General features: G+C 41.3%; 6 protein-coding genes across 10 annotated transcripts; 5 read left to right on the top strand and 1 right to left on the bottom strand.

The window, feature by feature from the left end:
* Positions 1 to 5,383: 5,383 nt before the first annotated feature.
* fosl2 (FOS like 2, AP-1 transcription factor subunit) lies at positions 5,384 to 11,314 on the top strand. The gene is made up of 4 exons (XM_030719464.1): positions 5,384 to 6,102; positions 8,424 to 8,678; positions 8,827 to 8,934; positions 10,377 to 11,314. Exons 1-4 carry the CDS (start codon positions 5,974 to 5,976, stop codon positions 10,926 to 10,928), a joined length of 1,044 nt encoding a protein of 347 aa, XP_030575324.1. The 5' UTR covers positions 5,384 to 5,973; the 3' UTR covers positions 10,929 to 11,314.
* Positions 11,315 to 21,074: 9,760 nt separating this feature from the next.
* Positions 21,075 to 35,004, bottom strand: LOC115773112 (G-protein coupled receptor family C group 6 member A-like). Its single transcript, XM_030719625.1, has 6 exons — positions 34,841 to 35,004; positions 34,484 to 34,757; positions 33,519 to 34,331; positions 23,442 to 23,645; positions 23,245 to 23,359; positions 21,075 to 21,979 (listed from the first exon to the last, which is right to left on the bottom strand). Exons 1-6 carry the CDS (start codon positions 35,002 to 35,004, stop codon positions 21,075 to 21,077), a joined length of 2,475 nt encoding a protein of 824 aa, XP_030575485.1.
* A 2,035-nt stretch (positions 35,005 to 37,039) lies between these two features.
* LOC115772605 (matrilin-3-like) lies at positions 37,040 to 53,716 on the top strand. The gene is made up of 8 exons (XM_030718951.1): positions 37,040 to 37,340; positions 38,659 to 38,811; positions 39,003 to 39,713; positions 40,852 to 40,971; positions 42,676 to 42,795; positions 47,898 to 48,023; positions 51,549 to 51,650; positions 52,803 to 53,716. The coding sequence occupies exons 1-8, from the start codon at positions 37,070 to 37,072 to the stop codon at positions 52,847 to 52,849; spliced, it is 1,650 nt and encodes a 549-aa protein (XP_030574811.1). The 5' UTR covers positions 37,040 to 37,069; the 3' UTR covers positions 52,850 to 53,716.
* Positions 53,717 to 54,802: 1,086 nt separating this feature from the next.
* On the top strand, positions 54,803 to 79,388 carry wdr35 (WD repeat domain 35). Of its 5 annotated transcripts, XM_030719242.1 has the most exons (29): positions 55,331 to 55,529; positions 55,647 to 55,676; positions 55,769 to 55,886; positions 57,347 to 57,418; positions 57,527 to 57,619; positions 61,019 to 61,147; positions 61,238 to 61,371; positions 61,627 to 61,792; positions 61,912 to 62,054; positions 63,424 to 63,549; positions 63,935 to 64,120; positions 65,863 to 65,898; positions 66,008 to 66,068; positions 66,544 to 66,688; positions 67,036 to 67,105; positions 67,386 to 67,439; positions 68,204 to 68,313; positions 68,396 to 68,615; positions 68,724 to 68,804; positions 69,357 to 69,493; positions 70,721 to 70,924; positions 71,114 to 71,260; positions 72,495 to 72,627; positions 74,026 to 74,136; positions 75,467 to 75,631; positions 77,085 to 77,225; positions 77,414 to 77,570; positions 78,000 to 78,240; positions 78,970 to 79,120. In XM_030719242.1, exons 2-29 carry the CDS (start codon positions 55,653 to 55,655, stop codon positions 79,118 to 79,120), a joined length of 3,555 nt encoding a protein of 1,184 aa, XP_030575102.1. In that variant the 5' UTR covers positions 55,331 to 55,529; positions 55,647 to 55,652. The 5 variants fall into 5 exon arrangements, with proteins under 5 accessions (XP_030575105.1, XP_030575102.1, XP_030575101.1 ...); XM_030719245.1 differs by lacking the exons at positions 55,331 to 55,529; positions 55,647 to 55,676 and adding an exon at positions 54,803 to 54,883 and having other exon boundaries at positions 78,970 to 79,388; XM_030719241.1 differs by having other exon boundaries at positions 55,331 to 55,676; positions 78,970 to 79,388.
* Positions 79,389 to 85,652: 6,264 nt separating this feature from the next.
* LOC115772921 (potassium voltage-gated channel subfamily S member 3-like) lies at positions 85,653 to 89,750 on the top strand. Its single transcript, XM_030719372.1, has 2 exons — positions 85,653 to 85,746; positions 88,382 to 89,750. Exon 2 carries the CDS (start codon positions 88,431 to 88,433, stop codon positions 89,748 to 89,750), a length of 1,320 nt encoding a protein of 439 aa, XP_030575232.1. The 5' UTR covers positions 85,653 to 85,746; positions 88,382 to 88,430.
* Positions 89,751 to 100,709: 10,959 nt separating this feature from the next.
* On the top strand, positions 100,710 to 106,363 carry LOC115772773 (G-protein coupled receptor family C group 6 member A-like; the record flags this gene model as incomplete). Its single annotated transcript, XM_030719152.1, has 6 exons — positions 100,710 to 100,897; positions 100,981 to 101,254; positions 101,403 to 102,173; positions 102,957 to 103,169; positions 103,257 to 103,374; positions 104,375 to 106,363. Coding segments are annotated over 6 exons (2,496 nt in total), but the record flags the coding sequence as incomplete, so codon positions are not given.
* Between the last annotated feature and the right edge of the window lie 13,587 nt (positions 106,364 to 119,950).

Here is a 119,950-nt window from a genome sequence, read left to right as displayed (position 1 = left end):
TTAGACACTGAATCGTGCTCCAATCTTGTGTAAAATGAGTGGCTCTTTTTGAGATGCTCTATGCAGTATTCGAAGCTGTATCTGTCCACTACTGTTTCTTTAGGGTCCATTAAAGCCATTCTCAGGTGTTCGTGAAAGCTTTTCACAAGTGTTTAATTAACTGATTTGGTAAATAAGATCTGGGATTCAGGCTGAAACAACACCAAAGCAGGTTGATTGAAAGGATTAGAATTCAGTCCATATGGATGTGGACAGTGTGAAGATGTCGAGCAGCTGCAGAGCTTTTTGCATACCTGAATGATGTGAGTGGCCTTATTGGAGAGTATGCGGCCAATGAATTCATCTTCTTCTCTCTGCAATCCCACACTCCGGAGGTCAAGAACGTTCAAATTATCCCTCTGTGCTGCTGTGTTTGACTGCTTTACATGAGTCACCACAGCAACCAGTAAATGAAATCACTGAAGGATGCTTGCTTCAATTCACAGGAGCTGTCTGCCCGTTTGGCATCCAGCCTCCTCCTGCACAGTGGGCTTCCTGATGAAACTGCTGATTAGATTTCCATTCAAAACCTCCAACTTGCACAAAACACTGTGACAAAAGGAGCACATGTTTGCCACGACATTGTCAGTGAATGTGCATGAAGGGGCTCGTCTCCCTGCTAGATTTTACTGAGCTAACTGAAAAATGCAGTGAACTCAGTGTTGTTGCTGTTGCGTAATAAAACGGCATGTTAAGTGTGTTAACAGGCCACTGGCACAATCCCAGTGTCAATCACTGATTGTTCTTTAACCCTCTCTCGGTGCTCCGAGTCAGCACTTTGTTGCCTACGTGTGTCCTACTGCCTGCACCTGAGCTGTGAGATTAGCCACACTGATCACAGCGAGCTATTATCCAGGTTAAGGTATTACAACATGACAACATGACAGGCAAATGACGCCAAAGGAAAAGGAAAACAAAGTGATGCAAGGGCAGAAAAAAGAAAAAGTGAACGAAATATGAAGTGGATTCTGAACAGTCTCCTCCTCTCTGACACACTCAGCTGTTTTCCTGAGAATTTTGTCGTAATGAAGTGACTCAGTGTGACTGTAAATGTACTTTTGAGGAGGTTCGTGTCTCATTTAACCTCCAAATCACCCCAGTCATATATTTTTGTATGTGCGGTTGAATTTGCCAATCTGCCACAACTCTTCCATGTGAACAGGATACTGGAAAATTATTTTAACATTTTAACATTTGATTTTATTGTAATCTGTTCACTGTACAATATCTGTCATAAATCAAGGAACTATTACAGATATGAAATAATAAAGTATAGCTGAAGCAAAAATAAAATATCACCCAGGTCACGCCCAATAATAATGACAAACAGCAGTAGAAAGTTGTGAAAGGGCCTCATTACAAGTCCTTCATTCAAAGTATCAAAAAATGCCCCTAAAGAAACAAATCATTGTAAAAATACAAAAACGCTGCATTCTTTGTGAATACAGTTAAACACTGTAAATGCTGCTGCTTTTGAGGAAAACATACTAACAATTAGCTACCAAAGAACTAATAAAAACCCTGAGAACTTCCACTTCCTGTTTTATGAACATCCAGAATGAATGTAAATTCATTTTCTTCTGGAATTTTTCAACATGTTTCTGATGGAATTAGTCGAAAAGAACCAGCTGGGCATGCCCAACTAGGAAAAGACACCAGGGTTGACCCAGAACTTGCTGGAAAGTTTATGTCGCCTAACCTGGGAATGCCTTGGTGCACCCTGGGAGAAGGTGGAAAAATACTGCAGGGGGAAAGGACCCTGCAGCACCCTGCATGGCCTGCTGCCATCACCATGACCCAGCTTAGGATAAACAAAGAGAGTAGATGGACAGAATTTTTGAGACAATAGATTTATGTTTAACTGCACTCTTAACCTCTAGTTAGTGTTTGAAAACTTGTGCCATTGATCAGTACGTCCTGTCCTAAATCCTTAACCAACTATCAGCATACATTAGCAGAATGCTTTATGGGCAAATCAGCTTCGGTAGAGGTTAAAGCTCCAGCGGTATATGAAATATAAAGAACACCTATTATTACCATTATGTGACCAAGGGGTTTTGGCAAAGTCTTGTGAAAATATAAATGTTTAAACTCAAATTATTTAGGAAAATTGTGATGTCATTTCAGTTATGCTGCATTTAGATTGTGACTGTGTTACTAAAACATAAATCTGCTAATGTAGGACATATTAAAAAGCTATCAGCAGTATACAGGTCATTAAAATCATCTTTAGCTGCACCATTAAAAAAAAACCACACACATTAATGAGTCCAGTAATATCATGTATAATACATACATATAATGCATACACTGAAAAAAAAAACGAAGTTTAAGCTCTGGTGCAGCCACTTATCATGCAATGCATCTGTATGAGGATGACAAATAGGCCAACACCAGTTCTCTATAATGTATTTATTTCTTCAGATCTTCTAACTTCTCATCCCCTCCACCCAAAAAACTCCTTTGAGTGCCAGGGTGGCTCAGTGGGTGAGCAGGTGACCATATACCTACATGGCTGTGGTACAGGCAGCCTGGGTCCGTGTCCAACCAGTGTCCCTTTCCTGTGCGTCTTCTCCTATCTCTGTCTCCGCGTTCCTGTCTCTGTTCACTGTACACTGTCTAATAAATGCCAAAAAAATATATCTAAAAAAACTGTCTCCTTCTCTTGGAAATGCCCCTGGGTGTAAGGAGCAGGAGAATCAAAGCATTCAGCACTTGTCATGGTTCATGGATATGATATTTTAGGGTTATAAATTGTAGCAGTAGGAACATTAAAACAGCAGCAGAATGAAAACCAAACAACTTAAAAAAAAACAACAACAACTTTATATTAGAGCTGCAAGTACAGTATTGTATTTTAACAAGGATTTTTATAGTGTACCTAAAGAGGAAAAAACGCACTTTATTTATACTGTTGGATTATTTAACTGTAACGAGCAAAAGATAAAAAACAAACAAACATAAATGGACTTGTTGTAATGGATTTTTGGCCACTTTCTTTGCTTTTTGTAATGCTTGCGAAAACACTTCCAGTAATCTCGGGTATTTTGTTGTTATAATTGCAAAATGATCCATAACAGGCTCTATATCAAAGATGTTATCGTGCCTGAAGTACTCATAATGTGCCACACAACAGAAAAAGTCAACTATCAAAAAACAAGCCAACATCAAAGGCCTGTGTATGTTCCTGCAAATGGAAAAACAGTGTGACTGATGATGCATGGCTAGATTATCTTTTCCTACTATACGCCATGTTAGGTATGTTCATGAAGTGGCTTATTTAGTTATAATAAATATCCATATTACCTTATTTTAATATGAAGCCCCCCCATCCCGCCGAACCTTAGGAGTGACTGTCCTGTATTTACAACCTCCTCTTTCGGATTTAGGCGGCGGTACCTGAAGGCAGCATTAGGCATCAACTCTCCTGCGTCACGGCCACCTGAACCGCGTCGGCCGCGGCCAGGTAAGCCTCTTGTATACATACGTTCAGTGGGCTTCTTGCGTGTATGGTATGCTGGATGAGATGTTCTGTATAACACAGATTCCTTATGATGTGTGATCCATAGATGCGGATAAGCCGACATCAGTGCGCACATTGACCAAAAACCTTTTGTGTCACCTGACCCCTAACCTTCTCCTTGGGCTCCTTGGAGCTGCCTCAGCATCCTCACCGCAGGAGTTTCTCATAAGTCCAAGAATTTCTTATTTAAATCCATGAAATTGGAAACAAACTAGAGCAGAAGCGCCTGGCTGACTGTTGCGTGTCCCAGGATCTCATCCTCACAGATCAAACTTGGACTCATATAAAACCTGTCACAGTGCCACACCGTGCTTCTCTCAAATTGACGCCCATGGGTGCATCTCAAATGATATTACAGCATTAATTATGGGATGGCAGATTAGATTTCCCCCAGCTATTTAGCAAAAAACGTGTCGCTTAGCAACACCGCTATGTTCAAAACATTAATCATTAATTAATATAATTCAGATAAAGAGTTATTCAACATCTTGGGGAAACTGAAAAGCTCGCGGGAGGAGCAGCAGCAGGGTGGGAGTCACAGACATGCGCGCAGGTCAAAAGGTAGCGCAGCGAAAATGACACCTAGTTAGTCTGGAAAGGGTGACATATCGGAGAGCTTCGGTACCTTCACTGTAATTGACGTGTTCACGTTATGAGCAAGCGAACAAAATGAGGCAACGCGCGGCGGCCGGTCACCTCAGAAACCCCCCCGCAGATTATTTTTTCCTCAACACAACTTCCCCGGTTCAAACTTTCTGACGGGAGCGACTCTTTCTGGCAAAGACGCGCGCGGCAAACAGCTTTAAGAGAGCTCAGCATCACCAGTTATGGTGATACAGATTAAAATAGGAACCGTAGCAGATGGGATTAGACTTAATTCGCCATTTTATATCGTGTAACGTGTCACATTCTGGGCGCTGCGCCCTTGTTTATGAGGTGCGTCCGAATTACAATTAGCCCACATATCACTGAGATTCCTTTGAAGCAGCCGTGCTGCACTAACCAGCGGGGCACATTAATCTGACCGTCCGTGTTGTGTGCCACCTCTCCAAATTAGGCACAATACGGCGGCGCCAGAACGCACAAAGGTTTAATTGTGCAGAAACGCTGCGTGTCCAATCACTGAGTGTGTTTATGAGCAGCACATGAAAGCTGGTGGACATGAAATGGTTACACCATTATATCCCCCCGCCCCTCTCTCTCTCGCTGCCTTTAGTTGATTTATTTAATTTTCAGGCTGTGCACAAACACAGATATGGACTTAATTTGAAGCAGAAAAACTTCTAATTAATGCTTTTAATGTAAGGCACTCGCTCCCAGCGTGCGCGCGCGCTCACTGGGAAACGTCCAGAGTTTCTTTAGCTTTAAGTTTTAAGCTTTAATGTGTTGGTTTTCCATCACTGCCGAGTGGCCGAACCGGGCCGGCGAGCTGCGAGCTCTGAGTCCGGACTGCAGCGAGCGAGGGGAGGGAATCCCTCCAGTGTCTGACGCTTTCTTTACCAAGGAAACCCACACGCGCTCTCTGACGCAACTGCCCATTTTAGGAAACATGCGTCAATGGACCGAAGCATGTCAGACAAATAGTGAACTCCGCAGCAGCACTGACGTCCGTAACAAAAAATAAACCTCTCCACACGTGCTTTGGACCACTTTTCCCGAATCCCAACTTTTCGGTTTTCTCCCTGCTGTCCGCTGGGCGAAGGATGGTGACAGCGGATCTTTCCTTTTTCACTGCCTTATGCAGAGTCGACCCCTCCCTGCTGGAGTCGCAACGCCCAGGCGTGACGTAGGCGCTTTCGTTGGTGTTGAAAAGCCGTTGCACTTCTTGATAGTGCCATTGAAGTGAGTCATCGCTAGGAAGTGTGGTAAAAAGGAAAAGAAAAAAAAAGTTCGAAGTGTTCCGTGAACAGCAGAGAGAGCTCAGAGGAGTGTAGCTGGCAAGGCGACGGAAAAAACTGAGAAGATTAGAGAGGCAATAGGCTTTAAAGCGAATGTTAACCTGCGTGAGTCACTCTAACTACATGTTTGATTGTCTCTGCTGGATCTGACTGCTGAAGGTGTGCTACTGACTTTAAAGTGAAGTTTGCGCACCTGAGAGGATCTTTAGCAGCGTAGTGTAGGTCTACCTGCAGCTCCAGAAAAAAAATAATCCATAGCAAGAAATAGACTTTACAAGCAGGGATAATACACAAGAAAAAAAAAAAAACAGACTTATGAGTAAGATGTTTTAGGTTAATTTAGAGGAGCAAAATTGCATTTTGTTTTTTCTTCTTTGGAAATTAACGACATCTCGAAACAGGATTTTTTTTTCTGTTGGTGCCTTTTTGCATCGGGGATTTAAAAAAAAAAAAAAAAAAAAAAAGGCTCTCAGAGCTCAAACAGTACACTGAAATCTTCCTCTTTCCTGGATCATGTACCAGGACTACTCCGGGAACTACGACACTTCGTCCCGCGGCAGCAGCACCTCTCCGGCCCAGCCAGAGTCCTTCACAAGCGGCAGCAGCACGATCGGAAGTCCGATCTCTACCTCAAGCTACCAGGTAACACAAGGAGACAACAAGCTCGAAATTGATATATTTATGATATCTAACATGAAAGTGTCAGTTCGGTCTTGTGCAAAGCCCAATTTTAAAATGTTATTTTCGTCAAGTTGCTACTTCCAGCCATTAATTGCATTTAAAGAGGAATTTTCCGGGTCGCCTGGAGAGAAAATCCGGATGAACCCGACGACACGGATCGTAACAGTGAATCAACAGATGCAGGACTCGATCCATGCATATGTGCGGACTAATAAGATTTGAATAATTTCAGAAGCTTTTGAAATAATTAGGCACAGCCCAATTGTTTTATCAACTGGTAAATTTAACCATTAGCCGGTGCACACGGTAAATGGTGACGACGCGCGATTTTGCGCAAATTAACGTTTTTCCTGCAATTGTCTTACACCAGCACCAGAAAGATATGTAGGGTTGTTTGTGGGCTGATGCAGGAGAAATGCGGCGCTGAAGTGGTTTGGAGTCTGTGATTTCCAGATGTTAAATCCAGGTCTCTTCCTCTCACCATCCCCGTGCGTCTGTAACACTGGAACATTTTTTGGATTCTTTGCAAATGTACCCAACAGAAAGACAGAGATAAATGTGTGCAAAGCAGAGACATACCTGAGTTTTTTACACTTTTCATGGTCTGGCAATAATAAACTAGCTAGAGATGATGCGCGTACTGGATGCAACAGGCATGTAGCGTTGGGTTAGGACATGTCTGATTTCAATACCCCATCCGTGTTGTTGCAGAATTTGATCTAACTTCAGCGAAAGTGTGCAGATGTTTTCATTCCACATGGAGTCAGGGTCTAATTCGATCAGGCGGGTCTCGGGCTGCACGTAGCACATTTCTTCCAGCGGGAAGCGCGCTTAGACGGTGGAGCGCAGGGCAATCAAAAGCCCGTTCTTCCTCACCGTGGTCACGGCAGTAACCGTAGAAATCCCTATAAAACACCAAACCCTCAGAAGGTTATGCTTTCATACATTTGGAGAGAGACTTTAGATACAGTAGAGGTGTGTCGGTGATATCCCGTGAGGACGCAATGTCTCAAAAATAAGAGGCTATAAATCCGGGAACAGGCATGTTATTTCCCCCTACACCCTCTGCCGTGCAATTCTGTGGAAAAGCAGCGTCAGGCTCACGCAACATTACTGTAAACGACTTTTGGACCGTGTGTATCATTGCTCTGGCTCCCTGTAATCACACGCTTGCTGCCTGTTTCCCATTACAGCGGGTTGGAACATGACCTCTTCGCTAGTTTATGAAGACACGAAAAGGAGGCTTTTTTTCCCCGCTTGTTTTTATTAGACCAGTATAATTTTTATCTGGCTTCTTTGTATCGAATGTCATCATTCAGCTGAATGTCCTTTGTACGCAGTAACTCATTTCCTGGATTATACTTATCATGAATTCCAACGCTCTCATTCTGAAGCCAAACTGGCCCAAAAATTCCACTCACATAATTCTGGGTAATATGTCTGGCTTGTTACAGCTGGCTGCTTCCCCCCTTACTGGAACTGACCGCGTTTCACATGTGCTCGACAAATCCAATACACAATGACTCACCAGATAAACAAAGTTCCAATGGACTGCCGGGATATCCGACGGAAAGTCGGGAATAACGGGGATGTGGAGTCGTGCGTAAATTACGCACACAGGCTGGCAGCCCTCCTGTTTGATACGAGAAACAATGATCTAACATCACTTCTTATGCTGAAAATATTTTGTACAAGAAGGTCTTGAACAATGTATGTAGGCAGTAGAAATAACACGTTTGATTGATATGAACAGAAATTCACCATTCTGCGACATATCGTTGCAGTAACTGTATCTTTTTTTCAGATTTTACGTTTTTAAAAGAGTTTCCTTTGGAATAGATTAAAGTTTATTTCATTAAAAATATAACTTGACATTTCCCCTGAGCCTTGTCAAATCAGAAGTGAACTTCAGAAGATGTGTAGCAGCTCTCTAGTGCACTGTTTTGTCTCATTGTAGTAAAAATGAGATGCAGTGGACACCTTGGGCTTTCCCACATGAATCACTGCATGTGTCACTGTTTCACTCCAGGGGTTACATACAGTGTTTTGCCTATGTGAACTGAATCACTACTATAAGCTTGAAATGTGGAAAATGTGTGAATCTGATAACGGTGGGTGGCAGTGTGTGCATCTTTGTGATTGTGCTCCCAGCAAAACAGAAAAACAGAGATGTTTCTGGAACAGATCAGAAGCAACATGTTAGGCGATAGATGGGTCCTCTTCTGGAGGCTTGTCCCTTCATCACGCATCCCTTTTCACCATCTTTTCCCTTCTCTTTCCAGAAGTACAGGGTTGACATGCCCGGCTCCAACAGTGCCTTTATTCCCACAATCAATGCAATCACGACGAGCCAAGACCTGCAGTGGATGGTACAGCCCACTGTCATCACCTCTATGTCCAACCCTTACTCCCGCTCCCACCCCTATGGCCATCACCTGACCAACGGTCCCAGCCTGCTTGCACACAACACACTGGCTCGGCCCGGGGTCATCCGCTCCATTGGTGACACCAGGAGAGGACGCAAGAGGGATGAACAGGTAACAGGCCAAAGCTAACCACTGCAAAAAACTCTGATTGTTATTCTGCTCACACCGAGCTCTTGTTTATGCTCTTCGCTTCATATTGATTGCGTTTGTCTGTCAAATACCTTAGTCTACCTTTTGTGTTTTCTTTTCTCACCCGTAGCTGACCCCAGAGGAAGAGGAGAAGAGGAGGGTGAGGCGTGAGAGGAATAAGTTAGCCGCGGCAAAGTGCCGCAACCGCCGACGGGAGCTTACTGAAATGCTGCAAGGGGTGAGTAGAAGACTGGCGCCAGGAGATCAATATCAAAATGTTCTTGTTTTGTTCATAGAAAACTGTCACAAATCAGGCTAAATGCTGCAGCAACCTGTGGTGAGAAGTACTAGCCCCCCCATGTTTCCTTTTTTGTTCTGCAAACTTTTTCATTTTTATTATTTTGCTCCTGCAAAATAATAATAAGAAAAAATAGAAACTGAACATTATTTGCATACACAGAGAACACAGTGCACTTGTTCAGCGGTCTGGCAGGAGTCCAAATTCTTGATGAGTGATTGAAGTCCACACCTAAATTTACAACCTCGCATTACTGGTTTGACTCTTGCTGCGTTTCTGAGTGCAAGGTCTGAGTGAAGAGATGACAGGCGATGAAAAGCTTTTTGTCTCAGCCAGCTGTAGACAGAGGTAGGGCTGTCTCGCAGTGCTGCCTGGCAGACAGTAACAGCATCTAAATGGACTAATTACCCGAATTACAGTGAGGTTGAGCTTGTCAGGCCTTAAAAAAGAACCCAGGAATGGAATTTGCTGCAGGCAGTTGTCTCCATGAATGCAGGACATTTTGTAAAAGGGGCAAATTGCTTGTCTGACAATCCCACATAGGGGTATACAGCATGCACACACTCCGCGCACACATGCAATCACAGTCAATGCATCTGGGGAGGGGAAAAAAAAAAACCCCATTATTTATACACCTGCTTTTTATAAATACAGCCCAAGAAGTGTTGCTTTCCAGTAACGTTAAGTTATAGCGTTTGAACTTCCTGAATAACTGATACGATTACTTAAAGAGTCTCTCTGTGCACCTCCTCTTGGCTCCTTGCGTACCACTTCCTCATACCTTTGCCCATGAGTCAAAGTTCTCAGACTGCATGTCAGCTTATCTTTATCTGCCTCATGTCTCGCAGCCCAATCAAGACTTTTATGGTGGAGATCTATGCCTTTGTCTTTTGTGTGTCACGTTAATAACACACTGTTGATGCAGATCTCATTTCTCTGAGACACAAACAAGGCGCAGTCATTATGTGGTGTTCAAATTCAAGCAGAAGGCTTCAAGATTACATGTTGTTAGGCCAAATGGTTCATGGCAAATTTCTGGGTTTAATAAAATTGTTGAGCTTCGGGAAACTGAAGCAAACAAACAGTGCCCTCTTTTGGCACCGTAGGGAATCACACATGCAATCTGGATACTTTATTATCACATTCTTCATAAAGGCTGACAATCATTTTATCACCTTATTTTAATTAAAAGGATGCTGCATCATGGTTTCATTAAGTTTAAACAAATCATTTAGGACTCTTTGGTCATGTGGTCATTACAGGGATGACCATAAATTGAAACATCTTTTGGAAATTTCTGGTTATCTCTGTATTTCCACAGTCACATTAAGGCAAAATACAAGCGGAAGTTCTAAACTTTACTTCATATTTTCCTTCAACAGGAGACAGAGAAGCTGGAGGAGGAGAAGGCAGACCTGCAGAAAGAGATCGAGACCCTGCAGAAGGAGAAAGACAAGCTGGAATTCATGCTGGTTGCCCACAATCCCGTGTGCAAGCTACCCATCGAGGAGCGCCACCAGCCATCCGGGCAGCAGCAGCAGCAGTGTACCCCGCTCCCACTCACCATGCGCACCAACATGGGCACACGGGCTCAGATGAACCAAGTGGTGGTGAAGCAGGAGCCGGAGGATAGGGACGAGAATGTGCGCAAGCTTCAGTGCTCAATCATAAAGCCCATTTGTCTGGGGGGCAGCAGCATCAGTGGCGGGATGTACAGCCCAGATGGAGACAGCCTGAACACGCCAGTGGTGGCAGCGTCCACTCCGGCTGCCACACCAAATGCTCCAAGCCTCATATTCACCTACCCCAACATGGTGGAGCCCGAAAGCCCCTCGCCCTCCTCTGAGTCCTGCTCCAAGGCCCACCGGCGCAGCAGCAGCAGTGGCGACCAGTCCTCAGACTCCCTCAACTCACCAACCCTCCTGGCCCTCTGAGCGAGGGCGAGGACTCGGCGCGGCTGAGAAACAAACACTGTGGCTGAAAGCAAACATGAGGACCGACTGCGCACCCCCGTCCCCCCCCTCCCTCCAGTGTCTTTAAAGACCCAAGAGCACATTGAAAAGTCCAGACCAAGCTGACCATGTGAGCCGTTTCCCTCTTTAGAGGGAGACCCACAAGGGCTACGCTGCGTGTTTCTTCTCGTTCTGCTTCAGTGTAAAAAAATTTTTATTTGTCAAAGTGTGTGCACCGACTCTGAAAAGCATCATCCCTTCACCATTTCAACTCCAGAGTGTCAACGTTTACTGGGAAGACAGTTCTGACGAAAGACATGCCTACATCGGGCAGCTGCGGGTTGATGTGACTACAGCAAGAGAGCGCATTCTTATATATATATATATATATATATATATATATATATATATATATATATATATATATATATATATATATAAATGTTTTTTTGTTTTTTTTGGATAATGTTCAAAAGCCATGGGGCCGACACTTGCACTCTGCCAAGTCGAATCAATAATTAAATCACTAAACGAGGTCAGCTTTCTATTGGAAGGGAAGAAAGAGACAGTGAGCAAAGACTTCCTCATCTTTTTTTTTTCCTCTTCGATTTGTCCTTTCGGAACTTGATTCAGGAGAAGAGCGTGTTAACATTCCTGATGTTTTTTCCATCTCTTTAATTGTATTTATGGCCTGTGCTGATTAAATTTTACAGTGTTTTGTTGAGACATTGTCCTCTCCTTTAATCTGCCTGTAGAAAAGCAACGTGGTCGTCCGCAGGGTGACCCGAGCACTCCTCAGTGTTGCAAAGGATACGAGCCAACTTTCAATCAATGACTAGTTCCTACTCTATACTTTCTATTTTGCCATAGTGGCTTGACTTTACAGTAGTATTGGTGTGCTTTTCCTCAGTGATTCTGTACCTGAACTTTACAACCTGTTTTTGACAAAGTGTATGTGATTTACATTGATGTCAGGGATATCTCTCATGTGTAGTAGAACCCCGTTGTGAAGCGCGTTGCAGGACTGCTGGCTGCTGATTGGTCTAGCCAAAGTGTTGCAGAGGTGGTACTTCACTGAACTCCATCACCTCACTGTGTCGCTCAAGAGAGGTTTGTGTTTTCTCAAAGAGTTTGAACAAAACCCTCCTCGGCTTCTTTGTTCCGTACATCCTCTAAACAAAGCTCTTACCTTTTTCCAACTCTGGTCAGGTTTCAAAAAAAAAAGCCAAAAAAGGTTTTTATGACACATGCAATCCTGTAATTCATCCGTCTTTGTCTGAAACGGAGGGATTTTGCTTAAATTTGAAAAAGCCACTGTGGTCTAGACTGTCGCCAGCTGCCAATGATGTCAACCCTGTTTATACTGTGTTTGTAAATCTGTCACTTTTAGTAAAGAAATGATGTTTAAATTCAACTCAGATGTGCTGATTTATGGGTGCATGAACACAACATCGAGGTACTCAGAAACGTAGTGGCTTAAAACGAGGGCCAGATGTGGTTCACTTTTACAAGAATAAGGAAGGGATTCGAAGACTCTCTCTACAGCTGGCCTGACATGAAAGAGTGGATACCTATGACACTTCTTTGTCTTTATTTTTACATGTGTGTATCTTAAAGGGGTGAGGGTTTAATGCACTGAGAAGGACACAACAGCAACATCTGAGACTTTTTACTGTTTTTTTTTTTTTCCTGTTTGTTTACTTCAGACATTCCTAATGACTATAATGTCAGGGGTAAAAGAAGGGTGCCATCTCGAACCCTTTTGCTATTAGAAGAATAAGGGATATGGTTGGGAGAGTTTTGTTGCGCTGGTTGCAGAAAACAGACTTTGCAATTCAATACAAGCTGCTGCTACTTGTTTGACAAGGTCCGGTAATGGTGGATTTATTGTGGCTGGTTGTTATCCTGCATAAGGAGGTGGAATGATAACCAAAAACATCACCATGTCTGTATGTTGAAATATTCTGGAGCCCCTCGACACACATAGGAAAGCCATTGACTGTAGATCTTCTGCTGTACATGTCATCTACTGTTTGTCCCCTGTTTTAATATTCTTTTCCAAATGCTTTAACTGTTTAAAATGATTCAAAATTAATAAAAAACAGCAATATGTATAGCAGTGTTTGTTAATTTAAAAGAATGATAATAAAAAAAAATAATTTTCAACTTCGATTTTTGTCCTTTATTCTTCACACTGTCTGACCTTTGGAAAGAAATGCAATTCGGACTATTAATATTATTCCATTCACAAATTAAACCAAAATAGGTTTTCAACACTAATTTGACTGGGATTAATTGTCAGATGCAAAGCTACAAAACAAAAGGGGGAAAATTATATTAATTCAAGAGCGTCATAAATATAAATATGTATTTAAATGTTCTGTCAAGACAGTATGCTTAAAATCATTCACAGTGGAATTTAATTGTTTCTGCCTTTAAAGAATATATTTGAGCAATGCAAACAGAGGCAGCCTCTCATGTCATCTGATGAGAAAGCAGCCTATTGTGTTACAACGACATATTTTGCAGTATGATGCTGATGTTAAATTGCTTCTGCAGGAGATCTCAAAGTTTGGTGACTGAGTGCCAGTTTAGAGAGCCAGCAGACAGCTGAGGGCTTCAAAGCAAAACAAAGTAATTACAAATCTATCAGTTTATTTCTTAAAACTTTAAGCTGCAAACAATCTTCCCGGTCAACACAAGAGGAACCACTGACTCTATATAAAAGATACACACACCCATTGTGACTTCACACATTGGTTTTGGACTCCACATTTTGGTTTAGTTTGCCATCATCTTAGTTTTTTGGGAACGAGCTGGTTAACAAGCTGCATCCATAAACTGTATGGGTGTAATGCACAGACACAGATACCTTCTAATTAGTGCTAAGTAAAAGCCCAAAAAAATACTAGAACTTCACTCACCAAAACTACAGCACAGTGTGTTTGTACACTTAACTGCACAGTAAGCCATTTTAATTATCAGGCATTTTGCCCAGCGAATTCTGCATTTTTACCATTTATATTCAATTAATAAATGAAAACATGCCAGTTAAATGACTTCATTCCCAAATAAAGTGTGCAAAATCATCTCAAGATCTGTCAAAGCAAATGACAGGCTGGCCTTCTGTGGGCTATACTGTAAAAGGTGCAATGAACCCACACAACTGCAATATATATATATATATATATATATATATATTTTTTTTTTTTTGCAGCTAACAGACATCAGATGAAGTGTAATATAAATATAAACATATATGACTTTGCAGCCATAGAGAATGTTTGATTTTCACCCCTCAGAGTCTGAGTGTGATCGTCCTTAAAATGACTTGTCTTAAATCTAATCATGAGTATTTGCCGCCCCCGAGTGGTCACATTTGGTAATTACAACAAAAAGTTGAAACGGAAGTGAGGTTCAAAATCTGTACACAATCTGTACACTATAAAATATCAGGAATATCAGGAACGGGAAAATATCAGTCTTATATTTTCACAGTATCTAAGAGTAGACTGTAGGTTCTCCTAAACCCTTTGAAGGGACAGGTGAGGGAACCACACCCACAGATGCCCCCAGGGCTTAAAGTGGGATTTGGCAGGTGGGAAAATCCCAAGTTCTGGTGTAGCAGGAATCTGAGGTTCTTGTTTTCTTGTGGACAGGCTGTGGTCAGGTGACCTGTGCTGATTTAAGGTTTGTTACTCTGTGTGGATTTTGTGGCCAACACCTCACCAGTATAAATATCTAGAATAAAGGTGGAATTTGGCAAGCGTTACTAAAAAAATGTCTTCAGGTTAAATTTAGTGTAGCCCGTCTACCATATATGTAAATAACGATGTAGGTTCTTTTCTCTATCTACTGTAACTGTTAACAATTCAAGATTATTCAACTCAAATTACCCCCGGAAAACTAACATACATTAAAACACAATAGGATTAGCAACAGAGCATGTACATTTACTACTACCACCTTGAAACCTTAAAGAGAATGATCTTTACTATAAACACAATAAACACAACAGTATTTGAAATTGAAAGGGTCAATTTACTAATAGTTCAATGAAAATAAAAGAGAAATACAAAATTAAAGTCCCTTCTGTTATTCAACTTAAATTTCAAATCATCCTTATCATTTGCAACTATGCAGGCAAAAGAATATAAAAGAAAATAAATGTTGCAGGCCTCCTCTGTGAATCGCCACCTTATCGTAGTGGAGGGGTTTGTTTGTGTCCCAGTGATCCCAGGAGCTATGTTGCCCGGGGGCTTGTCCCCCTGGTAGGGTCTCCCATGGCAAACTGGTCCTGGGTGAGGGTCCAGACAAAGAGTGGAGCCAAAGCAAAAACTCGGGTGTGGGAGGAGTTCGGTGAGGCTATGGAAAAAGACTTTCGGACGACATTGAAGCAATTCTGGCAAACCGTCAGGCGACTCAGGAGGGGAAAGCAGTGCTCCACTCACACGGTTTATAGTGTGGGTGGGGTGCTGCTGACTTCAACTGAGGCTATAGTTGGACGGTGGAAGAAATACTTCGAGGACCTCCTGAATCCCACTGACACGCCTTCTGTAGTAGAAGCAGAGTCTGGGGACGAGGGAGATGACTTGAACATCACTGGGGGTGAGGTCACTGAGGCAGGTAGCCCCTTAACTGGCAAGGGCCTGGTGACGGGCCGTTTGTAGTCCCTTTTATATGGCAGGCTAGACCCTCCCATTTTTATTGACACGTCATTCGGCCAATCATGTAACTGGCTGCACCAAATCACCTGACAAAGCTACGTGACGCCCTCTGAGTATTATTGGCTCTGGGAAACCCATTTCTTAACATGATTGGCCGAATGAGGTGTCAGTCAAAATGGGCGGGTCTAGCCTGCCATATAAAATGCACTTCATTCGGCCCGCGGACCAGACGCAGCCGATTAATAGGCTATGAAATGGGTTGTTCAGAGCCAATAATAACCAGAAGGCGTTATGTAGTTTTTGTCAGGTGATTTTTTTGCTGCCAGTTAAGGGGTTAAACAACTCCTTCATGGCAGGGCTCCTGGGGTGGATGAGATTCGCCCTGAGTTCCTGAAGGCTCTGGATGTTGCAGGGCTGTCTTGGTTGACATGCCTCTGCAACATTGCGTGGAGATCTGGGGCAGTGCCATTGGATTGGCAGACCGAGGTGGTGGTCCCCATCTTTAAGAAGGGAGACCGGAGGGTGTGCTCCAACTTCGGGGATCACACTCCTCAGCCTCCCCGGTAAGGTCTATGCCAGGGTGCTGGAAAGGAGGGTCCATCCGTTAGTCGAACCTCGGATTCAGGAGAAACAATGCAGTTTTCATCCTGGTCGCAGAACGCTGGACCAGCTCTTTATCCTCTCAAGGATATTCAAGTGTGCGTGGGAGTTTGCCCAACCAGTCTACATGTGCTTTGTGGACTTGGAGAAGGCATTCAACTGTGTCCCTCGGGGTATCCTTTGGGAGGTCCTGCGGGAGTATGGGGTGTCTGGCCAGTTGTTGCGGGCCATTCAATCTCTGTACAACCGCAGTGAGAGCTTGGTCCGTATAGCCGGTAATAAGTCGGATTCGTTTCCTGTGGGTGTTGGACTCCGTCAGGGCTGCCCTTTGTCACTGATTCTGTTCATAATTTTTATGGAGCAACAAAATAAAATGGTGGTACCTTTTTGAAAGACACGTGTCCCGCAGGAAGAAGCTAGCCAGCAGGCCTCAACTCCAGAACAGAACAGAAGCTCTCAGGAATCACTGCAGAATAAGATGGACTTCACCTCCACTAGAGGAAAGACGGGCGTCCCCGGGCCACTCTAATTGTTGCTTGGATGCTATCTCTTTTCCAGGCCAACAAAATGTCCAGACAGGGCAGCTATCTTGAAGCTGGGTTAGCTACTAGCCGCTTACAGTCCGGTCGCTCAGTCATTAGCTACTCACTTCACCAACCAGCAGCAAATTTCCACACAGCAAACTTCAGGTCGACATTTGCTATTTTCACGATGGCCCAGTCTCTGACTTGTCTAACCGACAATCCAAAATGTCTGTAACCATAAACTTTTGCCTCCAATCTCCACTCCGATCTCCGGAATCCACTTCTCTGCGGTAGCTCCTCTCGTCTCCTCTCGTGCTCTCTCCGCCATTCCACCTGTGTCTCGTGCACTTCCACTCGGAAAAAACAGTTCTTCCAAAGAAATACAGTTTTTTAAAGCCAAAAGAAATATACAATAATTAAAACAAATGGTTTTTAACATTCTTAACATTTTAGCCATGAACGTAACACAACAAAATATGTTTTAACTGTTTTTAACCAAATACTGCATATTTATTATGAACAGCTTATTTATTACAGTTTCCCATTTTTTTTAACTGGGCTACGTTAGCCTGATGATTTATTCGAGGAGCAAGTTCTGTTACTCAGCAGCCACAGTGAAATGTATCTGGTTGCTTATTTGGGCAGTGATTGTCAAGCATTATCTAAATTAATTTCAATGGTAAAAAGCAGCATGTACACTCATATCCACTCAAATCTGTTAAAAAAAAATCATTTAAAAATTTGATGATTTTGCCAACAAATAAGATTTTCCCTACAAGTTACATACTTCCATCACCATCCCATAAATTTAGATTCACAAATATTTCAGTGCCACTTCTGTCCCAGCTGCTACCCAGGACCTCACCTAGCAAAGATATATAACCTCTGAATACTCTGCCCTGAAATTATCCTTTAATTTGGTGTCAAAGACATTTGACAATATGAACCAGATAACTTATTATAGCCACAAATCATGTACAGATTCAATGTCTGATTTTTTTTTTTTTTAAAGTCTTTTATCACTTTGATATTCGTATTTACTGCTACTATTTTTATATCATTTATTAACAATTATATCATGTCTGCAGTGGGACCGTGTGGTGACTTATTAGCTAGAAGGACCAACAGACTGCAGCATATAAAAAATGAACTTGGTTGACAGTATTTTGTATTAATGCCCATCAGACTGAATTATTTATTAACTGAAGGTGCCAGAATGCTGTTTCAGACTGCTGAAGCCCGCTTTAACCCTTCAGGATCCTGCCAAACAGTGCTAACTCACAAAGAGGCCACTGGAGTATGAGTTAACTGGCTCCTATTTTAATATTTATTTTTTCTGCAAACTAATCTTGTGTTTGAAATTTGAATATGTTTCATATGAAATACTGTATACATAAATATATTCCGCCCATCAAAATAGCATATATGATACACACAGCCAACAAACACGTGGAACACTCTGTTCATCTTTTTAATAAGCAGTGTTTAACCATAGATTTAAAATGGATATGAAAGAGACAGAACTGCAGATTCTTAACACTTTTGTGTAAGAACCTTTGAAGTTTTGCACTTTTTAAATAACTGAATCACCAGATGGAGATACTGTCTTTTGTAAAAACCAACCAACCAACCAGCCAACAAAACAAAACAAAACTTAAACTTCATTGTAAAGGTTGTGTGGACCAAACCAATTCACAGATGTCCAAAGAGCACACTCTAGTGGCTGAAGAGAAAAAGAGGAAAAAAAGAATATTACAGACAAATGACCAATAACATTAACTTGTCCACCATTTTGGATGTGTGACACTATACGATCAAGTAAATGAGGCCCCAGTCACACCAGCTTAGACACCAATCTGCGACCATCTGGCAACCAGTTGTAAGTGGTTGCTAGAGGTTGCAGTTGCAGGGGAAATGATTGCTATAGTCTACAGACTGGTCAGTGACCTCCTGGCAACCACCTGTCATTAAGGAAAAACGTGTATTCCCCAACTGGTTGGCAAAAACTTCCTTGTGATTGCTCTAGTTGCCAGTATATTGCTGCAGTTTGAGTTTGAGTGAAAAGTGAAGGACTGTAAAAAGAAATGGAGACCATCTGCCTTTCAAGTAAAAGTTGCACCCTTTGAAACATGTTGGCTGCAGTCCTGAGACACAACTTTTACTTTGAAAGAGAACCTTCTCCATTTTCAGTTTGCGTTGCACCTTAACAGCTTTTACTGCCGCTTGGCTAGTAGTTAGCAAGCATTTTTGCCCTAGGTCGATATTGGTACCTGTTTATTTAACTGGAAATTCTAGTAACATTTTAAATCTAGCATTATATAATAGCATTAGTATTACCATAGTCAGGTTAATTATAACAGCTTACAATCACGAATATTTGTTTTTTTTTCCCCACAATGTCAATCAGTCCTGTGTGAGGGGCTAGACTAAGTACAACTCAGATGACCCCAATGAAGACAGAACCAAGCAAGCAACCTCAACCAGAGCAGGGATATTATGACCCCACCTTGGAGCGAGGCCTGGAGGAGGGGCTTGTCGTCAAATGCCTAGTGGCCAGTCCTTAGCCCATTGGAACCACTGCAGGGTGCCAGCTGAACAAGCCAAAAGGGTCCATCCACCTGTGGGCCCACCACCCAGACAAGGAGGAGCCGTAGGTGTTCAGTGTTCATGGATCAGGCAGCATTTGAAGGTAGGTGTCAAGGTTGGTCGCATCCCTGGCTGCCCAGACTGCCTTTAGGGACATGGAGTGTAACCTCTCTGGTGAGGAAGGACCTTGAGCTACTGCGTGAGGTTGAAAGATACCTGTTAAATATAGTCAGGCTCACCTCAACACACAAGGTGAGGAGCTGGAGTCCATTTTATTCTGGGTATAACCCCCCCACCCCCATTCAGTGTCTGTAGTTTGGGATTTTTCACTGTGGACAAGAGGAAACTGTGAAGTGATCAACAAGAGATCTGCCATCAGTGTATGCTACAGCTAATGTTAGTGTCTACCAGATGGATGCTAATGTCACTTCAACACAATACACATGTGTTTTGGACATAAAGTTGAAGCATTTCTTTCTTGAGACTCTGTTAATAGCTTCAGTTAATTTAGAAGATTCTAAATTCATTTTAAACAGAGGGAATTTTGTAATACATTTCTTTAAACAAAGAGCTCAGGGATGCAAATAGTATGTCACCAAACTGGCTTCGAGTATGTGACAAAGACATGGTCCACACAAGAGGTGTACTTAAATAAAACAGAATTTATTAAACATAAACCACCAAAACACAAACCACAAAGAGGGATGACACCAGACAGAACAGAAGAGAGAGCACTGAGCAGTTCAGCTGGAGTAGCTTATACAGCCTGAAAGGCCCAGGTGAGGTTCCTCAGCTCACACTCCGCCTTTCCAAAGTAGGTATGAACGGCCTCCATGATAGAGAGGTGGCACTCTCCCTCTCTTAAAATCAAGGTTCCACCTTGACATTTGGAAAAAACAAAACTAAAATAAACTAAAAGAGAAGTCAAATAATACACAGCAATAAAACACCTCCCCATTACTTAATGCTACCAAAAAAAAAATCATCAATGTTTCCACCCAGGTTAATCCATTTTACCAGCTATGATGAAAGTTACCTAACCCGAAGTTACATCAACATGCTCCTGCTGGACATCATAAATTATATATTTTTCATAACAAAGTTCAAGTTATTTTTCTTCATTTACAGTTTACAGCCATTTAAAATTTCCCCCAAAACATTTCTTTCCAGGTAAGAGCACTGCTTGGACATAAACAGCAAACATGGTACAAGAAAAACAAGACAAAGTTTAATGTTCAAGACTTGAAAAACCCTAACCTAAATAAACAGATAATTACATAAAATCTGCTTGTGCCACTTAATTTATAGTTGTCAGGATTAGAAATGAGTACACCAGAGGGACAGCTCAGGTTGAGCAGCTTGGAGACAAAGTTAGAGAGGCAAATTTGGGATGGTTTGGATATGTGCAGAGGAGGGATAGGGGATATATTGGACAAAGAGCGTTTAATATGAAGCTGCCATGCAACAGGAAAAGAGGAAGCCCACGGAGAAGATTCATGGATGTAGTGAAGGAGGACATGAAGAGGGTTAGTGTGGCACAGCTGGATGCTAGGGACAGGGCGAGATGAACACACAAAGCCTTCCCTTGCTTACGGCGTCTGCATTGAAAAAGCTAAAATGGTGACATCGACAATACTCAGCTTGAGTTCAGGACCAACCAGTGGGTGACTTCATGGTGACTATGACCATCTTACATACAGATTATGGAAAAACCACATGTTAAACTCCCAGGGAAGAATCACAACAGCAGATCACTGTTGCTCATAATGCTTCCTGATGTACTCAGCAATAGCACTCTCATGATTAAGCTCTTTCCTAAACAACATAATGTAACACTTGGGGGCCAAGTGACTAAAGAGAATGCTGAAGCAGGAAGTGAGGATGGCCGCACCTTCTATTGCTGGTTTGTACAAGCCCTTCAATGTGAGATAAAGCGGGAGGAAGATGATCCAGATGACCATAAACAGTAGTATACTGATGGCGATTAAAGAAGCATTTTTATACAGATCTGGCAGATGTCTACCTTTGAATGCAAACACAAAACAAAAAATCCCCAAGAAACCATTGTAGCCTAACATGGCTAAAAAGTACTCAAGGGACTTCATCTCACACTGGTGCAGGATGGTCTTGTCCTCTGGCACCTCTTGAGGAACTGGTGGGTTGAAAATCAGCCATGACACAGACACAGCCACCTGGATCCCAGAAACAATGGTCACCAACACCAGTGGTTGATTTAACTTCTTTGCCCAGGACCCTACTGGCAGGTCAAAGTTGAAGCCCAACAAGATCTGAAGCAAGTTTGCCAGAATGCAAGAGATGCAGACGTTAAAGACTATACCAAAGAGAGGGACACCTGCACAGTTTAAGTTCTTAGTAGGTTTGCCTGGGAAAATAAATGTAAGGCAGAAGCCAGTCAGCAGGGCTAGAAGCTCCAGGAAACACACATAACCACCAGCTGTCTTCACAATGGGAGTTCGAATATAGACTGCAAACACAACAGCAAACACAACGGTAGCAACGATCCCGATGACTGCCAGAATGCTCAGACTGATTGAGAAGGGATCTAACCAGAGGAGAAATTTATCCTCTTTATTCAAACACGTATCCCTCTTTTCAGACGAATATTGCCTTTCACCGCAGGGCTTACATGCTGTACCTGAAGAGACACAAAAACTACTTTTAAAAGCATGAGAATATTTTCTTATTCAAAACACAAACTGCTAAATATAGAACATTTGATTTTAAACAGGGAAGTGCCAAACCACAATATCTGATTACAGAGCAGAAGTGTGAGAGTAACATCAGAGAATATTTGCAAACCTGGCATGAGATACTTATGGACACAAAACAGGCAACAGTAATTAAATGTGGACATCACATTCAATATACTGTAAATATAATTATAATTTGCACTTCTATTATGTACATTATTTAAATGCATTATATAAAAGCAAGAGATTTATCAATCAGAGGGATATGTAGGGTTATTTATACATAGATCCTATTTACTGTACATAGTAGGTTTCTGACCCTTATAAAAATACTGTTCACAGTCAAATTTATAGTAAAGATAAAGAGTCTGAAGAGGATGTCTTGAGTTGTGATAAAGATCAAAATAAAATAATCTTTATAATTTGTACTTGATTTTACTAAGTACAGAGTACAAATGTTTACCTTCGAATCCTTTTGGTAGTAGTACTGTGTTCATTATTTCAGTTACTGTATGTCGTGTTTGGACTGGTTTATGTGGCAAAGAACAATGTGAAGATTTATCTGTTAGCAGGCCACCATGACTGAGATTCCTGTAGTGGTTAATGATTCCTGTGTATTTGTAAAGGGTCGTTGCTCAAATGTTAATAAAATCACACAACTGTTTTGTGAATGGGGCACAGAAATAAATCAAAAAGCGATCTCTGCCATTCAAAAGGGCATTTTTTTAACATTACTTATTAAAAATGTCCTAAATGTGTCGTATGAAGTGCATTTAACTTAAAATTGTGTAGAGCTCATTTACTTTTGTATATTATATTGATTTATTCTCCTTAAACACTGAACATGAAAATAAATATGTTGGTAAAGTCGCCTCAGTTAAATTAACATCACTTAGTTTTGTGAGGAAATTAGTCTTCAGGATTTTTTAAATGATTTTAAAAAACTGGCTACACTTCATCATATCTAAATTCTTTAGATATACTATGTCATTGTGAATGTATACTCATTTAAACATTGTGCAAAACAGTCCCTCCCAACTCTCCCTTATTCTTACTCTGAATGGTAAGAAAGTATTCAGTTGGGTTGCATTACTGTGAGAATAATAATATTGTGTATATGCAAATTAATACGATAACTTGCCAGTGATGTGAGTATATAATACAGACAACAATTATTAAACCAAACATAATTTAGATTTGTAAGACTTGCCGTTTTCAGGGGAAAACTCTCCAATCATGCATGGAACGCAAACACCACAGCACTTCCTTTCCATTTCTAGCTCTTGTCCTGGATCACATGTTTTTAAGCAGTTGTAAACAGAGACCTTTGAAGTGAACAGCAGCATCAGTACATGAGATTCATAAATTATTTTGGGAAATAAATTAATGTTAAAATTGTCATCTCACCGTGTAATTTATCAGGTTTTTGAAAAGATATAATGGTACGCTGATTTTTCCATCTGGACAGTATTCGCCAATAGTTTCTAGTGTTGCACCCTGTTTAAAATTAGACATGTTCCAGTATATGATATCATAACCCAAACTGGGGTCCCCATCACTATTGAAGAATAGATGTGTGGTAAAATTGACTTTCTGGATTTCCGAGAGAAGCTGTGGAGACAAAACATCATAAATCAACAAGACATTTTTTAAATAAAACATATCTGAAGCAGTTTCTTGTTTTACTATTAGTAGTGACATATGACGGACTTATAGGAGACAATAACAAAAATACTGGTAACTTTTCGGCACTTAGAAGATAACTTCCCCAGTGATTTTTAAACCATCGGGGTGGCTGTAGCTGGCGTGGCTGTAGCTCAGTAGATAGAGCAGGTCACCTACTGATCGGAAGGTCAGCAGTTCAATTCCTGGCTACTCCAGGCTACATGCCAATGTATCCTTGGGCAAGATACTTAACCCCAAGTTGCTCTCCGACAGTTGAATGTGTGTGAATGTTAGATAATTAAAACACTTATGTAACCCATGTTAAAATCTGACATAAAAAAGAATAAACAGTTGATTAAAAGTCTGCAGACAGAAAATAACGTCACTGCCCCTTTAAGGAACTAGCGTTACAGACGCAGCACCTGAGTGACGCTGCAGTACACAGACCGGAGGGAGAGAGCAGAGGAGGAGTCGGAGAGAAGAGCGGTGATTAATTAACAAGAAAAAGTTAATATTATGGTGAAAAAAACATAATCTACCTGGTCGGGAACTGACAGGGATTTTATGAGAACTAAGCTACATCGGGTTTGGTGAGTTTTATGTTTATTTTCCTGCATTTTCACCGTGTCGTACTTTTTCTTTTGGCGGAGGGCTAATGCTAAAAAAATGTAGCCGTTACAAAGAAATGCTCTGTCATAAACTGTTACCTGATTAATATATTGGGTTTATGAAGAAGAGTTTATTTGTATAATTTGAGGATTTAAAAAGAGTTTTATTGTGTTTGTGACCTGTTACACAGGTCAGGTTTTTTGCTTGGTTGGAAGCTCGGTCGGAGCGAGGATTGGTTTGCCGTGTGCGACGTGCACATTCACAGACGGGATTCAAGATGGCGAGCCAGACCTAGACCTTCAATTCATCTTCTCCATCGCATTAGGGAGGGATTCTCCTGCGTGTGGTAATTCGCTGCCGGAGCGGTAGGAATATCAGGGACTAGTTCGAACTGAACTGACCAGAACTGAGAACTGATTGAATTATTGTCCTTTTTGGACTGAGTCAAACTGAAGCTTTTCACTGAACTGAGTACCTGAATTTACATTTTGACTTGAACTTGAATTTAAAGTGCCATACTTTGATTTTCATATGTTTATGTGTCTGAATGTGATTTGAATAGTTGTGGTCCACTTTGATTTAATTGTGTTTGAAGGTATTTTTCTTACCTCTAAAAGAAAGGAGATTGAGTTAACTCAGGAAGAAAAATAGGAATCTTAAAATAGATGCAACCTAGGAAAAAAAGACTGGTTTAACTAACTCAAATTAGTCTTATCAAAATAAGCTAGGTAAACTAAAGAGCAAAAAGAAAGAGTGACATACTCTTTATTTTTTTTTCCTTTTCAATTATATTTGCCTCCTTATTAAGAACCTGCAGGGTAATTTTTGTTTTATGTATTGGATTTTATGTGTGTGTTTTTGCATTCAGTAAATTGCCGGCCTGTTCCACTTAAAGCAGCGGTCTCTGGTGGTGTTATTCTTGCTCCCCACTCCTTAGAGCCTAGAACTGGTCCAGTGGCGCAGTTAGCGGTGTGACACCGGTGCTACAAACGTGGCGAGCCAGCCAGGAGTGGCTTAAAGCATTTAAACTAGAAACCAGAGACCGTATAATATTGTTATCAGAAAAAAAAAAAGAAAAAATGGATGTCGTTCAAACCAGTAGTGTAAAAATCCCTAACTCAGTCATAGTTAGCGGCATGACCGATACAGAAACTGATGACGAACTAAGTGACTTCCTGAAACAATATGGTTCCATTCAAAGAGTAATCCCAGTGGATCTCACTGAACCAGATTCAGCCAAACAGGTTATCGTAGAGTATGTGTATGGTACAGCTGTGCAATCTCTCTTACCTTCATTGCCATACAGGCTTAACAGTAAGACTAAGACTGACATCACCTACCACATCAGAGCCCTAGCTAATGTTTACACACCTGTAGCTAGCAAGACAGCTACACAGACTTACCTTTCAGAGTTAAAGGACATTGCAAAACAGACTGGTAAAGACTTTGCAGCTGTCCTCAGAGAGGAGCTCTCCCTCATCAGTGAGACTGTCGATCTAGATCACTCACCTGATACCCCAGAGCAACATGCTCCTGAAAATGCTGCGCAGGTAAGCTCCCTGCCCAGTATGACCCCACAGCAGCATGTTCAACATCATTGGTCCCCACCGTCGACATCATCTAAGGAAAAGACACTGCCTGCTCTGAAACTTTCTGACGTCAATCCACCTGACATACAAAAAGTAGTTGTTGAGCACATAGTGAGAAATGAAGACTCTGCTCTGCAGGTGCACACTTCCTTGAGACTCAGACCCTTCTCTGGGCGTGTCCCACATCCCGACAGTGAAGTGGATTATGAGACATGGCGTTCGAATGTGGAACTTCTTCTTAAAGACACAACACAGTCTGATATTTACAAGTCACGAAAGCTTCTTGAAAGTCTCTTATCACCCGCCATTGATATTGTGAAGCACCTGACACCTGAGTCTCCTCTTAGTGTGTACTTAGAGATCTTAGACTCTGCTTTCAGCACAGTCGAAGATGGAGACGACCTCTTTGCAAAGTATCTTAACACAATGCAGGATAATGGTGAGAAACCCTCAGCTTATCTACAACGGCTGCAGGTGATGCTGAGCACCACCCTCAGAAGGGGAGGTGTAACTGCAAGCGACCTTGACCGGCATCTTCTTAAGCAGTTTGTCAGGGGCTGCTGGGATAACATCTTGATAGCTGAACTCCAGCTAGAACAGAAGAAGCAGGATCCACCTACCTTTGCTGAACTTCTCCTGTTACTCCGCACAGCAGAAGATAAACGTTCTTCCAAAGCTTCACGCATGAAACAGCACTTCAATGTTTCAAAGCCAAGAGTGTCTTCTCATTATCAAGGTGTTTATGTGCAGGGTGAAGAAGACTGCAGCTCATCTCAGCCAGCTCCTGATCACAGGTCTGAAATCCAAGACTTAAAGAAACAAATAGCTGATCTACAGTCTCAGCTCACACGTATCACACAGAAAGACAGTAGAAAAGCTAAATCAGCTACCAGACCACTAGCTCCCCCAACAGCTAACACACATTCCCCAGCTATCACTCACACATCTCAAAGGCTGCAGCCCCACAGCCGAGGTGCAAACGACAGCACAAGCAATAGACCAAGGCCTTGGTATTGCTTTAGATGTGGAGAGGATGGGCACATTAAGCCTCAGTGTGAAAGTGAGCCGAACCCATCTCTTGTGGCTGAGAAGAGGAAGCAGCTAAAAGAAAAGCAGTTAGCATGGGACAGTCAACATGGCACTTCAAAGCCTGATCCTTTAAACTAGACCCAGTTCCGGTTGTGGGACAAACGGGGACTGGAGCACAGGCAAAGTGTCCCAGAAAGGAGTTTTACAGAGCCCATGTGTACTCTCACACACAAAGACAGTCAGTGACTTTGCCAAAAGGTCTGATTGGAGCCAAGTGCACCGCACAAGTGACCATAGCTGACAAAGACTGTAGTTGCTTGTTGGATTCAGGATCCCAAGTAACAACGATCCCCAACTCTTTCTATCTAGAGAACCTGTCTCACTTGCCTCTCAATTCCTTGAACGACTTGCTTGAAGTGGAAGGAGCCAACGGTCAAAGCGTCCCTTACCTTGGCTATGTTGAGGCCACCATCAGATTCCCAAAGAGCTTGCTTGGAGTCGACATCGAGGTACCTACGCTGGTCTTGGTTGTACCTGACATGCGCTCCACATTGTCATCAGTGCTTATAGGCACAAATACTTTGGATGTTCTCTATGAAAAGTATGCAGAGATCGCACCTCAGAACTTTGAGTCTCTTCCTTATGGCTACAAAGTCGTCTTAAAGACCCTTGAAATCCGGAAAAAACAGTCTGTTGATTCCAGCCTGGGAGTGGTGAGGCTTCATAGTAGGGACCTCGAGACCATTTCAGCTGGACAGACTAAGGTCCTTCAAGGATCAGTGAGCTGCACAACATCTGGTGTTGGAAAGTGGGTGATGGTGGAGTCACCAAAGTCATCGTCCCTACCTGGTGGCATCCTGGTGACAGACAGCCTGGTAAGTCTACCACCAAAGCCATCACGCTGCATACCGGTCATACTCAGAAACGAGTCACAGCATGACGTCACTCTGCCCCCAAAAGCTGTGATAGCAGAGATACACGCTGTCAAGAGTGTTCAACCTGTCAAGACCCCTGACTCAGACTCTCCTACAAAATCTGACAAAAAACCAAATCTCGACTTTGACTTTACTGATTCTCCTGTACCCAATGAGTGGAAGGAGAGGATAAAAGAGAAGTTGAATTCCATGCCAGAGGTGTTTGCAATGCACGAGCTTGACTTTGGCCGCCCTGCAAAATCAAACACCATATAACTCTCGGTGACGAGACACCATTCAAACACAGGCCAAGGCCTATACATCCGCAGGACATAGAAGCTGTGCGTACCCATCTCCAGCAACTCCTCGATGCAGAAGTCATCCATGAATCAGAGTCACCTTTCTCCTCGCCGATCGTAGTCGTCAGGAAAAGGAATGGCAATGTTAGACTCTGCATAGATTACAGAAAATTGAATGCACAAACGGTAAAGGATTCATATGCCTTACCCAATCTGGAAGAGTCCTTCTCAGCATTGACCGGGTCCAGGTGGTTCTCGGTGCTCGATCTCAAATCGGGCTTCTATCAAATAGAGATGGAGGAGGCAGACAAACACAAAACCGCATTCGTCTGCCCTCTAGGATTCTTCGAGTTCAACAGAATGCCTCAGGGGATAACCAACGCCCCTAGCACGTTCCAGAGACTCATGGAGCGTTGTATGGGAGAGTTGAACTTGAAGCAAGTCCTAGTTTTTCTGGATGACCTCATCGTCTTCTCCTCTACATTGGAGGAGCACGAGGAGAGGTTGATGCACGTGCTCAACCGATTGAAAGAGTTTGGCTTGAAACTGTCACCAGGGAAATGCAAGTTCTACCAAACTTCTGTAAAGTACCTCGGGCACATTGTGTCTCAAAAGGGCATTGAGACCGATCCTGACAAATTAGCAGCACTAAAAACCTGGCCAAAACCAAACAACTTGAAGGAGCTAAGAATCTTCCTGGGTTTCTGCGGTTACTACCGCCGGTTCATTAAAGACTATTCTAAGATCGTGAAGCCGCTTAACGAGCTCACTGCTGGCTATCCACCACTAAGAAAGCACGCTAAAACCACAGTGAACCCTGAGAAGTATTTCAATCCAAAGGACGTCTTTGGTAACAGATGGACACCTGCTTGCCAAACAGCGTTCGACACTATAATCGAAAAGCTGACAACCGCACCCATTCTCGGGTTTGCTGACCCTAAGCTCTCCTACATTTTACATACAGATGCAAGCATGTCGGGCCTCGGTGCTGCTCTCTACCAGGAGCAACAGGGACAGAAGCGCGTCATTGCTTATGCGAGCCGAGGTCTGTCGAGGTGTGAGTCCAGGTATCCCGCTCACAAATTAGAATTTCTTGCCCTTAAGTGGGCAGTAACAGAGAAATTCCAGGATTACCTGTACGGAAACACATTCCTTGCTGTCACAGATAGCAATCCATTAACATACATTCTTACCTCAGCTAAGCTCGACGCCACAAGCTACAGATGGTTGGCCGCTCTGTCGACGTTCGATTTCCAGCTACAGTACAGAGCCGGTAAGCAGAACCAGGACGCGGACGGACTGTCCAGACGTCCTCACGGCAGAGTACCTGATGACACATCATCACAAAAAGAGTTGGAGAGAATACAACAATTCACAAAAAGACACTTGTCAGAAGCTGATTATGCACACCTGAATGAAAGCACCATCAAAGCCATCTGTGAGAAGCATTTGGTCCATGAAGTAATCAACAATCACCCTGGGGAAACATCACCCAGCACCACCTTGGTTGTGTCACTTGCCCACCACCCAAAGGCTCTCCCTCAAAGCTTTGAAGAGGAGGATCAGCTTGGTGGCTTACCTGTCATTCCACCATTAGCACCAGCTGAACTAAGAGACAAACAAAATGCTGATCCCTGCATTGGTGAAGTCATCAGGCAAGTGGAGTCAGGAGAGAAACCTCCACCCTCCTTGAGGAAAGAACTTCCTGAGCTTGGTCTCTTATTGAGGGAGTGGAACAAACTGGAGGTCTCAAATGGTGTTTTGTATCGCAGGCGACAAGAGGGTGCTCAGACTCACTACCAGCTTGTACTCCCTGAAGCCCTGAGTTCCGTAGTCCTCGAGAGCCTCCACGACGACATGGGCCATATGGGCACAGAGCGCATGCTAGATCTTGTCCGGAAGCGATTCTATTGGCCCAAAATGTCAACTGAGGTGGAAAATAAAGTCAGAACCTGCAACCGTTGCATACGACGTAAGACCATGCCCGAGAAAGCGGCACCACTCATCAACATCGTGGCTACAAGACCACTTGAACTCGTGTGCATGGATTTTCTCAGTGTGGAGCCGGACTCAAGTAACACAAAAGACATTTTGGTCATTACCGACCATTTTACGAAATATGCAGTGGCAGTCCCCACCCCAAATCAGAAAGCCAGGACAGTGGCCAAGACCTTGTGGGACCACTTTTTCGTTCATTATGGCATTCCTGAAAGACTCCACAGTGACCAAGGTCCTGACTTTGAGTCTCAAACAATAAAAGAACTGTGTGAGCTCATTGGCACTCAAAAGATAAGAACCACGCCTTACCATCCGAGAGGGAACCCTGTAGAACGCTTCAACAGGACCCTGCTCAACATGTTGGGCACCCTTGAAAACCAGAAGAAGAGTCACTGGCGTGAGTATGTCAGGCCGTTAGTACACGCTTATAATTGTACTAAGAACGAGACAACCGGCTTTACCCCCTACGAGTTAATGTTCGGGCGTCAGCCGAGACTGCCAGTTGACCTAGCCTTTGGCCTACCAGTCAATCAGCCAGGCTCTCACTCGCAATATGTCCGCAACCTGAAATCTCAACTTGAAGACAGTTACAGAGTAGCAACTGAGAATGCTAAAAAGACAGCCAATCGCAACAAAGCAAGGTTTGACAAGCATGTTGTTGACTCCACCTTGAAAGAAGGCGACAGAGTCTTGGTTCGAAATGTCCGTCTCAGAGGCAAGCACAAGTTAGCTGACAGGTGGGAGTCCGATGTGTATGTTGTCCTGAGACAGTCCAGAGACATCCCAGTGTATGTTGTGAAACCTGAGACAAGAGATGGTCCACAAAGAACTCTTCATCGTGACCTCCTGCTGCCATGTGGTTTCCTTCCTGCGACCCCGGTCGAAAGCGAAACTAACCCACCAAAAGCAGTAAGGCGACCAAGAACTCGACAACATTCTAAAAATGACACATCAAATGGGGCTGATGGGGATGAATCCCAATCTGATTCTGAGGGATATCACTATCACAGAAACCTAAGAGTGGAAACACTAGGTTTCAACCTGACTTCAGAATCTACGGAATACTTACCTGAAAGGAATGAACCAGAACCTGACTTGACTGCTGTTGAGCAAGATCCTTCAGACGTAGCCAAAGCTTTCCCTGAAGATCCTCCAGTAGAAACTTATGATTTAGGCTTACCTGATACTGAAGAGAAAGACCTACCTGATCCTGAAGAGAGAAACTCAATCGCTGAACAGGAAATTGGAAGCCTACCTGAGAAAGACCTGGATAATGTCCATCCTTCTACTCAACCTGCTCAGGAGAGCAAAGAAAACACAAGCGATCTGGGTCAAACGGACAACCAAAATGAAAGTGACTGTTCGGGAAGACCTGTCAGAGACAGAAAACCGACTAAAAGACTGACTTATCCTGAGCTAGGAAACCCGTTGGTTACAATAGTTCAGTCTTTATTTCAAACCTTGAGTGATGTGTTTACAGATTCTCTTGAAGAACCTAGCTTTCCAAAAACTCCTAGAGTTATGACAGTATAAATTCAAAATGCACAGGGACGTGCATTAGGTAAAGAGGGGAGGATGTAACCCATGTTAAAATCTGACATAAAAAAGAATAAACAGTTGATTAAAAGTCTGCAGACAGAAAATAACGTCACTGCCCCTTTAAGGAACTAGCGTTACAGACGCAGCACCTGAGTGACGCTGCAGTACACAGACCGGAGGGAGAGAGCAGAGGAGGAGTCGGAGAGAAGAGCGGTGATTAATTAACAGGAAAAAGTTAATATTATGGTGAAAAAAACATAATCTACCTGGTCGGGAACTGACAGGGATTTTATGAGAACTAAGCTACATCGGGTTTGGTGAGTTTTATGTTTATTTTCCTGCATTTTCACCGTGTCGTACTTTTTCTTTTGGCGGAGGGCTAATGCTAAAAAAATGTAGCCGTTACAAAGAAATGCTCTGTCATAAACTGTTACCTGATTAATATATTGGGTTTATGAAGAAGAGTTTATTTGTATAATTTGAGGATTTAAAAAGAGTTTTATTGTGTTTGTGACCTGTTACACAGGTCAGGTTTTTTGCTTGGTTGGAAGCTCGGTCGGAGCGAGGATTGGTTTGCCGTGTGCGACGTGCACATTCACAGACGGGATTCAAGATGGCGAGCCAGACCTAGACCTTCAGTTCATCTTCTCCATCGCATTAGGGAGGGATTCTCCTGCGTGTGGTAATTCGCTGCCGGAGCGGTAGGAATATCAGGGACTAGTTCGAACTGAACTGACCAGAACTGAGAACTGATTGAATTATTGTCCTTTTTGGACTGAGTCAAACTGAAGCTTTTCACTGAACTGAGTACCTGAATTTACATTTTGACTTGAACTTGAATTTAAAGTGCCATACTTTGATTTTCATATGTTTATGTGTCTGAATGTGATTTGAATAGTTGTGGTCCACTTTGATTTAATTGTGTTTGAAGGTATTTTTCTTACCTCTAAAAGAAAGGAGATTGAGTTAACTCAGGAAGAAAAATAGGAATCTTAAAATAGATGCAACCTAGGAAAAAAAGACTGGTTTAACTAACTCAAATTAGTCTTATCAAAATAAGCTAGGTAAACTAAAGAGCAAAAAGAAAGAGTGACATACTCTTTATTTTTTTTTCCTTTTCAATTATATTTGCCTCCTTATTAAGAACCTGCAGGGTAATTTTTGTTTTATGTATTGGATTTTATGTGTGTGTTTTTGCATTCAGTAAATTGCCGGCCTGTTCCACTTAAAGCAGCGGTCTCTGGTGGTGTTATTCTTGCTCCCCACTCCTTAGAGCCTAGAACTGGTCCAGTGGCGCAGTTAGCGGTGTGACACCGGTGCTACACTTAGCTTAGCAAACATGGAAGTGCTTGTATGAATGGGAGTGCATAGGTAAATGTAAACGTGCTGTGTAAGCGCTTTGAGTGCTCAGACTGAGTAGAAAAGCACTATATAAGAACTAGTCCATTTACCATTTAAAACATTAAATATGACAACACATTTATGACAACACATTTATGGTTGTTGTTTCAAAAATATATTTAATTTGTTTGTATACAGAGGCATGCTCATACATTTCCCTTCCTGGTTTTGTGTAGGTGGTAGTGACAGTGGGAGAAGGGGGTCCCAGGAGGCAACAAGTCTATTAGAATTTGGGTTATTTATTTATTTGTTTTTAAAGAGGTTTCTTCTCCCCAGCAACTGGCAGTCTGTTTGAATTTGTTCATCCTTATTTCTTACAGATACCACCACTTATTTGCCTCTCAATAATTTGGCAAATTTCTTATATAACCCTTTTAAAAGGCAAATCTATAAAATGATTTGTTAAAGACAAACAACATCAGTAAGATATCTTTACTGTACCTCTGAGGCTGTGAAGTTGGAGCTACGTTCACATTGATGGCCGTCACACTTCAGCAACCGTCTGAGACCCTCAGCAATGACTTGAACAGCTAAATAGACACCATAAGATTCATCCTGATCAATGTAAGTAGCCAATACACTTGGGTCCAGACACTGCTTGGATCCCAGTTGATTGTTTGTTGTTAAAGAATCATTTACTCTTTTCTCTTCAGGCTGATTTGAACAAAGTGGATGCTGTGTCAGGTGATAGTTGAGAATATTATTTTCAGGTCCATTAAACATCGACATGACGTAGTCTTTAAAGCCAGGCACTTCCTTCTGTTTGAAGATGAACCCGAAAACTTGTCCAATATGCTCAATTCCTGGCATTGCAGAGATTGTTGGAGAATTGGACCATGAATCACTTGCAATCCAAGTTCTGTTGACTTTGTCTTTAATAGCTGCTCCCAGGATGATTTCAACATTGGAGTCCTTCGTGAAGAGGATGATGGCCTCAGCGGAGGAGTTTTTGATGTCTCCCAGTAGTTCATTCAGCTTCCTTTGGGTCTGGGAATTGTTTTTCATAAAATCAGCAGACAAGATGTGAACAGCTTCAATGCAGATGTTTGTTTCACTGAAGGTGTTCACAAGGCCGTCACTGCCGTACTTCCCGTATTCATCATCACTTCCCACAATGAACACTGTTTGCCAATGAAATGTCTTCACCAGCTCAACAATACCCTTAGTCTGATATTCATCGCTAGGCACTGTTCGCAGAAAAGTGGGGAACTTGAACTTCCTGCTGAGCAACTCACTGGTCGATGCATAACTAATCTGTAAAACAGATATAAATATATAATAAAATAGTTCTTTTCAACAGATACGAAATCTAAAGATTATATTTCTATTGATTGTTATAAATGTCTTTAGCTTTTGGTGTTTCTAACTGAAGTTGTAGGACAGTATCAAACAAAGAGAAAACAAACCTGGGCAACTGATGACAGAGCAGCAATTCGTGCAACAGCTACTGATACCTCTGAGTACCTTTCCCCAATCACCACCTTGGTTTGTGGTTCTGCTGGCAGTAAACAGCTTTGTGGGTCTGACTGGGTCTTCAGCAGCTCATGAGTTGCTCTCATGGCGAGGCTGACATCTCCACAAGTGTCATAGATGTCATATCCCATGGAGATGTTGGGTAGGTTTATTTCTCTGATGGCGTAGATCATCACTTGACTTCGCAGGAATATTTGTAAATCATAGCTGCAAAAATGGATGGAAAACAGATTAAATTCATGAATAATTTATATGATACCCATGAGCTGATGAACTGAGGCTGTACTTACTCACTACAGGAAAGAGGCCCAGGAGTGTTGGTCCTGTTGGTTTTTAAGTGAATAGGGAAAAGTCCTCCAATGATGATATCCCCAGGAGAGTATGCACGGAGGCAACTATTCTCCCCTAAAGAGGAGTGAAAGACACTCATGACAAATAACCACATCAAGAACATCGTACAACATCGCAGGTGCAACATGTTCATGTGTCTGTCAGATCATCTCTCCTGGTTTCTGGACAGCAGCTGTCATGAACTTCCTCTCATGAATCATTTGCATTGTCACAGTTTTTCAAACTCAATGCAAAACAGCACACCCATAACTTAAATTTTTCAAACACGAAAGCAACAAGATGATATAAATCATTCAAAGAATAGGTCACCAAATGAATTCATATTAAAAGAAATGAGTCAGCTAAATAAAGGAAAAAAATGAAAGAAAGAAAAATTCATAAATAAATAATAACAACAAGAGGAGCATACAATACAGCTCCTCTTGGCACAGCAGAGCATGCAGACAATAATTTTGCTTGCTCAAGCTGCCAGACAGGACAGGTTAAAAAAAAAAAAAAGAAAAAAAAAATGAGTCAGCATAATTTGACTGAAGTCATGTCAAGGATTACTGGATTGTATTTTAATTACTATTTTACAGCCATTTTGCTGTTAACACATTTCATCTACAAAACACAGTTAGCCCCAAATAGCAATCAGTGTCTGGCCCAGTAATGGGATTGAATGGAATTGAGTCATGATGAGACTCGCTGCCGCAACTCAGCCTCAGGTTCACCTTAAATGGGCCAGATGTCAGATGTAACATGATATCTGGGCCACATGTGGTTAATGCAATACTTGAAATAAGCAATTTCAAGCCTGGTTATGACTTTTGCACCATGGCCTGTCCACGAAACATTTGCCAATGACATATTGTGAATTTAATTGTATGTATATGTGCTATACATATGTGTTATACAGTATAATATATGCATGTGCACATATGTGCACATGCATATATTATACTGTATTACTTATTATGTACTTGTAAGGCATCATTGTAAATGGCTTTGTGGCTCTAAATTGGTTACCTCTGTATTAAACATAGATTCATGTGTATAAAAAAGCTGGTAGATGAAAAAGGAAAAAAACCTAACCTGTACAGGGAGGGGTTCTTGTGTTTCTGGTTATACTGTGAGGGACCTTTTGCTGGGATGATTTGGGTCCACTTGCTGAAAGAGAAATGTTTATGCAAATCATGAGAGATCACCTTTATGAAAGCAGTCTCTTCAGGATGACAGTGTCGCCATACATGGGGCACAAGAGCTCACAGAGTATTTTTTTTTGCCAGCTATATATACTGATATGCAAAATGCAACGTATTTGCACTGTATTTTGAAAACAGGAACAAAAATTGTATATGTGGACCTCAAATTTTAAGTAATCCAAAAGTATTAAGATTAAGGGATGTTTCTTTCTTGTTTGTTTGTTTTGTTTTTGGTTTTTTGTAATCAAAGACTCTTTACTGATTAGAAGTTATAAAAAAAAAACAATGAAGTGCAGACTGCACTGCAACCACGAGGGGGCAGCATGCTTCCTACAACTGTATTCAATCCTTTATATTTTAGCTAATTGATCAATTGAAATGTTGTCATTCACTTTAGCTGGAGTTCTGTTGAAATGATGCAGTAGAGGCTGTTTTTGTGACAATAAGTCCTGAAAGTGAAGTTTCATGACACCAGAGCACTAACTGAGATATGTAAAGAATAAGCAATCAAACTCAAATGTAATTTCTCCAAAGAAGTCAGAATTATGCACCCTATCACACAAATTAGTTTTCAAGAAACTTAAAGAAGTCCAGTCACCTTTTTTCAAGTTCCAGAGACTACCATGTATGACTGAGAACCTACACAGACCTATTACACAAACGCCTAATTTATCTCATTTTATTTCCTTCTTTGGTGGTTGTCAATATTATTAGTAATATTCTATATATTTTAACATAAATTCCACATTTATATGGCATTTAAATCTTATTAACAGTGCAATTTTGTTAATAAAGGAGAAATTATGTCCCAGTGCAGAATTTCAGGAAATTAGTGCTTCTGCTTTGAAACCGCCCTCCTTTATGGATTGGGCCTCCGGTTCCCCACGCCTTGTGGGCCGTGGAGGAGATCTTATAAAGAGCTTACATCCAGTTGGAGCAGCGGACACCCAGAGGACACCCGGAGGAGGATAACAGGAAACAGACATGACTTCATTAGCGTGGGGACTGCTCTGCGTTATCGGCGTCCTCCTAGCACCGGGGTCCTCGGGGACTTTCTCACAGCCCCGGTCCCGTGTTCGTCCCCCAATTCCACGAGTGTCCCCGCAGGTCCCTCCGAACCTCTACGGGCGCCTCGGGGATAACAGATCTGCAGAACAAACTTCCGACGAAGCGCTAAGTGATGAAAAATTTCAGCAGCTCCAGGCGGATGATTTCACCGTCCCAGGAGTCCAGCAGCGCCGGGAGGCGCGAGCAGGTACCGACAGCTACCTGACGCAGGAGGAGCGTGATATCCATCCACCTGCTGTGCGCAGAGGATGTGTGCAACAATCCCTTACTCTCACTTTCTACATAACAGAAATGGAAAGTAACAGTAGATGACTTATGAATTTTGTTATTGCTTCAAATGATAAATATATGAATACAATAATCACTGTGAATACGGTCTGTCAGGTTGTGCTTTTGCATATTAGACCAACCTATGAGGTCGTTGTAGTTAATTCTCTATTTAAACAGTATAATTTAGCTCTTTAGTTCTCAAAGTCCAGTTAAAATTTGCAGGGGGAGGTCTCCACCGTGACCTCCCCATTTCTGTTCCCTGCTGTAGTTTGCTCTGCTGGGTTACCCTGCCATTTTGGAGCAAAGTCCACACACTTAAGAAAAAAAACAATCAAATTTTATGGTTTTTATGTGAGTGACTTTTAAAACTAAAGTTAATTCAGACAGTGCTTCAAAATGTTTCCCAAATAGTTCATAAGACTTTACTAAGTGCAGTACAGCATGCTTAGTTTCATGTGTTTATGCACTGACTTTTCTTTTTTACGGGTAGCTAACAGATTTAACAAATTATTTTTTTAGCAAACAATTTCTTTTTGTTAATGCTAACAATCAGTTGTTTATCCATTCTCCCACACTAAACAGTTTCTTTGTTTATGCATTATATTTTGCTAACAATAAATCATTTTTGCCATTAATTAACTTTTTAAAAAAAATCTTTTATGTTAAACAATTTCTTTCAGTACAATTAATGACAGGTTCAAATCCATTAATAATTTATTTTTTACTGTTAGCTAACAATTTTTAATGGTAATCCGTGTTTAACTCTCTTTTTTAAATTGATTTAACTGTCCAGGTAAACTGCTATATTTTTTTCTCACAATTTAACTTAATTCAGTTTCAGCTAGCTTTAGTGTTTATCCATCATGTTTAGTCACTTAATTTTATTTTTTTTATCCATTCCAATAGCTTACAGTTTCATATATTTTGCTGAGCTATTTTAACAAATTGGTCATTATTTATCTTTTCTAATAATTTATGCATCTACACATCCATCCAGTTAACTGCTCCTTAATGAAACTGTATCATTCTAGAAGAATTTATAGACTAAAGTCATGAAAAATTCATAAAAAATAAATTTCTTTTTTGCATGACTGGTGTTGGATTGAAGAAAATGGATGGATGGGTGGATGGATGGATGGATGGATGGTGTTGGATTGCTTTTTGTTTGCAGTAAATTAAAGCAGCCACAGCTCTAATTCTTTTCCCTCTTAACTCTTCCCTATCACTTGGCAAAGATGCTGGCATTTATTCCAGGTCTCACCGCTTTCAGCCACCACAAAAAAACCCAAAGCTGCTTTCACCGCTGCAAGATAAAGCTGCACCGTTTGGATCCTGGAAGCCTGCTGAAGACTCCAGAGGCTCTCTGGCATCAATCAGAACTAATGCAGGTACTAAACTAAAATCTTTCTGCACTTAATAATCCAGGTTTGCCTTTAATTTCTAGAATAAGAGTTTTGATTTATGACTCTAAAACTTCATTTGTTTCTTTTCTAGCAGAAACTGTTGCACCTCCTGTCCAAAGACACGATAAACTGATTTCCATTAAAAAAATAAAAACATGCAATTTTTTTTTTCCCAGCAACAAGTTCCAACTGCAGAAATCGACCAATAGATCTGGTTTTCATCATCGACAGCTCCCGCAGTGTACGCCCTGCTGAGTTTGAAAAGGCCAAGGAGTTCCTGGTGGACATGGTGGACAGTTTGGTCATTGGCTCTGATGCCACTCGAGTTGGTCTTGTCAATTATGCCAGCACAGTGCAAATCGAGTTTCTGCTGAGCACATATTTTGACAAGTCTTCTATAAAGCAGGCATTGGCCCGTGTTGAGCCCCTTGCTTCAGGCACCATGACAGGGATGGCCATCAAGACAGCCATGGACAAAGCTTTCACGATGGAGGCAGGAGCCCGAGTTAGCTCCATGAGCATTGCCAAGGTGGCCATCATAGTGACAGATGGGAGGCCCCAGGACAAAGTGGATGAAGTCTCAGCAGCAGCACGAGCATCAGGGATTGAGATCTACGCAGTGGGAGTAGACAGAGCTGATATGGCATCTCTCCGACTCATGGCCAGCCACCCTTATGATGACCATGTCTTCTACGTGGAAACCTACGGTGTCATAGAGAAGCTCACTTCAAAATTTAGGGAAACTCTGTGTGGTAAGGATGAAGATGATGATGATGATGATGATGGGAGTGAGGATAAACGTATAGATCCCGGCAGTGATGATTACAGCCTAGATAGCAGGAAGAGCGGTGACAGAATAAGTGAGCGCGATGATAAAGGAAACAACGGTACGTCAGATCTGTCCATTTTTAATCCACCTGTGATTGTATGGGCAGCACCATAGAGGGAATCTCCATTCTAAAGCTACAGTCCTCTTCTTTGGTCTTTAGAACAAGGGCATGGTAACCAGTGATTTACCACCACTTGTTGTGTTTGGATTACCTCCAAAAAGTTAATTATTAACTACCGCCATTCAGATGGTCAGAAAATCGAATGGCATTAATGTTGTTGGCATTAAGCAAGCACAATAAGTTATACTAACCACCTTAAAGGAGAAGACCAACCTCCTTTCACCGGTTGATCTGGTGACTTGGAGCAAACTTTAATTACTTCAGTACTTTAAAATGGTTGAAACCTGATATGATGCTGTCTATATTTTCACAGGAAGCGTGCTGCTCTTCGCTCGCTGCGCTGCAATCTGCGTCTCGTGACTTGCGCCCTGCTTAGTTACCTGCAGGCTTGCTCAGGTGCTCTCCAACTATAGCTTTTGCAATCTCTCACATGAGAATAATAGCCACTTGTCATAAAAAGCAAAAACTAATTTAACTTGCATTAAATTTGAGTAAGATAGTTTAGAGTGGAAATTTAAAGATTTTTTTTAGAACTAAAGAGTTGAGATAAAAAAGGGCAGGCTTAAAGCCCCTCCTTGCAAATTATGGTACCACACAAACTAACAAACTATGGTTACACATGCTAGCCATGCAACATAACCCACTATGTCAACCTTGGCATATTAAAAGCGTGTTAAAAATCTTGCAAATGGCGAAGCTTGCACCTAAATAAATAGCTTGAACATGAGGACTGAGTTCAACAAACCTCTGTGTTTCACTGTGACCCAGCTGTCCACAGCAGTGATGGAACCTCTGGTAGAATTTGCATTTGGATTTTGTGTTTTTGGTTTATACTTTATGGAATTTTTATTAAAAGTTATTCTGGAAACTTACATTTAAAAACACATCTTTCTTCATGAATAACTCTTTCCTGTAACATCACTGTAATTGAAGCACAGAGATCAAACTAATTTGCATGACGCAGATTACTATAAACATACTTACAACTTACTAACATAGATGTACAAGACAAAATAATTGATTTCAACAAATCATCAGACCTCAGCCAATCAGACACTGGAGTGTTTCTTTTCAGGTTTGGATCCATGTGCTCAGGGACACAGCTGCCAGCATATTTGTGTCAACAGTGGCGACTCTTACAACTGCATGTGTCACCCGGGCTACGTCCTCAACCTGGACAAGAAAACATGTTCACGTAAGAATCTTTATCTTTGTCTCTATAGTTACTGTATATCCATTGTCCAAGTTTTACCAAGCCCTCCCCAGTGGGTCGTTCTGTGTAAACAATGCCTCCCACCTGCATCTAATTTCTTGTACAATAATTTTAGTATATTTAATGAAGCAATGCAAAATTTTACTTTCTTACTGTGAACAGTTTCCGAATTACAGGCCCTTGAAATGCACATTTTCTGCAAGTTCTGTTAAACTGCATCAGTCGGTTTTACTCACTTTTGTTCAACATGCCTTTCATATAACCAGCTTTGAGCATCAACATCGTTTCAAGTAAGACTTGAAAAACTAAAAAAATGCACCAGTTCATATAGTCTGTGAACTAGAACAACAGAAACATGCATTAATATCTTGGATGTTTTATCCATTTTCTGATAATTCCCTAAGAAAAACCTTTAAAAAGTACATTTTAGGTAAACTTTAAAAGGTATTATGACCATGTGGGATAAGTAGCTGGTCAAACCAAGCTATAGCATGTGGAAGATCTATTTTTTACCTGTTTTTTTGCCTATATACCAGGCTCATCTTCTAGCTGTGGTTCTCTTACATAACCTACAATGTTTTACTCCATTAATTAAATCAACATGCATGTCTATAGACTGTGGGAGGAAGGCCAAGTACTCTGAACAGATGCACAGTGAGAACATGCCAACTCAAATATACTAAACTTGAGAGGGGAACATCCGTGACATTTGTGTTCAGTGCAGTGTACTCATCTGCTGGCTTGTACTTGCATCCTCCATAGATCCTGTGAATCTCTTTGATCCAGGCCCATCTGTGTGCTCACTTCACATGGAGTTTGGAAAAACTCATTAAAGTCACTGGCCTAAAAAATATGAGATGATTCTAAGGGGGTAAGGTGGGAAATTTATTTCAGATTTAATTAACTGAAATTACAGAGAAAGAAGTGCAGGAAGTTGTGTTGACAGTCATTAAGAATGGATCATGTTAAGAAACTGTTAATTTCATCCAAGTCAGAGATCAGTCTCTGACAAAGTGGGAGGGTTTCTATGACTTACTGCATTAATGTTGTATGAGTATGGAAAATCTCAGACATCTTAAGCTAGTCATCTGTTTTCTAAATGGATGGTTAATTAAAGCTGATCTGTCCAAGGTATACTTTCCTTTTTGCCCTGTGTCAGGTGGGAAAGGTTCCAGCCTCCCACCAACCAACCCTAAGCTGGATAAGTAGTAAAGAAGATGGATGGATTGTTTTTTTCAGTTTTTCACCATAACAAATTTTGATCAAATTGGGCTGTATCCTTCCAACATTTACCCAAATGAGTTTTACATCCCAGCTCTAAATCCTACTGCCAAAAGAGCTAGACACAATTAAAACTAATATTCTTAAACTTTGATCTGGAGATGGAAGAGAAAATTCCTTCAAATCTTTAAGTTCATAAGCTGTGAAACTCCTTTTGAACATTAGCTGCTTTGGGCGCTTTGTGCTGCCGACACGCTCTGCATACCAACTCTTGTTACTAATGTTTTGGGTTGCTCTAAATAGATTAGGACAAATACTATTCAGCACAAATTAAATAAGCAGAGCACAGTGAAAGCCTGCACTAATGAGCGGCACAAACTCTAATGGGTGCAGAAAAGTCTTCTTAACTGTTATTTGTAAACTGAAAACTCTTTCACTCAGATGTGAATGTGTGTTTCTTTTCAGGTTCAGATCCATGCGCCCGGGGAAATGACTGCCAGCACATTTGTATCAACAGTGATGACTCGTACGCCTGCAAATGTCGAGTTGGATACGTACTGAATGCAGACCAGAAAACATGCTCACGTAAGTATATGTGTTTTTATCAATGGATTTGATTTTGCCAATTTAGATTCTTTACAGCGGCTTTCTGTCAGTTCTGCTAAGTTTGACTTTATGGGTTGGACAGTAAAATAAATAAATAAATTTAAAAAGATCAACAGTTACCTTTTAGCACATTATAATTAAAGTGGTTTGGGAGGTAAGTAAAATCTACCCTGGCCAATAATGGGAAACCTTTGGCCAATCAGGTGAATAGTATAAAGAAGCATTAAGAAGAAGCCTGCAGTAGATGTGGTGATACAGTGAATTTCCACAGGGGAAAAAATTTTTTAATCCTGTTCAATGCCAGATGGAGTGGTTTGTATGCAGTGCTTTTCTACTCTACATGAGCACATAATACAGCATGTCTCATTCATACACATTCATTCAAGCACTTTCTACATTTAAGTGCTTTCTATCTAATGCATCAGAGTGTGACTGTGTGCAGTCTGCAGGCGTACCTTTGGGATATTCTGGATCGAACCACCAACCTTCCGATTAGTAGATGACCTGCTCTACCTCCTGAGCCACAGCCACCCCAAAATGTGCATATGTGCATATGCCTGTGCTCAGTTGGTGGAACTGGACTTTTTTTTTTTTCTCTATTTCTATCTAATATGTAAGTAGTGCTACAGGCTCAGGCAAAAGTAACGTGGCCATCCCCTGTCAGAGAAACACTGAAGGATCAGAACTTCAGAACATTACTATTAGACAGTCAATCAAATGTCCACAAAAACAAGCAATTTTCTGGCCCCAGAAAACTACAGACAGGCACAATAGTCATGTTTTACTTGGAGGTTGCAGCTTTCCTAGTGACCTCTTCATGGTTCCTATTTGCCTGTGGTATTCCAAGGTACTTTCAGCTGTCCTCAATATCTGCAATGTTGCCTTCTGGTAGTGTAACCCTTAGTTCTGACTACTTTCCCTCTCTTAGTTAGGAAACAGGCCTATGCAGGCCTATAGTGGGGACAGAGCATCTCCTTGGTAAATCCTGCACTTGATGTTGACTTGTGCAATGGGCTTGGAGTTGGCCTCTAATGTTGTTCTCCACATTCCCATTGAGTTCTTGATGAAGGCTATTAGGGTCCTATTGATCTTGTACAATTCTAGACATTCCTGGAACCATGTCTGCGGCAGTGAGTCATAGGCTTCCTTGTAGTCAATCCAGGCGGTGCACAGGTTGGTCAGTCGGGTCTTGCTGTCTTGAGTGACTGCTCTATCTACTAGTAGCTGGTGTTTTGCTCCCCTGGTCTCTCTGCCAATTCCTTTCTGGGCCTTGCTCATGTATTGTGCCACATGCCTACTCATCTTAGCTGCTATGATGCCTGACAGTACAACATGGAAACTCCTGAGGCAGGTTATGGGCTTCACAAGAAAAAAAATATTCCAAGAAGATTCTTCCAGATATCACTGATGATTGAGCAAGGTGTAAATCTTTGAGGCTGTTGTGTATGTTTAATTGGTCAGCTTGTGAGACCCAGTCACCCATTACCTTGATTAGGAAGTGTGGGATTCCTTTGCATGAAGTGGATGTAGCCATTCTGATATGGAAAGAGTGGCAGAAAAGATCCACTTTAAAAACTATTCTCTTGTGGTCCCTTACCATTAACTCTAAAAGGAACAATTGCCAGTCACCAACAGATCAGATTATTTGAAGGACTGTATGCAATATCACATCATGTGTGGTCTCTTTTCAGGTTCTGATCCATGTGCCCATGGACATGATTGCCAGCACATTTGTGTTAACAGTGATGACTCGTACATCTGCAGATGTCGAGTGGGATATATATTGAATCCAGATAAGAAAACGTGCTCACGTAAGACTTTTTTCAGTATGTATATTTGGTATCTGTGGTATGAGCCAGCATCTCAAAGCATCCCCAATAGGTCTGTTTTGTTGAGCTGCACAGTAAATAACAAAGAGCTCTGTGACTGAACCAGGTAGATGTGAAAGTTTTTTTTCTTTCAGGTTCAGATACATGTCCCCAAGGACATGACTGCCAGCACATTTGTCTGAGCACTGGTGATTCATATATTTGCAAATGTGAAACAGGATATGTGTTGAATGCAGACCAGAAAACATGCTCACGTAAGAAACTCAAATCTCAAAATGTTTTTTGCTTTTTCTTAAACTGAAGGAAAGCTCAAAGTAAAAAAAAAAAAGGATCATGTTATCCAGTATAAATCAGTCAGATGTGGAGGTGTTTCTTTTCAGGGTTGGACTTATGTGCAAAAGGACATGATTGCCAGCACATTTGTGTCAACAGTGGGGACTCGTATGTCTGCGAATGTCGAGTGGGATATGTTTTGAACGCAGACCAGAAAACGTGCTCACGTAAGACTTTTTTCAGTATGTATATTCAGTATCTGTGGTGTGATCCAGCATCTCAGAGCATCCCCAACAGGACTACTGCACCTCATCTGAGTGCAGTTTTTTTTTTTTTTTTTTTATCTTAAAGGTAGCACCTCTTGCAAATGTGTTCTATTGTTCTGGTCTCATGGCTATGAGTTAATTTCTTTCCAAGGAAGCTGTATGGTCCCAGTCACACAGGGCCAACATCAGTTACAAGGGAAAAATGTGTATTCCCGGCCAGTTGCAAGTGGTTGCTGGAAGTTGTGTCAGTCCCTATGAAACTGATTGTTAAAGCACCAATCATGCAGGCCTAGAGACTCATCAGTGACACCCCCACCCCCAGGACCTGCTAGTCGATAGGGAAAACTGTGTGTTGTGTAAGCAGTTGGCAAGTGGTTTCTGGAGGTTGCTAGTGTTGAACTGGCTTCAAAGAGGTATAAGGTACTGTACTGAGAACCTCCTTGTGATTGCTCTAGTCACTAGCAAATTGCCATGATCACCAGTAGATGCCAACTTATGTGCAGACACTCTCAAACTGCTCAACAAGTGGTTGTGAAACTGTGAAAAGTGTGATGTAAACCAGAAATAGACTGTTCACCTTCAAAGTAAAAGTTGCACTTTTTCAAGTTTCACAACAACTTGGAAAATAAACAGTGTTTGCAGACAAGTCAAAGTCTTTCATGAAAACTAGGGTAGACCCTGGCAATCTGTTAGTGACCAAAGCAATCACAAGAGGTTTTGTTGCAGTACCCTCTTTGTGATCTATTTCACCTGGCAACAGCCAGGAACTACTCACCATTTGATTGGGTAATACACAATTTTCACAAGCAACTGGTGATTGCCCATGGGTCGCTGAACGGTCTCAGGGCTTGTGTGATTGAGGCCTAACCAAAGGTTCTTTAAAGAGCCAAGTGATTATTTTTTTGCATCTTGGAGGTTGTTGTGTATGTTAAATTGGTTGACTTGTGAGACCCAGCAATCCATTACTTTGATTAGGAGGTGTGGGAATCCTTTGCATGAAGTAGATGTAGCCATTCTGATATGGAAAGAATGACGGAAAAGAAATAAGTAAAAATTTAGACAAGAAGTAGGAAAGGAACTAGAATCGGGAAGCAGTGTGGCTGGACTCTGTGATGAAGAAATGTGCTAAGATTCTCTAAACTGAAGGTAATTGAAATTAGCACAAACAGGTGCGTAGGGTAGGTAGGAATTTATTGATGTCCGACTGAAAGGTGTGTGTATGTGGTGTGATCCAATTCCTGAACTTCAGATAAATGATCTCCAATAAATGGAATTCAGATGACAGAAGAAAATCGAGCATTCCTTCAGTTTTCATGTGTGGTCTTTTTTTCAGGTTCTAATCCATGTACCCATGGACATGACTGCCAGCACATTTGTGTTAACAGTGATGACTCGTACATCTGCAAATGTCGAGTGGGATATGTATTGAATCCAGATAAGAAAACGTGCTCACGTAAGAACCTGGCCCTCCCTTTTTTTTCTTTTTTTTTTTTTGGATATGTCTTGGTTTTTCTTCAGAGTCTGTTTTGTTGAGCTGCACAGTAAATAACAAAGAGCTCTGTGACTGAACCAGGTAGATGTGAAAGTTTTTTCCTTTCAGGTTCAGATACATGTCCCCAAGGACATGACTGCCAGCACATTTGTCTGAGCACTGGTGATTCATATATTTGCAAATGTGAAACAGGATATGTGTTGAATGCAGACCAGAAAACATGCTCACGTAAGAAACTCAAATCTCAAAATGTTTTTTGCTTTTTCTTAAACTGAAGGAAAGCTCAAAGTAAAAAAAAAAAAAAATGCATCATGTTATTCAGTATAAGTCAGTCAGATGTGGAGGTGTTTCTTTTCAGGGTTGGACTTATGTGCAAAAGGACATGATTGCCAGCACATTTGTGTCAACAGTGGGGACTCGTATGTCTGCGAATGTCGAGTGGGATATGTTTTGAACGCAGACCAGAAAACGTGTTCACGTAAGACTTTTTTCAGTATGTATATTCAGTATCTGTGGTGTGATCCAGCATCTCAGAGCATCCCCAACAGGACTACTGCACCTCATCTGAGTGCAGTTTTTTTTTCCTTAAAGGTAGCACCTCTTTAAATGTGTTCCATTATTCTGGTCTTATGGCTACGTGTTCATTTCTTTCAAAAGAAGATGTATGGTCCCAGTCAAATGGAAAAATGTGTATTCCCGACCAATTGCAACTGGTTGCTGGAAGTTGCTGTCAGTCACTATGAAACTGATTGCTAAAGCCCCAATCATGCAGGCCTAGAGACTCGTCAGTGACACCTACTCCCACCCCAGCAACCGCCAGTCGCTAGTAAAAACAGTGTGTTATGTGAGCAGTTGGCAAGTGGTTTCTGGAGATTTCTAGTGTTGAATTGGCTTCAAAGGGGTATGTGGTACTGTACTGAGAACTTCCTTGTGATTGCTCTAGACAGTAGCAAGTTGCCATGATCACCATGACTTGTGTGCAATTTGCAGGCGACCCTGCAATCTGCTAGTGACCAAAGCAATCACAAGCAGGTTTTTGGTATAGTGCCCTCTTTGTGTTTGATTTCACCTGGCGACAGCCAGGGACTACTTGCCAGCTATTTTTAGAATATGCGTTTTTCCTTAGCAACAAAAGATTGCTGATCAGTCACTAACTGGTTTCTAGGGACAAGGGATTATTTTCTTGTCATGAGGTGCTGAAAGGTGAGTGTTTCTTTTCAGGTTCCAGTTCAGACGCATGTGCCCAGGGACATGACTGCCAGCACATATGTGTCAACAGTGGAAATTCGTATATCTGCAAGTGTCAAGTGGGTTATGTGCTGAACGTGGATAAGAAAACCTGCTCACGTAAGAAACTTCCGCCTTTCAACAATTTTTCAGTACCTCAGGAAATTTTGTGTTATCCAATGAAAATTCAAGAAATCCTGAAGCAAAGTTGTTGACACATAATGCTAGAAATATAATCCATAGGTACCTAATATCAAGGCACCATCAAAAAGTTCTGTGATGCACCTCATAAAAAATTACCTTTGTACAGTATCTCCTTTAAGGTAATTTTCTTGTGCGCCTCAGGACTACCTCCAGCCCATTGGATCTCAAGTCAACCAAGAGCCTGTACAGGCCTACACTGGTATTTTCTCCTGGTTGGACGTACCTGAAACATCAAATCTAGGAGGGGCTCAGTAGGCAGTCAGATGCTCGATGTGTCAAAACAGAGAAATTTAAATTTAAGGACAAATTTGCAGGAAACTAAATCAGCGAATGTGGTTGGTGAGCGAGAATTGTGTTGATGTTGATGTGGCCAGAAAACCTCCTTTTTCTCAGTCCACCGTGTACTGGTTCATGCTAGCATTATAGTAGGCATGCATGTACCAGGGTTCAGGTCTTTTGGGCTGAATTATGTCCCTCAGAGAGCTCAGATTATTATGGTATTATGGTCTCCACATTTTCAGCCTGGGGGACAAATTCATGGTTCACAACTCTGTGAATGTCAAAAAACAACAAAAGTGCTTGTGGTTGCACTCCAGACCTGATGCAATGCCTTTAGGCTTTGACACTGCAGACTCAGCTCTAATCAACAGTGATGATTCTCAACATGAAAGTTTGGTCAGTTTGACATAGAAGTGGCTTTTTGCTCTCTGCACATGTTTGAAGTTCATGGGGAAACTGCAAATTAAATCCAGCAAATGGTCAAAATGGGAGTGATCCAAATTTAGCAGGGTCACTGGACCAGAGGTGCACAAGAAGATGATCTTGAGGGGGGGTGTCAGCCAAATTTAATTGGGTTTCACTCAAACTGAGTAGAGGTGGATAACTTTTTAAATCATGCCTTGTATTATAGGAATGACTGCAAAGCTGTGGTTGACAGAGTTACCAAGTCAGTTAATATCCTTCTAGGTTCAGATGCTTGTGCTCAGGGGCATGACTGCCAGCATATTTGTAACAACAACAGTGTTTCTTACACATGCAAGTGTCTAGAGGGATATGTGTTGAACGCAGACCAGAAAACATGTTCCCATAAGAATTTTCACTTTTGTCAACATACATCACCAAGCCTAGGTTTTCTGTATCGCGTAACTTCTCATAGCCCAGGAGATATGTCATACTTTTTACTGAGCGATACGGCACACGTGAACATGATCTCAATAAGTCCTCAAAGACCCACAATGAATCAAGGCCGCTACAGTTTATCCGGTGCTGTTAAAATTACCTTACCCATTTGGAGAGACTTTATCAAATAAGGGTTGGGCCATAAGGTGAGATGCCAGTATTATATTTTTATTATTTATAGTTGTGTTTCATGTTCTGTAACAGGATTTATAGGCTTCATCATTTTCCTACTTGGAGTTTGTATGAAAAAATCTGGATGAGAACCATTTTAATAAAAGCTGGTCTGATTGTATGCAAAGATGAGTGGCTTAGCCATACATATAGTTTTTCTTCTGCGCCTTAACCCACATGTAGACATAGCTAACAAGAGAATACCAATCAAGAGTTATGTGATCCCTGGTGTCTGAGTGATTGGGAAACCCACAAGTTCTACCACATCTATCTGAGCACCCACCTTATGTAAAGCGGGCACTATGGACACAATTGGAGTGCAAGATGTTGCCATTTAACATTAGCATTAACACAACTGATATTTGTGGGTACTTTAAGGATAATTTAACCAATACAGAGGCAACCAAGACATGCTTGCATGCAATCCTCCAAGTAACCAACAGTGACCTCTGGTCATTGATGCTGTGTGTGTGTACACTGATTTATGTTAAGGAACAACAGGACCACCATGAAAAGAATAAACAGTCATGCCACTAACAACAATCAGTTTTACCAACAGAAGACCAGAAATTCATCTCACACAGTTTGGGTGGTTAAATTTGGCACATAGGTGAGTGTAGTTGAAACCAGTTACAGCAGAACATACATATAGATACAGACCAAACAAACTCTGGGACTATAAAACTGAGCTCCTTTCATGGCCAAAGCAAGTCAGTCTCCATGGACTCCCATGTTAAAATGCCCAACCATACAGGAGAAATAAACATGTTTACAAAAATATTTTGGTCTTGATTGATAGTTTACACCTTCATAACAACTGTAGCAACCTACTACTAATACTGGTATTAGGGGCTTAACAGGCACCTGCAGCCCATTGGTGTCTGGAACTATTGCATGTAATCATCAGTAATTAATTTTAAACTCTGGCTTCTCTCCCTCTGCTCTCTTCTTTTTCCCCTCACCTCCAACCAGTTGCAGCACATAGCTGCATCTCCCTGAGTGTAGTTCTGTTGGAGGTTTTTTCCTGTTGAAAGGGAGTTTTTCCTTCCCGGTGTCACCAAGTAATTGATCATAGGGGGTTGTCTGACTGTTGGGGTCTGTACTTCAGTTCTGGTGTAGTATTTTATTAGCAGATACTGTATGTGTGTCACACCTGTGCAGTTTATAGATGCAGCTCATAAACCAAGCTTGCTAGCATTAGCTAATAACTTAACCCTCCAAACTTATTTGGCTCCCAAAAAACCACATGGCGGCAGCCAAGACCCATGGGTGATGTCACAGAGGCTACATCCATCTTTTATATACAGATGATGCAGACTAAAACCAGCCTTTGCAAATTCCAGCATACTGCTCTGCATGGGAAACTGGTCAAGCCTATAATACTGATATTCCTTTTATCTATAAATCTGTACATTTAAGTTTTCAGTATTTAACTTTAATTGCAACAATAACTATGTAATACTGTTTTATGTTTTTCCTTTTGCATTCTTCATTTGTGGAAAAGTCTGCAAGTGACTGAAATCAAGAATGCCAAGTCCTGTGGCAAGCAGTGCTTCTGCTGGTCCAGCGAAGATTATAGAACGCTAAAATATCCTGTGCCGATGTATGGCATGCTGGTACTGCAGTGGAAGTTTTTGCTATGAATACTGGAGAACTTTGGCCCAACTAAAGAAACCCCAAAAATCTTTGACTGGAGTCACCTGTTATTATTGTTTGTTTGTTTTTTTCATTGTTTTATTGTTGTAAATGTGGATATTATAGCTTAAATCATTGTTTATATGTTGTGAAATCCATGTTTAAAACCTGATCTCACTCACAACAGAAAAAAAAATCATGTTGGTTCTTAATCTCTGCTGATGCATATCATTAGATTGATAACCATTCTGTTTTTTTATTAAAAATAACATCTAACATTCATCAGATTTATTGATCTGTAAAATTATTTTCTTATAGAACACTGATTCTTTGAAAGGTTTAAAACATGTTGGTTGCTACTGCTTGTCCTTAAACAAGCAGAGAGGCAACACAAGTCGCGACAAAACACCTCTTATATTATTTGACTGTCCCCATAATTTTATTCTATTTTTTCAGAGGAAATGAGGAGCGAAATAACCGAGGATGCCTGCATGTGTGAAGCTCAGATTGTGTTCCAGAAAAAAGTACAGTCAACCATCCAGGAGCTGAGCAGGAAGCATATCCTTTTTCTTAAAAATGTAATAATTGTGTAAAAGAAATATGTTTTTATTTTGTGTCTCCGTACTAGCCAAACTATTTTAGTGGCATGGGGTCAGAGTGGGGTCGTGCTATATTCCAGCATGATAGTTGATGTATAAAATTTTTTCTTTTTTTCAATAATACAGATAAGGACAGAATTTTCAGCCCCCCTGTGAAAATTTAATTTTGTTAGCAGAGCAAGGAATTTTTAAGCTTTTCCAAACATCCTGGTTTTATTTTGGATGCTAATAATCAATTATGTACTCTTTTTTCTGGATAAAAGCCTGCAGTCATTAGTTGTAGTTTTCAACAAGTGTCTTTGCCAAATCTCTCAAGCTCCTCCAGATTTGGTGGTCTTCTGGCATGGACCTTGGTCTTCAATCAGGGATTTGTTCACTCTGGTCTTCTGGAGGTAGCTCGGGACGTATGTTTTGGGTCGTTTTCGTGTTGGAAGACAAAGCGAAGACCCAGATTTTAGATTTCCAGTTCCAGATGCACTGAAGGATTCCCACAGTATAATACTTACACCACCCACCTCTGTGATTCACTGTGGGTACGCTGTTCTTTGGGTTGTATGCCTCTCCCTTCTTTCTTATAATTTATCCTCATCTGTGTAAAGCATTTATATATTTCACACAACGTTCCAAAGTCCTTGCCCCAACAATTTTTGACTGTTACCATATATATGAAACATCGAAAAGGGGAGCATAATATATTGACTTCACATCTTAAAATTCCCAAAAATAACTATGATTTCATGAAAACAACAAAGGTGGTTCAACTGATTCTGGCATACACCACAATATCCAACATACTGAAAAGGGCTGAAGTCTGGAGATGCTACTAGGACCAATAATAACAACAATACCATCTGTTTTACTCAAAGACACTAGCATTTCCCAGTGTTTCAAACCTAAACTAAATAAAACTTGTGAAGTAGGGAGGCTAATATTCAACTTTATAGAGGCTCTTAGGGAATTTTAAGGTATTTTGTTAAAAAAAAGAAAAACAGGGCAAATTTTGTCCTGTCAGGTGAACAGATTATGCATCCATATAAAACAACCCACTCAGTCACTTGAACGTTAGCATTGTTAAGTCAAAAACTGCTGTTTCCTTGACTGTGTGTTTTACTCAGTGAACTCTCAGACAAAGTGAATCTGATTGAAAGGCAACAGTAATATCAAGAGCAACGATACCACCAGAGGACAAGCACTGCATCCATCTTCACGACCCATGGAAGTCGATTTCTAAACTTCTGTAAACTCAGATGTTAAAATCTGAGTGAAGGTGTGCATAGTTTTTATTTGTCATACTGTGTTCTAGTGGTCGAGAAGTTGTTTTGTTAATATTAACCTGATTTTTTTTTTCATTTGCAGCCAAGTCTGTTTTTACTTCTTGCTGTAAAGTCAGGTGAAACTGGTGTAAATGTTTACATATACCTGTACAATTAAAGAAGACCTGAGGTAGTCATGGGTTCATATTCATATATGGAAGGCAATTTATTTATAGACATGTAGACATCTAAACAAACTTATCTGTACCTCTATAATTAATGTTTTAATCATGTATTAAGTAGAAAGTCTATTACTTTCTTATTGTGCATTCACTGCTTTGAGAGCATTTCTATATCAGTGCAGTGTAGCTCTTGGTGGAACACTAAGCCTCCATAACAGAACATCATGAGCAACAAGAGTGTTATAGTTGTCTGTCTGATTGCAACATTATAGAAAAGACCAAATATAAAGCCTGATCCAACAGGCTCATGGCATGTTACATCACACTGACGTACTATAATCCCTCTCTTTGGTATCTGAAATATTTCATTACCTTTTTTTGCACAAATTTGATTAGTTTTTTGGTTGCAGTGTACGGAAAGTTGTTCAAGGACCAGTCGGTTCAGTATTTTACTTACTTGGCCATGAAAATCTTGTCAATGTCAAATTTTGAGAACATACAATACATGTACTGTATTTTGTTGAAATGAACGGTCATGTGCATGACATACTGTATACTGTCTGTATATTAATTTTGTATGAGGTATTTAGCTGGACATGAAAAATAAATTTTCTGAAACAAATGATCCAAACCACCTCTTATATTGTGCTATTTTCAAATGTATGTTTTATATAATTTTAACATGTTTAAAACTTGTCAGACACTGGAGAAACTGAATAATACAATGGATGTTGTTACCCTTTGTACTGTATTTAAGTATTTCATGAAGCTTTGTTGGTGGTCTGTTACATTTTAGGAAAATAAAATAAGATTTTCTTTTCCCCAAATCTGCAAAAACTGGAGTCTCAGAAAGCAAATGGAAAACTTTAACCCTATCCACCCGTTTGTTGTTGGCAGGGTTAGGGTTATTGGAATGGGATAGTGCCATATTCACATCTCTGTATTATTTTATTTTTTTGTTATACCCATAAGGCAATCTTATAACAGAAGAGCTTTACAGCACTTAAAGTTCTGCAATGATGGCCCATGTATACAAATGTCTATGTATCATTTATCGTGAGATTTTTAGAGAGCACAGTTTTCTTAATTTCATTGTGATGATTATGATCCACACACACTGGCCAAGAGATGGGGGAGGCTTCAACAAGATGCTGAAATGTAAAGAGGAGTGTGACAAGCAGAATATATTTCTTCAAGCAGAGCTTTAAAGTGATGCAGCTGCAAAGGCAAATTTTATTTTTTTTAGACAGACATATCTTTATTGATCCCACTAGAGGAAATTAACTTGTCAAGCAGCAGGGTATTTCAAGCAATTTACAGAAAGTACAGATGATGCTAAAGACTATAGCCTATACAGGAACGGCAGTTTCGTGGCAGAAAACTAAACTTGTTATGATACATTTAAACTGCATGATGCTCCAATCTCATTGTACATCCTGTATAATGACAATAAAGGCATTCTATTCTAACTACTAGGTTTTCATCATGGTTTTGAAATATGGGCCAGGTTACACACATGCAAAAACAAAATTAAAGAGTCATTACTTCAGCTTGTATTTTTTTTTATTAAATACAGCATATTGAGCATTAGCAATAAATTTCAGGCTGAGATAAAGGGCTGTTGTGAGTGGGTATGTGGCGGTTAGCTCATGGAACTGTAACCAGAATAGGACTACGTTACTTTGCGTGGTTGAAGGGTGAAAAACTTTTTTGTGGGCTGACTGAGGACTTTTTTGTGGACCAAAGTGAAAAGTCTGGTATGGTAGACAGCTTTTTACATAGATCACAAGGCATTGCTTACAAATAGGCCCATCCTCTTTATCTGTCTTTTGATCTGTATTAAGATATTTGACCTTATCACAGACAGTAAGATTATTGTCAGACAGTTTAAAATCAGGAAATGTTAGATGTGTCTCTTTGTTTTTACAAATTATGACAGCGCTTTTACAGGCATTGTACCTGGCAACATAAACAAAACAAACAAGGAGCTGCTGCCAACCAGCATTACTAGGACTGAAGAAATATGGCTGCCTGTGTGCATTTGAAGTTGTTAAAAATGGGTATTTATTTGCAGTAAATAATCTTATGTGCATATGATAAAATATATCACCTCACTAGGGGCTCTATACAATGCCTGTCGCCAGAGCTAACAACAACAACAAAAAAACTACAACTACCAGGGAGCAGCTAGTCGCTACGCTTCCGGTTTACGGTTACCACGGGAGACCGAGGGAAGCTACAGGCTCTGAGCGCTCAAGTCAGCCATCATAAGCTGCGAAACGTCGATTTTCAAGTGTTTTCCAATATATCTGCAAGCGTTGCATACTCTAAATGCAGCGAATTTCCGAGGCTATAAAGTTATGAATGTCTCTAGCAGACAGTAACAGCTAACGGCACTTAACGGTAGCTGCTAACTAGCTAAGTGCACTGTCTGAGCTAACTGTGTGCTAACGCTGCATTCATCTTACAGAGACTAAATGCTGAAGGTTGAAAAGTTTCGTGTGTTTTTTATCTGTGCAGTGTAACATGTTTATCTACCTCAGCAAAAAAGTGAGTGCTCAGTTACCTGGTTCACCTCACTGGCCGCCAGTACGCCAGGTGTGACGGAGTGATGGTTAACAGTTATGTTTCATGTCTTGTAGATCGCTATTCCCAACAACATCCATCTAAAATGTGTGTCCTGGAACAAAGATCAGGGCTTCATTGCTTGCGGAGGAGACGATGGTCTTCTGAGAGTATTGAAGCTGGAAACACAGACAGGTAAGATGGTAAGGGGGTGCAGAATCAGCAGCACAGATTTCCGTACTAACTCGACCATAGAGCCGCTTTGATAGTTTAAAAAAGAGTGAATAATGTTAAAATTAAAAAAAAAAAATATATATATATATATATATTTACAAGTATAAGCGCATGCAAACAGGCCAGCGATCCCAAACCTGTAACCACTTTGTGTTTGAAATTTGGATATACACATACAGTTGCACATCCATGATGCAAATCTCATGGTTCACCACATCCCAAATGTGCACTAGTGGATTAAGTTCTTGTGACTGTGAGGGCCATTTTAGTACAGTGAAGTCACTGTCATTTTCAGGAAACCCGTTTGAGGTGATTTGAGTATGTTAATCCTATTGGAAGTAGCCATCAGAAGATGGGTACACTGTAGACACACAGTAAGCTGTGGTGTTAAAACAATTTTCAGCTGGTACTAAGGGGCCCAAAGTGTGTCAAAAAATATCCTCCACACCATTACACCACCAGCAGCATCAAAATCAGCCTCATGTATCCATGCTTTCATGTTTATGCCAAATTCTGACCCTGACTGATCACTTGACTTGCTGTCATATGATTATCTGATTACATATTTATGTTAAAGAGTAGTTGAACAGGTGTACCTAACAACGTGGCCATTGATTGTAGGTTGGGCACTGTTTAGCTGTTTTGCATTAGTGACAGTTTGTCACTGACAGCGTAACAATATGTTGCTGTGTAATTGTGGCTGTGATTAATATCATCCCATACATTCAGCTGTGTGTATTTGCTGCAGTCGTAGTTATTATGTAATCCACATGTGATTCAGATTTAAGGGTTTTTGAAATGCTCTTACAGCATTGTGGAAATCTTTTTAAACTTTCATAAGACTGTTGGCTCAGTTCTTGTGTCTCTGTGTTCAGTCACCTGTAAGTATTTGGTCAAAACTACTGTTGTTATGCATGTACACTGTTTCTTCATATTTGAGAAGATGTGTAACATATACATAAAATAGAATGATTTTCATGTTTTTTTTTTTGTTCTGTTTTTTTTGCTTTCTATTTTATTGCATGGAGCCACTACATAGCTTTACCTGCTGCCAGTTAATCTAATTTGTTAAGAGATGTTCTTCTTCCAGTCTACTGTTGCTTCTGTCCCAACTTCTGTGATACATGTTTCTGGTATCAAATTCAAAATGAGCAAATATTTTTCAAAATACAATGAAATTGGTCAGTTTCAGTGTTTTATATAGTTTCTTTCTTCCATTTTCAATCTGCAAATCTATTTGAATGATTTTTTTTTAATCATTGCTTTCTTTCATATTTACAAGGTCCCAGTCATTTTTGGAAACAGGATTGTATTTGATAACCATGATAAACACCATGAACCATTACAAAAATAATGCAACCTCAGAATCTACAGAAATCCTTGTTGATGGTCTCATCTCTTTTACCGTAACTTGTCAACAGATGATGCTAAACTCAAAGGTCTTGCTGCACCCAGCAATCTGTCAATGAACCAGACTCTAGAGGGACACAGTGGTGAGTTATTGATTAGTCATTGTTTTCAGTTATAGGATATTTGTATTCACAGATCTAAAGTGAGCCATCACAAAATGATCTAATACATAATGACTGCCTCACATGCAGGTGCGGTGCAAGTGGTCACATGGAATGAACAGCATGAAAAGCTGACGACCAGTGATCAGAATGGACTCATCATTGTGTGGATGCTTTACCGAGGTGATTGCTCCGTCCGTCCGTTTGTTCGTCCATCCTCTGCTGCCTATCTAAGTCTAGGTCACGGTGGCAGCAAGATAAGCTCCGATGCGCAGACTTCCCTTTCCCTGGCCACATCCTCCAGCTCTTCTGGGGGGGACATTGAGATGCTCCCAAACTGACCAAGAGATATAATTTCTCAAGTGTGTCCTGGGTCTGCTCCAGTGCCGTGTCCTAGTAAGACATGCCTGAAGCATATAACCTAGGAGGCACCCAGGAGGCATCCTAGTCAAGATGCCCAAACCACCTCAGCTAGCTCCTTTAGATGCTGAGTAGTAGTGGCTCTACTCTGAGCCTCTCCTGAATTACCAAGCTCAACAACTTATCTGTATGGGGGAGTCTGGATCCTCTACAGGGTTGTAGCTAGTGGTTGATAACCTGTTGCTGCACTGGGCTGAGTTACTGTTGAGCTGGGCTGAGAATTTCAGCTGCTAACTGTAATGATTGCTATCATTACAGTTAACTAGCGACATGGCCATTAGCACTAGGAAGCGGTCTTTCAGTACTGTCCAATAGTGCCGACCTGTGACTTTTTTCTGGCTAGAACCATGTTGATCAAGTGTCAAATTGACATCTTTATTTTCATACTCAGCTCTCTTGTCACCACAACAGATGGGTATGGCATCTGCATCAGTGGCGATGCTCCACCAGTCTATCTGTCAGTCTTCTACTCCACTCTCCCCTCACTCTTGAGCAAGACCCCAAGTTACTTAAATCTCTCCATTTTCATTCTAGCTGATTCACACTTGGCTGTAAACTGCACCAACGTTAGTTGCAGGTCACAGTTTTCAAGTGGTGCTCAATGGCTTCGCTACACTCCTCCTACACCCAAGTTTTTGTTTCAGTTACTGCCAGAGCCACATACTGCTCAGCCTGCTGGCATCTTTCAGGTAGCTGCCTCCAGAATCTAACGAGACTTATTAGTACTCTTTCTACAGCTTGATGGCATCCTTCATCTCCAGTGTCTACCATCTGGTTCAGGGGTTACCAACATGATAGGTACTTCCCACCTTATAGCTGTAACTCCATGCGTAACACCTTAGCAATGGAGGTGTGCAACATGGTTCACTCAGCCTAAATGTACTCAGCGCCCCTCAGAATGCTGTTGATGATCTGCTGGAGAGGGGATTACAGATTGCACAGACTGGGGCCTGTTCCAGGAAAACCCAGTATATCCTCATTATATGTTTTTGGTAGGCCAGGCCTGTCCAGCATCTTCTTCATTATGTAATCCAGCTCAAGACCAAGTGGTCCAAGAAATAAGCTCGATGATCTGATGATACGATTACAAAACCGATCATCGACCCGTGACCTAGAGTGTCCTGGTGCCAAGCGCAGTTATGAGCATCATTATGCTTGAACATGGTGTTTGTTATGGAGAAATTGTCCATAACAAACACCATGTCCAATAACAATAAACCACTCTGGTTCAGATCAGGCAGGCCATTCCTCCCAGTCAGACCCCTTCAGATCTCACCATCATTGCCTACGTGAGCACTGAAGCCCCCAGTAGGACAATGGAGTCCCCAGCTGGGGCGCCTTTCACCACGCCACCCAGGGAATCTAAGAATGATGGCTACTCTGACCTGTTGTTTGGCACATAAGCACAAACAACAGTCAGGACCCATTAACCAACCTGAAGGTGCAGGGAAACAATCCTCTCATCCACAGAGGAAAACCACAACACGTAAGCATCAAACTGTGTGTGTGTGTGTGTGTGTGTGTGTGTGTGTGTGTGTGTGTGTGTGTGTGTGTGTGTGTGTGTGTGTGTGTGTTACAAGTATACCCACCCCTACCTGCTGCCTCTTATCAGGGGAAACTCCAGAGTGGAACAGAGTCTAGCCCAGGGTTTCTCAAATCCAGGCCTCATGGCCCAGTGTCCTGCAGGTTTTAGGTGTGTCCCTGATCCAACACACCTGAAACAAATGGCTGAATTACCTCCTCAGTATGCAGTCAAGCGCTCCAGAGTCCTGCTAATGACTTCTATATTTGACTCAGGTGTGTTGAAGCAGAGACACATCTAAAAGTTGCAGGACACTGGCCCTCAAGGCCTGGATTTGAGGATCCCTGGTCTAGCCCCTCTCCAATCGACTGGTTCCAAAAACTGAGTTGCACATTGAGGTGAGCTCAACTTTATAAATCAAGTACCTCGTAACCTTATGCACTAGTTCAGTCTCTTTCCCCACCAGAGAGGTAACATTCCAGTTTTAGCAACTGCCTCTGTAACCAGTTTTAGCAACTGGGGATCAAACCACCAGCACTTCTGATGACTGTGTCCCAATCCACATGGGACCAGACCTCTATGGCCCCTCCAGGTGGTGGACCTACAGGAGAATTATCTTCTTAGCTGGACCTAAGTAGGCCCCATGAGCTAAGGTCCAGTCATCAGGCACTCTCCCTCAAGTACATTCATCTTGTGTCTGAATACAAGGTGAAGCCCCGGTAACCCTATCCCAGACAGAGTACCGTATTTTTCGGACTATACGTCGCTCCGGAGTATAGGTCGCACCAGCCAAAAAATGCATAATAAAGAAGAAAAAAACATATATAGGTCGCACTGGACTATAAGTCGCGTTTTTTTGGGGGAGGGGGGGGGGGGGGGGTGGATGATATAATCCGAGACCCAGAGCAGAAATTCCATCTTGAACGGCAATTTAAAATAATAATGGATTAAAGAACAGGACGAACACGGTTACGCCTACGTTATGCTAACGTAGCACATTCAGCTACATGACGCACAACGAACACGTGTTCGGTATGTTAACGTAACATTAAGTTATTCAGATAACCATAGCATAAAGAACATACTAACAAGTTAACCAAACCATCAATCCATTGAATTCTTCATCCTCGGTGTCACTTCTAAACAACTCCGTACACTCCGTAGACGAAGCACCGCTTCCTCTTCTGTGTCGCGTTAGTCAGACTCGTCGTCAGCTGCAGTTCCAATTATTCCAGCCTTTCTGAATCCCAACAGGATGGTTTGTCACTGAAGCCCATGTTTTCTTGATCCATCCAATGACTTCCAGGAAAGTTGGGTGGCGCATCCTCCCAGTTGCTGTTAAGCTGTGCTCTCCATCCATCATCCACTGCGCCCACAGGTTACGCAAGACTGCCTTAAAGCTGCAGTTCACGGAGATGTCAAGTGGCTGGAGTATTTTGGTTCATGTGTTATAAATGTCACATATACGTCGCTCCGGAGTATAGGTCGCACCCCCAGCCAAACTATGAAAAAAAGTGCGACTTATACTCCGGAAAATACGGTATGTCCCTAGTTCTTCTCTTCACAGGCATTTTTTTTTATTGGTAATTCCTGCATGCAGGCAAAATATACAGTACAGTCAAATTTTTGTGTCTGTGAAGGTGCATGGTACGAGGAGATGATCAACAACAGGAACAAGTCAGTAGTGAGGAGCATGAGCTGGAATGCAGATGGGCAGAAGATCTGTATTGTGTATGAAGATGGGGCAGTCATTGTTGGATCTGTCGATGGTAAACTTCTGACTACTTAACAAAATGTATTTTTTGTATTTTCTGGGAACATAAATATGAATATATCTTTTTTTTGTTGGTTTCAAAAAGGAAATCGGATTTGGGGGAAGGAACTAAAGGGAAGCCAGCTTGCTCATGTGGCGTGGTCGCCCGACAGCAAGATCCTCCTTTTTGGCATGGCCAGTGGGGAAGTACACATCTACGACAATCAAGGAAACTTCATAGTGAGTGCATAAGCTTAAATGCTCCACCAGAGAAGCTTTGCATGATTCACAGTTACAGTTAAGACCAAAATAAAGGCTTGTTTTAGGGAGAATTATAATAGGGCACATAATAACAAATGTCTGTTTACTATGCGCTCCAGCTGGGAATAGGTGCCCTGCTAGACTTACTGAGTTTTGGGATCGGTCGTTGTTTGTTTATCTGTACACTTACAGCAGACTTTGTGCTGACTGTTACTAATCTACATTGGGTTTCAGATGAAAATGACCGTCAGCTGTCTCGCCAATGTGACTGGAGCTGTCAGTATAGCAGGTATCCACTGGTATGCAGGAAGTGGGGGTTACATTGAGCCAGACTGTCCATGTCTTGCCATCTGTTTTGATAATGGAAGATGCCAAGTCATGCGTTATGAAAGTGATGAAAGTAAGCCACAAAAAAAAAAAAAAAATCCTTTCACACACTGCTGTATGTTTTCATGTTTCTCATGGCAAATGAAATGTTTGTTTACGATGCTTGTCTATGCTCACGCTCCTCCTCTGCAGACCCAGTGTGTATCGATACTCTGATGAACGTGGTCAGTATCCAGTGGAACCACTGTGGCAGTGTGCTAGCGGTGGCAGGTTCCCTTCGAGCCACAATGGACAAAGAATTCAATGTGGTGCAGTTCTACACTCCATTTGGAGAGGTGAGGATAAAGACTTTTTAAGGTTAGGTTCATATTAGCTGGAGCTTTCATATTCTATATACTATGTGGTATTGACATTTGGACCCAGGTTAAGATCCAGGTTATATCCAGGCATGCATGGGAGGTTGATGATCATGCAGATCTTGAAATGAAGTTCGCTGTTCAGAATGAAAAGTTTTGTAAGCTTGCTTTGGGCTTTGCAGGTCTCAGGAGTCTAGTTTTTGACTTACATAATTTTATCTGGAATTACAGCACATATGGTACTGTTTAGTACAATAATCAGTAATCCTCACAGTAATCTGCCAAAGGGCAACCTGACCTTAGTACTGAGGAGAGTGTGTACCACAGAACAGATTTAATAAATAAAGAAGATTTTACTCTGCAGCAACAAGCAAACAAACCCACAACACCAATTTGTTTGTCTTCAACAATCTCTTTTACAAACACACACCATTTTTTTTCACTAAGCTAGCTTTGTGTAGTGGAAGGTTGGTCCATTTCCAAGATAATAAGTTTAACATTGGTAAACTGCTACACCCTGAAAAGGCTGAAAGAAGAACCCTCGACAGAGTGCACCAATTTTACGTTTTTTTCCATGTGCAGTTAAGTCACATTTATACATATTTATACAGCACGCTTAAAAAACTAGGAGTTCCCTGATGCATCGGCCTGTTCTGTTGGCTTCATTAAGCGATGACCTCCAGCTTGCAGTGAGCTGGTTTGCAGCCATGTCAAGCGGTTGGGATGAGCGTTACCACCTCTAAGTCTAAGGCCATGATACTCAGGTGGAAAAGGGTGGAGTGCTCACTCGGGGTTGGGAATGAGTTACTGCCCCAAGTCAAGGAGTATCTCAGGATATTATTCATGAGTTGAGCAGGAAATGGAGAGATGGATTGGTAGCTTGGCAGTGATGTAGATGTTGTACCTGTCGTGGTGAAGAGACAGCTGAGTGTGAAAGTGAAGCTGTTGATTCACCAGTCGCTCTACATTCCTACCTTCACCTATGGCCACGAGTTGGAGGTAGTGACCAAAGAATGAAATCACAAATACAAGCCGCAGAAATGAGCTTTCTCTGAAGGGTGTTTGGATTCGGCCTCAGTGTGACGAGCAGAAAATGGATAATAGATGGCTTTTTTTTTGTTTCATTGTAATAAACACAGCATTCGTAAACATAAGCAATTATCATTTTTTTAACCTTGTATTAATTTTTAATGGGCACCAGTGTGATTATTGGGAAGAAGTGTCACTTTGGATGTGTTTGTCCTTCCTTGTTTATTTGAAGTTGCGTAAATGTCTTCTTTATAACTGTAGACACCTAAATAATAAAAAAAATAATGTTCAGTGTTAATGATCTTCTTTGTCTGTGCAGCATCTTAGAACTCTCAAAATGCCTGGGAAGCAGATGTCAGGAATTGCCTGGGAGGGAGGAGGGCTGCGTATTGCCCTGGCTGTGGAGTCTTTTATCTATTTTGCCAACATTAGACCAGATTATAAGGTACATGCCAACACCCTCACACTCAAGAAAAATGTCTTTTACCCTTTAAAAGAATTGTGGTAAATCTCTAGCTTGATAGAATTAGCCCTGTCTATCTGGTTAGTGTCACAGTTTAAGAGGGTGAATTCATTCAAAGTGGAAGTCATTGTGTGAGAACTTTTGGGACAGAGGTGTTGTCAGGATCTTGAAACACTGAGTGCTTAGCCAAGTGCAGACCATGCTTAGGATTTCACCTGATATTTACACCAAAATATTTCAATGTAAAATGAATATGAAACATGAGAAGACACTTTGCTCCACCTAAAGGTTCTGGTCAGGTGTGCACTCTGTGATTATAAACCTGGGTTTAGGTGCGTCTCTCCAGCCTTTTTCTGTCTTGTAACAGTGGGGCTACTGCTGCAGCACGGTGGTGTACGCCTACACAAAGCCAGAACGCCAAGAGTACTGTGTGGTATTCTGGGACACCAAAAACAATGAGAAGTTTGTCAAGTATGTCAAAAGCTTGATGTCCATCACCACTTCTGGGGACTTCTGCATCCTGGCTAGCAAGGCAGACGACACCCAGCCTCAGGTATGAGCACCTATAGATTGCATGACCTTAAAGTGAGAGTAAACCAGATCTCTACCAATCACTACAAACTCATTGGATACATTAGAGTTACTACTCTGTATTAAAAGTTTTTAAAGATTTTAAAGGTACTGTTTGTAATTATCCTGTGCAGAATTTACAGTATTTTACCAGTGGGTGTATTCTGTTCTCGAAGTTGTGCTGCTGTTTAACTTTTGATATTTATTTTTAGCTTCTCACCAGGCTTTGCCTTTTTCCAGGCCACCATTGCAAATAAGAATAACTTAAATAAAGGTTAGACTGACTTAGGCCTGATTTATATTTCTGTGGGAATCTATTATGCTTGTCTGTGGTGCATTATTTGTTTATTACCATGTGGGCATCTTCTGGTGTTTTAAGTGTGGTGCCAGCAAATAGAAACAAATAAAATGCTGGGTCTCTACCCTTTTTTTTTTTTTTTCGTTACAAACATATTTGTCCCTCGAGTTTTTCCACTTTTTTTTATACATTCTCTCACATCCATTCCGATAGTTTCAGCGATCTTTTTCCAGGAATTTTCTGATATTTGTGAGTCCTTATATTGATGCTATGATTATTATTCCTTATACTGAGATGATGTTTGTTATTTTGTCACTGATTAAATTTAAAAACTGCAGCTAAAAAATTGCTGGAAATGCACAGGAGGAATCAACATCACAGTAGCTGCGGCCTTTGTCGATACAACGTGCAGTTGTATTTTTAGGGAGTGCACGTCAGGTTACAGATTCAGAGGGGTTTATGGTTACACCTTAGGCTACAGCGTAGATTTTTCCCACTGAAGCATAATTCCCAGTTATCGCACTATATTCTGGTGAAATTTGGAATTGCACAAAAATGCAGCCCAGTTCTAGTTCAAATAATTTATGTCTTCAACATGACACACACATGTTTTATAAATAAAGTCATTGCTATTGTTTTTTACATTCTGTTGATAATTTTAGTTATTTGTGAAACTTTAAAAATCTATTTTTTTTTATCACAGAAACTTACAAAAAGTACCTTTAAAGGTCTGTACTGCTCATTCAGTCTCTGACTCAGTAGGGCTGGGCGATATAGACCAGAAGACTGAACAAAATGAAATATAAAAATGTCATTTCAAAGGTCAGAGGTCATATTGAAAGGAGCAAATAAACATTGTTTTGTTCTGTTACATATGTATTTAAGTTTATATGCAATGTGTATCAAAAACTAAAATGACTAAAATGTGTTGTGTATGATGTTTGCATGGAGTTACCAACTTTATAGTTGTGTGTCTGCAAGTGCAGCTAGCGCTTAAACACAAAGGTCACACAAAAATGCCAGCATATGCTGTTTCTGACAAGGTTCAAATGATAGTTTGACTCTGAAGAGAGGGATTTCCTTAGTGTATTGCTTCTGCAAATTCACAAAGTTTGTTGTCTGTTCTCACATGTGCATTTTTAATACTGAGTTAATATATTTCATCAAACTTCCGAGTTATTATTTGTTGTTGGACCAGAGCTTCAGGTGCAGAGGGAGAAATAAAAACAAGCACTGCTAATTTGTTATAAATACTTGTCTCTTATAAAATTATGTTGATATATTTTTAAAAATCAATATATTGCCCAGCCTTAGTGGCAGAGTTAGAGAAACCCAGCAGGGAAGGTAATATAAATAGTGGGTTTACAGTAGTGTGAGGATCACAAATGCTGTCTCGCCTCCTGTTTTTTCTAATCTGGCGCACACAGGAGGATGCTGAGGTAGAATCTGCGAGTCATGCGAGGGTAATGTACAATTTAAAACCTCACACCCCAAAAAGGAGGATAATTCTGTTTTGACATAGAATTTGAAGTTGACCTGCAGAATAATGTCGCGCCGCTGTGTGTTTTTTAGTATGTCCTGATTTTGTTCAACTCCATCGGGACACCACTGGACTCAAAATACATCAACATCGGTGAGTAAAATATGACGAGAAATGCTTGTGGCGCAGCAATGGAATGATGATGGTTAGTGTTTGCCTTCAAGCCAATGTGAGAGATCACACCACATCTATAGAGACATATGAGCTTACATCCTACCTCCAGCCACCCACAGTTTCCTGTAGCAGTGAGCACTGGCTGCCTTTATGTTGCAGATCATTCTGTTTCTGCATTTTGAGAGTTCTGCAGGTTTGAAGGGTTCAGTGGTCTGGATGAGCTTCGAATATCCCAACCCAGTGTCACCCTCAGTAACCTTCAGCATCTATATGAAATGAAGGTCCACTCAAGGGCACAGCATCTTTTACATGTTGAATTTCAGATGTTTTCATCATGGAGAAGCTTTGATCTTCCCAGTGTTTGCACTGTTAGACTCAGACAGTCCCATCTGCTATTGTTTTCAGTTTTTTTAACCTTTTCCCTCATGGGATGCTCGCTTTTTTATTTCTTCAGAGCCACTCTTTGTTACCATGACTAAGACGCACGTTATCGCTGCATCCAAAGAAGCTTTCTACATATGGCAGTACAGAGTGGCCAAAAAACTGACTGCCCTGGAGATCAACCAAGTGACCAGAACAAAGAAGGAGGGAAGGGAAAGGTGAGTTTGGACATGAGGACTATATCAGGTATTATACAAAGCCAGGTAGGAGACAGATAGTAAGTCATGGAAAGATACAGGAAGGCCAGATCACAGCTGTGTTAGATTCTATGAGCGAGTGGATGAAACCACAGGTTTGCTGGCTCACTGTTGATACTGATGGTGGAGTGAAAAGGCTTCATTCATGCGAGTTTCCAGACCGGTGGCTGGGTGCGACCTAATATTCTGCCAGGTCTATCCTAACACCTGGATCACAGGTCATGTCGGGTGAATGAGCACCTATTTGTCTGTCTGGCTGCTCATCTCTGTGGCTCTTTCTCATGTGTTCTCACTTCCTAATCCTCTAGGGTCTATCACATTGACAGCACTCCTTCTGGAGCCAGTGACAACAGCCTAGATTTCACAAAAGCCTTCCCAGTAAGAATTTTTTGAATCTCCTGTCTTATCTGTTAACCAGGACTAAAGAGACTCTTCTTGTTTAAATTTAACACTTATTGTCTGATTACACTGAAATTAACTATCCTTTTTTTTTCTAACTCAAGCTTTTCTGTTGACACATGTAAAATATACGGATAAATGGTTGGAAAAGTACTAATTTAACTACTGATTACTGATTACTGATGGTATTTTTTTTTAAAACTTAAAGTAAGTTGGATTATCATAATTCTGACACTGTATGTCTATGCTTCTGTTTCAGGCAACTCGAGATCCCATCTGTTGCATTACAGCTACAGATAAGACCCTGATTGTGGTATGTACAAGCCTGAATTTGTAAGAGACACACATGGGCAGAATATGACCCGCAGAAACTTAACAACCTCACACCCAAAAAAGTTAGTTAAAAGCTGTAGCTTATGAAAAGTAAATATTAACCAGACTTTTCTTCATTCAGAGATGCTGGTCTGTGCTGTGATTGAGCTAGTTATAACTGGAGTTGATTCATATGAATATGACCAATGTATTTGTTCAGAATTTATATTTTTATTTTATTATTTATTAATTTCTTCATTCCATGTTATACAGTAAGCATATATTTAAATGTATAAATAGATCGATATTTTTTGATAAAGTCAGTTTAATATTTTGTAACAGAAAGTTTTGGGTTTTTGAAACAAGGATCCAGGCTTATTTTAAAGAATTGTGCCATGTCAGAATTCATGGATTTTTTTTTGGATTTTTTTTTTTTGCATTTTTGGCCACAGCGGCTTTTGTCTACAATGGAGAGTGACAGGCAATGGGGGAAAGATACGGGGGAAGACACGCGGGCAAATTGGCGACGGGCCGGGACGCGAACCCGCACCGCAACGCGGCGTGTGTATGTGGTCGTCAGCTTCACCACTAAGCCACCCAGGCGCCAGAATTCATGGATTTTAACATGTTTTAGCACTTTGTGTGTCATGTTTCTTTTCAGGTGTTCATAATCTTCTAAGGCCCTTTGCTTACTGCATCTAAGTTAGTCTGCCCCTGGAATCATAAACAATAAGTGTGTGTGTGTGTGTCTGTCTTTCTCTACAGGGTCGTGAGTCTGGCACGCTCCACAAATACAGTCTCCCAAATGTAGTTCTCATCCAGAAATACACGTTGAGCAACAGAGCCCATTATCTCTCCTTAAACTGCAACTCAAGGTGAGTGTTGTGTTAAACATGTTCTGACTTAGGTTGCATTTTGGAGCTTAGTGCTGTCATGTATAATGTTTATTTTCTCCAGTCGTCTGGCCATAATCGACATCGCGGGCATAATGACTCTGTTGGACCTGGAAGTTCATGCCTCCACAGACAACGGCACAGGAAACCAGGCATCCACAGGAGATCCATCTAAGTTTGAGCGCAAAGATGTTTGGGACATGAAATGGGCGAACGACAACCCTGATCTGTTCGCTATGATGGAGAAGACCAGGATGTATGTTTTTAGGAACTTAGACCCAGAGGTGAGCGCTCAGCTCGTATGTGTGATGTCAGTTTAAACTTTAACTGCATTAATGTTAACAAGAATCTTAGTGAGGGTACTACAGATATTTGATTTATTTAAAAAACAGGAGCCCATCCAAACATCTGGATACATCTGCAACTTTGAGGACCTGGAAATCAAATCTGTCTTGCTTGATGAAATCATGAAGGTAAGCATTAGAAACAAGTTGCAGGAACCCCAAATACAATATATATAATGGCGCCACATTTATTCTTTGACTGTAAATAATAAGATTAAGAGGCTGACTGGTATCTATTTTGAAAAATTATAAGATATTAAAGATGCATATGTAAGTGTTTTATTTTGAAGGTTCAGTCAATGCTAACCAGCTAGTCTTGACTCATCTCGGCCCACTTAGACAGGTCACTGTTTTGGCAGTTCTCCACGTCATCCATTTAACTGCTTCTCCAGTGAGTCTCTCATCCTGCCGTCAGTCTCCAGTTCACCCGTCCTGTGCTGGAGCTAGTGACAGTAGTTCTCATTTGCTCTACAGCCTCTGCAAGCTTAGCATAGTGGCACATAAAGCAGTTCTCCAACTGCTGCAAATTCTGGTCAGGCTGAGCTGCAATCCAGGGTTTTGAAGGTTTTGTCCATCTGTCATCCCATAAAGATGGCCAGCCTGTAGAAAAATGGCCCCAGTGACTGAACTTTCAAAGTAAAAAACTTACTTGTAGCAGATTTTAAGGATATTGCCTTACAGGATCCAGAGAGGCCCAACAAAGACAACCTCATCAACTTTGAAATCCGCTCCCTGAGAGACAGTCGGGCACTGATTGAAAAAGTGGGCATTGAAGAAGCTTCACAGTTCATTGAAGACAATCCACATCCAAGACTCTGGTAATTTAAAAATGTTTCACCTATAAAAATCCTATATACACCAATCAAACATAACATTATAACCACCTGCCTAATATTGTGTTGGTCCCCCTTTTGCTGCCAAAAGAGCCCTGACCCATCGAGGCGTGGACTCTACTAAACCCCTGAAGGTTTGCTTTGTTATCTGGCACCAAGATGTTATCAAGGTAGAGCCTCCATGGATTGGACTTTGGAAACTTTGGAGACCAAGCCAACACCTCAAACTTGCTATTGTGCTCCTCAAACCATTCCTGAACCATTTTTGCTTTGTGTCAGGGTGTATTATCCTGTTGAAAGAGGCCACAGCCATCAAGGAATACCGTTTCCATGAAAGGTTGTACATGGTCTGCAACAATGATTAGTTAGGTGGTACATGCCAAAGTAACATCCACGTGACTGGCAGGACCCAAGGTTTCCCAGCAAAACATTGCCCAAAGCATCACACTGCCTCTGCTGGCTTCCCTTATCCCATAGTGCATCCTGGTGCCAAGTGTTCCCCAAGGAAGCGACGCACACACACCTGGCCAGCCACATGATGTAAAAGAAAACATGCTGCATCAGACCAGGCCACCTTCTTCCATTGCTCCATGGTCCAGTTCTGCTGACCACATGCCTGTTGTTGGCGCGTTCGGCAGGTGACGGGCCAGCATGGGTACCCTGACTAGTCTGCAGCTATGCAGCCCCATATGCAACAAACTGTGATGCACTGTGTTCTGACACATTTCTGTCAGAACCAGCATTAACCTTGTTGGCAATTTGAACTACAGTAACTCGACTGTTGGATCGGACCAAACTGGGCCAGTGTTGATAGATACTCACCACTGCAGACAGGGAACACCCCACAAGAGCTGCAGTTTGGGAAATGCTCTGACCCAGTAATCCAGCCATCACAATGTGGCCCTTGTCAAACTTGCTCAAATCCCTACGCTTGCCCGTTTTTCCTGCTTCTAACATCAGCTTTGAGGACAAAATGTTCACTTACTCCCCAATATATCCCACCCCCCAACAGGTGCCATGATGAAGAGATAATCAATGTTATGCCTGGTGTGTGTGTGTGTGTGTGTGTGTGTGTGTGTGTGTGTGTGTGTGTGTGTGTGTGTGTGTGTGTGTGTGTGTGTGTGAGAGAGAGAAGAAGAATTTTTCTTTATATGTTTTAATGTTAAATTGTTTCTGTAGCCCAAAGAACACTCTCCTTTCTGAACCTACCAGGCGCCTGCTGGCTGAGGCAGCCCTCCAGAAACTGGACCTGAAGACGGCCGAGCAGGCCTTTGTCCGCTGCAAAGACTATCAGGGCATTGAGTTTGTTAAGCGGCTGGGAAACCTGCAGAGCGAGCCCATGAAACAGGCAGAAGTGGCAGCTTACTTCAGCAGATTTGAGGAAGCTGAACGCATGTACCTGGATATGGATCGCAGGTACAATGGCTGTTTCGGGTGTCCAGAAAAATCTTCCAACTGCCTTCCATTTAAATTCCCAGTAGTAGAGTTCATGTTATCCAGTATCCTATGGTATATAATGAGTCATTTCTGATGACTGTGTTGTGGAGTAGTATGAATCCATTTTTTAAACTTGATGGTGCAAAATGGGCATGTCTGTCTCTGCAGGGACCTCGCCATCAGCCTCAGGATCAAGCTAGGAGACTGGTTCAAGGTGCTGGCCCTGCTCAAAAGTGGTTCTGGGGATAGTGACGATGCTCTGCTTGAACAGGCCAACAATGCCATCGGAGACTACTATGCTGACAGACAGAAATGGTATTGAATTTTTTTTATTCAAGCCTTCTTTCTTAGGTTGTTGCTTACATACACACTTGACACAGACGAAGACATGTTGACAAGATGGGAGGAACAGAACGAAAGTACAAAAGGGGAAAAAAGATAACTTAAGTATTACAAATCCAAGATGAACTAGAATACCAAAAGATAAACAGAGGATATAATAAGTGAGCAAGGAAAATAGCAACCTAACTAATATTACAAAAAAGAGCCAAACTAAACAAAAGAGATCCTTAAAACCAAAAGAAGTCACAAAATCCACAAGGAACACAAAGGTCAAGGACCATGACAGTCACCTTCTGATACATACTGTTCTGATACAACATTATTCCACTTTTTACCTTTATTTTATTTATTTATTTTTGTTTTAATTTGTGAACATTTACACGTGATTTCCCTGTCCCTAACATCCATTTCCCTTCAAAGAGAGCAAAGTGCACCACAATGAAACCCAGATACCAACATTCAAGCAAGGATAAAGAAACAAGCAGAAACAACGACAGGCATTGTAGTGATTTATGTTCTGAGGACACCTCCACTCCCATCAAGGTCACCTGAATCACCAGAGTCCAGACATCAAAACACAGAGTGGTGATGACAACCCATATGAGACCAGAAACCCCCAAGTAGCTGCAACCAACCGTAAATATCAAGCCGCAGTGTTCTGAGTGAGAAACATGCAGGAAGGTCTCCACCAGTGCCTGAGGCCCCTGCCAAGACTCAACAGAGGCCAGACAGCACATCCTGGTCCCACCCAGGCAGCATGGGCACCCAGGAAGAGGATGCCTTGGCACCACAGGAGCCAAGGGACAGGGAACAGACCCAAAGCCCAGGAAGGACACTAGCTGGCACAACCAGGGCGCCAGGGCACACCCCCAGCAGCACAGGACAACCCAGCCCTATAGGGCTCCCACCCGAACTGCCACCCCCACCACCCTCCGACAGAGTAAAAGGTGCCCACTGAGGGACCAGACACTGGACCTGCACCACGTGAGACAGCACACCACAGGAGGGCTGATTTTAACTTCTGAGTCCTCACAGGAGAAAACTGTTGTCATGTTGAGCATTTGGTTTTATTTGTCACTTTTAATCAGCAGCATTTGTAACTCTTAGTTGACTAAAAGCCTCAACTGCATCTGGAGAGAAGTGCAGAGAACACAGCCACAGTTCTTTTGGAAGTTGTCTTTAACTTTAAAAATATTTTTTTCCCAAGGGTCAGTGCTGTGCAGTATTACGTTCAGGGTCGTAACCAGGAGAGGCTCGCTGAGTGCTATTACATGTTAGAGGACTACGACGGCCTTGAACGACTGACCATTGCTCTGCCAGAGAATCATAAGCTGTTACCGGTGAGTCAGATGTTCAGTTTTGATCAAACATACAGTGCTGTGAAAAAGTTTTTGCCCCCTTCCTGATTTCTGTTTTTCTTTTTTTGCATGTTTCTCATACTTATATGTTTCAGATCATCAAAAAAATTTTTAATATTAGACAAAGATAACCCGGGTAAATAGAAAACACAGTTTTAAAATTATGATTTTATTTATTAAGGGAAAAAACTATCCAAACCTGCCTGACCCTATGTGGAAAATAAATAAATAAATAGAAGCTCTCAAAAAACAACACGTCATGCTGCGATTGAAAGAAGCTCAAGAACACGAGAAACAAAGTCAGTGACATTTGTCAGTTTGAAAAGGTTTATAAAGCTATTTCCAAGGCTTTGGGACTCCAGTGAATCCACAAATGGAAAAAACTTGGAACCCTCCCAGGAGTGGCTGAACTACCAAAATTACTCCAAGAGCACATCGATGACTCAACCAGGAGGTCACAGAAGAACTCAGAACAACATCTATGGAACTGCAGGCCGCATTTATCTCAGTTAAGGTCGGAGTTCACGATTCAACAATAAGAAAGGGACTGGGCAAAAATGGCATCAATGGGATTGTTCCAAAGAGAAAACCACTGCTGACCAAAAAGAACACAGAGGCCTATCTCACATTTGCCAAAAAACTCAAGACTTTTGGGAAAATATTCTGTGGACTGATGAAACAAAAGTTTATTTTTTTGGAAGGGTTGAGTCCCGTTACATCTGGGGTAAAACTAGCACTTTATTTCATGAAAAGAACTTCATACCAACAGTCAAACATGATGGTGGTAGTGTGACATCTGGTGCTGCTTGGCTACTTCAGGACGGCTTGAAGGAGAATGTCCGGTCATCAGTTTGTGCCCTGAAGCTCAAAGAAACTTGGGTTATGCAACAGAATAAGGATCTGAAACACACGAGCAGGTCCACCTCTGGATGGCTGAGAAACAAACTGAAGGTTTTGGAGTGGCCTAGTCAAAGTCCAGACTTAAATCCAATTGAGATGCTTTGGCATGACCTTAAACAGGCTGTTCATGCTTGACAATCCTTCAGAGTGGCTGAATTAAAACATTCTGCAAAATAGAATGGGCCAGGATTCCTCCACAGTGATGTAAAAGACTCATTGCCAGTTATTACAAATGCTTGATTGCAGTTCTTTCTGCCAACTGCACAACCAGGGCATAGGGCCAGGCCGGTTTGGACAGCTTTTTTCCCTTAATAAATGAAATCATCATTTAAGAAGTAAAGACGGGACCTTTTAGGTATCTGAGACCTCAGTGGATCCGATTTGTTGCAGCGTATGTAGAAGTAAGGTGTCAATTTCTCTAAATCTGTAACCTTAAATCAAAATCACTCTGCAGCACTCTTTTCTACATTTATACTGTAGGAGATTGGACAGATGTTTGCTACAGTGGGCATGTGCGAACAGGCTGTGAATGCCTACTTGAAGTGCAGCCAGCCCAAAGCTGCTGTCGACACGTGTGTCCATCTGAACCAGGTGAGAGATGGAAAGAAAACCTGTGGCGCCACAGTTTCTGAGTGGCTCTCAGTGATCTGCAGTCAGTGTGGCTCCTGCCGTCCCCCCACTCCCAACCTCTGGCTGAGTGATATTTAGCTCAGGGGTGTGAATGCCCATCTCAAACTCACCGGGCTCTTCTACTTTTGCATAAAGTAGTCTGCAGCTGTACCATTTGGCTCAAGAAAATATGACACCAGAACAGAAAAACCCATTGTCACTTAAGTAATGTAAGATGGAGCTTACATTACAGCTAGATTTAGTTTAAAGGATGTTAAATCTGTGCTTTAATTGATAGTCTCTTCCAAAAGATGTCATTAGTAGCCCCAGCTTCCTTCCTTCAAGGCGGTTTCTCCTGCTGAGTTAATGCTACATTTTTGACAACAAAACAGGCAGGCTGTCAGCTACTTTGCATGTAACTTTAACTCTTAAAATCCAGTTTCAGCTTTTATTTACAAACAAAACTTTTGGCTCAGAATGATTTGATTCCCTGATATTTTTTTTTGTGATGGATATTGTAGGCACATACTGAAAATTGCAAACACTGCTCAGTAATTACAGATTACACTCCCCTGATGGGAGGCAGAGACCATTCATGCTCACATTTATACCTATGGCCAATCTGAAATCATCAGCTTACCTAACATGCATGTGTTTGGACGATAGTAATAAATACTTGGCGAGAACCTGCATCACCCTCCTGGTACCAGATTCAAATCAAGAACCTTCCGGCTGTGAGGTGATAGTCCTAACCCCTTGACCCACCTCTTGACAAACTCAGTCAAAAATATGAATGACTAAAATATATAATATATACAGTACCAGTCAAAAGTTTGGACCCACTCAGAGTGATCTACTTAAACTTTTTAATTTTGTTTACACTGTTTGGCATGTTTTGTTGATTTTCTGAAATGCTTTGTGATGTAGATTTTGAAAAGTGTTCCATAAAATATATCAAAGAATGTTGTGTCCGAAATGTACGAACACCTGGCTGGACTTGTTCCCGAGTTAGTGTGCTATGTGGTAAACACTATATCGTGGATTAGTGAGTGGACAGTTTGAGTATCTTATGTTTCAGCTGTAAGTTAGATATGCACCTATGGGTCATTTTAGAAGGTTTGAGTATTGAGAGGTGCAAAGTGAGTTTCACTAAAGACTAAATTCAAGTAAGTGTTCCATTTATAATTCTGGCATATATTTAATATGCTGTGGACAAATCCCATATTTACAAATATATATATGATATATGATAAAATATGATAAAAAATAAATAGATTTTTTTTCTGAAATAAATGTAATGTTTTTGCTGCAGTGGAACAAAGCAGTGGAACTGGCCAGGACGCACAACATGAAGGAGATTAAATCTCTTCTCTCCAAATATGCTTCACATCTTCTGGAGAAGAATAAAACTCTCGAGGCGGTGGAGTTGTATCGGAAAGCTCACCATTTTCTCGATGCAGCCATGCTCATGTTCAAGGTAAGTAGATGTTCTTATTCATGTGAACGAGCTTCATTTTTGATGAAGGAGGAGGTCTGGACAGCCAGCCTGCTCTTTAGTCTACAGAAATCATTAGATGCATGTTTAATTAGTTATTCCTTACTGTTCATTTTGAACTGGCATTAATATGTTAATTTGATATATGTTTCCATTAACAAGTTCGGTCATAAATTTAATTGAGACTCAAATTAGAGAGGCCTTAAAAGTCAGTCTTAAATTTAACTTGCCTTTACCTGTAGACACCCTTTGCCTCAAATTTCCAAAACTGTATTAATAAACAAAAATTCTGGTTTATTGTATGAAAAATCAGTCAGTGCCTCGCATTGTGATATGAACCATGAAAGTTTATACAAAGTGCACTTTTGAAAGTTTTCGGCAGTTAATTTTCAGAAGACACGTAAAATGTACCGATGCTTGTTTCTGTTCCTGCGTGTCATCGACAACACATTGCTGAAGTTTTGCTTCTGAATCTGTGATACTGATGATGCTCAAAGCTGGTTTTAGATTGTGACACTTGGAATAAAGTAAAACTTTAACATGCCTGTGGAGAAATTTGCTTGGCAGACAGGAGTCCATGCACATACATACATATAATGAGATGTCCAAAACACAATACCAGAGCCCAATGTCCTGCACTCTCACCATGAGCCAGAAGCCTTTATAATTAGTTTAAAAATCCATGGCGGATGGAACAGATTTCCCTCCTTGAATCTAATAGCACCAACTCTGGGAAGCCCAATCCTTTCCCCCGATGGAAACATCTGGAACTCAACATGTAAAGAATGCTGGGGATCCAAAATCTTGAGAGGACCCTTGTTTCATACAGATGCTGAAGATTATTGAGGATGACACCAGCAGTCTTACATCTAGACAGTATACTCTCATATGCTGCTTTTCTTAAGATTAGCACTACCAAATCAGTAAATAATGGTAACTGAAAGCACTGACAACAAAGGAAGAATAGCGTATTTTCATCAGTGTGATGTCTGCTGTGAAACTTTGTAACGTCCTTAAATAGAACAACCAGTGATTTTCCTTTTTACTTGTAGCATCTGTATTTTTATTTGTATTGTTGATACGGGAGTTGGTGTAAAATTGATTTGTTTGAAATTTTTTTTTTTTTTTTTTACCAGAGCTCAAATGTGTTTCTCAGTCCTGTAAATTTGTTGTGGATATCTCATGTGTTTATGAAGACTCAAAAATGCTGGAGAAAAATAGGATATTTAAAGAATGCCATATTTTGATCCACCCCTATGTACAATATATAACTCAGAAATTTTTTATAGTAAGAAGTTAAATTTTGCATGCCTTCATTAAATATACAAATTGTATTGTACAAAAAGTAACTTTAAGTAAGTGATTGTAGATTGCTATGAAAGAAAAATACATTCTCAAAGTTTGGGAATATCGTGATCGTGGCTTGCGTTTGCAGATAGCAGATGAGGAGGCAAAGAAAAGGACGCGACCTCTGAGGGTGAAGAAGCTCTACGTGCTCGCAGCACATCTTGTTGAAGATTACCACAAGCAGGTGAAAATGTCACAGCAGAGCAAAGGCAAAGGAAAGAAAGTGGAGGTAAAAAATATACACGCAAGCTCTTCCAAACACGTCCAGTGTATTTTACATTTTTCTTCAGTAAAAGTTTTTATAAATTATTTGTGATGTGTTTTTGAGAAATAATTGTACTTGTATGGAAAGACATCATCTGTGGTAATGTACAGAGGTTTGTGTTTGTATCATTGTGTGTATCTGTTTGTAATCAGGCGACACATGCACTCGCTAGCCTGCTGGAGGAAGATGCAACATCCACAGACAATCGCATCGTGGGCAACGCCTGGCGAGGAGCGGAGGCATATCACTTCTTCCTACTTGCTCAGAGGCAGCTGTATGACGGCTACTTGGAGAATGCTATGCGCACAGGTGCCAAATCACACTTCATATATTAATGTATACAATAAATTACTCGATTGAACAGCCCACAAACCTCAGTGTCTCATATTTCAGGACTGCTGAACAGCTGCCCTCTGTTAGTCTGTAAAAAGCAGTTTTGAATATGATTATTGCCGGCGGCACGCTGCCAGCAGATTCCCAGTTGGCATGAGGTTTGTTTTGGCCTGGCATGAACAACAAGCAGCAATATTACAGAAAACAGGAATGAGTTTACAGAACTCTCCTCTCTGTCACCCTTGCCTAGAATTTTATGCTCTCAGCAGTTGTGTTATGTTGTGTGAATTTGTCATTTCCATAGTTTTGGTGTTTTGTAATTGGACCTGTCCAAAGTTGAGCTGCAGTCCTAGACTCAAGCCAGAGCACAAGCCTGACTTTACACAATTTATTCTTTTTTTAAAGCACTTCACCTGCGTGAATATGAGGACATGATCCCTCCTGTAGAGATCTACTCTCTGCTTGCTATCTGCGCTGCAGCCAACAACGCCTTTGGTACTTGCTCCCAGGCCTTCATCAAGCTGGAATCCCTGGAGAGTCTCGATCCTGAACAGCGGCAGCTCTATGAGGATCTGGCCTTGGAGATCTTCACTAAGCACACCCCAAAGGATAGCCGCATGATCGAGCTGGACGGGTCATCAGAGGGGTGAGGATTATTGCTGAGTTCATTTCTAACTCTGGCCTCAGACTGAAAGCAGTTCCAAAGTTGTGAAACTCGTGCTTCTAGATGTTAGTTTGTTTTGTTTTCTTCTTGTATTTTGTTTTTCACGATGGGTTTTGGCAAATTCTTTGAGGGTTGTATTGCTCCATAGTGAGATAAGCTTAGGGGATGAATTGCACTGGTGAGGACAATGTGATGATTTTGTTTGGCTCTCCATCAGGAGGCACATCAGTTAAGGGATTCCTCCCATAGACTGTAGATAAAAGACGGACATGGCTACAGTTGGTTTCTGGACTCTGAATTTTGAAGCCTCAATGTTAGCATTTTGGCTGCAGTTATGTTGGGTTTGATGACGATATTTGGAAGAGATGGTGGAGTTATTAGCCAGTGCTAGCACTGACTCACTTTTGGAGCCAGTCTTTAGTGGCCATTAGAGGAACTGCAGCTTTAAGCGTCAAGGTTGCTGCATGATTCCTCCCCTTAGGTTTACTAACTAAACAAAACAGCCATGACTCAAAGACCAGTACAGAAGTTAAACACATTTAAAATGGAACACAGAACCAGGGACACTTTAATGTATCTATTAATATCTTATCTGCCAATAACCTGTGACCTCTGCAAAACTATTTGCCTTCCCTTTTTAGCTCTTGCACTGTTGCATTGTTTTGTTGACAGCATGGTCTGAAATGTATTTTTTTCTCCTGATTCTGTCAGGATGGAGGAAAAATTTCGCACCTGCATCGTGACAGGTCTGCCTGTCCAGGAGTACCACTTTTGGATCTGCAGTATGTGCAAACACTGCGCTCATGATCAGGAAATCAGCAAATACAACTGCTGCCCACTGTGCCACACTCCTATACCGTGAAAGGAGAATAAAACATGAGAAGAGAAAGTTATTTTCATACAGAGCAGAGAGATTTCAAAGCATTTTACCTATTTTCAGGCTCACAGTTCAGAGTTAAATTTCCTGAACAGGCAGCTACATGAAAGCTACCAAAACAAGCATTTAAACTCTCATAGTCAGCAATGAACAGTTCCAGTACATGTGTCATTAAAGATTTACCTTAATGTACTGCATTACCATAATTGATGTAAAATGATTGAGAACTTTTTAATTATTTTTGCTTAAATAAAGAACCTTGTTAAGAAACCAGGTTAAAATGTTTCTTTGCCCAACTAAGAGGAGACTCCGAGGCCCAGGTCATGCCAGAGAGATTATCTTGGTTGGAATACCTCAGTGTCCTCACAGAAGAGCTGGAGGAGGTGGCCAGGGAGAGGGAGGTTTGTACATCTGTGCTTAAGCTGCTACCCTCACGACCTGAAAGATCTGGAGAAGAGAGAGAGCTTAGCAGCAAGACCTTTTAAAGGCATAAAGGCCTAAAGCCTTACTGTTTTGTTTTCAAGACATTTCTACCATAGATTAGTGCAGAAAAGGTTCAAACTGGTGAATGAAAAGTCACCAGAATGCAATAAATGAAGTGCTCCATGTTTGCTTTAAAGAAACCTACATCCACGTACACAAGCAGGACTTTCACCCCTTTTTCATCAACAGCTCCATTTGGAAGCAGCAATCAGTACTCATCAGCAGTGTTTACTGAGAACAGGACTAAGTGCATTCAGCCAGATGAAATCCCTCTCTGTGTGTTCTCCGGTGCACAGCTTCTGTTCTCCATTTGATTTTTAGTACACGAAAGGAGGCAGACATTTTTAGCTCTGTGACTTCTTATTTGAGCTACTGTAGGTTAAGAAAAAGACAAACTACAGAGCAAGAGGAGAGGATAATATTTAAAGGAAAAGAAATCAATTTCTGAGTTTAGGTTCAGAAAAAAACCTACACATTTGGAGGGTTTATTTAAAAAACAAAAGCTGCCTTCACTTTGCAAAGCTGGCTGAATCTCATCAGACTACAGATGCCTGTGGATGATACAGCCAGGAGGCTATAATTTCCTCCATCAAATTACTTTGCAGTCAAGTTTATCTCTAAGTGGCTTTAGTCCAAAATCATTGCATAATCAAAGGCATCCAGACTTTGAATTGGCTTTGCTTTGAGTGGTTTCTATCCAGAAGGAAAAAAAAGGCTGATCTGGATGAGCTGAGAGCTTTTATACACCAAGAACTACAACACAACTGACAGAAGAAAAATGTTACTGCTTTTATTGTCCTCACCAACCTGTGTGTGACATTGTGTGTTCGCTGCAGAGTTTTTATTAGATTTCTTTCTGATTTCTACTTTTTTTTTTCTGTTTTCTTTTTCCTCGTCAGATTATGGCTTTAACTTTGTCAGAATATAAGCCCCTCCCCAAAAGAAAGAAAGAAAACAACTCCCCACAACAGGAGCAATACCATTACTACATTTATTCTCTATATTCCTGTGACTGCACCTCTGTTGGCTGGATGGAGACTTTGGCTTTTGTTTCATGTCTTCTACTGCCACCTGCTGGTAGGAAATTGTAGCAGTGAGCAGCTGCAGCACATAAAGCAGTCAGTGTGCAGGTAACTCATTTCAGTTTCTGTGTGGACCACAGACTGTACCTGAGGAGGTTTTCTCAGCTGATGATTGGTTCTTTTATCTCAGCTTGACTATTTTTTTTTTCTTTTTAACTTAACTTCCTACATCACACTGAGTTTTCTCTTATAAAAGCTGAACTGTGCCCTCCTGCTGTGGTTAGATTATCATTGTAAGACACCTTGCTAATTCCAACAATAGCATTACATAAATGTTTGAACAAGCGTTTATCAAATCCCCTCCAGCTATTAAACATTATTGAATGGTTTTCTTCTGCACACTCACCCCTTCTTCTGAATGTGCATATTAATTCAATTCAATTCAGTTTTATTTATTTAGTGCCAATTCACAACAGCAGTCACCCCCAAGGCACTTTATATTGTAAGGTAAAGCTCCCCGTATTAGAAAGAAAACACCAACAATCATACGACCCCCATGACCAAGCACTTATTGACATCGGGAAGGAAAAACCTCTGGCAGAACCAGGCTCAGGCTCAGCCATCTACTGCGACCAGCTGGGTTAGTTCTTATGGTTCACCTGCAGAGGTTATGATGTTGTATTAATAGGCTTACACTGAGAAAAATAAGGGTAATAACTAGCTCCAAAAATGGTCTATAAAAGAATGATTTTCAGTTCCAAATAAATAAATAACAATAAGAGGTTCTTTACAGAACGGTTTCTAAAAATGCCTCTTCAAATAACCAAATTTTTTTTAGGGTCCCTGTTTAATAAAGCAAGATGCTTCTGTTTAAAAATTTATTTATTTTTTTTTTTTTTAGAGCTTTTATTGGGTTTTTGCCTTGAAAAGATTATTTGCATTAAAACTTTAAGCCAACATCTGTCTGATATATACCACTGCACAGGTCAGCAGTTAAACACACTGAATTATGTTGTAAATGTTATGAATATGTACTCAAAGAAGACAGTTTTATTTGCTTTTAGAGTACTTGCTTGCATTGTTGAATGAAGATGTTCATAGTTACAGAGGGTAATGTCCAACTTGTCATCATCATTCTTTTTTAGTTTTATTTTTTCCCCCCTTTTAGTGTTTGAATCACTGAAAATATCTGCCAAATATTTGCTACATGTGAACATTATTTTGTACAAACATAATTTCCAACATTCACCTGTCTGTAAAAAACCAAGGTGTGCCTTTATGTTTGAGGTTGAGATTGCTAACATGTTGAACTTCATCACAGAAATGTTTGCAGGCATTTACCTTGAATTTCATTAAAATCATGCTGCGTTTTGTGTGTTGTGGGGAAGTTGTGAGGTTTTCCTTGTAGGACGTGGGCCAGACTGAGTTTGTTTGGGGGCTGATTCTGGTCTCCAAGCTGCATTTTTGCCCATGAGTGGGCACAGGACCAACACAAAGAGACAGACAACCATCCATATGTTCACCTTCTTGCTGTGAGACATCTTTGCTAGTTGTCCCAATCATCTTTAAAAAAAAAAAAAAAAAAAACAGCAATGAAAATTTCACATAGTGTCCTGACATGTTAACACATTAAGTTACAATGATGATCTAAAATGCTGCAGTAAGAATACTGACAGAATCATATTTCTCCCTGTTAAAGCCAGAACTGAATTTAAAGTCCTTCTTCCCAGATATGAAGACCTGAATGACCAGGCTTTATAGTAAAGACCACATAGTATCATATTATCCCAACAGAGCACTTTATTCTCAGTCTGCAGGCTTACTCGTGGATCCTAGAGTTTCTAAAAGTAGAATGAGAAGTAAAGCCTTCAGCTATCAGACTCCTCTCCTGTGGAACCAGCTCCAAGCTTGGATTTGGGAGACAGACACTGTTTCTACTTTTAAGATCAGGCTTCAAACTTTCCTTTTTGATAAAGCTTGTGGTTAGGGCTAGATCAGGTGATGCTGAGCCATTCGTTGATTATGCTCCTAAAGGTTCAGGTTGCTTGGGGGTTCCCATGATGCACTGAGTATTTCAAAGACCAAACATCCAAAGGATCTTAGCAGCTACAGGCCGGTAGCCCTGACATCGCATCTAATGAAGACCCTCGAGAGGCTGGTCCTCAACCATCTACGCCTCATGGTGTCGTCTTCGTTGGACCCGCTGCAGTTCGCCTACCGGCCTGGCATCGGGGTGGATGACGCCATCATCTACCTCCTGCACCGAGCTCTGACCCACCTGGAGAAGCCTGGAAGCACTGTGAGGATCATGTTCTTTGATTTCTCCAGTGCTTTTAACACCATCCAGCCAGGACTTCTGAGAGACAAGCTGGAACTGTCAGGAGTGGACCACCACATCTCCGAGTGGATACTGGACTACCTCACTGACCGCCCACAGTATGTGAGGACACAGGGCTGTGTCTCTGACAGGCTGGTCTGCAGTACGGGGGCCCCACAGGGAACTGTGCTGGCACCGTTCCTCTTCACCCTCTACACTGCAGACTTCTCCATCAACTCCCCACGCTGCCATCTGCAGAAGTTCTCTGACGACTCTGCCATAGTTGGCCTCATCACAGGTGAGGATGACTCAGAGTACAGACAGTGGACTCAGGACTTTGTGGACTGGTGCCAGCGGAACCACCTCCTGATCAACGCCGCTAAAACCAAGGAGCTGGTGGTGGATTTCCGCAGGCGCAGACCCACCACACGGACACCGGTGAACATCCAGGGAGTGGACATTGAGATAGTGGACTCTTATAAGTACCTGGGTGTTCACCTAAACAATAAACTGGACTGGACTCATAACACTGATGCGCTCTACAGGAAGGGTCAGAGCAGACTCTACCTGCTGAGAAGGCTGAGGTCTTTTGGAGTGCAGGGGACACTCCTGAAGACCTTCTATGACTCTGTGGTGGCATCAGCCATCTTCTATGCAGCAGTATGTTGGAGCAGCAGCTTATCTACAGCTGAGAGGAAGAAGATAGACAAGCTCATCAGGAAAGCCAGCTCTGTCCTAGGATGTCCTCTCGACTCAGTGCAGGTGGTGGGAGACAGAAGGACTCTGACCAAAATAACATCACTGATGGACAAGGTCTCCCATCCCATGCATGAAACTGTTGCTGAGCTGGAGAGCTCCTTCAGTGACAGACTGCTGCATCCTAAATGCACAAAGGAGCGTTACCGTAGATCCTTCCTCCCAGCAGCTGTAAGACTTTATAATCATCACTGCTCCCAACAAAAACCACAATAACCTACACAATGTAGGATAATATATAATATACTGTAAATAGTCCGGCCTGTTAAGGTTCAACACACAGGCACATCATGTACATTGTATATAGTGTTATTATTAGTAGTATTAAGGTTAATATTGTTTGTTGATTTTATATATATTTATATTCTTTTCTTAGTGTGAATTATTATATTTTTACTTATATTTATAATAACTGCGGCTGCTGTTACACCCAAATTTCCCCTCTGTGGGACAATAAAGGCTGTTTCTTCTTCTTCTTCTTCTTCTTCTTCTTTTTCACTCACCTCTTTTCACTCTCCCTGTGTTTATACCCCACTCTGCATTTAATCCTTAGTTATTGTTAATCTCTGTCTCTCTTCCACAGCATGTCTTTTGTCCCATCTCCCTCTCCTCATCCCCAACCGGTCACGGCAGGTGACTGCCCCTCCCTGAGCCTGGTTCTGCTGAATGTTTAAGTTTTTCCTTCCCACTATCACCTATTACTTGCTCATAGGGGGTTGTTTTGATTGTTGGGTTTTCTCTGTAATTATTGTAGGTCTTTACCTAAAGTACCCTGAGGTGACTGCTTGTTGTGATTTGGTGCTAAATAAATAAAATGCAATTGAAAAGATGGCTGCCCCCCCCACCCTGAGCCCGGTTCTGCTGGAGGTCACTACCTGTTAAAAGAGCTTCCTCCCCACCATCACCAAGTGCTGCTCACAGCACTTGGTGATGGTGGGGCTTCTCGTGCCTTTGATCATCATGTAAGCACAGGCTTACATCCGGAGATGATCCTTCGGCTGGCCGCTGCTCCTGATTTATAGAATGGGTTAAATGCTGAGAAAAGGTTTTTCCTCCAGGGGTCAGTGCAGATATCCTTGATCATTTTCTAGATGTCAGTATATCCCATAGTACGTCGTTATCTCGCTGTCATCTTTCGTTCTTTTTTTTTTTGCGTCTAAAATGACAGTGACCTAAAACAAACCACCAAGGCAACAATGGAGTGGCTAAAGAAGAAGCACATTAAGGTCATATATTGGCCTGGCCAGTCTCCAGACCTCAGTCCTATAGAAAATCTGTGAAGGAAGCTGAAGCTGATGATTTGTCCAAATATCCTGGGAAGCAACAAGTTTGTCCACAGCCTGCCTGTCTGCCCTGGTTCCTCAGTTGTAACACTGCGTGTTCCTTTGGGATATCTCACATTACTGTAGATCTTGTTCTAGGCCATGATTCAGTGCAAAACTTTCCAATGTAGTGATTGGAAGTCGAAAATTACAAACAAATTAAAACCTATAATGCTTAAACACACACATATCACAAACATTTCCATTATTTTTTGCCATAAGAATGGGCCAGTAAAAACAGGGTGCAATATTGCACCTCCTTTCTCACTGTTAGCGTGTTTATTTTAATCCACTTTGATTTTTATTTTATTTAATTTGCTACTCTTATTTTGTGTTAAACATCCCATAATATTTTGGCGTTTTTTTTTCTCAGACTAAAAGCAGCACAAACTAGCCCGAAAGCTGCAGGAACACTATCTACAACAGGACGAAAAATGACAAGGTTCAGTCTTTGCACAGTGATAAAATATTTATGCTGATCAGTTTGGCGCACCTTAAACGACCTGAACACTGGTAGCACGTTACAGATCAAAGTTTAAATACCCACTAACAGCCTGTTAGCGGTGGAGACGTGCCAGCCATCCTGTGTGAAGTTGCGTTACCGCCCTGCGCACAAACACCACCGCAGCGCACCGCAGGGTGTCCTGAACGGCACTCCCGACCGGACAAAGTGAAACAGCCGCAGGACGCAACACACGGACACATGAGCAGGTAAGCTGCTGAGCTCGTTACTCGACGGTTTTGGGGTCCACGAGACGTGCAAACGGGAAATATTATCTTACTGGGAATTTAATTATAATGTTTTATTTATTTATTATTATTATTATTTATTTATTTTTTTTTAGAGTTTTGGAGTTTTAGCTATTTATAACAATATCTATAAAAATAGCATTTTGTTGTCTCGCTGCCCTTTTTAGAATCTAAAATACTTTTATTCACCTCGGCTTGCGATTTTCTGCTTTATTAACTGTGCGTACAGTAACACATGATCATGTCCAAGTCCATGTGCGCATTTTAGAGCTGCTCTCAGCCGTGACAGTCGGTACTGATGGATGCTTAGATGAAAAATACTGCTCAATAACACAGGTGTGCAAGAACATATTTTTAGAAAAAGCGGTATCACTTTGTAACACGCATGACATGCATGTGTGCAGCGCGCACGCTTTCTCTTAGATACGTCAAGCGTAGTCATTACTTAAAGCACTTACAGTATGATTAGTTTCCTTTAAAACTTCCAAATGCTACACTTTTCTTCTATTGTACTTTTATATATTTTAGCTATTGAAAATTATACCACCAGCTCAAGTAATTACGTGGCAAATGAATAAATATAGTGGAATTACACCAAAAGATCCAACAAAATAAGGAAGATGGAGGATTATTTGAGTAAGGGTGGATTTGGGATGATAAGAAATAAAAAATAAAATGAAATTCGATTTCTTGTGTAATTGTTATAAAGTTAAAAGGCTGTACGAAGCTGTCAGTTGAAAGACTAGTATCTAGTCTTGAGGATAGTGATGAAAATAGAAACAAAAGAAACTGCATCATCATAAATATGCATAACTGTACAATTCAGTCTGCACCAGTTTTATGCTTTGAATCAGCCATGATTGTGGCAGTCACAATCAGTTCAAGGCAAAAACTTTCCTTTATTCATGTGCTGCTCATTTTTGAGGTTTTGTGCTATTTTGCTTTCAAAGCATACCTCCTTTTTAGACCTGAATGAACACATTTATTTTACTACACTTTGCCTGTTGGACAGTCATGCAAATAATCAGTTACATACTGAAACATAAGATTTCTGGAAACACTAAAAGATATTCTTAATGTAAGCAGCTTTCACAGCATTAAGTCCCATTAGAGTGCAATACAGATAATGACCAGCAGAGGGAAACAATAAAAGACTTCTGGTTGTGAAGCAGGCTGTGAGAAATTGAAGGTCATAGACTAGACGAATTAGCAATTATTAATTATTAATTTTGGGGGCTGCATGGCGGTGTGGTGGTTAGCACTGTTTCCTCACAGCTAGACGGTCTGAGCTCCAATCCGCGTTGGCCCGCGCCTTTCAGTGTGGAGTTTGTGTGTTCTCCTCTTGTCTGCGTGGGTTTTCTCCAGGTACTCTTCCGTAAACCTTTGACCCAAATACACCAACAAAATGAGAGTTTTGAGCCTGGTTTTATCCACTGCCTGATTTCTGTTCTGGAAATAACGTCTCATTTTCAAAAACACAAAATACAAAAGATAAACCAGAGAAGTTCAATGTTCACAGTAATATCTATTAATTTAAAACATGTACTCTTATTACCAATAGCGTCTCCCCAGATTCATTTATTTGCATTAAAAGATTAAGGTCAAAGTGGGTACATCTCAATATGAGTTTAAGGGCAATTGTATTGACTAAGAAATTATGTATTTTTTCATTTAATAATATATTTATGCATTTTAACAAATTAAAAAAACTTCAGACAAACCAAAAGAAAACAATCTCTACCTCATAGGCAACACAATTCAAATCAATTGTATTCTTATAGAGACAACTCACAACAACAGCTGTCTCAAGGTGATTTATATTGTAGGGTAAAAACCCTACAGTATTATAAGCAAGAATAAGGTCGACAGTGGCAAAGAAAAACTCCCTTTTTACTGGAAGAAGCATCAGAGCCAGGCTACAGGAGGGGCAGCCATCCGCCATGACTGGTTGGGGGTGGGAAAAAAGAAGACAGCAGAGAGAGGACAAAAGACATGATGGGAGAGAATCAGAATTTAACCATTACTGATATTAGATGCAGTAATAGTCTCTAGTATAGACTCTATACTATAAACACGTCTACACAAGGCAATCCACATTCTCAAAAGAAAAGGGTAAACATGGCAATTGATTCCAAAAACTACAAAAAACAAACAAACAGAACGACTGCATATTTTATAACAAACAACCAATAAAATGACAAATAACTGTCCACTGGATCTATATCTCCACCGATGTCCTCAACCCCCATTCTTAAAATGCTGTTATCTTTTTGACATTTACAAGGCTGAAGTACCTTAATCTTTGCTAATTTTTACTATAATTATGCTCTGGAATCCAGTAAAAACAGCTTTGGAGCCGATGGATTTTTTTTTTTTTTTTTTGGAATGATGTTCTCACATATCGCACTGGCCTCATCTCAAAATTTTGCAAGAGAACTAGTTACTTTAAGACTTAAAAATTAAATTAAATCCTTCTGCACACATATTTGCGTTCATAAAGAGCACAACACTGTAATTCAATAAAGGTAAAAACAACCAAAAATAGTAAATCAAGCATTAGTGTGAGATGTCCTCATTTCTTTGTGCTTGTTTGCAGGCACTGATGCCTGTGAGATTTTCACCAGGGACTGTGAGCAGCTTTCATCATGGTGTATGGACAGATCCTCCAGCAGCCTGAGGGTTGCTTCATTAATGTCAATGTTGGAGGTTTCAAGCAGCGAATGGACCTCACCGTCCTGAAACGATTCCCACAGACACGCCTGGCTCGTCTTCTGTGCTGCAGCTCCAAAGAAGCCATCCTGGAGCTCTGTGATGACTTCAGTCCTTCTGAAATGGAGTACTACTTCGACCGCAGCCCAAGTTTTTTCTGTTACATTCTCAACTTTTACCTCACGGGGAAAATCCACCTGGTGGATGGGCTGTGTGTGGTCTCATTCTTCCAAGAAATTGAGTACTGGGGCATCAAGGAACGTCACCTGGACTTCTGCTGCAGCAACAAGTTCTATGACCTTATGGAACTTGCTGAGGATGGATTATGGGATCAGAGAAGTGATGAGGGCCAGCTCAACAGCTTTGGCTCATCTATTGGTGAACTGTCTGCTTTGGAGGATGACACACAAATGTTTGAAGGCTCCTGGTGTGCAAATGTCCGCCAGAGTGTTTGGATTAGACTTGAAAATCCCGGTTTCTCCACATCAGCCAAAGTTATGGCTGTAGCATCCCTCAGTGTAGTCATCGCCTCCATTGTGGCCATGTGTGTTCACAGCATGCCGGATTTCCATCAGGTAGATCCTGATGAAAAAAAAATTGAAAATCCAGTGCTGATGTTTGTTGAGAGCTTCTGCGTCGTGTTTTTCTCTGCAGAGTTTATTCTTCGCTTGGCTGTTTCACCATCAGCCAGGAAGTTCCTGTGCAGCCCTCTCAACATTATCGATCTGCTGTCAGTCATGCCCTTCTACGTCACTATCCTGTGTGACATAATGAATGCGGACGAGAGCACAGACCTGGAGAACGTTGGCAAAGTTGTGCAGATCTTGAGGCTGATGCGAGTGTTTCGTATTTTAAAACTGGCTCGCCACTCAGTTGGCCTTCGCTCTCTTGGCGCCACACTACGACACAGCTCCCGTGAAGTGGGCATGCTGGTGCTTTTCCTGTCCGTGGGTATTTCTGTGTTTTCGTCCCTCATTTACTGTGTGGAGAAAGATTCTCAGGAGTCTGAGTTGCAAACTATCCCTATCGGGTGGTGGTGGGCCACCATTAGCATGACCACAGTGGGCTATGGAGACACCTTACCTGTTACTTTAGCTGGGAAGATCATAGGAACTCTGTGCATCATCTGCGGGCTGCTGATTGTGGCTCTGCCCATTACTAACATCTTCAACAAGTTCTCCAAGTTCTACCAGAAGCAAAAATGTTTAGATCTCAAGCCAAGCAATGACTGCTCCCTCTCCAGCAAACACAACTAAAGAACAGCACCTAAGGAACTTTGAGCCCCACAGTCTTATTCATGATTTACATTTAAGAGATTAAATTAGCAGGATTGTTCACGATCTTCCATAAAAAAGGTAAAAGGGTTAAATAAATCGAATGCATGAAAGTGCTCAGTCACGGGCTTGTTTTTTGTTGTTTTGACTTATTCAAATGTTTCTGTGGTTTATAAAATGTCAGAAGATAAAATATGAATCCTTAAACATTAAGAACTCAGGAGGACCGGAGTGTAAATTCCAAGATGCTCAATGTAGCATTAAAGAGGTCAAATAAGATGGCATATAGCTTTTACAAATGACAGTTACTGCAGCTCTTGGCAGCTTTTTGTCAGTGCCACTGTCTCCAAACTATACATCATGGGAGGTCTCACTACAATCTTGTAAACCTGCCTGATCACGCTTGCTGTTATCACTACTGGCTCTAGAAAAACAAGATGGCAAGGGTCGCAAAGCAAAAGTTGAGGCTTCAAAATGGAGTCCTCAAACCAGTGAATGGTGTCACAGGGGCCATGTTCTTCTTTTATTTACAGTCTGTGTTTTTTACCAACGTGTGTCACATATGGCACAAAATTCTGTTAATATATTTTGTCTCTGTCCATTGCTGCTGTGCTGCTGCAATCCTGGTATTGATCCGTGCCTCCTTCCGTGTTGTCTCTGTCGCATTTTCCTTCACGGTGCTCTTAATTGCCTAATCCAGTGAGATGCCTCCTGTTGTTTGCTGGGTTATCAGTGTGATGAGCTCTTAATCAATGTGCCCGAGCTAAGAGTCAAAAAAAAAAAACTTAGAAGGTGCTGAACTCACAATACACGCTATGATGAGTGTTGATAGTCTGTAAACTGAGACAGTAAAGCTACTGTGTGAAGGTTTATTATCATTAGCAGGATTTATATTACATCCACTCAGCTGATAATTGAGTTTGCATGAGAAACATTGAATTGTGTTGCGATTTAATGCTTCTCCTCTCGCCACAGTCACCTTTGTCATCGTGTGTATGTATGTGTGTCCTATCTTCCACGGGTAAGATCAATGAAAACAGGCCAAATATCCAAGCTGTCCTCCAAACGCTGCCAATACTACACAGACGACTGATTTCAGTACAAATCATTGCGTACTCACGGTGAAGTGGTGCTCTGTAGTCAGATTAGTCTCTTGGACTGCTGATAACACTCATACTGCAGCCGTCAGCTGTCAGAGATTCGCCCAGCAGCCTGTGGCATCAGCACTTAAATAAATGTTTGCATCAGCACTCAGGGGCACTGTCACCTTTTCTGCTCGATTTTCTCCTTTCCTTTCCTTTAATGCTTAATGTCACGCTGTATTGCGATCTAATTCACTTCACTGCTTCAATCGTTCTAACTGGAAACCACCGTCAGCAATATCTGTGGTCACCTCCGCACTGAAGGTCGGCCGGGAACAGGAACAGAGCTGTACTTTCTGTCCTGTCACGGCACTCAACTTCTGAAAGTCACATGCCAGGAAGACTGTTAACACAATGATGCAAAGATGTGAAGATAAGAGGCAGCCAACAGTGAAAACACTCTTCGGGAGCAGCGGTCCAGACTAAATTGTATTTGTGCAATTCCAAACTGGTTGTTATAAACATAATATTAATGATGTGTGTTTAGTAATTATAGTGAATAGAGATCAAGTGGTGGGTTCAGTAAGCACAGGAATACCCAGGGATAAATTTATATTTGGCAGTACGGCTCTCTTCCCCAATACATAACAGAGCAGGTATTAATGACACCATTAAATTTAGTCAAAAACAGCACAGAATGGAGGCCCAGGGCTGCAAAACAGTCTGCAGACGAGAAGCAACAGTGGGAGGTGTAAAGCAAATTTGCCAATTGGACATATAGGAGGGTATCAGCAGAGCTGAAAGACGATGCGGGCTGTTCACTACCGTGGAGTAACAGGATCGTCCATGCTAGTTCCTGTAAGTACTCACACAGAAGCCTTTCGGATCAGCTTCTCTGAGAGGAACTGACCTAAAATGCCAAAGACCTTGAATTGTTTTTCAGCATCACTCTGATACAGGATGCTTCTAGTTTGGCTATATTTTACAGGTGAAAGAAGGCAGTCATAAAGAGCTGCTTTATGACAAATAAAAGAGCAAATATAAGTCAAGATTATAATATAAATCTAGACTGTCATGCTGAGTGTGATTGTGACATCCTTCCTTCACTGGCAGAAATGATGATTAATAGTGCTGGCTTGCTGTTCCACAGAAATCTAAAAAGCCTTAAGAACATTTCTATCTATAAAGTTCTGAAGTGAAGATGTTTAGATGTCTAAAAGTAGGAAATCACACGAGGATCTAAGAATAATTTCTGCACCCTCATTGTACGTTTATTCTGTTCTGTTCAATTTATGTCTTTCAAGCTGGACCTTGTCTCATTATGTCTATACCTAATGTTTATTAGAGCTTTGTTACTTTCTCATTTGGGTTCACAAGATTTAAGTCAATTTCCCTTTAATCCTCCACGTAATTACTGCTAACTCAGCACATTCACTCCCAGTGAAGGACGCGCTGTGCTTGTGAAATGGAGGAACAGAGGATAAAAGTACACACTCTCTGACGGAAGTGTCTCTGAATAAAATATTGTCTTGAATTTGCTGTGATCTGTAATCAGATCTTGGGGTGGAACTTGATTTGATCCAAGTATATAAGACAGTGACAGGGAAGAGAGGGAAGACAGAAATCAGATAACAGCGGCTGCTACATGTTCAAAAATGTGCATCAGAACAGTGTGTATCATCAACTATGTTTTTTGACTTCATAAACACGTAGTTGAGTCTGTCACTCTTTAAGTTGTGGTGATTTAATCACATGTCTGTGCCAACTGCCTGACTCAGCCCAAACTCAGTGTTTGATTTCAGCAAAAGTGCCCATGCTTGGATTTCAGCTATTGATATTTGAAGGATGCACATCCACAAATACAATCATCTGCACTCTGACATATCAGCATTACAAGGACTAAACATCAGTCGGGATGCTGCTAGATGCGAGCAACTGAGGAAAACTCTGTTCCGTTGTCTGAGAGACTAGGATCAGATTTTCTTTACCACACAAAGAATGATTTTTATTTTTTTTTAGATCTGCCTGGAAAGATGAAAAAGAAGTAGAATGACATTAAAATGAGGTAATTAATTGATCTGTGATGTTAAACCGAGGTCATGTAGCTCGAGTGTTGAATACCCAAAGTTAAACAGGCTGCAGAAATCTCAGGTTCACCCATTTGTTTTGAGCATGTCAATGAGCATGCTAACATTTTGCCCTCATGGCCTTCATTAGAACGCACTCCACTCTTTCAATCACAGAGCTGCAACAGTGTGTTATATCTGCAAACACTCTTTTCTAACCGCAGACTGTTCTGCAACAATGGTTGCTTGCTAGATGTTAGACTGTGAGATTTTTCACTGTTGTGCACTGCGAACAGTCCAAGCTCCCTGATTTCTCACATCCTGCTCACTCGAACGTCCTCCACACTTGCTTGGGCTTTCTCTATACAGTAAATAAGGTGCTGAAAGTCTTTGCCATGGGCATTGTCAAGCAATAGATGCCCACTGATGCCTGCTCATCCTGCTGTGATGGACCTCATCAGTGCCTTTTGTTTCAGAGATTTGCCTGCACTCCATTGCCTGCCTGTTTAAACACGGATACATGTGGTTGCCACATTGAGTCTCTGAACTCCCTACACTGCAAAGCCTCCTGTACATATAATACTATGACACCTTCAGTGAGTCCACTTATTGGGAGCTGGAAGGTGTTGTTGGTAACATACAGGCCAGCTCTGTTTAGGCTAGATGGTAGTCCTAGCAACCTATGCAAGGTCCTGATCTTCCTTTGCAAAGCGGCAGGATCCGAGATAATATGGAAGGACTTTAAATCCAAGTTTTGAAACCAGCAAGGCTGTCCCATTTTGTCCTAATTTGTCCACCTTTGTGAACCCCAAACTGTTCACTGCTCTGATTGAGCTTACAATCACAGACCTTCCCGAGGCTCATAACTCAACTACAGTCTTTCAAATACTCTGTTCAAGAGATGGAGAACTCAGTGATATCACACTTGACTACTGGGGCCTTACACTTTGTAAGGCTCTGGTAGTGTTTCTTTTTGTACAAAGGAGCAGATACTGGTTCTGCTGCTGGGTTGGTGCCCTTCTACGGCCTTGTCCAGCTCTCCTCGTGTATCTCCTGATCTCTCCTCCTCCAAACTCTTGAGGGTTTGCTGAAGGACACAACAAAATTCTTGTGACTGTACATCTGGATCTTTCATTCTGGAGGAGCTGGACTAACTGTGCAACCTGAAAGAACTGCAGGTACTGCCTCATGCTACAAGCAATGACAAAAGCAGAATTAGAGAAAAAAAAATAATTCAGAAGGGATCAGGAAAGAGCAGTGATCTTTTCTGTAAACATAATTTCTAGGACTAAGGCTCTAAGTTCTGGGACTTACAGCCTTAGTCCTGGAAATTACACAGAACTTACATTTACTTACAGGGTACATCCCTGTAAAATATCTGTTAGGTTAAGCCACTACATAAAAGGACACACATCCTGAAAAGTACAACATACCTACAACACAGGATCGGGGAAACATTGTTTTTTTTTTGGCTAAATTACCTGGAAATGATGCAGAACTTAAATTTACTTACAGCGTACATCTGTGTAAAATACCTGCACTTAAGGCCTTAGCCACAGGTCATATTATATAGTGTTAAGTAAAGATAAACAAACCAATTTTAATACTTTGGATTATTTATTTAAATTTTGAGTTAATAATAATAATGCCTTAGACTTATATAGCGCTTTTCACAGTACTCAAAGGCCATTTGCAATTCCATGCACTATTCATTTGCGCCTCAATCATACTTGGTGCTGGTAAGCTACTAATGTAGCCACAGCTGCCCTGGGGCAGTCTGACAGAAGCGTCGTACTTACGGGTTCCACGTAATTTTTTTTCCCCTCCTGAAAATATTTTCAATGCAAATAAAATGCATTTTGCATATCCAGCAAGTCCAGTTTTTAAAAATAACCCTTACAAAAACGGAACTGTAAAGGACAAGAGACCAGAACAGACTCTGAGTCGCTGGGACTGAACTGGAGAGATGAACATGGCTATGTTTGTATCTCTTGTCACAATGTACCAGTTAAAATGAAGCTCCAAAACAAGGATGCTCCATTTTGTTTAATGTTTGCTTCCTCGACGCCTTTGTTGTAGCCCGTCCCCACAAGGGCGGGGGGGACTCAAGGGGAGGAATCAAGGATGTGCAATCTAAGAAATGAAGAAACAAAGGTGCGTGCGTGTGTGTGTGTGTGTGTGTGTGTGTGTGTGTGTGTGTGTGTGTGTGTGTGTGTGTGTGTGTGTGTCTCATTCAGCCTCAGCACGCTATTCCATAAAAGAGAAAAACTACAAACAGGTGTCCTAGTCATTTTGCATGGCACAACTCCCTGAACTCAAGAGATGAACCATTCACGGAGCCCTTGTGCCTGATGAATGGAGGCACAGTCACCCTGGACCATCCCCATCAGGATGGAAATGTAAGATAAAAGCAAATAGTCAGAAGTAATTTGTATTGATTTGCATTAACCCTTTCTGTATGGGTGGACAAAGAAGCTACAGTTGCAAAAGGCATCTGACAACATAACTGACTGAACACGTCTGTTTATTTACAAAGCAATTTAAAAACAGTAACCACTGACCAAAGTGCTGTACATCTAAAGAAGCACACCAGTAAATTAAAATTTAAAACAAACACACTGTTGCTAGAAAATACAATCAATTAAAAAATTTTAATACATAATTTTAGAACATCAATAAATATACAGTCATAATGCAGTGGTATACAAAAGTTTGGACACCCCTGATAATTTTTTATGATTTTCCTTTATAAATCATTGGATGTTTGGATCAACAATTTCAGTTAAATATCATATAGCAGACAAACACAGTGATATTTGAGAAGTGAAATGAAGTTTATAGGAATTACATAAAGTGTGCAATAATTATTTGAACAAAATTAGGCAGGTGCATAAGTTTGGGCACTCCTGTCGTTTTATTGATTTGAATACCTTTAGCACTAATTATTGGAACACAAAATTTGGTTTGTAAGCTCATTGACCTTTGACCTACATACACGGGTGAATCCAATTATGAGAAAGAGTTAAGGTGGCCAATTGCAAGTGTTTCTCCTCTTTGCATCTTCTCTGAAGAGTGGCAACATGGGAGCCTCAAAGCAACTCTCAAATGACCTGAAAACAAAGTTTGTTCAACATCATGGTTTAGAGGAAGGATCCAAAAAGCTCTCTCAGAGATTTCAGCTGTCAGTTTTCACTGTGAGGAACATAGTGAGGAAATGGAAGAGCACGGGCACAGTTCTAGTTAAGGCCCAAAGAGGCAGGCCAAGAAAAATCTCAGGTAGGCAGAGACGAAGGATGGTGAGAACAGTCATATTCAACTCACAGAGCAGCTCCAAAGACCTACACCATCATCTTGCTGCAGATGGTGTCACTGTGCATCATTCAACTATTCAGCCCACTTTGCACAAGCAGAGGCTGTATGGAAGAGTAATGCAGAAGAAGCCTTTTCTGCGCACATGTCACAAACAGTCGCTTGAGGTATGCTAAAGCACATTTGGACAAGCCAGCTTCATTTTGGAATAAGGTGCTGTGGACTGATGAAACTAAAATTGAGTTATTTGGACATAATAAGGGGCGGTATGCATGGGAGAAAAAGAACACAGCATTCCAAAACAAACACCTGCTACCCACAGTAAAAATTGATGTTGGTTCCATCATGCTGTGAGGCTGTGTGGCTAGTGCAGGTACTGGGAATCTTGTTAAAGTTGTTGCATGGATTTCAGTTAATATCAGCAGATTCTTGAGAACAATGTTCAAGAATCAGTGACAAAGTTAAAGTTGCTCCAGGGCTGGATACTTCAACAAGACAACAACCCTAAACACTGCTCAAAATCTACTAAGGCACTCATGCAGAGGAACAAGCACAACATTCTGGAACGGCCATCTCAGTCCCCAGACCTGAATATTATTGAAAATCTGTGGTGTGATTTAAAGTGGGTTGTCCATGCTCGGAAACCATCAAACCTGACTGAACTGGAGATGTTTTGTAAAGAAGAATGGTCCAAAATACCTTCAACCAGAATCTAGATTCTCATTGAAAGCTATAGGAAGAGCTTAGAGGCTGTTATTTCTGCAAAAGGAGGATCTACTAAATATTGATGTCATTTTTCTGTTGGGGTGCCCAAACTTATGCACCTGCCTAATTTTGTTTAAATAATTGCACACTTATTGTATATCCTATAAACTTCATTTCACTTCTCAAATATCACTGTGTTCATCATGAAAATTATCAGGGGTGCACAAACAATAAATAATAACTAAAAGTAACAGCAGCTCATACAGAATCAAACGCCAAGCGAAAAAGGTGAGTCTTAAGAGCAGATTTTTAAAAAAAATGTTGTACATTCATAGATGCTCTTCTGCATACTTTGGTTTTAACAAGTGCTCATTTGAGTTGCTTACTGGAGGCAGCCTGGCTATTCTCCTCTGACCTGGGGTATCAACAAGGCATTTTCAACTGCCACTTGCTGGATTATTTTTTGAACTATTCTCCTTAAATCCTAGAGATGGTTATGCTGGAAAATCCTGGTAGATCAGCATTTTCTGAAATACTCAGACCAACAACCATGCCACATTCAAATTAATTCAAATCACCTGTTCCCCACTGTGATGCACAATTTGAACTTCAGGCGATCATTTTGGCATGTCTAAATGCCTAAATACACTGAGTTAGATTGGCTGTGGACACACCGAAGAAACCTTTGACGCAATATTATATGAAAAAAATTGCATAAATTTACACTTCACAAAGCCTGCGCCGCTATCTTTTCATTGCAACTCAAAGGAAAACACCATTCATTTAAATGCAGATTATGTTGTTATTTACTGCTAGTTAACAGCTATAATTTACAGAAAATTGTGTGTTGTCCAGTAATGTGTTTTCCAGTAGTTGTCCAGTAGTGATTAGATCTAAATGCGGCATAGAAACTGAAGACTAAAAATATGTCTTACATGCCCCTCTGCAACTTCTCTCCTCCTGCCATCCCCCCAAAACCCCATACCCATAGAGACAGTGCCTGCTCCCAGACCACCAAAAAACAAATCTAAAATCAGCAAAAAACTATTTAAGCATAAAAATTCAAAAACAATAAATAATATAGTTTCCTCAACTGCACCAAAGAATAAAATGATTAAATGTGTATTTTTAAATCTTAGTAAATGATTTCACAATTGATCAACATATTGATCTGTTCTGCCTCGCAGAAACCTGGTTACAGGGTTAATCAACACCCCTGAGTCACACTGTCAGAAGGCTCGAAGCACAGGTCGAGGAGGAGGAGTAGCAGCAATGTTCCATTCCAGCTTATTATTAATCAAAGACCCAGGCAAAGTTTTAATTCTTTTGAAAGCCCGACTCTTAGTCTTATCCACCCTAATTGGTAAATTAAAAAAAAAAAAACTGTTTTATTTGTTATTATCTATCATCCACCTGGTCCTTACTCAGAGTTTCTGTCTGATTTTTCAGACTTTTTATCTGATTAATGCTCAGTTCAGATAAAATAATTGATTTTTCAATCATGTAGATGCTGAAAATGACAGTCTCAATGCTGAATTTAATCTATTATTAGATTCAATTGGCTTCTCTCAAAATGTAAAGGAGCCCACCCACCACTTACTCATACTCCGGATTTTGTCCTGACATATGGCATAGAAACTGAAGACTTAACAGTATTCCCTGAAAGCCCCCTCCTGTCTGATCATTTCTTAGCAACATTTACATTTACTTTAATGGATTACACAGCAGTGGGGAATGAGTTGTTTTTTGTTTTTTGTTTTACAGTAGAAGCCTTTCTGAAAGTGCTGTAACTAAGTTTAAGGATCTAATTCCTTCATTATTATGCTCTTCAGTGCCATGTGCCAACACAGTGCAGAGCAGCTACCTAAACTCTGCTCCCAGTGAGGTCGATTATCTCATCAATAGTTTTACATCTTTGGATACTGTGGCTCCTCTGAAAAGGAAAGCCTCAAATCAGAAGGGCCTGACTCCGTGGTATAATTCACAAACAGGCAGCTTAAAGCAGATAACCCGTAAGCTGGAGAGGGAATGGCGTCTCACTAAATTAGAAGATGCTCATTTAGCCTGGAAAAAAAGTTTGTTGCTCTATAAAAAAAAAAGCCCTCTGTAAAGCTAGGACATGTTAGTACTCATCATTAATTGAAGAAAATAAGAACAACCCCAGGTTTGTTTTCAGCACTGTAGCCAGGCTGACAAAGAGTCAGAGCTCTGTAGAGCCGAGTATTCCTTTCACTTTAACTAGTAATGAGTTCATGAAATTCTTTACAAATTAAATTTTAGACATTAGAGAAAAATTATTCATAACCATCTCAAAGATTTATCTTCATGTTCGACTGCTTTCAGCACTGCTGGTGTTTGTTTAGACTCTCTTGCTCAGATGCCAGCTCCTAGCCAAAACAGTTTGCTGATAATGAGGAGGAGCATCTGTCACACATTGTCCTGGAGAGATATGATTATCAGCCTCAAGGCTGGCTAGGGAGCCGAATTCCTGGTAATGCAGATGCTGTTTTGGAACAGGCTGCTTGTTATTTTCCAACAGCCTTCAGTTTCACTGGGGAACCCGTTCAGTAAAATCCAATAATCCAAATTCATTTAGTTCCTGCACGGCGACGATGGTAACTAAATGAATTTGGACTGGATTATTGGATTTTACTGAATCCAGATCTAATCCCTTTCGCCTGCAAGCACGATCTCAGCTGGACTACGCATCCAACTTGCAGCTCAGGTCCAACAGGCTTTGAGTTTGAGTCTGTACGACTCTGCACAGCCCATCCATCTGGTTGTGCAGTCTCGGCAAAAGTGGAACTGCTGCCCAGATTTTCTTAATATCCCGGTAAATCAGGTATCCTCCAAGCCCAAACAGAAGAGATCCTGTTACCAAATAGCCAAATATGTATACGTCTTCCACATCCTCAACCGCCAGAGCTGAGAGGCACACAGGTCTCCATGAGCTCCAAGAATGAATGATGTATCCAACAGGGTCTGTTCCACTCGGACACGCAGGCTCCCCTTTCCCCGAACTCATAGTGGAGAACATTCGGTCAATGGTGTTGAGGGCCCAGTTTGCCAGATCCATGTTGCTTTTTAATCTTATTCTTATTCGGTCAGTGTGTAAGAGACGCACTTACAGCAAGGAGCAAGCAGGAGAGATGGGGGAGGGCAGGAAGGCAGGAGAGAGATAGAATGCGACAGGAGGGAAAAGGGGGTCAGGGGGTAACTGACTGTTGGGTTTCCTCTGTAATTATTTTAGGGTCTTTACCCACAATACAAAGTGCCTTGAGGCAACTGTTTGTTGTGATTTGGCACTGAATTGAAACACATACACATGTATCTGTGTGCACATTTGTGTGTGTGTGTGTGTGTGTGTGTGTGTGTGTGTGTGTGTGTGTGTGTGTGTGTGTGTGTGTGTGTGTGTGTGTGTGTGTGTGTGTGTGTGTGTTACACATGAAATAAAGTATAAAAAGTATGTAACCATGTGTATGATTATTAGTTAATAGTGGAGAAGGGATGGCATTAAATAAGCTTATGTTTCTTCTTACTCCCTTTTGAACATGTAATTTATTACAAAATACAGCCTATAAGGTAACGTCTATGACCAATTCAAATCACCTTGGTGCTTTCGTGTTTGGAAGAGTTAAAGATGGGGGACTGTTTTGCATTGAGTTACAAAGACTGTGTGATGATGCAAATGATCAACAAGTGAAAGTTATTTAAATAGCTCCTGCACAAGAACCAGGTCATAATCAAAAGCGATGATCTGACGGACACATATACATATTGTACTGTACCTGTGTGGTTCCACAATGTTCTTGATGTGGTTTTTTGTCATGAGTGTCTTTCACTCCTCTTTAGGGGAGAATAGTTGCCTCCGTGCATACTCTCCTGGGGATATCATCATTGGAGGACTTTTCCCTATTCACTTAAAAACCAACAGGACTGAAACTCCAGGACCTGTCTCCTGTAGTGAGTAAGTACAGCCTCAGTTCATTAGCTCATGGGTATCATATAAATTATTCATGAATTTAATCTGTTTTCCATCCATTTTTACAGCTATGATTTACAAATGTTCCTGCGCAGTCAAGTGATGATCTATGCCATCCGAGAAATAAGCCTACCTGATATCACCATAGGCTACGACATCTATGACACTTGTGGAGATGTCAGCCTCGCCATAATGGCGACTCTCGAGCTGCTGAAGAACCAGTCAGACCCACAAAGCTGTTTACTGCCAGCAGAACCCCAAACAAAAGTGGTGATCGGGGAAACTTCTTCAGAAGTATCGATAGCTGTTGCACGAATTGTTGCTCTGTCATCAGTTGCCCAGGTTTGTTCTCTTTATCTGATACTGTCCTACTTAGAAAGAAATCTGAGGAAATCCACTAATAGCAGTCAAAATACTCTAGATTTCCATGCATATCTGTTGAAAAATCTTTGAGGAACTATTTTAATATATATTTATGTCTGTTTTACAGATTAGTTATGCATCGACCAGTGAGTTGTTAAGCAGGAAGTTCAAGTTCCCCACTTTTCTGCGAACAGTGCCTAGTGATGAATATCAGACAAAGGGTATTGTTGAGCTGGTGAAGACATTTCATTGGCAAACAGTGTTCATTGTCGGAAGTGATGATGAATACGGGAAGTACGGCAGTGACGGCCTTGTGAACACTTTCAGTGAAACAAACGTCTGCGTTGAAGCTGTTCGCATCTTGTCTGCTGATTTTGTGAAAAACGATTCCCAGACCCAAAGGAAGCTGAATGAACTACTGGGAGACATCAAAAACTCCTCCGCTGAGGCCATCATCCTCTTCACGAAGGACTCCAATGTTAAAATCATCCTGGAAGCAGCTATTAAAGACAAAGTCAACAGAACTTGGATTGCAAGTGATTCATGGTCCAACTCTCCTAAGTTGTCTGCAATGCCAGGAATTGAGCATATTGGACAAGTTTTTGGGTTCATCTTCAAGCAGAGTGAGGTGCCTGGCTTTAAAGACTACGTCATGTCGATGTTTAATGGAACTAAAAATGACATTCTCAACTATCACCTGACACAGTATCCACTTTGTTCAAATCAGTCTTTAGAAGTAAAGCAGTGCCTGGACCTAAGCTCACTGCTTAAGGACATTCACAACTCTGAATTATATAGTATCTATTTAGCTGTTCAAGTCATTGCTGAGGGTCTCAAAAGCTTGCTGAAGTGTGACAACCATCAGTGTGAACGTAGCTCCAAATTCACAGCCTCGGAGGTACAGTAAAGAAATCTTTCTGATATTGCTTGTCTTTAGCAAACATTTGAGTTATATGAGAAGTTTGCCAAGTCTTTTATGTCTATCTTGAAAATATGAAGCTACAGCCAGGAATTGATCACCTCAGTGAATTTAAGGCAAAGACCAGCTAGGAAATTGCCAATCTCTTGTTTATTCTGAATGATATAGGTTTTGAGACAGCATATGCTGCCATTCAGGTGTTTTTATTTTCAGTAAGACAGTACATACCTGCACATATCCAGCAGCATGGATCCTGACTAAAAATGTACAGGTGCTATACTGGCCTGCCTGCAGTCCAGACCTGTTACCATTTAAATCATTTGGACCATTCTGAAATGACAAGTGTGACAAAGGAAAATCTTATCTGTTGAGCAGCTGAAATATTACATTGAGCAAGGAACTAATCTTTCATAACTGCCGCAATTTTTCTCCTTATTTTCCTAACACTTACAGTTTTGTTTAAAAATTAATGTTGGCTTCTTACTATTTTCAGTCAAACAGAAATTATTTGTAAATTCTTCTTCTTTTTTTTCTCTTTTTTTTTTTTTTACACACTGCCCCAACTTTTTCTGGGAGCATTTTTGTTACATAAGAAACTCTGAGTGGGTTACCAGTACTTTTCTTTATCCCTATAAGATATGTTTGCTTTGTTTTGAAAAAAAAAAAAATTAATATTTCAAATGTGTTCTTATTGTAGTGATGATTTTATTTTATTAAAAATATTAATCTTGATAGATTTTTTTTTATGTTTTGTTTCCACAGCTTCTCTCAGAAATCAAGAAAGTAAACTTTACTGTGAACACAACACATTTATTCTTTAGTAATGGAGATCCCAGTTTGGGATACGATATCATATACTGGAACATGAGTGGAACAGTCAAACAGGGTGCAAATATAGAATGTATTGGAGAATACCAGCCAGATGGAAAAATTAAAGTCCCAGTAGACCTTTTGAAACACCTGATAAATGAAACGGTGAGATGAAATTTCAGCATTTGTTTATTTGCCATAATACATGTACATATATAATATCATCTACTGATGTTACTGTTTACTTCAAAGGGCTCTGTTTACAACTGCTCAAAAAGATGTGATCCAGGACAAGAACTAAAAAAGGAAACAAAAATGTGTTGTCCGGTTTGTATTCCATGTGCAAGTGGAGAGTTTTCCCCTGGAAACAGTGAGTCTGTTATTACAAATTTAAATTATGTTTGGTTTAATAATTGCTGCCTGTCTCATATACTCACATCACTGCACAGTTGTTACATTAATTGGGAAATATTGTAAAATGTTACTCTTACCACATCACACATCTACTAGAATCAAAGTCCAAGTGAAACTGAAACAATGATTACAATACTGCTTAAAAAATGCTTATAGTGGATTGATCCACACTTAGAAACAACACAATTAGGTAACTGCCACAAGTTAAACATTAAAAGTCTCAACAGTTTTTGCACTGGCCATGTTTGTAGTATTCTGTGGTTTATGAAACTGAGTAATTAATATTAAATGAAATTAAAACTATGCATTCTGCACATACATCTGAGGAGTACTTTAGGGGGGGGGGGGGGGGGGGGGGGGGGGGTGGATGCAGATGACAATAAATAAGTCAACTTCAAAAACTTGTTTTGATACCTAATGCCTTAAAAATGTAATGCCTTAATTAAAATTGTTTAAGGAGATTATTTCAATTAGGATGACATGCTTTTATTTATGTAAATACTTTTATTTTTCTAAAAGGCTATTTTGTAAATAAAGTTGCAATGGCATCATGATTATCATAAAATAAGTATAAACTTTTTTTTCATACTAAAAGTGTAAAACTCTTGTATTTATCAGTAATATATTGAATATGATATTGTCTTGTGTTTCTGAGCATCTAAAGTAAGTTATACATTCACTGTACTTCCTTGTTTAATATTAATTTATAGTCAGGGGTGCTTCTTGGTTTCGCTTTAAGGGATTTTAATCTTTATGATGATGCATATTTTCCTCTTTTCTTGGCCTACTTGTTTTTGTTTCCCTCTGCTCTATTATCAGAGCAGAGGGAAGTGACTGTAGTTTCATATTTTGCTGTTTAAAACCAAATTTTCTATAATTAGAATTTTGTATGTTGAATAAGAAAATATTTTCTTTTCGTTCAGGCTTCTAAAAGTTGATTCTGTTTCCCTCTGCAGGTTCAACATGCAAGCGCTGTGATGAATGGCAATATTCATCTGAACAGAGGAATGAGTGTTTAAACAAAACAGATGAATTTCTCCAATGGTCAGATCCCTTCTCGATCATCCTCTGTTCTCTGGCAGCCGTTGGGATCATTCTTACTGTTGTGTTTACTGTTCTGTTTGCAGTCTATCTTAGAACTCCCATCGTGAACGCAGTTGGAGGTTATTTGTGTTTTCTGGAGCTTTTTTCCTTGTTGGCCGGTTTCTGCCTTATATTCACCTTCATTGGCAAACCTACTAAGAGCTCAGACTGTATGGGTCTGCCTCTCTTTGGTATAGCCTTTACCCTCTGTATTGCTTGCATTCTGGCTAACTTATTTCAGATCTTGGTGGGTTTCAACTTTGACCTTCAGAGAGGGTCTTGTATAAAGAAGCTGAATAAGCCACTGCTGTTGGTGACCATCATCTCTGGGGTCCAGTTAGCCTTGTCTGTGTCATGGCTGATCAAAGAACCACCAACTCCTAAAGTGAACACTGACTTTTCAGACAAAACCATCCTGCACCAGTGTGAGGTTGCGCCCCTTCACCACTTTTTAGCCATGTTAGCCTACAACGGTTTCTTGGGTCTTATTTGTTTCATGTTTGCATTCAAAGGGAAACAGTTGCCAGATTTGTATAAAAATGCTTCTTTAATCACCATCGGCATGCTGATGTTTATAGTCATTTGGATCATCTTCCTCCCTATTTATCTGACGTTGACAGGGATGTACAAACCAGCAGTAGAAGCTGCAGCCATCCTCACTTCCTGCTTCAGCATCCTTGGCTGTCACTTGGCCCCCAAGTGTTACATTATGTTGTTCAGGAAAGAGCTTAATCATCAGAACGCTATTACTGAGTACATCAGGAAGCATTATGAGCGGAAGGGCATATCTGTGGTGCAGTCGTAGTCTCACCTAAACTCTCTGTGAGTGCTATAAATAACACTGATCTGCAACAAAATTTACCTGCTTTTGATGAAATTATACCCACTGGGTCTTTCTGGCAATTTAATATGTGGTTTGGCCATAGACTGTATATAAAAGATGAATGCAGCCACTGGGACATCACCCATTGGTTACTGAAGTCCTGCTGTGAAACCTCAAGCTGAGCGTTTTCATTGTTGTCATTTTAGCTTTTATTATCGCAATGGCTTCACTTTTCCAACTTGGAATTTTGTATATTTAGCCTGTGAAATTTTACCACACAAAGAAAAAGTTGAATATTTTCTAAGCTAACCACATCTCAGCTGCAGCCCACCTTCACCAGAAAGTGAATAAATGTTTAACTCTTCTTTTGTCTATCATCTTTCTGTGGAATCATATAACATGCAGAATTTCCCTCACCAAAAGTGGAGCACTGACTTCTTGAGCTGTGTAATTGTACTATTAACTGCACGGCAACCCATATTATTTGTCATGCAAATAATGCTCCAGAACGCACAAACATGATCCAAAGGTCCGCTTTAGTGCTTCTAATTAGCTGAGGTGACGCATCAGTCAAAGAGGCTACACCTCCAACAATGCAAACTATTGCCTGTTTGCATCCAGCTTTTCAATTGCTGCCATCTTGTGGCCACAGTTGACTTGAAGCAGGTTTGACTCCCAGCCGCTTGAATCTGTAACTTAAGTTGTTTTAATGGCCATTTGTGTCCCATTAACAGCAGCTTGAGCTCACCAAGCTGAGAAGGAAGCAGCTTTCTCAGGTTCTCTGCACATGTGCATTGTGGATAAACCGCTGGTCTTTGACAGGAAACCGCCTTGCTACACAAGCTCCTGCTGGCTCTGCTTTCCCTGCTCTGAGATCAGTTACCACACACACGGCATGCATAATATTGTAAATACTCATATAGGTACCAGGTCATTTATCAGTTCCAGTCACTGGGGACACTAATATAGTAGCAGTAGCACAGTAACACTGATGATAGATGTTTGGCCTTATTTGGCAAAGTTGTTGTTGTAACTTATAACTGGGGAAAACTGTAATCACTGCTGTTAATAACTGTGTGCAAAGCTAATAAAAACTGTTTCTCTTCAGCCACTAGATGGTTCTCTTGAATTGCCTGTGAATTGATTTGTTGTCCACGAAGCCTTCACAATGACATTTATGCTTTTAAAAAACACTTTATATACTTGTACAAAACACCACATCGGCCACCTGGTGATCCTGGTGCACTTCAGCTTGGAGGTCACTGTCTAATGTGAAAATTAGACTTGGAAAAAAAAAAAAAAACTAAATTGAGAAGGGATCAAATACTTTGTCATGACCTTGTAAATGCAAGCACAGTCAGTGGCTCCATAGTGTAGTGGTTGAATTCCCACATCAAACATCCCCTGTTCAAGACTGGCAAAAGATAAACCTGACCTCGGGAGCTCGTTAGCTAGTGTTCTTTCAATGTTGTTCCCAAGCCTGCATAAATGGGAGGGTTGCAACTGGTTTAAAATCTGTGATGAATCATACAAGCAGTGGTGACCCCTTGGGAAACAAGGGAGCGGCTGAAAGTGCGATTTAAATTTTGCTCTCAGTGAAGACAAATGCAGATACAAATATTTACCTTCTGACTGTGGTGTATACAATCTTACAAGTAAAACTGACTTCTAGGAAAATATTGACTCCAACTGTTAAATGGGAGGGGGGAAAAAATGATTCCATATAACTGCTCTAAATAGCTGTATGCAAGCGGTCATGCTGTTTCTCACTCCTCAATCACTAGATGGTGCTGTTGAAACATGAATTTCATTTTATAGGCTAAAATGAAAGTTTAAGACTGCTTTTAGTCAAGAGTTACACAAAAACAAAAAAACCCACAAACAAACATTAGGCTCTGCACCTGTTATTTTATTTTAAAAAATACAAAACTTAAAGTTTCCATAGGAAAGCGTTATGAATTTGCAATAACACTGATCTGCAATGAAATGCACCTGCTTTTGATGCAATTATACCAATTGGGTCTTTCTGGCAATTAAATTTTTGGTTTTGCCATAGACTGTATATAAAAGATGAACAATATGTTAACTGCCACACAAGGGACAAAAAAACTCTACACCTGCTGTTTGCCAACACAAAGAAGGCTTACAGCTCATCACCTCTACCCCCGCTTGGCCAATCAGACTTTTTTCTCAGCTACAAATGTATATAATGTTTTGATATCTGTATATAGTGTTCTGATGTGTGTGTACATGTATATATATATATATATGTATATGTGTGTATTGTATTGACATTGATATATATTTTATGTATATAGTTGTAACCCATGTTAAAATCTGACATAAAAAAGAATAAACAGTTGATTAAAAGTCTGCAGACAGAAAATAACGTCACTGCCCCTTTAAGGAACTAGCGTTACAGACGCAGCACCTGAGTGACGCTGCAGTACACAGACCGGAGGGAGAGAGCAGAGGAGGAGTCGGAGAGAAGAGCGGTGATTAATTAACAGGAAAAAGTTAATATTATGGTGAAAAAAACATAATCTACCTGGTCGGGAACTGACGGGGATTTTATGAGGACTAAGCTACATCGGGTTTGGTGAGTTTTATGTTTATTTTCCTGCATTTTCGTGTCGTACTTTTTCTTTTGGCGGAGGGCTAATGCTAAAAAATGTAGCCGTTACAAAGAAATGCTCTGTCATAAACTGTTACCTGATTAATATATTGGGTTTACGAAGAAGAGTTTATTTGTATAATTTGAGGATTTAAAAAGAGTTTTATTGTGTTTGTGACCTGTTACACAGGTCAGGTTTTTTGCTTGGTTGGAAGCTCGGTCGGAGCGAGGATTGGTTTGCCGTGTGCGGCGTGCACATTCACAGACGGGATGGCGAGCCAGACCCAGACCTTCAATTCATCTTCTCCATCGCATTAGGGAGGGATTCTCCTGCGTGTGGTAATTCGCTGCCGGAGCGGTAGGAATATCAGGGACTAGTTCGAACTGAACTGACCAGAACTGAGAACTGATTGAATTATTATCCTTTTTGGACTGAGTCAAACTGAAGCTTTTCACTGAACTGAGTACCTGAATTTACATTTTGACTTGAACTTGAATTTAAAGTGCCATACTTTGATTTTCATATGTTTATGTGTCTGAATGTGATTTGAATAGTTGTGGTCCACTTTGATTTAATTGTGTTTGAAGGTATTTTTCTTACCTCTAAAAGAAAGGAGATTGAGTTAACTCAGGAAGAAAAATAGGAATCTTAAAATAGATGCAACCTAGGAAAAAAAAGACTGGTTTAACTAACTCAAATTAGTCTTATTGAAATAAGCTAGGTAAACTAAAGAGCAAAAAGAAAGAGTGACATACTCTTTATTTTTTTTCCTTTTCAATTATATTTGCCTCCTTATTAAGAACCTGCAGGGTAATTTTTGTTTTATGTATTGTATTTTATGTGTGTGTTTTTGCATTCAGTAAATTGCAGGCCTGTTCCACTTAAAGCAGCGGTCTCTGGTGTTGTTATTCTTGCTCCCCACTCCTCAGAGCCTAGAACTGGTCCAGTGGCGCAGTTAGCGGTGTGACACCGGTGCTACATAGTGCTTATGTATGTGTATAGTTTTTCTAGTCTATTTTAGTTCATTTGTTTTTACTCATCCTTTTCATTTTTCGCTGTACTGAGCTGCTGTAATGCGCAAATTTCCCTGTTGTGGGATCATCACTGGGACATCACCCATTGGTCACTGAAGTCCTGCTGTGAAACCTCTAACTGAGCTTTTCATTGTCATCATTTTAGCTTCATAAAATTAAATGTCATGACCAGATGTATGTTACTGTACCATAAACACAAAAACACAAATTTAGATCAAGATCAAGTGAACCATGAGCTGTTGTCCCTCAACAGAAATAATTCAGTTGTAGGACACCTTCGTAATGCTTCACTTTTCAATCTTGCAACGTTTTTATATTTAGTTTATGAAATTTTAAAAATGCTCCAGAAGGTACAAACATGGTCTAAAGGTCCAGTTTAGTGATTCTAATTAGCTGAAGTGAAGCCTAGCAGATCAAGCCACCTGTACTGGCACCCACTTGTCAGTCAAAGAAGCTACACCTCTAATAATGCAAACTATAAGCCTCCATAAAATCCAAACAAACAAACTGTACATAAAATTCAGCTCATTAAACTTGTTATAATGAGAGGAATTGGTATTACTAGGCTGTAAATCAATGGTGCTCCATCAGGGCAAGCAAGGCAAGATTTGCTTGTCAAGCAAATTCTAAAAATAGACATCAATTGAAACCTACCAAAGTGAACAGTGTTCTGTCTCATGGGCTTCTTGCCTGTTTGCATCCAGCTTGTCAATTACTGCCATCTTGTTGGTCACAGTTGGCTGGAAGCAGGTTTGACTCCCAACCATTGGAATCTGTAGCTTAAATTGTTTTAATGACCCTTTGTGTCCCATTAACAGCAGCTTGAGCTCATCAAGCTGAGAGGCGAGCAGCTCTCTCTGGTTGCTGGCACATGTGCATTGTGGATAAACCGCTGGTCTTTGATGGGAGACTGGCTTGCTACACAGGCTGCTGGTGGCTTTGCTTTCACTGCTCTGTGATCACTGTATGCATAATACTGTATATACTCATTTCCATTTACAATTATCTGTCACTGGAGACACTAATGTCTCCAGCTACTAATATAGTAGTTGTTGCATAGTATCACCGATGGTAGATGTTTGGCCTTATTTGAGAAACATCATTTGGTAAACAAGTTGAATGTAACTGATTCCTGGGCTAAACCATTATGTAATCATTGCTGTTAATAACTGCCTAATAAAAATAATTTCTCTCTTCAGCCACTAGATGGTACTTTTGTAATACCTGTGAAATGATTTGTGTTCCACGAAGCCTTCACAGTAACATTTATGACTTTTTTAAGAACACTTTATACTTGTACAAACTACTACAGTGGCACCTGGTGATTTATTAAAGTTTCCGCAAGAAAGCATTATGAGTCTTCAATCCCATCTCTTTCATATTCATTTTTTTTTTCTTCTTCTGCTCTCGGTGGAGACGGACGCATTTTTCTATTCTCCCCAGCCTTCCCTATCTACCCCTGTTTTTTGCTGCTTCGCTGCTTAGAGCATCTCTTCACACATCCCCGAACTGGAAATTAAATTATGGATCTGGTCAGCTGGTCTCTCAACACTACTGATGGCCAAATTCTCATCACGAGGAGATTGGGAGAAGGGGAACCATCTTTCCTCTGGCCCCTGTAGCGGGTGCGGACCATGGTAGCTTAGCCGCCGTTAGCTCTCCCCCAGCAGATCCCGAGCAGCAGGGAAAACAGGCCAGCTGGGTGACGGTGAGGAGGAAGCGTAGTCCTAAGCAGAAGCCCCGGGTACACCACCAACCTGTTCACGTCTCTAACCGTTTTTTCTCCACTCGGCGACACACCCGCCGAGGAACAAACTCTCGTTATTGGTGACTCTGTTTTGAGAAACGTGAAGCTAGAGACACCGGCGACCATAGTCAAATGTCTTCCAGGGGCCAGAGCAGGCGACATTCATGGAAATTTGAAACTGCTGGCTAAGGCTAATCGTAGATTTGGTAAGATCTTTATTCACGTCGGCAGTAATGACACCCGGTTACGCCAATCGGAGGTCACTAAAATTAATATTGACTCGGTGTGTAACTTTGCAAAAACAATGTCGGACTCTGTAGTTTTCTCTGGGCCCCTCCCCAATCAGACCAGGAGCGACATGTTTAGCCGCATGTTCTCCTTGAATCGCTGGCTGTCTGAGTGGTGTCCAAAAAATGACGTGGGCTTCATAGATAATTGGCAAAGTTTCTGGGGAAAACCTGGTCTTGTTAGGAGAGACGGCATCCATCCCACTTTGGATGGAGCAGCTCTCATTTCTAGAAATCTGGCCAAATTTATTAACCCTAAAAACTGACTACCCAGGGTTGAGACCAGGAAGCAGAGTTGCAGTCTTATGGGCTCGACACACGGGGAGCGACAAACGACAGCGATGAATGGGTCGCATCGCCACTGGGGTGAAACCGAACACACGGGACGCGATAGCGACGGCAGCTTTGCGAATCGCGCTCTTACGTCACTCGTCTCCAAGAAATGTGATTGGTTATGAAACTGGAGGGATTTAGACATTTTCAAAGCAGTCCGTGTCAGACACGGCAATAAAGATGAGGAGTCTGAAGATTTTATTGGAACTGACAGAAATCTTGCTGTTAAGGCTCCGCTACAAAAGAAAAAGACAACCTCGGGTTCATCCTATATTAGCACAAAAGTCCTCTCTATCCGTCTGTTTAACGTTAGTCTTGCACCAACACGTTCTCATATGGCTGCCTTTTATGTTTAACTCGATAATCACTGCGTGAAGTGTCATATAATATAGGAAAGTCAAACACAGCTAAAACGATGCTTTCCTTCCTGCTGAAAGTGGTTGCAGACTGCAGCGTGTAGCATACTTTTCGCTCATTGGTCAGTCAATGAAACTCTTGCTGATTGGTTTAGTGCCACGCGACAGCGACAAAAGTAGAACATTTTCCAACTTTGTTGTGTCGCGTCGCCTGGTCGCGTGTGCACGTCTACGTGTACGAGCTCGAAATTTCACATGCACGAACGTCGCCGGTCGCTTAGCTGGAGGAGGGCAAGCGATTGTCGCCTCATCGCACAAGCTCCATAGGAAATGAATGGAGAGCGAGCGACGTCGCTCCCCGTGTGTCGAGCCCCTTATAGGCTCGACACACGGAGAGCCTACTTTTGTCGCTGTCGCGTGGCACTAAACCAATCAGCAAGAGTTTCATTGACTGACCAATGAGCGAAGAGTATGCTACACACTGCAGTCTGCAACCACTTTCAGCAGGAAGGAAAGCATCGTTTTAGCTGTGTTTGACTTTCCTATATTATATGACACTTCACGCAGTGATTATCGAGTTAAACATAAAAGGCAGCCATATGAGAACGTGTTGGTGCAAGACTAACGTTAAACAGACCGATAGAGAGGACTTTTGTGCAAATATAGGATGAACGCGAGGTTGTCTTTTTCTTTTGTAGAAGAGACTTAACAGCAAGATTTCTGTCAGTTCAAATAAAATCTTCAGACTCCTCATCTTTATTGCCGTGTCTGACACGGACTGCTTTTAAAATGTCTAAATCCCTCCAGTTTCATAACCAATCACATTTCTTGGAGACGAGTGACGTAAGAGCGCGATTCGCAAAGCTGCCGTCGCTATCGCGTCCCGTGTGTTCGGTTTCACCCCAGTGGCGATGCGACCCATTCATCGCTGTCGTTTGTCGCTCACCGTGTGTCGAGCCCCGCCTCTCTGCAGCTTCTCTCCTCCTGCCATCCCCCCAAAACCCCATCCCCATAGAGTCGGTGCCTGCTCCCAGACCACCAAAAACCAAAGCTAAAATCAGCAAAAAACTATTTAAGCATAAAAATTCAAAAACAATAAATAATACAGCTTCATCAACTGCACCAAAAAATAAAACAATTAAATGTGGATTGTTAAACATAAGGTCTCTCTCTTCCAAGTCCCTATTAGTAAATGATTTAATAATTGATCAACGTATTGATTTATTCTGCCTTACAGAAACCTGGTTACAGCAGGATGAATATGTTAGTTTAAATGAATCAACACCCCCGAGTCACAGTAACTGTCAGAATGCTCGAAGCACAGGTCGAGGAGGAGGATTAGCTGCAATCTTCAATTCCAGCTTATTAATTAATCAAAGACCCAGACAAAGTTTTCATTCTTTTGAAAGCCTGACTCTTAGTCTTGTCCATCCTAATTGGGAAAATCAAAAACCTGTTTTATTTGTTATTATCTATCGTCCACCTGGTCCTTACTCAGAGTTTCTGTCTGATTTCTCAGATTTTTTATCTGATTTAGTGCTCAGTTCAGATAAAATAATTATAGTGGGTGATTTTAACATCCATGAAGATGCTGAGAATGACAGCCTCAACACTGCATTTAATCTATTGTTAGATTCAATTGGCTTCTCTCAAAATGTAAAGGAGCCCACCCACCACTTTAATCATACTCTGGGTCTTGTCCTGACATATGGCATAGAAACTGAAGACTTAACAGTATTCCCTGAAAGCCCCCTCCTGTCTGATCATTTCTTAGTAACATTTACATTTACTTTAATGGATTACACAGCAGTGGGGAATAAGTTTTATTACAGTAGAAGTCTTTCTGAAAGTGCTGTAACTAAGTTTAAGGATCTAATTCCTTCATTGTTATGCTCTTCAGTGCCATGTGCCAACACAGTGCAGAGCAGCTACCTAAACTCTGCTCCCAGTGAGGTCGATTATCTCGTCAATAGTTTTACATCCTCACTGCGTATAACTTTGGATACTGTGGCTCCTCTGAAAAGGAAAGCTTCAAATCAGAAGTGCCTGACTCCGTGGTATAATTCACAAACGCACAGCTTAAAGCAAATAACCCGAAAGCTGGAGAGGGAATGGCGTCTCACTAAATTAGAAGATGCTCATTTAGCCTGGAAAAAGAGTTTGTTGCTCTATAAAAAAGCCCTCCGTAAAGCTAGGACATCTTACTATTCATCATTAATTGAAGAAAATAAGAACAACCCCAGGTTTCTTTTCAGCACTGTAGCCAGGCTGACAAAGAGTCAGAGCTCTGTAGAGCCGAGTATTCCTTTCACTTTAACTAGTAGTGACTTCATGGATTTCTTTACAAATAAAATTTTAGACATTCGAGAAAAAATTATTCATAACCATCTCAAAGATTATTCTTCATGTTCGGCTGCTTTCAGCACTGCTGGTATTTGTTTAGACTCTTTTGCTCCAGTTGATCTTTCAGAGTTAACTTCAATAGTTACTTCCTCCAAACCAGCAACATGTTTGTTAGATCCCATTCCTACTAGACTGTTCAAAGAAGTCTTTCCAATTATTGATGCTTCAATCTTAAAAATGATCAATCAGTCTTTATTAGTTGGCTATGTACCACAGGCCTTCAAGGTGGCTGTAATTAAACCTCTGCTTAAAAAGCCATCACTTGACCCAGCTGTCTTAGCTAATTATAGGCCAATCTCCAACCTTCCTTTTCTCTCAAAGATTCTTGAAAGAGTAGTTGTAAAACAGCTAACTGATCATCTGCAGAGGAACGGTTTATTTGAAGAGTTTCAGTCAGGTTTCAGAATTCATCACAGTACAGAAACAGCATTAGTGAAGGTTACAAATGATCTTCTTAGAGCCTCTGACAGTGGACTCATCTCTGTTCTTGTCCTGTTGGACCTCAGTGCAGCTTTTGATACTGTTGACCATAACATTTTATTACAGAGATTAGAGCTTGCTATAGGTATTAAAGGTACTGCACTGCAGTGGTTTGAATCATATTTATCTCATAGACTCCAATTTGTTCATGTAAATGGGGAGTCTTCTTCACACACTAAGGTTAATTATGGAGTTCCACAGGGTTCTGTGCTAGGACCAATTTTATTTACATTATACATGCTTCCCTTAGGCAGTATTATTAGAAAGCACTGCATCAATTTTCATTGTTATGCAGATGACACTCAGCTTTACCTATCAATGAAGCCAGATGACACACATCAATTAATTAAACTGCAGGAATGTCTTAAAGATATTAAGGCCTGGATGACCTCTAATTTCCTGCTTCTAAATTCAGATAAATAGCCAGTTTCGATAGCCGGGGATCGGTCCGCCAGGGCCTCCGCCCTAGGCCACCGCCCGACACACACTGCACCCGACCCCTACGACACCTCCTGCGGGTGGTGGGCCTGCAGGAGGGCGGGCCCATGTAACCTCTTCGGGCTGCGCCCGGCCAAGCACCACGGGCTAATGCCTGGCCACCAGACGCTCTCCCTCGAGCTCCCTCCCCAGGCCTGGCTCCAGGGTGGGGCCCCGGTAACCCTATCCCGGGCAGGGTAAACTGTTCCCTTGTTTTTTCACTCATAAGGGTCTTCTGAACCGCTCTTTGTCTGGACCCTCACCCAGGACCAGTTTGCCATGGGAGACCCTACCAGGGGGACAAGCCCCCAGACAACATAGCTCCTGGGATCACTGGGACACACAAACCCCTCCACCACGATAAGGTGGCGATTCACGGAGGAGAGTGGCTGGCCTTTCCCTTAGAGATAAGGTGAGGAGTGCGGCCATCCGGGAGGGGCTCAGAGTAGAGCCGCTGCTCCTCCACATCGAAAGGAGCCAGTTGAGGTGGCTCGGGCATCTGACGAGGATGCCTCCTGGGCGCCTCTTGGGTGAGGTATTCTGGGCATGTCCCACCGGGAAGAGGCCCCGTGGTAGACCCAGGACACGCTGGAGAGATTATGTATCTCGGCTGGCCTGGGAACGCCTTGGGGTCCCTCCGGATGAGCTGGAGGAGGTGGCTGGGGAGAGGGAAGCCTGGGCTTCTCTGCTTAGGCTTCTGCCCCCGCGACCCGGCCCCGGATAAGCGGAAGAAAATGGATGGATGGATGGATGGATGGAAATTCAGATAAAACTGAAATTCTTGTTCTCGGCCCCACAAATCTTAGAAACATGGTGTCTAACCAGATACTTACTCTGGATGGCATTACTTTGGCCTCCAGTAACACTGTGAGAAATCTTGGAGTCATTTTTGACCAGGATATGTCCTTCAATGCACATATTAAACAAATATGTAGGACGGCTTTTTTGCATTTGCGCAATATTTCTAAAATTAGAAACATCCTTTCTCAGAGTGATGCTGAAAAGCTCATTCGTGCATTTATTACTTCTAGGCTGGATTATTGTAATTCATTATTATCAGGCTGTCCTAAAAGCTTCCTGAAAAGCCTTCAGCTGATCCAAAATGCTGCAGCTAGAGTACTGACAGGGACTAGAAAGAGAGAGCATATTTCTCCCATCTTGGCTTCTCTTCATTGGCTCCCTGTTAAATCTAGAATAGAATTTAAAATCCTTCTCCTCACATACAAGGTCTTGAATAATCAGGCACCATCTTATCTCAAAGACCTCATAGTACCATATCACCCCAATAGAGCACTTCGCTCTCAGACTGCTGGCTTACTTGTGGTTCCTAGGATACTTAAGAGTAGAATGGGAGGCAGAGCCTTCAGCTTTCAGGCGCCTCTTCTGTGGAACCAGCTTCCAGCTTGGATTCGGGAGACAGACACCCTCTCTATTTTTAAGATTAGGCTTAAAACTTTCCTTTATGATAAAGCTTATAGTTAGGGCTGGATCAGGTGACCCTGAACCATCCCTTAGTTATGCTGCTATAGGCCTAGTCTGCTGGGGGGTTCACATAATGCACTGTTTCTCATTCACCTTATTTACTTTGTTTATACTCCACTCTGCATTTAATCATTAATTGATATTAATCTCTGGCTCTCTTCCACAGCATGTCTTTCTCTCCCCTCAGCCCAACCGGTCGCGGCAGATGACTGCCCCTCCCTGAGCCTGGTTCTGCTGGAGGTTTCTTCCTGTTAAAAGGGAGTTTTTCCTTTCCACTGTCGCCAAGTGCTGCTCATAGGGGGTCGTTTTGACTGTTGGGTTTTCTCTGTATTATTGTAGGGTCTTTACCCACAATACAAAGCGCCTTGAGGCGACAGTTTGTTGTGATTTGGCGCTATATAAATAAAATTGAATTGAATTGAATTGGTCCGACTACACACCCGGCTGGCTATGTTATGGATTCCTGTGGGGATGGAAGATAACGTTCCTGGCTGCACTGTGTGGACGTGGCATATATATTGATACCAGGATTTCTTTTCCCAAATTGGACCTGGGGATACCTGGTATCCGGGCAGCTGTTCAGGCCCTAGTAAGGCTGCCTATGAGGGATGCAGAAACAGTACGAACTCAATCAGACTCAGTAGAGCTGAATCAAAATGGATTACATCTGGAGGAGTGTTGGAGTCTCTGTTCTGCGTGGCAGAGTAGAACCAAATTGGGATTATTGGACTTCTGAGAGTAACCAGAAAACTGTAAGGTCTGTCAGCAAATAGTTATGATGGCCTGAACCAAAACAATTGCAGTATTTGGAATTTGGCTCCCAGACGGCCTTGGATGGCTGTCTATCTAAATCGCCTCTTGGAGATGTTATGTAAACAGATGCTCTTCACCCCCGCCCCGTGTTGTGACCTGTATGAACTGGTATCCTGGCAACCAAGGCTGACTATACCATCTTATCATGAACATTATCATGAACTGCTGGTCTTGGAAGCTGTGTGGCCATCACAGTAACCAGCTCGTCTCCGCTGGCAGCCCCTCCCCTACCCACCCTAGTGCTCTCCAGGCTTTAAATGTGCTGCTGCTTTGCTGAGGTGTTTTTTTGGAATCTCGTAAGGTGTTCATAATGAACACAGTACGAGATGATTTTTTTTAACCTACCTATCCCAGTGTATCTCTTTCTGTTTTCCTGCTAAAGGTAGCACCGGTAAAATGGCTGCATGACCTCAGACACCTGTCCCCCCTGTTTGTGTTTGTCTCTATTTTTGTATTTCTTGGATGGGTGTTCTGTTAACTGTAATTTCCCCATTGTGGGACTAATAAAGGTATTCGTATTTGTATAAACACCACTTCTGCTCATTAATATGAAGACTGCTCGACATGTTACAAAGCATAGAAATTAGAACAAAATAGAAGGAAGAGTGTAAAAAGAACAAAGTTATCTGACATAATTTATTTCTTCAAATGAAGAAATACCTACCTTGAAGGATGCAACAAGTAAAAATCTTCAAGAAATATCTTTCTTCTCCCTTTTGAGTTGCAGTAACTTTTCGCTATCTCACAGGCTGCAGCACAATACAGCATTCAGAATTTTGAGGAGGGACATTATTTGTTTTTCATGAAATTTTCTGTTCTTGCTAATGTATCCTATTTCATCTCTGTAAACACCACAGTTTCTGAATATGGCCACAAGATGGCGTCTAGTTCCCTTTAAATGTGTTGAGCGAGAGTTGGGAGCAGGTTGTTGGGGCACAGATACTGACTGAAAGTTTCATCTTTTATGAGTCGATGTAGTGCTGCAGAGACCTGCTGTAGCATTATATGGTCCAAACTGCAGAGCAAAGCACCAGTATTCCCATTTCGACATCCCATGAATTTTATTTATGCTCTTTGAAGTATGTTTCATGAAGCCATAATTTTCAGCTATAAAAGAAAGATTTTGAGCAATAACTGTGGCTTGTTTATTTGCTACAAAGTAAAAGGGCTGAAGAAATTAGGAAATGTAAAACACCTGAAGAAAATCATGTCAAACAAAGAGGGATTCTTCCAGAAAATCTGCCTATCAGGTACCAATCTAATCAGTCTACCAATCAATCAAAGTGAACTGTGTTCTTGTTAACAGCATTATAATGGTGTAAGTGAATACCGTGCGACCAGGGGTTAAAGTGGGATTTACAGGGTGGACGAACCCTAAGATTGAGCATAGCAGTGCAGCATACTAGTCCAGAACTGTTTTTTGTTCCGTACTTCAAGTTATTCAATACAAAGTTCTGATTTGTTTCTCTTTGTTGTTCCTTTGGTATCTAAAGAACTTCCGTCCATCCATCCAACCATTTTCATCTGCTTATCTGGGGCTGGATCACAGGGGCAGGAGCCTAAGCAGTCTGCCCGGGGCCTCCTCCCAGTGGGACATGCCCAGAATACCTCACCCAAGAGGCGCCCAGGAGGCATCCTCGTCAGATGCCCGAACCACCTCAACTGGCTCCTTTTGATGTGGAGGAGCAGCGGCTCTACTTTGAGCCCCTCCCAAATGGCTGCACTCACCCTATCTCTAAGGGAGAGGCCAGCCACCCTTTGGAGGAAGCTCATTTCTGCCGCTTGTATTCGCGATCTTTCGGTCACTAACCAAAGCTCATGACCATAGGTGAGGGTAGGGACGTAGATTGACAGCTTCGCTTTCACACTCAGCTCCCTCTTTACCACAATAGATGTAGCATCTGCATCAGATGCTCTCGCTGCGGTTGTACAGGGACTGAATGGCCCGCAACAACGGGCCAGACACCCCGTACTTCCACAGCACCCCCAACAGGTTACTCCGAGGGGTGTGGTCAAATGCTTTGTCCAACTCCACAAAACACATATAGACTCGATGGGCAAACTCCCACGCACACTCAAATATCCTTGAGATGATGAAGAGCTGGTCCAGCATTCCACGACCAGGATGAGAATTGCATTGTTCCTCTTGAATCCGAAGACCGACTAACGGATGGACCCTCTTTTCCAGCACCCTGGAATAGACCTCACCGGGGAGGCTGAGGAGTGTGAGCCCCCAGTAGTTGGAGCACACTCTCCGGTCTCCCTTCTTAAAGATGAGGAACACCTCTTCTTCAGCCTGTCAGCTCTGGCTGTTACATAGTATGTGGAAAAATAACTCAGATAAATAAAATAAAGGGTTAAAACAACAACAAGAAGAGCCTATTGAGAACCTATAGAGCTCATCTTGAAATAGCAAATATGTTTGGCACAACAACGCATTCAGATCACAGTTCTGCTTGCAAGATCTACCAGACATGACAGGCTAAAAAAAAAAAAAAAAAAAAAAAAAAAAAAAGATGAGGAACACCACACCGGTCTGTCAATCAAGTGACAGTGCCCCAGTTCTCCACGTGATGTTGCAGAGGCGTGTCAACCAAGA

This window comes from Archocentrus centrarchus, chromosome 22 (assembly GCF_007364275.1).
Source record: "Archocentrus centrarchus isolate MPI-CPG fArcCen1 chromosome 22, fArcCen1, whole genome shotgun sequence".
NCBI classification, from domain to species: domain Eukaryota; kingdom Metazoa; phylum Chordata; class Actinopteri; order Cichliformes; family Cichlidae; genus Archocentrus; species Archocentrus centrarchus.
This window is presented reverse-complemented; position numbering and strand designations above follow the sequence as displayed.

Bases quoted from the DNA above. Each gene is read 5' to 3' on its own strand.
- fosl2 (XM_030719464.1), top strand. From the start codon at position 5,974: ATGTACCAGGACTACTCCGGGAACTACGACACTTCGTCCCGCGGCAGC. The intron at 6,103-8,423 runs GTAACACAAGGA...TTCTCTTTCCAG, and splicing joins TCTCTACCTCAAGCTACCAG to AAGTACAGGGTTGACATGCC. The intron at 8,679-8,826 runs GTAACAGGCCAA...TCTCACCCGTAG, and splicing joins GACGCAAGAGGGATGAACAG to CTGACCCCAGAGGAAGAGGA.
- LOC115773112 (XM_030719625.1), bottom strand. From the start codon at position 35,004: ATGTTCTTGATGTGGTTATTTGTCATGAGTGTCTTTCACTCCTCTTTA. The intron at 23,646-33,518 runs GTACAGTAAAGA...TTGTCTCCACAG, and splicing joins CCAACTTCACAGCCTCAGAG to CTTCTCTCGGAAATCCAGAA. The intron at 23,360-23,441 runs GTGAGATGACAA...TTCACTTCAAAG, and splicing joins AAAACCTGATAAATTACACG to GTCTCTGTTTACAACTGCTT.
- LOC115772605 (XM_030718951.1), top strand. From the start codon at position 37,070: ATGACTTCATTAGCGTGGGGACTGCTCTGCGTTATCGGCGTCCTCCTA. The intron at 37,341-38,658 runs GTACCGACAGCT...CACTTGGCAAAG, and splicing joins GCGCCGGGAGGCGCGAGCAG to ATGCTGGCATTTATTCCAGG. The intron at 38,812-39,002 runs GTACTAAACTAA...TTTTTTTCCCAG, and splicing joins ATCAATCAGAACTAATGCAG to CAACAAGTTCCAACTGCAGA.
- wdr35 (XM_030719241.1), top strand. From the start codon at position 55,653: ATGTTTATCTACCTCAGCAAAAAA. The intron at 55,887-57,346 runs GTAAGATGGTAA...ACTTGTCAACAG, and splicing joins GAAGCTGGAAACACAGACAG to ATGATGCTAAACTCAAAGGT. The intron at 72,628-74,025 runs GTGAGTCAGATG...TTTATACTGTAG, and splicing joins AGAATCATAAGCTGTTACCG to GAGATTGGACAGATGTTTGC.
- LOC115772921 (XM_030719372.1), top strand. From the start codon at position 88,431: ATGGTGTATGGACAGATCCTCCAGCAGCCTGAGGGTTGCTTCATTAAT.